The 131,969-nt window shown below is 37.5% G+C and overlaps 2 protein-coding genes across 3 annotated transcripts; both read left to right on the top strand.

The window, feature by feature from the left end:
• The first annotated feature begins 49,602 nt into the window (after positions 1-49,602).
• On the top strand, positions 49,603-119,477 carry ITGA1 (integrin subunit alpha 1). Of its 2 annotated transcripts, XM_030467925.1 has the most exons (31): positions 49,603-49,656; positions 50,070-50,216; positions 77,780-77,900; positions 80,730-80,842; positions 81,823-81,911; positions 82,001-82,115; positions 82,778-82,905; positions 88,821-88,969; positions 90,622-90,772; positions 92,151-92,316; positions 95,437-95,510; positions 97,055-97,199; positions 98,331-98,473; positions 99,814-99,957; positions 102,029-102,283; positions 102,707-102,837; positions 103,858-104,021; positions 104,213-104,349; positions 105,353-105,463; positions 106,012-106,097; positions 106,294-106,429; positions 106,613-106,693; positions 109,282-109,358; positions 110,033-110,122; positions 111,179-111,281; positions 112,162-112,275; positions 112,780-112,884; positions 113,966-114,070; positions 114,947-115,039; positions 116,598-116,714; positions 117,458-119,477. In XM_030467925.1, the coding sequence occupies exons 2-31, from the start codon at positions 50,189-50,191 to the stop codon at positions 117,500-117,502; spliced, it is 3,516 nt and encodes a 1,171-aa protein (XP_030323785.1). In that variant the 5' UTR covers positions 49,603-49,656; positions 50,070-50,188; the 3' UTR covers positions 117,503-119,477. The 2 variants fall into 2 exon arrangements, with proteins under 2 accessions (XP_030323785.1, XP_030323786.1); XM_030467926.1 differs by lacking the exons at positions 49,603-49,656; positions 99,814-99,957 and having other exon boundaries at positions 49,722-50,216.
• Positions 55,697-58,668, top strand: PELO (pelota mRNA surveillance and ribosome rescue factor). The gene is made up of 2 exons (XM_008500137.2): positions 55,697-56,720; positions 57,884-58,668. The coding sequence occupies exons 1-2, from the start codon at positions 55,995-55,997 to the stop codon at positions 58,313-58,315; spliced, it is 1,158 nt and encodes a 385-aa protein (XP_008498359.2). The 5' UTR covers positions 55,697-55,994; the 3' UTR covers positions 58,316-58,668.
• Positions 119,478-131,969: the final 12,492 nt, after the last annotated feature.

Raw genomic sequence — 131,969 nt, forward strand, 5'->3', positions numbered from 1 at the left:
TTAGAGCCTAGTGAGAGTGCTAAGGGGAAACCATTATCTGAAAAGGTGTCAGGTCAGTGCAGAAATGAAAAAAAAAATGTTCTGAAACTTATATCAGTGAAATGTGATTCTTGTAATTAAGAAGAAGAAATTCTTTTAATATACCATGACATTTGCCTCCTGGATTCACATTGGGAACAGAGCTGACCAATATTTTATAAATATTCCCAAAACTCTCTCCAGCTGAACATATTGCAGATAACAAAGTCAGGAGGGAACAACACATTTTCTCAAAGTCATTGCCTGGCACGGCACGTGGGGGGAAAAAAACCCCAAAAAAACAGCAACCAAAAAACCCCACTAAAACATAGCCTTAAAGGTCAATACTCCCATCTTGTGGCTGATGAGGAAAAAGCGCATCTCTAAATAAAATTAAATTAAAAAGAAAAAAAAGTTAAAAAAACAGTTTCGTGCAGATAATTTATGAATAAGAATTTATTTGAACAGATTTTTCTTCCCTGTCATAACAAAATTTGTATCATGGAACTGCCATTGTTTATTCAGAGAAGGAAGAATTTTTTACATTTACACTTCGTAGCAAGTCATGGGAAGTTTTGTAGCAAATTCCTAATCACAAGAAATTGAGAGGATGAAATGTATCTTTGCCATACTTTTAATTCAATGGCTCCTGAATGAAGACAGGAATGTGGTGGAAGTCCACAGGTCAAGTGAGACAGAAGGTAGTCCTAACTGTTAACAATACATGAGCAAGAAGAAGTTCACTGAGAGCACCAGAATACAGCTGATATAACTCTGATATCTGCAGTTCTGTAAGCCTCAGCAGCAGGGGCACATCTCAGTTTTACTAAGTCTCCCAGGGGATTTTTCTTTTTAATTTGTTAGCTGTCTACATAAGGCTGAAATAAGGAACATGTGCCTGATGTCCCTCATTAAAGATCCTATACTGGTCATATGTTAGGTACCCATATATCCTACCTACTTCCACAGATCATTGCTGAATAAACTTGTTTCCCCTGTAATTGCACTGTGTTCATACAAGTCCCCAGGTAATATGTACCCTGATTCTAGATTAGCATCACAGTGTAAAAATAGTGATAATTCATAATCTGTGCTAATACCAATATCAATATGAGAGTGCTTCTTCTGTGTTTGACAATGATGCTTAGCTATTTGCTTTAATGATTTTAGATAGCCAAATTCTGAAAAATGCAAAATGCACAGCTTCAGAAGATAATGCTTTTATTGGAAACACAGCTGGATGTTGGTCATACAACTGGAGTAGATGATAATTACATAGAACACAGAATTATCCTAGTTGGAAAAGACTTTTAAGATCACTGAGTACAACCATAAACTAACTTTACCAAGTTCATTGCTAAACTATATTCCCAAGGACATCATCTACATATCTTTTAAACCTCTCCAGAGATGGTGATTCAACCACTGTCCTGGACAGCCTTTTCCAGTGTTTAGTAAACTTTTCAGTGAAGAAGTTTCTTCTAATATCTAATCCTTCTAATTTCTTCTAATATCTAAGCCTTCTCTGGTGCAACCTGAGATTAGTTTCTCTTCTCCTGTTGCTTGTTGGAGAAGAGACCAACCTTGCTATAATCTCCTTTGAGATGGTTGTGGAGAGATAAGGTCTCCAGCCTCTTGTTGTCCTAACTATAAAAATCCCAGTTGCCTCAGCCACTCCTCAAAGGGCTTCTTTTCCAGACACTTCACCAGCTTGGCTGCCCTTCTCTGGACCTGCTCCAGCACCTCAATGTCCTTCATGTAGTGAGGGGCCCAGAACTGAACACAGTACCCAAGGTGTTACCTCACCAGTGCCAAATACAGGGGCAGTATCACTTCCTTTCTCCTGCTGGCCACACTGTTCCTCATACAAACCAGGATGCTGTTTGCCTTCTTGTCCACGTGGGCTCATATTCACCCAGATGTTGACTAGCACCCCTAGGTCCTTTTCCTCTGGGCAGCTTTCCAGACACTCTTCCCCATGTTTGTAGTGTTTCCTGGGGTTGTTGTGGCCTAAGTGAAGGATGCAATTTAATCTCATACTACTGGTATAATTAAGGCCTCATTGAATCTCATACTATTGGTATTAATCCAGCCTGTCCAGATCCTTCTGTAGAGTCTTCCTACGCTGAGGGAGATTGACACTCCTTTCCAACTGAGTGTCAACTGCAAACTTACTGAGAGTGTCCTTGATTCCGTCATCCCAGACATTCCAGTAGATAAAGGTACTAAAGAGAACTGGTCTCAAAACTGACCTCTGGGAAACACCACTTGTACCCAGCCACCAATTGGATTTAACTCTGTTCATCACAACTCTTTTCATCCATCCAATCAGATATTTTTTTTATCCAGTAAAGTGTACATTGGTCTAGGTCAAGACCTGCCAGTTTCTCCAGGAGAATGCAGTAAGAAACAGTGTCAAAGGCTTTACCAGGGTCCTGGTAAACAATCCACAGCATTTTCTTCATCCAGTAAATTGGTTACCTTGTCACAGAAATAGATTTGATTTGTTAAGCAGGACCTGCTTTTCATGAACACCTGGTGACTGGTCCTGATTACCTGGTTGTCCTGCAGTTGATGAACAATGGCACTCAGGACTATCTGCTTCATAACCTTCCCTAGTATTGAGATCAGAATGACAAGCCTGCAGTTCTCATGATCCTCCTTCTGGCTCTTGTAGTTTGGAGTCATATTTGCTAACCTTCACTCTACTGGGACCTCTCGAGTTAGCCAGGTGTGCTGGTAAATGAGGAAAAGTGGCTTAGTGAGCATTTCTCCCAGCTCTCATTACCTTTGTGTGGAACCCATCTGGTGCCATAGACCTGTGTATGTTTAAGGGGTGCAGCAGGTCACTAACCATCTCCTCTTCAATTACTGGAGCTTCAAACTTCAAACTTCGAACAGCTCTGTCTTTGCCTTCCAGTTCAGGGAAATGGGTACCCAGCAAACAACTGGTTCCAGTACTAAAGACTGAAGTGAAGAAGGCATTAAGTATCTCAGCGCTCTCTTCATCTCTGATCATTATGTTTCCTCTCCATCCAGTAACAGATAGAGGATACGTAAGATAGGTAGTACCATGTTAATGACAAGAATAAGCTATGGAAGGAAAAAACTTTCTGAAGAAGTTTGAACATGATATTACATAGTGAAATGAAACATATGGAATGGAAAGACTTAGATAATATTAAGGCCTAAGCTCAGAAACACTGTTTTGTTCTCATCTGTCTCCCCATCTGAGTGAAATAATGTCAAGTCCCACTCTATTGACTCTGAAATGGGACTACTTGGAAATATGTGAATCACTGAGGTAGTGAGGGGTTCTTAACAAAGTAGAAAGGGTATAACATGGTGTTCTCTCCTGAAGGTTAACATCAGAGACAGCAGATGAAGCTGGCTTTGAGAGCAAGTTCTGTGCTCAACAGACATGTTACAAGCAGCACTTCAAAGCAGAAGAGTCACGAAGCACATTTTCAAAGACACCAAGAACCAGTTAGAGAGCTCTAATTGCTCACTAACAAGCTTGCTGGTGAAATGTCTCAACAGAAGTGCTCAGATAAGGTGAATGGAATTCTCTGAAAACATGTTCATAAGCCAGAGCAAAAAGCCCGAAGCAGTGTAAAATTATGAGGAAGCACAAGACTGAAGGCAGGACACGTCAGACTCAGATGAATAAAATGCCATATTCGTAAGATACAGACTGTAAAAATGGAGAAAAGACACAAGAAGAGCAACAACAATAACATTGTCAGCTTTCTATAGTACTCAGTAAGTACTCAGGCCAAAAATATCCCAAAGGGACCAGCAACTTCAGTGTTTCAGTTTGTTGTCATGTTTAGTTTGAGGGAAAAAAAATGTAGTGACAGGACAAGGGGTAATGGTTTAAACTTGAAGAGGGTAGATTTAGGTTAGATATTAGGAAGAAATCCTTTACTGTGAGGGTGGTGAGACACTGGAACAAGTTGTCTAGGGAGGTTGTGAATGCACCCTCCCTGGAAGTGTTCAAATCCAGATTGGATGGGACTTGGAGTAATCTGGTCAAGTGGAAGGTGACCCTGCCCATGGCAGGGTAGTTGAAACTAAATGATTTTGAAGTCCTTTCCAACCCAAACTCTTCTATCATTCTATGAGTAATCCTTTATAGAGCAAGAGCCTGAAGTGATGGGTGTCTTGTAATGAGTCCTGCGTTGAAGACTGACATGAGTTCTGCACTGAGCAAGAATTCAAAAGTAGAAGATTGCAGAGGTCTCTTTCATTTCATTTCTTCTATTATTGCATATTTCAAGAGACTGGGGACAATGATATAAGAAATATTATAAGGAGAACAGAGCTTAAGTCATAACAGAGAACATTGTAAAGTGAAGCTATTGATTTGCCTACAACATAAATCCAGCATCCACAAAGGCAATTTTCTCAGCTTCTCTGCTGGTCTGGGTTGGTCTGACAAAAGATCACCAAAAATCCAACAAAATAAATTTATTCCAGTGTAACAGATGTCTGAGGTTATTAATTAAGATATACTGAGGTTATTAGTTGTCTTCCTGACTATATGCTAAGAATGGTACCATAACAATTCTCAGCAGAACTAGTGAAGCTTCATTTCAGGGGAATTTGTGTCCTCACTACCTCCTTATTCAACACACATCTTCCATATACTCATCATGGGAAGAATTAGCAGTACTATTGCTGGTCTGAAGGATTAGCTGGCAGGCATCTGCTGCCAAATAAAATGTCTGAGTTGAATTGTGCTTTTACTTTATTATGGAGACATAATATGGAGAGTGGATCTCAGTTCCGCTCCCTCATCCAGCTGCTGTATTTGTAAAATTTATAGGAACACACATATTGCTGAGAATTCTTCCTTCCTCTTTACTTTCCTATTTAACTTACATACCAATTTCAAATCCCACAACATACAAGTAGAGCTTATGTTGGTTGTGTAAGCCTTACTTTTTATGTTCAACACAAGTATTTATATTAATATATGTCTATTCATTTTAATCACAGCAGAGGCAGCTAAAAAAAACATCTGGGAAATTCTTCACCCCAGTTGTCTGGGTTTTTTTCTTATTAGAAACCATAACAAAAACCAATTCTGCCATGAAATAGAATGTATTAGATTTTGTCTTGAATCAAACGAGCTGTATGTGTATCCTGTCATCTATTTCAAATGACAGGCAATTTGAACTGAATCAGACTGTATTTCTTTTTCTTATAGCTAGGAAATATTGACCAGAAAAAATCCAAATGCTTTAACTCCCTTCAAATAATTTTTAAAAAGCTTTTTTCAGATTGATATCTTCCTATAGAAAATAGATTTCCATGAAAAATTCTTCCTTCCTTATATCAGAAAATTAGTTTGCAACTGTAATCTGTTGCAGACAAATATATGTAAGATGTAAGTAATGTTAGAGGTAGTAAATGAGCTACATCTGCAACATTACACTAGGTATCATGGTCTTCAGCCTAAGGCAGCTCCTGAGGTCATACTTCAAATTTTATGTCCGTAACATGTCAGCTGTTGCTGTAATATAAATACCAAGTGGATATATCACCAAATTAGCACACAAGTTCTTCCAACATCTATAGAAAGGCTTCCTGCTTGCTGAATTATATGTTATTAACTTCTAACACCATGAATAGAAACTGAATTTAATTGCTACGTATTGCCATAAGGTTTCAGATTTTAAAGTGCAAAATGAATTATGCATTACTAAACAGGGGCATTGATGCTGATGCACAATGTTACCATAAGTCTATTTCAAAAGTTTACCATGATAGTGTGTAGCCAGATTGTGCTTCCATGCAAAGTATGGAAGCAAACCCAATCCAACTACTACCTCACTTGCCTTTTTGCTATGAGTTACAAAATCAAGGTCTTAATAGTTCAAAGAAAAATATTTAGGCTTTGTGAAATCTTCATGGCTTTGTTTTCCTTGTGTGGTTGTTTTTATTTTGGTTTGGTTTGTCCCTACTGAGAGGAGGAAACAGGTGTGTTTGGTAGCACTTGAGCTGACAGCTGGCAATGTTTGTTCCCCAGCATGCCACTTGGGGTTCTCAGATTTGCTCACTGTTTCACCTGACATATTAGAAAGAAAAAGGGGGAAAGAAAGGAAAGAAAGGAAAGAAAGGAAAGAAAGGAAAGAAAGGAAGAAAGGAAGAAAGGAAGAAAGGAAGGAAGGAAGAAAGGAGGAAAGGAGGAAAGGAAGAAAGGAAGGAAGGAGGAAAGGAGGAAAGAAGGAAGGAAGGAAGGAAGGAAGGAAGGAAGGAAGGAAGGAAGGAAGGAAGGAAGGAAGGAAGGAAGGAAGGAAGGAAGGAAGGAAGGAAGGAAGGAAGGAAGGAAGGAAGGAAGGAAGGAAGGAAGGAAGGAAGGAAGGAAGGAAGGAAGGAAGGAAGGAAGGAAGGAAGGAAGGAAGGAAGGAAGGAAGGAAGGAAGGAAGGAAGGAAGGAAGGAAGGAAGGAAGGAAGGAAGGAAGGAAGGAAGGAAGGAAGGAAGGAAGGAAGGAAGGAAGGAAGGAAGGAAGGAAGGAAGGAAGGAAGGAAGGAAGGAAGGAAGGAAGGAAGGAAAAAAAAGAAAGAAAGAAACAAAAGAAGCCCATTTGCTTATCTGAAACAGGGTATTTTGGGTGTTGAGTGTGTGGAGAGGTATGTCATACCTCTTTCATAATCATGCTAGGCCAGTGTTAACTAAGACAAGAAGTTTCAGTCCATCAGAAGTTAAGTAACCAGTGATTCATTTTTAAGTATGCTGCTAACAACAACAGATTGTCAAAAAAAAAAAAAAAAAAAACAAAAAAAATGAAGCAGTTCTATGCTACACAAAGCTAGTTCTCTATTAATTAATATATTTCTTTGAAAGAGGGAATCCTTCTGGCAATGGACATAACTGAAGTGAGGACCCTAAGCAGGTGGTAACAATCAACTGTTGGGTATTTATTTTAGTTCTGTTTTCTTACCAAGTCATGGTTGTATCATCTTTTTCACCTTTTTCTTTTGACAGATATACAACTTTAGATTTGCATCTTCTTGGCTTTGTGATTGCTAGCAATAATTTCTTTGAAAATTGAAACAAAATATTTAAGATGTGACTCACTTCTCTTCTACTCTGAATTCTATTACATATATTTTATATGTGACCCTAGCCTTGTAGGCTCTGTATATAGTCAGAGAAGCAGACACTTCTCTGATGTGATTTATCTGATCAGCTATAGACAACTGTTTTAGAATTACATTAACCACCACATTCCTCTGGGTTCACTTCACAGAACTTAGGGAAGCTTAGATACAAATATATACATGCACCCAGATGAACCCTTTAAACTAAGGAAACTTTGGCTAATAATTTCCATTATCCATGTGAATTTAATGTTATTCTTGGTATGAGTAAATTTACATTATTCAATGTAGTAATGGGGCTATTATTATTGCACACTAAATGTTTGGGTTTATTACTGTCTAGCTGAGCCTTTGAATTGGAAAAAAATGACAATTTGCACTCTTCTACCCTTATTCCATGCGTGGGAAATCATACTATGTATGTAATTGCTGCCTCCCTTTTAATTGTATTTGTGGCAGTGCCTACTTAGGAACAAAACCAGCATGATCTAAAGTGAAAACAACACTCTGTAAACACCATCATCACACAGCAAAATAAGGGAACAGCTGGAGAAAAACAAATTAATGAATACAAGCAATATGCAACATTGCAGACTGCATATACACTTCACAGTTCAATGGCTAGGTACAGAAGAGAGAACATAGACAAGAGGAAGTGGACTAAACAAATAACAAGGAATACGCTGATCACCAGGCTGATACGCTTAGGGAGCAGCTATTCAGAACTCTAGAAAACACTATTAGTATCTATTTATTCTGTGCTTAACTTATGTTAACAGTTGCTTTGCCAGCTTCATTTTCTCCTTGGCTCTTTCTGCTCTTTTTGTTCTGATATCTGATGCCAGAGAGCATCATCTGGGTCCTGATTTCATAATGATGTCCAAGACTCTATCAACATCTGAGATCTTTCAGAGTAGTGCACTGGAATCATCATGTCCCCTTTTCATTTTTTTTTCTTCCAAACTCATCAGTACAGGTTCACTTTTTCCAGCAGCCACTTGGACAGCCTTTGCCTTTGATTTCAGAGTGCATTACAAAATTACAGAAATTCGTATATTAATGGCCAGTCCTATATATAATAGAAAAGCCTGCACTCTGGTCAAGAATCAGCTGGACAGTTTCTGGCCTTCGACGATGCCCAGGTAAAGGAGGAAAGAGGCCTCTCTTGCCTACCATCAGCTTAAAAAAGAGTTAGAGACTTTCTTTATAAGGAAAATAAAACCAGCCCGGACTGGAAGCTGCATTCATTCTTCTCGCAAACAGAGTTCATAGCTGTACAAACAGTAATTTGCAGCTACAATAACAGAGCAGTTCCATAGACTTCTGGAAAATCTTTCTAGATAATGTACTGTTCTGTCTCTTCTCCTGTGTAGCCAGGGAACTTAGCTCAGTAACAGTTTCCCCCATCTTTCATTGCAGCACATCTTTCTGTTGAGAAGGATGGAAAATTTTAGTAGCAGTTGTGGCTTTTCTCTTGCTGACAAATGAGAACTAACTTGAGGAGAAGCCCATGACCTATAAAGACTCATGGGTTTGAAATAATTGCACTCTTTGCATCAAAATAGGTACTCCCGAAGATATAATAAAACAAGCCAGTTTTCATGACAAACAACATATGTAATTATAATAATGGGACCTAAAAATCAAAGAGCTTTCAGTCAAACATATAAAGATTCTACATGTGAGGGAACAGCTGCATCTGCTCTTCAGACAGTTAAAACAGGATGTGCAGGTAACACTGCATGACAGCATTTTCCAAGTCTCTGTAGTGAAAACTTTTAACCTAAGATTCAAGATTTGCATCCAGAAAAGAAACAGTTGGACTTCTCTTTGGGAATACAGAACTTTCTTATCAAGCATTTGCTCTTCAGCTTTGTCCTATTATCATCCACTGACATTAATCAAAACCAAAAATGTCTATTTCCCCTTCCAGGAATTTTAGATATATATTGAAAAGACCAAAGTTTTAATGCCATATCAAAAATTAAAGAGACACATAAACTTCTGTACTAACATATCTCATCAATATATATGTGATTAATATACATACTAAGCAGTTTTTATTCCAAGTCACTGAGAAGACATGTTTTAAGGAAGATGTGTATTTCGAATTTATTTTTTTTTAATAGAGTTTTAGGTGCATGGATTTGCTGTGTTATCATTCCAGTATGCATGTTCTGGTTCTCTGACATTACAAATCTATTTAGAGCTATGTATTTCCTATAAGAAAAATTAATAAGTTTTTTTAATTTTCGAGATTTGGCCATTTTCAACATAACTAACAATAAAAAACTTTTTTTGTGAAAATGGGATAATTATTAAGACAAACTATTAAGAAAAATTAAGCTATTTAATTTGAGCAATGATTGAGTGTATATGTTGATATTGTACTAAATAAGGTATGTGCCCGTCCACTTTAAGAAGATTTCTTTTTCTCATTGAAGAAGTATCTTGACACAAAAAGTAAGCAGAGAGATAAATTGTGAATGACATTGCATAGCAAGCTAAAGCTCACACTGTCTTTCTCCTATAGTAAACTGAAACAGTAGTTTATATGCCAGTTGAATATATTTTCAGCATAAAAGTAAAAGAAAATGTTTGCAAATTTATAGTCTTGTACAAATAAAGTATTCACTCTCTGCCCATACAAATCTACAACTATTTGGCTTCAATTTTACACAAAAATTTCAATCCATACCTAAATTCTGTAGTTGTGACCAAAATGGAAGATTTATTCCATTTATTATCAACAGCTTTTCCATACAGAGTCACTTCTCGAAACAAGTTCTGATGCATAATGTTTCCTTAATTTCTCATTTTCTGACACAAATCTGAACTAAATTCTGTGTCTATTCTGTGTCAATAGAGAGTGTGATTTTGCCTTTCAGTTTCAAATTGAAGACTTTGTTCAAAGTTTAAAGTACAAAACAGTATGGAAACAAGTATTTTGGGCCTCTACTGGAATTTTTAATGGAATACTCAAAAATGAAGGTTGTTTTTTTTCCAATGTTAAACAGAGATATCTCTTTTTCCAGCATGACCCTTGTTATCTCCATATATACTAAAAAACACTTGCCAGAAAACAGTGTTTAGATGGTTAGTTAATGTGTTTTTATATAAAATACAAGATGAATAGAGTTCAGCCAGCAAATCTGATTCTGTGCAACACAATTTGGACAATTTGGAGGTTATGAAGGAATGGATTCTCTGAATGTTTGACATATAATGACAATAATTATTCATTGCATTAATTTATGATAATTGCAAATATTGGTGTGAATAAATTATTGTTCTAGAATATGGTTTGAAAATCAATATTATTAAGGCACTATTCGGTCACTATTTTAGATTATTGTAAAATCTAATTGAGTTATTCATACTGTTCCCACTAATTATAGCTACAAATATGGGGACAAATGTAAAGGTGGTTCCAATGAGAACAGGTCTTTTGAGGTCATCTGACTGGGAAATAGAGCTTTATAAAGTACTTATCAAAATACCTGCAACAGAATTGTATAACTGATATTTAAATTATCATACTGCTATCATTAGACTACATTAAGCTACAGACAATCTCACTATTTCTGTGACATTGAAGTATTAAGTCACAGAATCACAGGATCATCTAGGTTGGAAATGACCTCTGAGATCATCAAGTCCAACTCTTGATCCACCACTACTGTTGTTACCAGACCATGGCACTCAGTGCCACGTTCAGTCTCTTTTTAAAAACCTCCAGGGACAGAGAATCCACCACCTCCCTGGGCAGCCCATTCCAATGCCTGATCACCTTCTCTGTAAAGAATTTTTTCCTAATTTCTAACCTAAACTTCCCCTGTCAGAGCTTCAGTCCATGCCCTCTTGTCTTACTGGTAGCTATTTGGGAGAAGAGATCGACCCCCCTGCCTCCAATTTCCTTCCAGGGAGTTGTAGGGAGTGATGAGGTCTCCCCTGAGCCTCTTCTTCTCCAGACTGAACACCCCCAGCTCCCTCAGCCCTTCCTCACAGGATTTGTACTGGATCCTTTCCAGCTCTTCTCTGGACCTGCTCCAGCATCTCAATCTCCTTCCTGAACTGAGGGGCCCAGAACTGGACGCAGGACTCAAGCTGTGGCCTCACCAGGGCTGAGTACAGGGAAAGAATCCCTTCCCTGGACCTGTTGGCCACACTGTTCCTGATGCAGGCCAGGATGCCATTGGCCTTCTTGGCCACCTGGGCACACTGCTGGCTCATGTTCAGTTTCCTGTCAATCCAGACTCCCAGGTCTCTTTTTCTGCCTGGTTGCTCTCAGCCACTCTGTGCCCAGCCTGGAGCTCCCCATGGGGTTGTTGTGGCCAAAGTGCAGGACCCGGCACTTGGCTGTGTTGAACCTCATCCCGTTGGAATCAGCCCAACTCTCCAGTCTGTCCAGGTCCCTCTGCAGAGCCCTCCTGCCTTCCAGCTGATTCACACTCCCCCCAGCTTAGTGTCATCTGTGAATTTGCTAATGTACCTACAAGAAGCTACTAGAAACTGGGTATTCTGGGCACTAAGGAGTCTAAATAATATTTGCATAATTTGTTCAAAACTGAGTAATTAGAAAGGCACAAATATTCAAAGTCTCAGTGTAGTAATTCTCATGGTAAGCCAACCATACTAATTTTTTATTAAATCGAGATAGGAAAAGTTTCAGTTAAAATGGGGTTTACAGTCTTTTTTTACTAGTAGATAAATGTATCTCTGGGAATATGATGAACATCCCACTAGAAAGCCATCAGGAAAAGAGGTAAGAAGCTAATGAAAGAGTTCATTTTTCCAAAATCACCTCTTTCTCATTTCTAACGGTCCTCAGGAAAACGAAGTGTCTTGAAAAGAGCTATGGGTCAGTTATTCCCAGTGTCTGGATTAATGCTTTACTCCTTGCATTGGATCTGCAGGCAGATTGTTAAAGTGAATACCTTTTAATTTCAATAAAAGTTAAAACATTTTTAAAAGGAGGATATGTAATAAGAACTAAACAAGGGTATCGAGGGTGGGGATGTACACAACATTGAGGCACATAAAATTCTGACCCTGAAGATCCACAGTTTCTTTGTTATTTAAACATAAACACTGCACATTTTTCAGTTTTTCAGGACTAATTATGATGTTCCTCATCCTATCTTGACTGCGCTCATCGAAGTCTGAAATATGTTTAGGCACAAGAACAGCAGCAGTGCAGATTTGTCACTCCATGATCTGTTTCAGTATCTCAAAGCTGAGACAGAAGAAGGGTGAGGGAAAAAAGAATTTTTAATCTCTTGACAGTTTCTGGTGCAGGAGAATTATGTCCTACTTGGGATGAGTCTAAAACTGAATACAGTATTCTGTATGTCGTTTAACAAATGGTAGGAGAAATGAGTACTAAAATAATGGAAAATTTTGTAAATTAAACCACTGGTGATATGTTATTTCAAGTTACTACCACAAGGTAGCAGACTAACTTTAATTTGAGCCACTTAAATGATGTAATGGATGTCTGAACCGATAAGAAAAGCATGTATTAAAAAGAAAAACACAGCAACACAAGTATCTCTGTTCTCCCACCCCTAAAAACAGTTCCCAGACAATCCTCCATGACATAAATGGTAACATTCAGCTATGCCTGGAATTTCAGTGGTGGGAAAATCTGGGTAATGTGTAACAAAACTTCACTAAGGACAAGGACTTAAAATTTATATTTACAGCCCGTGAACTACAGTTATTTTTCTCTCTGTAAACTCCTAGGCAGGAAACAAAGACTTTGGAGGTAAATATCATTATCAATCAATTTCAATCTATATTTCTAAGGAATACTTGATGCCTCGCTTTCTGTGCTTGTGCAATACACTGCAGTATGAAAATTACTTCTGTTTAAGTGGACACAATTTTATTCAGTTCTGTTTGTACTTTACCCCATGTTACTATTGAACTTCAAGGACATGTTTCCTCAAGGGACTGAGCTCTTAGTCCCTTGATCTGAAGAAATTCAGATCTTAGATGAAAGCAATCACTGTCTATGAGAATTTAGAGAGCTTACTGTCCCCACCGACATTTTAAAATCCTTGAATGGACAGATGGCAGTTTTGCAACAGATCTATTAACATCATAACATTTTATGCAGAATTATGAATTTTTAACTTGTAAACTTTTTAAACCTTATTTTCCATAATTTCCTAATTTCTTGCAGTTTTCCCCAGTTCCCATGATCTGGAAGTGAAGGCGATTAACTTCAGTCTGGCATCAATCTGTACAGGGTCTCATAAATCTCCTGTTTGCAAGAACGAAAAATTTCTGAGCTTTTTTTTTACTGAGTATTTCTTATCTTCAACTTCTGGGCATAGCCAGATGGGTCCATCTAATGTGATATATGTGTGTATTATATATATAGCATACATATCTTTCCATAGTATTTGGGTATGATGGCAGGCAAAGACATTGAAAACAGAAGGGCAACAGAATGTAATTACAAATCTTATGAGACTAACTAAAAAAAAAGTGAATTATATTTTAGTTCATTAATAGAGTAATGCTAAATAAACCCATTGCCAATTTTCACGCAAGAGGTCATTTTAAAAGATCTTTTATCCATCTTTGTTTTCAGTATAACCAAACTCATGTCTCATTTTGATTACAAAAACAAAACCTAAAAAAAAAAAAGAGCAGATGACATTTTAACGTTGTAAGAAATTACCAGCATTTGTATATGAATGCCAATGTTTTTGTGGCTAAAAGACTTATACAGAGATAAGGGAGGATATTCTATTTTATAAAGAAGGAAAAGGCAAAAGAATTATTTCACTGACATATAGCTAAGTTTTTCCTTCATATGATGTCCAATGGATACTTTGGACACAAGTATACAATGGATACAATGGAGCTGCTTTGAGTCCACCACTAAATGGAAAAGCAGATTAACAGCTTCCAGGGTAGGGAGGGGGACATGATTTCTTAATGAGGTCTCCTCATGTCTTGATACATAGTGCATGTCATTAATGTGTTAGAAACAGGAAAACACTGCTCTTTTGCATCTCTCATTACAGTAATCTGAAACTAACACCTGAATTAAAAATTAAATGTCGGTAGTTCTTTAAACTTTTCCAAGTCCCTCTGAAGAGATTTCCTACTCTTAAGCAAATCAACACTCCCAAACAACTTGGTTCTGTCTGCAAACTTACTGAGGAAGCACTCAGTCCCCTCATCTAGATAGCTAATGAAGATATTAAACAAGACCAGCCCCCAAACTTGGCCCTGCGAGACACCATTGGTGAGCCCTGTCAACTGAATTTAGCTCTGTTGACTACAAAAATCTCTCGGCCTAGCTATTCAACCAGTTTTTGACCCAGTGAAGAGTTCACCTGTCTATCCGATGAGCCACCAGATTCTCTAGGAGAATGCTGTGGGAGACAGTGTCACAGGCTTTGCTGAAGTCCAAGAACATAATACCCACAGCTTTTCTCTCATCAGCTAGGTATGTCAGCTAATTATAGAACAAGATCAGGCTAGTCAAACAGAAGCTGCCTTTTCTGAAGCCATGCTGTGTTTAAACCAGGTTGCCTTGTTCTAGGACATCTATCTTATAAATCTCTTATTTGATGGAGAGTGTAGTGACTGAAAGAGGTTGATCTGGCAGTATTAGAAAACAATTTAAAAAGCAGAAAAGATGAGTTAGTCTATTAGAGAAATTAGGGGCTACCTTCTTACACACAGACCGTTCAAGCTTCCATTTGGAGCTAATGGGAACCTTTCAAATCACTTCAGCTGGAGACAGATACATTTTTCTCTCAAGCAAATCATCAGCTTGGAAATCTGTGTCTAAATATGGACTTGATAATGAGAAGAATGTCTGTGAAGCTGAAACTAAATTCTCCCCACAGACAGAAAGAGACAGTTCCCAACAGTCCTTAAAAGACCTAATTTCTGAAATAGAATTAGTGTCATTCAGAAGCTTTAGTATTTCTATTGTATCTGCTATTTTTATTACCATGTAGTTACTTTCACAATGAGATTTTTGTCTTGATCTATTCCAAACCTGCTAAACAAATTCAGCAAACATCCTAAAATTCCCATTTCAGTTTCAGTATCTTTTTGCATTAAAAAATATTACTGTCTTCTGGGTTATTCAAGCATACATATAATATTGTTTGTTGTCTCAGGGAAACATTTCAGGTCTTTTACCACATTCTTTTATTTCTGTGCAATTCTGAAACCTGTTCCCATTAAAATAATAATGTGAAGCTACTGAAAAAGTGATAAACATTTTCACAGTGCATCTATTGCTTTCATAAATGGAAGTTAACACTCAGTCTGTTAGCAGGAATTAAAATGTCCCTCTGGAAACTCTCAGTTTCATTAAGAATTCGAAACATTCCCAATGGCAACACTGATCCTTAAAACAACCAAAGCAACTTTCAGTGTATCACCTTATTATTCAAATTCACCCTTTGTATTTGTTTTTATACAGCATTATTTTGTTTACATTCTTTTTCTCCTTTTCTTACCTTTTTTTTTCCAGTTTCCCTTCCCTTGCAGAAAAATAATTATAAGCTACTATGTGTCACCTTAGTAAATTTACTGATTTAATTAATTTGTCTTTAAAATTTCTCCTTCACTACTTCACCCAGAATCTTCTGTCATCTTCAGTAATTCATCACACTCAGATGTTACAGCTTTATTACCCTGAAATATGATACAATTAAACTATTAATCTCTGATTTAAGACTACTCCACAGTTTCCTCTGCAAACAATAGTGTGATTCAAAAGGAAGGGGCCAACTCACCCTGAGGCCAATATTGCCCTTGGGTAACGTTAATTGGATCAACAAGGTTGAGCCTCAGCTATAACCAAGAGCAGATTCTGTCTCTTTGCAAATATACAAGTTACTCTGGGTAAAAGGAGGCGGAGAGGAGACCTTAGAGCTCTCTTCAACTGCCTCAAGGAAGATTGGAGCAAGGAGGCAAACAGCCTCTGCTCCTTAGTAAACTGTGATAGGACCAGAGGGAATGGGTGGAAGCTGCACCAGGGGAGGTTTAGGCTGGATGTAAGGAAATACCTTTTCACTGAGAGGGTTGTCAGGCTCTGGGATGGCCCGCCCAGAACAGTGGTGGAGTCACCATCCATGGAGGTATTTAAAAGGCTTTTGGAACTCATCCTTAAGGACATGGTTTAATAATTGACTCTGGTGTTAGCCAAAGGTTGAACTGGATGATCTTGGAAGTCTCTTCCAACCTAAACCTTCTGTGATTCTGTCATATCCTTATTTTCTTTGTATTTTTAAACACATTTTTGAGCCTATGTATGCCCATCCTAAACTAAAGGCTCAGCTGGTTTTTTCAGCTGCAAAATTCATGGTAAGGGAGCAAAACGTCTTGAACCACATCTATCCTAGCTGTTTCATCTAGAAATCAGGAATACACACTACATGATAGACCACAGGGACAATTCACAAACTTTATATACTCCTTCTCATCATTGTGTCAGCCCTTTGCCACAACCTCACTTTTAAGAACATTTCCTAAATAAATAAAATAAAAAATTTACTGTCTACTCCAATAAACATATAGTAATTTTGGTTGTTGATTCATACCTTTGCTGTTTACCAGGGCTCTTAGGAGCCCTATTGGAGTTCTAGTTCTATGCTGTTTACAAACATAGAGGAAAATTACTATCCTAGCTGGGATATCATATTCATGAATCAGCTACAAGATGAAGCACTGATATACTGACTTATTGTCCTAAGGAATATTGTACATGTCAGTAACATAGCAATTGAAGACCCCTCGTAGACATCATGGAGAAAAAGAAAAAAAAAATGGGGAAAAAAATTAAATATATATATATGTGTGTGTTTAGTTACAGATAGAGGAAGTCTTATCTTGGGAATCTTCTTCCAAACACAAATGGCAGGATTGGAAAAGGTCTAACAGTGCCTTAATGCTGAGATAATGGCAGATGAAATTCAGGGGCAATCAAAGGTAAGAAGAAGAACTCCCACTGCAAGACAGATACAATATAATGGATAAAATGTTTTAAGGTGTTGCAGGCAGATCATTCTGACATCCTAACACCAGAAACTCAAACACTTGATGAACAATTTAAATTGTTCTCTTTTTCTTCTGAAGTAGGTAAGAACTAGTTAAGCAAGAAAGGTAAAAATTATATATGGCATTGACAGTTCACATCACATTATCCCCCTCTACTCTTTTGAGACCCCACCTGGAGTACTGTGTCCAGTTATGGAGTCCCTAATATATGAAGGACATAAGAGCTCCTGGAATGCATTCTGAGGAGAGCCATTAAAGTGATCAGAGGGATGGAGCACCTCCCGTATGAAGACAGGCTAAAGACATTTGGGTTGCTCAGCCAGGAAAAGAGGAGGCTCTGAGGTGACCTTATAGCAACCTTCCAGTATCTGAAGGGGACCTACAAAAAAGCTGGGGTAGGGCTTCTTACATGGGCGTGTAGTGAGAGGACAAGGGGAAATGATTTAAAACTTGAAGAGAGGAGATTTAGGTTAGACATTAGGAAAAAATTCTTTAAATTGAGGGTGGTGAGTCACTGGCACAGGTTGCCCAAGCAAGCTGTGGCTGCCCTCTACCTGGAAATGTTCAGGCCAGGTTGGATGGGGCCTTGAGCAACCTGATTTAATTGGAGGTGTCCCTGCCCATGCAGGAACTAGATTATCATTATGGTCCCTTCCAACCCAGATCATTCTATGATTCCATGTTTCAGACCTACACATTCAAACTGAACAGTCTCAAGGCTTGTGCCACAACTTGAATAACTCAGTTGAATATACATTTAACCTTTACATCAGAGAGGAAGAAGCTACACTGGTAAATAACACTGGCAAATCACAGCCCAATGCTGCATCTTATGAAAGAGCAAATCTCCATATGGCAGTTAATATTTTCTTTGAGAATACATTTTCTTTCACTGGTTTCATGCAGTATCTGCATGTTTCTTGTGTTCACCCTTTTCAAATAAGCATTTTAATGTTTCCTCTTTCTTTTTGAACTTCCTGTCACACTGCAGATGTTTTTCATTTCAATCGAAATCAAGACGTCACATTTCAACTTCCTTAAATCACACTGTGGAGGGTTGACCCTTCCTGAATGCCAAGTGCTCACCCAAGCCACCCTATCGCTGCCCTCCTCACCTGAACAGGGGAGAGAAAATAAAATTAAATGCTCATGGATGGAAACAATCAGGGGGAGATTACTAAACAATTACTGTCATGGGCAAAACAGACTTGACTTAGGGAAAATTAATATATTATCAATCAAGGAGCACAATAATGAGAAAAAGAACTTTAAAACATCTTCACCCACAACCCTCCCTTCTCCCCAGGATCAACTTAGTTCCCAGTTTTCTCTACCCTTTCCACTCCCTGGTGTCTCGGGGATACAGGGAATGGAGATTGTGGCCAGTCTATCACATATTCTCTCCACTGCCCCTTCCTCCTCGGGGGCAAGACTCCTCACACTCTTTCACTGCTCTAGTATTGGGTCCTTCGAATGGGATAAAGTCCTCCATGTACTTCTCCGATGTTAGTTCTTTCCACAGGCTGCAGTTCTTCATGAACTGCTCAATCACCAGTCCTTTCCATGGGTGCAGTCCTTCAGGATCAAACCGCTCCAGCAGTGGTCCCTCATAGGCTCACAAGTCCTGCCAGTTCCAGTGTGGGCTCCCACCTCCACAGGACCACAAGTCCTGCCAGGATTCTGCTTCAACATGGGGTTCCCACAGGGACACATCCTCCTTCAGGTATCCACCTGCTCCAGCACAGGATCCTCCATGGGCTGCACATGGATATCTGTTCCACTGTTAATCTCCATGGGGTGCAGAGGGACAATCTGCCTCACCATAGCCTTTACAATGGGCTGCAGGGGAGTCTCTGCTCAGGTACCTGAAGAACATCCGCTTCTTTTTCTTCACTGGCCTTGGTGTCTGTATAGCTGTTCCTCTCAGATATTTTCACTCCTCTCTTCTGACTTCTATCACTGTTGTTGTGCACCTTTTTTGACCTCTCCTTTACTGTTATCACAGAGATACTACCAGCACTGCTGATAGGGATGGCCTTGGCCAGCAGTGGGTCCACCTTGGAGCCAACTGGGTCTGGCTTTGTCAGTCACAGGGGCATCTTCTATCTACTTCTCACAGAAGCGACCCACTACCAAAACATTGCCATGCAAACCCAATGCACATACAAAACCATGGCTGGTTAGGAATACCATGAATATTCTTTGTGCTGAGTAAACTGTGAAATATTCTCAGTGCAATCACATATGTACCTGAAACTCTAACAGGTTTTAGGAATCCCTACCCTTCTTCTAGTCTGTAATCTAGAGAAGTTATCCTTTGTGAGTCATAGTTCCTCTGAGTTCAGTTCATTTGCTGAATTTTCTGTCCAAAATCCTACAGTGACATTTTTTTTTCTTCTCCTCCTGATGACCCCAGAAGTAGCTGATAGGCAGCAGCTTGCTGTGTGTGCAGGTCATTGTCTGATGAATTATATCATGTGGCTTCCCAAGCAAATGTCCATTAGAGTGTTTGAAATGGGAACACTGTCCTGATATTCCAACAATCAGAAACAATTTCCCTGATGATATGTTTTATTTTTATTTTTGATGGCCTTGATGTAATTTAATCTTTAAAGTTTACAAGGGATTACAAGGGACCTCTTTCATAATAAGATTATGTTTAAAATTACTCCTAAGGCCTCTCCTTTGGGATTACCTTTTGTGCCAGTTTGTTAGATACCTCCACGGTTGAACGGGCTGCACTGCAGTTGATTGCCTCATGTCACTCTGACATCAGACTGTCATTGATATCCACAGGAATTTTCTGTGCCTCTTTACAGAAAAGGAAACCTTTCTTTCTTCCCTCCCCATTTGGAATGACTGAGAAGAACCACCTAATTGAGTTTGCAGAAATTTCCTTATCCATTATGCTGCACTGCAGGCTTTCCTCTGTGGTTTTAGTCAAACCATCTGTAACAATAGCAGAAAGTTGATGAAATAGCTAAGAGCAGGGCATGACTGCTGTTTGTTTAGTTTTCTGGCCTGTTACAGTATTTCCTGCATAACACTGATCTTCTGTTTCCAAGATGTGTAATACATGGAGCAGCATGATCATGTAAGCACAGTTTTCCCACAAGATGTTTTGCTGGTATCTTCAAAAGGTACAATCTGTATGCTTTCAACTTTTTTTGTATTTGGTTGGAGCTGAAAGAATTCAGCACCTTCTGATTCTGGCCTCCAAACTCTCAACAGCAATAGAGAAAGTCTTGAACAGAAATAATTCTGAACCTCAAACCAGCTGCTCTCAGGACTTGGAAATGTATCTGAAGTGGCCACATATCAGTTGCAAACTAAAATGTATTAATCTGATGAATAATTGTAAAGGATTGATATAACCCACAGACAGGCTCAAAGGGCTCTGCTTCATTCATTCCACTCCCTGCACTTTTATCTAGAGTCCAGCCATACCGTATACAAATATAAATGTCAATGGAGCTGCCAAGTCTCTCCTAACTTTCTGTGGATTAGGACCTACAATGTAACATACCACTAGGCCAGCACAGGGAATGTGTTTTCCACCAGTCTTCAAGCTTTGAAATCCATCCACAAGTATAGGTGCTTCATACAGTCTCAGAGTTTTGTTTTCTTGTAAAGTTGCTAACCAAACAGTAACATCTCTAGCATCCTATAAAGGAGAGCAAGAAGGAACACTTCTTCCCATTGCCATCCTTTTTCTTTGAGGTCTTTTCTATGGACCAGGTAGTGAAATATTTTGAAGTAAGGACATTTCTTTCGACCTTGATTTCATTTATATCATATTTTTGCACCTCTTTTTTTCAGACACAGACAGATTATACTTGTTCCCAACACTAAATATAGTGGCTGGTGCACTACCAGAGACAGAAGAGTTCTTAGACAGCCATACTATACTGATAAAAATCAGTCTTAGTTTCTAAGCCACATTCATTGTCACTGTTCTGAAATTCAAAGAAAATGGCTAGACCAGATGCTGCTAAAACCTTGCTCAAAAAGTGTATAATGGAGTATGTAAAGTAGTATTTCTTGTGCTTTTGAAGTAAACACTGCATAGTGCCTGCAGAGTTATCTGAAATACTACCGTAGGGTATCATCTCTTTATGCATTACTACAATAAAATATATGTTTAATTTACCATGTAATACCATTTATGTTTATCAGTGTCACACAGTTTCAAGACAGTGAACTCATACTAATTCTTGATTTGCTAGGTGCAGTTTGGAAGGAATCTTCTCATGAAAATGAAAGCTATTTTCATTGGAATCCTGATTACTGATATGTGCATAAAGTTTCCTTCTGTAGTGTGGAGTATGTGCAGCATACTGACATCTTTACTGAGAAAATAGCTGAGCCAGTTGGAGGCATGTCCTCACTTGCAAAGGTCAGCCAATGTGAAGTGTAACAGTTATTATTTTGGGCTTTCAAAGACTGGGAAGTCTGTACACTGTTTTTTCCCTTCTTTCCCTAGAGAAAGGATAAATACCAAGTAAGCCCAGCTGAAATCTGTAAACTTAACTAGAGATGGGGAGTAAATGATCTCAGATCAGTGATTACCAAAGATTTTCCCTTCAAGATTTTTGCCCACCTCTTCATATGGGCCTGATTTCCTTTCTCTTTTTCCCCTCAGGAATATTCAGCTATGGGATTGTATGTGACCTCTTGCCTTGCACTTAGTAGCATCTTTCTTTTCTAATTTTTTTTCATGAGAAAAGTAAATTTAAATTCCTTTATGAAGACTTGCTTGTAGGCGACTTTTAGCTATTAGACTGAATTAATATATCTCATACCACAGTCAAGTCCTGAGTCTGGCCTCATTCTAGGTCTGTAATAGCTGTGACTGTTGTCCAGATTCTATGCACCTCAGAACACAAAATAAGCCTTCTTATGTTCAGACTGTACTTAATGCTAAAATCGGTTGAGCCTTCAAGTGTTCCTGTCACTAATCAAATATTGAAGGGTATAGTGGATGTTGGGTACCTTCACTATCCTCTTGCTATTCAAGAAAAATGTTACAGTAAGTGGTTCTGTGTCCTCATTTTGACATATTTTGATGAAGATATATTCATAAACATAGCATATTTACTATGTAGACATTATTTGGGTTGCACATTTGCTTGTAAACTCAGGTAAATATGCAAAACATTGAACTGCGTTTGCAGGCAGGATGGAGACTTTTTGTGCTTTTTCAATTGGATGAGCAATCTAGACGCAGAAGGTTCATTTTTGTGTCATTATTTAAAACCAATATCTAATAAAATAAAAAGAAATAAAGATTTTGCTGTGTAAACTACTCTTTCAAGACCCAACAAAGTGCCATTAAGAAAAAATCAAGCCATTATATCCAGATAAACAAAGTCTGAGAGAATGGATACCTTAATAAATTTAGGTTGTTTCAGATAATCCCATTTAGCTCTATCCACAGTGCTCCAATTTGGAGACTGATGTTTATTTTCAGTACCTTTGTAAGTAATGAAATAAAGGATCTTCTTAAGATCTGACGATAAAATGTGTCTTTCAGCCACTACTGAGGTGGATGTGGCTATAAGAAAGTTTCAAGGAAGGTATTTAAGAAAGAAAAGAAAAGTCATGTTTCAGTATACAATGAAAAGATTTTCCTGATTTAGTGGCTTAAAGTGTGTTTTTTATTCAATTCTTCAACATTCTGCCTGCATAGCACTGTCAAGTTAACACTTTTAAGTGGGAAGTTCTTTTACAACATGAAGATCATTTTTTGACTCAGTAGAATTACCATTATACTTAATATTAAGCCTATGTATAAATGCTGTGTTGGGCAGGGACCTTAATATCTTCACTCTTGAAAGCAAGCATTCAGCCAGAAGCTCACATTGATAGAGATGTTCAAGAGGTGAACTGCACCTTGCCAATGATATACGGTCATAGAATCATAGAATGTTAGGAGTTGGAAGGGACCTAGAAAGATCATCTAGTCCAACCCCTCCTGGCCAATGGAGGGTCACCTGTAGCAGGTCTCACTGGTGGGCTTTGAATGTCTCCAGGGAAGGAGACTCCACAATCTCCCTGGGAAGCCTGTTCCAGTGCCCTGTCACCCTCACAGTGAAAAATATCTTCCTAATATTTCTATGAAACCTCTGATGCTCCAGTTTATAACCATTGCCCCTTATCCTATTCTTAGTCACCCCTAAGAAAAGCTTTAGCACTCACGCCTTACGTATTTATAAACACTGATGAAGTCACCTCTCATTCTCCTCTTCTCCAAGCTGGAGCCCCAGCTCCTTCAGCCTTCCATAATAAGGGAGATGTCACACTCCCTTCATCATCTTGGGGCTCTGCATTGGACTCTTTCAAGCAGTTCCCTGTCCTTCTGGAACTGAGGAGCCCAAAACTGGACACAATATTCCAGATTCGGCCTCACAAGGGCAGAAAGAGGGGGAAGAGAAGCTCTCTCAACCTACTAGCCACCCCTCTTCTAGTGCACCCCAGGATGCCATTGGCTTTCTTGACCACAAGGGCACACTGCTGGCTCATGGTCATCCTTCCATCCACCAGCACCTCCAGGTCCCTTTCACCTGTGCTGTTCTCCAACAGTTCAGTCCCCAACCTGTACTGGTACCTAGGGTTGTTCTTTTCCAGATGTAAGACTTCAAACTTGCCCTTGTTGTAATACATTAAATTTCTCCCTGACCAACTCTCCAGCCTGTCAAGGTCCCTCTGAAGGTCAGCACAGCCTTCTGGGGTGTCAGCCACTCCAACTAGATTTGTGTCATCAGCAAACTTCCTGATAGTACACTCTATTCCCTTATCAATAAATATATTGAATAGTACTGGTCCCAGTACTGACCCTTGAGGGACTCCACTAGAAACAGACTTCCAACTAAATTCCATCCCATTTGGCTCTCTGGCTTCTATGACTCTACCCGGTGTCACCACAGAGCTGGTATTTCTTTCTGCTTTTTTAGGCTTTGCCAAAGGCCACTCAGTGATTTATCTTCTATGACCTATAAGCTGTTGCCTGAAAGACATTTTTTCTGGGAAGATCATCGTATGAAGGAAGCAGAGGTTATTTCTGTTAGCACAGTTTCTGAAGAAGCAGGAAAGACAGGCAGCTGTTGTTTCCAAATCCCTTACAACCATCTCAAAAGCTATTTGACATGTTGAGAGGAATTTCTTGCACTCTTCAAAAGTGCAGAGATTTTTTGCAGCAGTGAAAAAATTTCTTTACATAGTGCACATGTAGTTGTTATGAAGCTAAATACTTGTAATAGCTTCATAAAACAATTACACTGTGTTATTGTTACCAAGTGACTTCAAGGATTTCAAAGAATGAAAAAAACTTTCTCTAATGCAAGCCAAATCACTTTTTACACAAAAAGCACCCTCAGGAAGATCACGATTTATATTCATATGTATTTTTTACCTGTCATTCCTTCAGCTTGATGCATGTCAGAATACGACATTTTTAGTAGACTTGAAATTGCTAGGGAATTTAAATACCCCCAGTGATTATATGCTGCAGGGCCGACAGCTGATATGCCAAAAGGCCATTGCAATTCTTCTGGCAACACTGTTCTCCTATTGTGGCAGAAATTCAGGTGTTTGTCTTCAGCTGCAATTAGCATCTGATGTTAGGAATAGGCTTTGGTTTCTTTCTTTTCTTCTCTGTCTTCTTAGGCCTATCAATACAGTCAGAACACAAAGCAGATTTCCTATCATATTATTTGATGTTATGAATTTGCTGATCTCTTTTCTGTTAAGAAAACATTTCCCAACTCATAGATTCATAAAGGTATCTAGGAAATACTGGCAATAGGATGATATTAATTTTTAATTGACTAGCAGGGCATCATTATAATCACCAATAATGGAGTGGCTAAAAGTAAAATTTTGAAGAATCTTATAGCCCAGATTAAGTATACATTATATAGATTCTAGATAGAATAAAAATTACAAATGTTTTCTACTTACAACTTCTGAATTTATTTACACAGAAAATATAAAAAAAAAAATAACCATAAGTTGTAAGAGAATAGGTGGATATCAGAAATTGTCATGTGTATTACCTGTTTCCTTGCCTGTGAAGAGAATCACATAAAGCTTAAAGACCATAATTAATTGTGTCATATCTATCATCTCCTGCATTGACATTTTCATGGAATGGTATAATGATTCCTGAATATATTATTTCTGTCCTTCTACGGACAGATCAATAGCAAAAGGAGGGGCAAAGAAAACCTCTGTTCTTTGTTGGACATGAGAGGAAACATAATTACCAAAGATGAGGAAAAGGCTGAGGTATTTAACACCTTCTTTACCTCAGTTTTCAACAGTAAGACTTTTGTCCTGAGGACATCTGGCTTCTGGGGCTTGTAGAGAGAAATAAGAAGCTGAATGGCCCCCCTGTAATCCAGGAGGGAACAGTTTGCAACCTGCTGAGCCACTTGGATCCTCACAAGTCTACAGGACCAGACGGGATCCACCCCAGGGTGATAAGGGAGCTGGTGGAAGAACTCACCAAGCTGCTCTCCATCATTTACCAACAGTCCTGGCTCACTGGGGAGGTCCCAGGTGATTGGAAGTTGGCAAATGTCACCAATCCACAGAATGGAATGAAAGGAGGACCCAGGAAACTTCAGGCCTGTCAGCCTGACCTCAGTGCCCGCCAGGGTTATGGAGCAATCACTGGGCATCCTGGGGGCAATCACACAGCTCCTACAGGATGGACAGGGATGGACAGGATGGACAGACCCAGCTAGCACAGGGTTATGAAGGGCAAGTCCTGTCTGACCAACCTGATCTCCTTTTATCATCAGGTGATGGGGATGGTGGATGAGGTGAAGGCTATGGATGGAGTCTACCTGGACTTCAGCAAAGCCTTTGACACTGTCTTCTATAGCATTTTCCTGGAAAAGCTGTCAGCCCAGGGCTCAGACAGGAGCACGCTGTGCTGGGTTAGGAACTGCTGGAGGCCCCCACAGAGTGGTGCTGAACGGTGCTGATCCAATTGGCGGCTCCTCACCAGTTCAGGGATCAGTGCTGGACCTGGTTCTGTTTAACATATTCATTGATGATGTAAGTGAGGGGATTGAGTCCAGCATTAGCAAATTTGCAGACAACACTAAGATAGGGGGAGTGTGGATCAGCTGGAAGGCAGGAGGGCTCTGCAGAGGGACCTGGACAGGTTAGACAGTTGGGCTGATTCCAATGGGATGAGGTTCAACACGGCCAAGTGCCGGGTCCTGCACTTTGGTCACAACAACCCCATGGGGAGCTCCAGGCTTGGCACAGAGTGGCTGAGAGCAGCCAGGCAGAAAGGGACCTGGGAGTCTGGATTGACAGGAAACTGAACATGAGCCAGCAGTGTGCCCAGGTGGCCAAGAAGGTCAATGGCATCCTGGCCTGTATCAGGAACAGTGTGGCCAACAGGTCCAGGGAAGGGATTCTTTCCCTGTACTCAGCCCTGGTGAGGCCACAGCTTGAGTCCTGCGTCCAGTTCTGGGCCCCTCAGTTCAGGAAGGAGATTGAGATGCTGGAGCAGGTCCAGAGAAGAGCTGGAAAGGATCCAGTACAAATCCTGTGAGGAAGGGCTGAGGGAGCTGGAGAAGAAGAGGCTCAGGGGAGACCTCATCACTCCCTACAACTCCCTGGAAGGAAATTGGAGGCAGGGGGGTCGATCTCTTCTCCCATATAGCTACCAGTAAGACAAGAGGGCATGGACTGAAGCTCTGACAGGGGAAGTTTAGGTTAGAAATTAGGAAAAAATTCTTTACAGAGAGGGTGATCAGGCATTGGAATGGGCTGCCCAGGGAGGTGGTGGACCTCCTCTGTCCCTGGAGGTTTTTAAAAAGAGACTGAACGTGGCACTGAGTGCCATGGTCTGGTAACAACAGTAGTGGTGGATCAAGAGTTGGACTTGATGATCTCAGAGGTCATTTCCAACCTAGATGATCCTGTGATTCTGTGATGCTATGAAAAGCATTTAAACATAATCCATCACTCTATTACTACTACTGCTCTGGGTACTTTTGTTATCTGTATTTTCTTTGCATTCCTAGGAAATTAAACTCAAATTCATGTATAAGTACTTTTCTACATACGAGGCACAAGATGGAGCTGCAGTTGGAGGACTGAAGTTGTTTAAAAATAAGGGCAGATTACTGAGTTAGCAAGGCTGACATAAATTTCAATATATACATAACTGAAGTTTTAGGGTAGACCTTGCTTCCACCTCTGTCATTCTAGGGTAATGTAGTGCCACTGAAGTGCCATTCTGCACTTCTCTTTGGTTTAGTTTTTAAATCTATGACTCAGAAAGTTTCTTGCAGGAGGTAAAGTAGAGGAAGTGCAATCTTGTAAATGCAATTTCTCTTATAGAAATGTGGAATAAAACCAGTTGAGAATAAGTGGACTTCTAAACACTCTTTACTGATACAGGTTGTAGAGGAACTGACATGGAAAGAATTAATCAGGCCTGTCTCTTTGCAATATTGCTCTCTATCTTTCCTGGTAGGCAGAGTATGGAATTTTCTTCCAACACAGATTTCTGAGAATCTCATTTTTACTGTTGTATCAGTCAAGATTCTAGGAAACAGTGTCATTCCATAATATTAAAGACAGACAAAATGACAGTTTCTGAAGCAAGACAAATTTACATGGACTAAGAACATAATACCAATACATTTTCAGGAATTATAGGCAAAGCATGAATTCAAGTAACTTGATCAGCCTGTTGATTCTTTTCTTCCTCCTTGGGTTGAAATGCTCAATAAGATGTTCATTTGTTAGCTCACACTTCTCTTGCATTTATCTTCTTGCTGAACTTCACTCATAAATCCAAAATACACATTGCCTCCATTTAACATAACTTCTCTTCATCCTTCCTTTCCTTGTCTCTTTTAAAAATGTGAGCACATTGGATCTTTGGATCCATCATGGCACAAAATTCAAGCTTTGAATTAATCTGTTGTTCTTTTCAAATCCCAGTCATTTCAATAAAGTTACGCATAGTGTGTTTCAACTGGTAATGGAGGACACTTAATATCTTTGCTTGCTTATGCTGGCTGGTGTGCAAAGCAGATCATGTGTGGCAAAGCTGATCGTTGATATATAAATGTGAATAGAAATTCTAACCTTTCTATGTTAAAATAAAAAATCTCCATAAATTATTTAAAATAACACCAGCAGTTCAGACATCAGATTTTGCATTCAGAATTTCATATCAAAGTATTTCTGATGAGTGCATCACTCCTGTAGGTTCTTCATAGTTGAAAATTACAACATAAGAATAGCATAATATGAAGTCTGGGAACTTATGCAGGCTAGGATTTGATGTTAGTGTTACCTTAATTGTTTATTTTATATATATATATAATTTTGTAATTGAGGAAATACTTTTGATCAGCTTTAGCTCTTAACATTTAAACAGGTTATATAATTTTTTGTTGTTGTTTTATTTCGTAAAGGATGTACCGCTTAATGATATAAATGCTTATAAACACAACAAATGGCAGGCCTAATTGATATTGGACCCTCCACTCTTAGCAGCTTTTAACAACACAGAGGAACTCTGTATTCCATTGCCTCTTTCAATTTTTTTCATCCATTCATCTTTTATAAAAGAAAAGGTTTGCTTTATCCACTTCCAGTATATAATCTCATCTACGATTAATATCCAAGCAAGATCTATTTTTTTTTTCTGTAGTACATTTGCTTTGCTTTTTAGGTTAGGGTGACATTTAGCAGAAATATGGAGATGCTGCTGAAGTTTTTTCATATAGCTTAAAATATTTTACTCAATACTCTGGATCTGCTTAGTTTTTAAAATATTTCATCCATCTTTGTATGTTTAAAACACCTATTCTGCCTGTGCTTTATTATCAGGCTTTGTATTTTTTGTATTCTATTACCCTGCTAGTTTAAGTGAATCTTTTTTTTATTCTTCTCCTTATCTATCAATCTCTTCTAATAGTTTAATATTTGAAGTACTGTATCCATTGTAAATGAAAAAATGGCTAATTTTATTACTGGTAAGTATCTTGAAGACAGAGATTTTGCATCTCCAGAAAGTGTATCCATCTGTTAAAGACAATGTTCAGTGGATATGTGATTAAGAGCTTTAACAGTCCATCTGACATATTGCTTCTCATTACCTTTATATTTCTTCCTCTTTCCTAGTTCTCTCCAGGGTGCAAATGCTTTTTTCTTGGAAAGTCCATTAGCATTCCCATACCAGTATTAACACCACAGTAAGCCAACTGAATTTAAGAACTTACCTCCCAGTCTTATGTTCATCTTGCTGCAGCATGTAGTAGAGCAGACACCATAGAACATAGCCCCCCGAGGGCTTTCTGATAATCACTATTCTTCTACATCAGGAATCTTTCTCAACTCCTACACTAAAGAAGCTCTGCAGTGGCTTATACAGTCATTTCATGGGCTGGATATCTGATTCAAAAGGGACTGCTTCTTAAGCAAGGTATTTTGAAAGATAAATAGGTATTGACATCATGGAATTATTTTGGTTGGAAAAGACTCTGCATTGTGTCCAATTGTTAACCTACCACTACCAAGTCCACCACTAAACTATTTTCCTGAGCACCATATCTACACATCTTTTACATACCTCCAAGGTGACGCAACTTCATCTCTTGACAGCTTGTTCCAGTGCCTGTCAACCATTTCTGAGAAGAATTTTTACTAATATCTAATCTAAACTTCTCCTGGAACAAGTTCATGCCATTTCGTCTTGGTTTATTTTGTAACCTGAGAGAAGAGGTCAACACCTGCCTCTCTGCAACCTCCTTTCATGTAGCTGGAGAGAGCAAAGTTGTCCCTTCAGCCTCCTGTTTTTCTTGAGACTAAACAACCTGCTCTTCATAAGACTTGTGCTGCAGACCCTTCAACAGTTTCACTGCCCTTGTCTGGACATGCTTCAGCAACTCGATGTCTTCTTGTAGTGAGGGGTCCAAAACAGAACACAGGATCTGAGGTGCAGCCTCACCAGTTCTGGGTACGGGGGTATAATTGCTTCCCTTGATCTATTTGCCACACTATTCCTGATGCAAGCTGGGATGTTGTTGGTCTTCTTGGTCACCTGGGAACCCTCCTGATACAGCTGAATAATGTTGTGGGCCAACATCACCAAGTCCTCTTCCTCTGGACAGATCTTCAGTCACTGTTCCCCAAACCTGTAGCATTGCATTGGGTTGTTGTGACCCAAGCGCAGGACGCAGCACTGGGCCTTGTTGAACTGCATGCAATTGCACACAAATCACCAATACAGCCTGTAAAGTTCCCTCTGTAGAGCCTTCCTACCCTGAGTCAGATCAACACTCCTCCCCAACTTGCAAAATTATTATCTGAAAAATTACTAAGGGTGCAGTAATTTTACTGTACACATAAAGATGTCAAAAATATTTGAAGCACTTGTTGTATTTCTTTTCCTGTGTAATCCACATGCTGGTTGGTTGGTTGTTTTTTGTTGGTTTGGGTTTGGGTTTTGGGTTTGGGTTTGTTGTTTGTTTTGGTTTTTTTTTGTGGGGTGGAGGGGTTTGGTGGTTTTTTTGGATTTTCCTTTCTTTTTTCGTGGTGTACAGGACCTGTGGGCTCTGAAGATTTCTTGGAACCAAGAAGGAAGAATTACTGTCTCTCTGAGAAGCCAGTCACATGTTCCTTCAAAGAGTAGGGAGATCACAGCCCTCAGTTGGTACTTGCCTCCTCACAAAACTGAAACACTCCCTTCCTCATACAGTCCAGCATTTATAATATAATAAGCAAGGGCATGAGATAAGTATAGAACAAACTTTATTTAGTATTTTAAAGCAGAAATAAATTTACAGATAATTTACATTTTAAAACTCTCACAGTAACTCATTTATTTGTATTCTTTCCACACTGCTAAACAGAAACTACGGGGGGGGGGGAGCAATACAAAACAAATCAGTTGAGTGATATGAGGTGTGTAGGATGTCAGAATGCATATGGCATCTCTTCATATTTCTGAATACCTTCTCTCCCTCTATCTCTGTATCTTTCTCTCTCCCTGATGTCCTCTTCCTCCCTACTTCTTATTCCTCATCTCTCTACCTGTCAAAGAGAAACTTCTTCACATTTGCATAATACATCCCCTCCTCTTCCCTTTCCTGACCCAGACATATATTATAGTTCACAGAGTCACTGCTGACTGAACTGGTCTCTGGTTTAGAAAGTCTTCCATCAGCCCTTTTTGCATGACTTACAGATTTTTCTGCCTTGTCAGTTCAGAGTAGATATAGACACTGAGGTACTTCCTAATGTCTCTGCGTCATCAGACAGAAACTCCTGACACATCTTGAACTGAAACAGGTTACTTAAGGCTAAATGACAAAGGATGCAACCACTATTAACCTCTTCAGATGAATGAGAAACAAGAAGAGGGCATAAAGAGCCTTTCTAGCACCCCTACCCAGAAGTATGATGAAAATTCTTCAACACAGACTCCACCCAAAGGAATGGACCTGGTCTTCTACCACTTCTGGCACAATGGATATCCTCAGGCTTAGTACTTGCACAGTTCCTCATGGAACACAAAACACTCTCTTAGCTACTTGTGGTGTTTTTTACTTGACAGATAATTGATGAAAGACAGAGGTAGAATTGCATTCTATTTTTATGTTCTGTTAGAGCTAGCTAAACTAAGGCTTGGCTGTCCTTTAGCTCCTGTTTCCTTGGGAGCTAAATCTGAAATTTATTACTTCCCATCAAAATGGTCCTCTGTTTTTTATCAGAAACATAACCTGTGAATCCAGGTCAGAAAAATTTCATTATGCTGTGAGACAGGTGCTGGGAAGATAGAGATTATCACTTTATTTCAAGTAACTATGCAGCCTTGGGAAGTAAATATAAAACATACATTATAAATTTCTTGATTTAATACATATATTCTTCACTAAGATGATATTGCCTGCCCTTGCAGTTGAGAAAAATTTTTAATTACAGCTTCCATTATTCCAGTTGCTGTGTTATTTCTGCCAGAATCCTGACAGAAATAAAATTGAGTATTAAAACAGAAAAATGCAGTATTGATTTAATAATCACTTACAAAAAAGAAATAAAAATACTACTTTCACTACTTTCTTCAAACAAAGAAGAATCAACATCTTGCATCACAAGGTTATTGTATCCAGAGACCTCCAGCAAGCTTACTTGCTCTATTCTTCTTCCAGCAGCCAATTTTTAAATACAAATGAGAGCTTCCTGCAGTTTTGTGATACATAGCCCTCAGACAGCTCATGTTGACCTTGACTCAGGCAACACTCAGGGAATTATTCTATCTGTTACTACATCACATGTCAATAAAAATTTGGTCAGTACAGCACAGCGAACAAAATCAACCAATTCAGTCTCTTGGAGGAGCCAACATCTCTCCTGATACTCAGACTGTTCCTTGGTGACAGTGCATAGAGCACAGAGTAGAACTGAAGACACCCCAAAATAACATTTCTACTTCTATTCCCTCACTCTCTGTCTTCCCATTATATCTCCATCAGGAGTTACTCTTGCTTAAATCTTTTACCTGCAGAAGGCATGGTCTTGCTAGAATTGGATCAGTCTTTCATAGTAAAAGACCTACTTTTACTTCATGTTCACAAACTACTCCAGATCAATTTGAGTCTGAAACAGGATTCTCCACACAGTCTATGATTCCTTCATTCTTTCAGGTCCTACGTTGGTGAAATCACAAACTATATACTAGAACTGGATGTATTCTGGAAATGAGGTAACTAATCTGACAGTCCTCTAGGTCCTGTATATCCTTAGTACACTGTATTGTTGCTCATAGCTACCAGTCCTAATCCCAATAGCAAAACTGAGCAAAGGAACCTGAAGTGCTAAAGATACATGGGAAGACCACTAGAGTAGGAAGATATGGGAGAGGAAGTATGACATTTAAAGATTGCCTTTAAGAAATCTTCATACTTGAAGGGATGTGAAAAAATCATGTCAATGGACATTAAAAATGTGATTGGAGCACTCAGAATCTGGCAGTCCATATTCATCCCACTTAATTACAATCTCGTTTGGGTTCAAAAAGTTGACAGTAAACAACATAATTAAAAAGGAACCTCTGCTATTTGGATAGTTCTTAATCCAAGCTAACCATGACTGGTGGTGTTTTACTCATAGAGAAATCATTCTTTGGGTCAGCCATGAATATCTGTGCTCCCTCATCTTGCTATGGTGCAACCTGGATCTTAAAGCAGAGGTGAGTAGGAGGTCCAGGAAGTATAATGCAAGCAACGACTGACAAAGTTCAGCTTCCAGGGAACACAGACTGGAAACACATTCCAATCAAAAAAGTTTCATATGAAAAATCTACCATAAAGGTGCAAAAAGAAGCATCTAAAAGAAGAAATGGAGATAGAAGAATGTCTCCACATAAGAGGATTTTGTGGCACTCAGATTACTGAATAAATTCTGGGAATTTTTTTAATATTTCCTTGTTCCTAGAAGCTCTCCTGCTTCCTCCTCCCTAACCTTCCCTCCTTTTGTCTCTTCTGCTACAGATCCTTTTCAGTCTAGTTTTCTCCAGTATTCCCAGCACATGACAAGTGGTCTCAGAGATCTTCCCACATTCTTCTTCACAGAAGCTCTGTGATGTCACTCACTGATTAGCTGTCTCTTAGAACTCTTTTTAATTCCAAGGCTTTCATTATTGCCTTTAGATTTCTTCCCAAACAGGGCCTGAATTGATTCATATATCTACTAATTCTAAAATACACTCTATCAGTTAGACACAAAATTACATGTGTTCCTAAAAATTACTTAACATCCAAATATTCCTGCCCACAATGAATTATACAGAAACTATAGTCCCCAGCTGGGATCATGAAAAACACTTAGAACTGCAACTTATTATTCAGTGTTACAGAGCTCAGACGTCAGCTCCAAATAAGAATGTTATTTGTCAGCATTATTGAATCCATCTGTTCCAGATGTTTGTTAATGAGACTGAGGTGGAGAATAGCAAGAATCAAAGAAATGAAAGGCCTTTCCACATGCATGTCCTAGAGAGATGTGGGATAGAAGTAGTCTGAACAGAAGTGCTTCTGGTAACATGTCAAAGAATCTGCCATAGAGCAAGGAAAATTCCAGCTTTCATATATACTCGAATCATGAAACAGGACACCCTAAAAGAGATTTATTGGAGTATTCACTTACAGCTTTGTTCCTTCATCCTTCATAAGGATGCAATTTATAGACAATGAAATTAATCTAATACCCAAGCATTGCATAAATTTATATTCTACCCAGTACAAGAGAACTTCGTAGGAAATTTCATAGCCACCTGAAAGAAAGAGTTAAGATTTATCCCATTGCTTTTCATGTTGCCCTCTGCTTTAAATATGGATAACATTTTGTGGCAAGAAGTTGATAGCATTCAAGTCACATTGTAAATTATTTTGTGCCCTTTGGATGGAAACAGCAATCTATGAAAGTCTCTGTAGCAAACACACAAGTGTGAAAAATGTGAGAAAATTCTTAAATGCCAGATCGGTTCAATAATCCTATGTTAATCATTTATTTATATGCTGCATAGTTCCCAGATAAGAAAAAAAAAACATTTTATAGTTGGAGTTCAATCCTGTCGTCTTTGATTACTAAAACAATATTTATTCAAGCAAATAAAATCAATTGGTCTGAAAGGGCTACTTGCATAAGCAAGAAGTAATCCTTCCAAGTATAAATGCTCTGAGAAAAATACTTGTTAATTAAACAACAGAAATTACAAGGAAGCATGTTGTTGCTGTAATCCTGAAGGCCAAATGTTCTTTTCTATGCTGGCATTGCAAAATTTACTTCGATCTATTATGAACTTTCCCGTTAAAAAGAAACTAGAGGTCATTACTTGACTCAGCAAAGAGGGTTCCCACACTGCAGTCAGCAGTCAGCTAAAATGTTTCAATTGCTTTTACATGTCATTATTACCTACTATTATTTTTTAAAAAGCTCCATATTTTTAACTAGAAATATATTATTGAATTATTATTAAAAATCTTTAGAACACAAGTCCATTTAGAGTTGGGAACAAAATCACTGCTTATTAGTATAGTCATGACCCTTAGAATGTGACTTAACAGAAAGATGGAAGGCTGGTGGTCCCATGGCTTAATAATATTCAGGCCTGCAGTGATACTGGCAGAAATAAAAAGATCAAGATTTTTGAGAGTTTTTGGGGAGGATGGAAAGGTGGAAGGAGGGTGTCCAGTTAAAAACATATGAAAAAAAATGATGAATGAATGAATAAATAAATAAATAAATAAAAATCAAAACAATTAAAAGAATCTGTACTCCACTGTCTTCAAGTGGTACTTAAAACCACAAATATTTCTTTGCAATATTGCAACAGAAACTGAAAGGGCTTTTGAACATGGGGCACAGCCCACACTTGGCACCAAGACTGGAAGGAAATCAAGGTTTCCTGAAAGAAATACTGTATATTACGCCAGTCCTGAAACCCTACCCATATTAAGATGCAGATAAAGGTTTTTCTAAAACTGATACTCAGAGCCAATAGTCTCTGTTCTGTTGGGTGAAAATCCCCACAGATAGATAATACACCTCTGAAATGTACATTGTTTTCAGAATATGCACAGTGATTTCTGACCATCTGTCATAGACTGTAATGTCATGGCTATTCATATAGCCATGAATCCCTGTACTCCAGTCAGAAAGTGACATGATGAATACATTAATAGGAGTTCCCAGCTATATAACTTTCCATGGAACTCTTCACAGATGGAGTAAAAACGGCATATACAAATCTAAAAATAATATCTTAGCAGACCTGTTGGCAGTTTTGAAGGAAGGCAAAGGACATGGCTGTCTCCAATATTTCTTTATCTCTAAGCTGAACTGCTCTAAAGAACTGGTTTAGTCTGGGGATAATATTTGCACGTGAAACAGACTTATTTCCTGAAGGGAAGGAGGGGATTCACATTGTCAAGTTGCAGCAAAGGCTAGAGCTTTGGGGTGTAATTAATATTACCAAGTGTAGCCATCTCTACTTTAGACAGCAAGTCTGATTCAGTATTTAGGCTCTTTCTGGATCCAATTCCAAGACAGAGCTTCTCCAGAAAACAGGTTTCTCATAAAATCTGTTGTAAAATAGGAGGACTTGGTTGCTGGAGAAAGTCTCCCTTTTCTTTAATTATAGAGAAAGCCTAAGAAAACCGAACTTCCACCACATTTTCAGATGCCAAAAATTAAATACAATCCAACCAATTTTTTGGCAAAATATACATAGAACCCTTGAGTCAGTTAAGGCTGAACAAACCTAAGGATTAAGGAAAGTAGTTCTTTACCATATTAATGTCAGAAAAATCTTTTTACATCTATCATGAAACAGAAAAGACAATATTGAAAATTCTTGATATTAAATGAGGAAATTCCTTTAATTCCAGTTCAGATCTCCTGTTCAGCTGCTTGAAAAGCAATCAGGCTCTCCTATAGTACATCATTCCAGGGCAATCCACTTTTAATTTCATCTTCTCTTCAGTCTATTTGCCTAGATGTCAGTAAATAGTAAATCAGAGCTCTGTTCTTATTTTCTAAATTGCTACATCTCTCCTCCTGGAAGACAAGTAATGAAATGTCTTTATGCTTCCTTGAATGTATGAAGCACCTGGAGAAGGTGAGAAACTTTTTATCCTGAATGTTCAGGTAAGGAGTCGATTCACACAGGACTTTTTTAGTGGTTAACAGCATGTGTTGCATTATTTCAAGAACTTGCCACACTGTTTATTTTGGATGGGAGGTTCGCTCACATTGTGTTAAAATCATGTTAGTTTATTCAAGGTCATGCATTGTTTAGCTACTTTCACTTACAATTTAATTAACTTGAACAAAAAGAAACACACCCAAACTTAGGAACAATTTCCAAGAAAACATTAATCAAATTTTGATACGGATCAAAGGATTTGAAGAGGAAAAGTATTCCAAAGCTAGAGAACTAGAGAAGGAAACAAGCAACATACAAAAATGTCCATACACACCAGTCAATTTCTCAGTGATAAAAATGGGTATCTCTCTTAATAATAACAGTGGTAATACTTCCATATTATATATACATACAGAAGGTTAACATAAGGTAGTTTTCCCTTCTCCTACCTTTAACCATTTAAATGATATACTTCTAGCTTAAGATGGAGAAAAGAAGGAACAGGAGAGATGATGTAGCAGTTCAGAGAAAAGTAGGCTAGAGATGGCTACTTCATTTCATTGACTATAAAATGAGCTTTAACAAATGACATGTTTTACATGTAGAAAACACACCTTACAGAAAATGCAATGGCATGGCATACTAAGGAATGCTCCCCAATAATGAATTTCAGGTAAAGCGTTATTTATAGATGTAACAGAAAGCAAGGTCAAAAGCCCTGTATCTAATATGCACTGTGTTTCATCCAAGGCTGAATCTAATTTATTTGTGTCTGGGTTTTAGATTTTATGTCCTTTCTCCAGCTCCCAGAGAATCATATTTTTATTTCACTTGGTTGTTTATGAGAATTTTGGTGTTGTCAAATAATTTTGTCACATCAGCTAAAAATTAACCAAGATGAGACTTCATAACAAATAAATAGTCCAAATTTTAGAGATAATTGATTCTTGAAAGGCAAATATTTACTTAAATTTTCAATTGAATAAATACTTTAAAGGCTAAAATCTCTCTTTGGAAAAGTAAGATAAAATGTTATATGACATAAAAACACAAAGCCAGAAAAATTTCATTGCACTGATTTTACCTCTTAGGAGAGGTAATCTATAAACTTAGTTCAGAAATTTTTTTTTTTTTATATATATTCTAAGCAAGATTAAGAGTTTGAACTACACAGTATATTAGGAGCATGAGATGACAATTCAATTTGCCTGTGATCAGTTTGAGAAAAAAAGCTCCACCAAACTTCAAGGCACTCTCTGCACTGACTTTTACACATTCTACTAAATCCACCCATCTTTCCCACAAAACTGCTCAACAATTTTTATTTAAAGAAATTAAAATTTGACACTTCATTGTCTAAGATATCTAAAATCCTTGCAAGTGTTAGACCTGGAATACAGAACAGTGGTTTCAGAGATATCATACAATGCATTATCAGGAAAAGGCGTGGATAACTTGCATACGAAATTTCCTGAAAACAATGTTTACAAGGATTTTTCTTTGTTATAAAGCTTTTAAATCTATTCCAATTCTTATTGAACATTTTTCTCTTGGGAATATATATCCCAAATGATCTTTCTTCCTACAACAAAATATAGTAAATAGTTTTCTCAGAAAATTTTTCTGTTCCAGATAGATCTTAAGCTGGTATGAAATCTGCATCATCTTTCACAGGTGGGAAAATGTAATCTGTTAATTATTACACCATCTGCTTTTATACTGAACTCTGGAACAGGAAGTAGAGCACAAGTGACCAAATAAAGCTGGTAACAAATAAAAATAAATAATGTCTTGCTTTCTTGCTATTGTGTTGGCTTTACTGCAGATCTGAATAGCCTGTGTCACAATAAAACTCACACAGTCCTGATGCAGAAATATCCTGGAGGAAATCTGTGTGTTTATGTGCTCATTGCTGAAGAAGAAGTTGTTACGTTGGACTTGAAAATTAACTTTTCAAAACTACTTCATCAGATTATTTTGATAAGCAAATAATACACAAATATTGTTCAGAAGTACAATAAAATTCTTCACACTATATATAACCATGTATTTGACTCATAACAAAAATTACACATTACAATCATACCTCTAATTAGATGCTGTACTTCCAAAGAAAAAGTACTTCAAATTCAAAGTATGTAACTATTAAAAAACTCCAAACAACTTTAATCATATTGTTAAAGATATTCTATTCTTTTCATTCTAGATTCCTCTCATGTTTTTTACTTCAATGTTCCATTATTTCCATACTCCTTATTTCACAGTGGAAAAAAATCAGTAGAGACAAAATTCGGGAAAAAATAATGTATCGAATACCAATAAATTACTTATTTTTAAAAAAGCATCTTTAAAATATTACTGGATAGATTTGATTCAAAATATCCACTTTTCCTTCAATATTATATGTATAAAGAAGAACAATATCCCTAAAAAATTTGCAATATATTATTGTTTTCTACAACAGTGGCTGGAAAGTCACAACACTTGTTTTTTTATTAATCTACCAAACTGCTTGGTAACTTTGAAGAGACAGATTTGCTTAATCAGTTGCCAGATGTTGCCACAGAATTCCAGTAAATTTACCCCAAGTTTAAGTCTTTTAATTTGGTTTCTTTAAAGGGAACAATTTTTGTTTTACAATCAATATCTAACTGAAAGTTGATTTAAGACCTAAATTGTTTGTTTCTTTTCAATTAGATTTTTCAATAGATCACAAATTATGTGATTTTTTTTTAAAGTGTTCTCTGATTATTTTTCTGTGAGTTTATCTTGTAAAGCTCTTCTATTGTGATGATCACAGTTTCACCCACATCTTTCCCTGTTCAACAGTGCTGTTGCTTCTGACTAATGCCCACATTTCCCCGAGCTTGTAAGACCATACTCAGTCCTCCCCTTCTTGCTCCAATAAAATCAGCTGAAACCAATTTATCGGTTAAAAAATTACTTGGAAAATTATATATACAACAATCAAACTCATAAAATGACAGAACAATTGAGCAATCTTGAACTCTAGATTCTAATGTTTATTAAAATCAGAAAATTAATAGCTGAAAAATTAATGTTTTTGTCTTATAGGCAATAAAGAGAAAAAGGGAGCTTCAGGTGAGGAATTACCTAGCAATTTTTAGATCTCTTAAAGGACAGCAACTTTTACACACTAGGAAACCCTGTTTCTCCTCATTTATTATTAGAAAATCCTAAAATGAATAATTCAACTAAGATATCCCCACTCTGAGATAAATTTTAGTGACCTGACTTAGTCCAGCTGCAGATAATGACAGGCAGTACTAATAAATTCTTTGTCAACTACAAGTAAAATCTATCAAAGTAAAGTGTATTACTACTTTGTAGCTACATTTCCTTTCTTCAGGTAAAATGGACACAGTTTTCCTCTTGAAACATAACTTTTACTGTCATTCCTAGGTAAACTTTGTCATTCAAACAAACCAATAAAAGAAAAAGTAAGTAGAATTCTCAATCACAGGGACTAAGAAGGATCCTTTATGCTGTGACTATGTAAAAGTTCTGAAGAACTCATTTTGTGTGGCCAGAATTGTTCAGGCTCTTCCATGCATATTTGCTACTCCATTTCTTCAGCTGCTTTAATAGCATTATTTTAGATGCGGAACACTGATAAACATTAACACAGGTTAAGTTAATGTTTACAGTAGTGGCAGGTTTTTTTTATACTGGGGAGTGGGTAGAAAACATTTTATTAACAGGAAACTAGGTTGAGCTCATAATAAACATGGGACTAATGATGATACTATTTAGAGCTTAACTCTTCACGTCCTGCTATGTAAGATTATAGTTTGTCCTTTTCTTCATAATATTCCTTATATTTTTAATATATTCCAAAAGTTATCATTTACGTCCCTCAGTCCCTCTTGAGACTCTTGAGATCCCTAAGATATATTCCAGTCTCACCACTTATAATTGCAGTTCACTATATTTCTAAATTCCAATTTTACATCATACAGCCTAAAAAGAGCTAAAATACCATCATGACTGAAATAATTGTTAATAGCATGAAGCATCTTGAGCTAATATATGACCTGGTTGTAACATTTTCATGTAAAAAGCTGCATTTCAACAAGAGCATACCTTGTCTTGTTTTACCATTAAGCACATATTTGCCCTCTTAAAGTGTCTCAGTTTATCATGCTTTTTTTCTGAAATTCACAAAAATAAGTTGAAAAATAGACCTAAGTCAAGCTTACCCACTGCCAGCTCAGGCAAAAGTTTCTAGCAATGTTCAGAGCAAGGATTTTAACAAATGATTAGAAATGGATATCAGTTCTGATTCTGTTCCTTTTTTTTGGTTGCCTAACTTCTCCTTCAACCCTACTAGTCTGAATGGAAGATTCATCGGAAAATTCTCAGCTCTGTTAGAAATGGCAACAATTAATGGGCTGGACAAATCTAAGATCAAATAATTAATTTATTTCTATTAACTGGTGGAATTGTATTTTGTATAATTTATAAATGTATTTCATACTTTTATCTGTCTGAACAAGAATATTAAAACAATACTTTGTGTTTTACTGTAGGTCAGACTAAACAGCCACAGTAATTCCCTAGCCTTAAACCTGCTCACTCTGAAACAGAATTTCTGCCATCCCACTGGAAATAGAACATTTGTACTGTAACAGGTTTTCTTATGTATTTTGCAGACCTAAAGGTTTGGAGAAAGTCAATAAAATATGTCCTGAAATACTTGCAGTCAAATAATTTCTCTAACATAAAACAGTACCATCTCAGGACTGTGGATAACATAAGATGCAAAATACCAGATCAAAAGAAACTGACTGCTTGAAAAGCTTAGATTACTTTAAAATTATACGGTATATTGGGGTTTGAATGCTTAAACAAAGTGCAAAACTGAGCATTTATCTGAATTTAAAAGCTTTTTTTCCCCTCCAAAATAGTCTGAGGTCCAAATGGTAATAAACAACATAAACAATTAATTTAATATAGTATATCAGAAAGAGTAAAATCAAATTATAGAAAGCCAGTTTTATTACAAAATCTTATCATTACAATGCCTGTGGTTTTATATATCTTACATCACTATACTACCCACTCTAATTTTAATGCTACTACAAAATAATCCCTTACCAATTTACCAATCAAGCTCTGTATGCAGACAATTTTTGGAAAAGTCAGTAACTGAAAAACAATTAATGAAGTTAAGAATATCCTTGTTACCCATTCATAGATTTACTTGTTCAGAAAAAACCAACCAAACAAACAAACAAAAAAAATCTAAACATACTGATACTATCTGCAAAATTTTAAATAAAAAAAGGTTTTTCACTAATAGGATAGCTCCATCTTTTTAGTCTGCTACTATGTACCCAGATGCTTAAATTCCTTTGGATTGTACACGTGACAAATAGCAGTAAAAAAACCTTAGTCTTAAACTTTCTCTTTCCATTTGAGTGACTTTGTTTTGATGACTAGAAATTCTGTGACTTTCCAAGGCTCTCCATTCCACAGCTTTACTATTTTCCATGTGAAAAACTGAACGCTGATTCAGAGTTGTTATCACTGCTGTGAATCTTGGTGCCACAGCTGAAGCTGAGATGGCTCGCTTGTCTTAAATAAGATAGTGTGACTACAAGGCATTGGTGACCTTTACGATCTAAATTCCTCTCTTTCTGCACCCCTTTCTTTATCTGGCTACTTAGGAGGAGTTTTACGCTGCGTTAAGCACTAACCAGCTACACAGCTCAAACACATCAATATGACTCGTTTAAATACAACCACAAAACTAGCCATAAAATAATTCCAAGTGTGAATACATGAGTTGTAGGAATGGCGGTTTACCAAACATCTGAGAATATATGTTTCTTTCCAAGTTAAAGGTTTGTCTACTTAATCAGTCCAGCTCATATAGTGGGTAATGCATCATGATTTAAGTTTATCATTATGAGTCCCATTGTTGTCCCTTCCTTATCCCACACTCAGTCATTTATTACAGCCTATGTAATGATTCATTACAATTTTAATGCAATACACACTTATGACACGAAGATGTGAAAAATATCTACCAACATTAAAAACTCCCAATTTTATAAATGACACATGACATCTTCCTGTTGGGATTCAGACAGGCCCAAATATGCTAACAAATCATAACTATCCATGTGCGCCCAGTGAAAACCCCATGTATTTGATAACAGTTGCATTAATCAGTTCCTGAATTTGATTATTAAGATGTTGATATTCCTTTACCTTTTATCAGCCATATCTGCTAATGATGTCAATTTACTTACAAACCTGACTGTAATGTCCACCCTTAAATCTTGGCCTCCTTTAAAAAATATTAGGTCAGGTTTATATAATTAATTTTTGTTGTCTTTTAAATGTAGTTCTTAAAACACAATTGCATTTATTCTTCTTTTTAGTCTCTCCAGCCTTGTCTCTCTTAATTCTATCATCCTGAAGAACAATATCCATTAATACAAGAGCAAGTTTAACTTTCAGCCTGACAGTGCTGGCATGATTTGAGTCTCTTGTCTGTCCTTCACAAGAAACTTCCTTGTACAAAATATATTTGGTCTCGATTTTAAAGCCATGAAGAGCTTTCTGTGTGGAATGCTGCTGTAGTTACATAGTATAATATTATTGTGTGTGTGTGAGTGTGTGTATATATATATATATAAAGTTACTGATTTTATCCTTCTCAGAGTTAGAAATTCCATAACCCTGGGTAAGCAGGTTGGTCAAATTCACAAATTATTAGTATTTGTCCCCTCCTAATGCAATGTACAATTTTTCAAATTCTTTCTCAATTCCCTCATGCTGTAGAGTCGCTTTGATAGTTTAATTCAAAGTCTCTGCAAGTCTGTTAATTGTGATTTTCAGCCTAGCATAGAACAGAGACCAGGCAGCTGCTCACTCCCTTTCTTCCACTTTGGGATGGCGAGGAGGAAATCCACCTAAAACCCTGTTGGTCAAGACAAGAACTAGGAAGACTTCATTCACCAGTTATGGTCACAGGAAACACTGTTCTGGTTTGGGCCAGGATAGAACTAATTTTGTCTGTTGTAATTTTTCTTTCACCTAAGACTTGTCTAAGTAGCTGTACTTAATGGAATTAATAGCAACCTTCTCAGCCAGTGTCTATTTCTAGGACATGTTTATAGTTACAGCTAGAGAATGGTATGCAGAACCAAGGCTACTGCTTGGTTCTTGGAAACATCATATGCTCTGGAAAGAGTAAGGAAGTAACATGATCACACTTGAAACCCTCCTTTAGGGATGAGCAGACAAGACAGGTGACCAAAACTGAACAGAGTATTCCATCCCATACGTATCATACTTGGTATAAATTTGAGGGATCACGAGGGTCAAACCCATTGCTGCCTTCTTCCTTCTTCGACATCCTGGGAGGATGCCATCCATTCATTTAGCTGTGGTCCAAGCCCATACCACCCTGAATCTGTGTTCCTGTCTTCAGCTTCCTACTGCTGCTGACTCCAGGAGCCCAGCCTGGGACATTTCTAGGGCCTGTCCTGCAGCCTTGATCATGATGTGAGCATGATTGGGTAGAAGGGGGGAGGAACATGGCATCATTTTTCTGTATATTTGTATATATTTAAAGGATTTTCTTTTTTTATCATCTGTTTCATTAAAACTGTGTTGTTTAGTTTTTGACCCATAAGTCTCTCTTCCTTATTCTCTCTCCTTTCTTTATCAGGGAGTGGAGGGAGATAAATAGAGAACATCTGCCATTTGGTTCATTGCCAGCCCAGCATGAAACCATGAGATAAAAAAGTCTCAACTTGGGGGAAAAAAATAAATAAAAATTTATCATTAATGAAATCCAAAAAAGGGCAAAGACAAAAACACAAAACAGACCTTACTCCACCTTTCCTTTCTTTCTGTGCCCAAGTTACTTTGTTCCTGATACCTCTGCAAATACAAAGCTACAAATAAAATGAAGACTCACTATTTATAAGGACTCAAATGGACAAGACAAGGAGCAAGGGGCACAAGTTGTTCCTGTTTGAACAAAAGAGGAAAATTTTTCACTATGAGGACAGTCAGATATTGGAATGGTCTTCCAGGGGATGTGTTAGATTCCTCCACCTTGGCAAGTTTTAAGTCTCATCTTGATGGGGTTGTGAGACATATTGTGTAAACAATAATATTAGAAGAGCTGGACCAGATGATCCTTGAGGGACTTCCAGCCTAACCGTCTACGATCCTATGATTTTATCCTGTATAATTTGGATTTGTTCACATTTACCGTTTAGTTCTCAACTTCCTTCATGAATAAAGTGTAACAGTTCAGGTGGATCAGCCCACATCTCCATACCACCATGTCTCACTTTCCTAATTGCTATATATACCTACCGGTAGCCTTGTCATTCAAGAAATTGTAAACCTGGCAGCTAGGATAATTGTTTTCAGCTCCTTTCCAGACTAATAATCCAAGAGCCTAGGAACCGCATTTGATAAGGTGCTGTGCAATACAGCTACTGGATCCTTGAGATGGCTGGCCACAAACTAGCTTACAAAGTGGGCTGCAAATGTCAGGTGGAAAAGATGGTAAAATACCAACTTTGGACCATTTATGGAAAAAAATATTTAATCTGCAGAATACCTCAAAATCTCAGTAAAGACCCACCAAAAATATTTCTCTTCCAGCTTAATAGCTTTACTGCAGCCTCAATAACTTACATGACAACCAAGGCAATAGATTCCTAGAAAAAAATTCAGTTTTGACATCTGTAAGCATCTACAACCTAAATCAAGCTTCTTCCAGCTTAAACCATTACTTCTTGTCTTATCAATACACTATTTTGTAAAGAGTGCCCCCCTGTGCATTCTGATAGCCCCTTCAGGTACTGGAAAGCTACTACAAAGTCTACAAAGAGCCTTCTCCAGGCTGAACCCCAGCTCTCTCAGCCTGTCTTCATAAGAGAGATGTGCCAACCCTGTGATCATCGTTGTGGCCCTCCTCTGTGGATTTTTTTCAAATGCTCTACATCTTCTTTGTGTTGAGGGCTACAGAAGTGGACACAGTGCTCTGGCTGGGGTCTCATGATAGTGGAGCAGAGGAGCAGGATCACCTCTCTTGATCTGCTGGCCACACTTCTTTTGATGCCACCCAGGATACAATTGGCTTTCTGGGCTGCGGCATGCATTGCCAGCTCATGCTAGCAGCTCAATTTATTTTTTTTATCATGAAGACTAAAGGAAATTCTGGGAAGTGGTCTATATTTAAATGTCGCTATTGAACTAACTGAGCAAAAGAATAGAAATGAAAAGGGAATGTGTGCAAGCCTCAAGGAAAAAAGTGAGAGCTAAAGTTTTTATCTATGTAGAGTAGAAAGAAAAAAATAGAATAAACTGAGAATTTTCACCATGGTTATTGAAGTCACTGCTACATTTTTCCTGTAGCCAAATGGTAATAAGTAGTTATATCCAGCAAACAAGCTGTGAAAGCCATGAATGCAGTGTAACGCAAAAGTGCAGACTATGTCATTGCTTTTAGAAATTATTGTCACCTATTAGTCTCTGTTCACAGCATGCATTAAATTGTTCTTTTATACAGTTTCATTATTGAAATCTATCTGAACAATAAATAATATCCATTGTGATATCATGAGCAGAATAGTAAAAAAACCAGACAAGACAATTGTTAAGAAGACATAATAAAAGGAAGTGTGGGTGGAGAGAAGAAAGCACATGGTAACAGTAAGAATCAGTGCATCCTTTGCCCCTAAATTCTGGCCTCATTTCAAATAATTTCATTTTTAAAATGCAATGGAGCTAAGTATGTACATTTAGTAAAAATACCTTGTAAACATATTGCAGTTGCTGGTTCAGCCCCTCGATATTGTGCATTAAAATATTAATTTATTCATTTTTTTCTTACTGCATTGAAGCTACCAGTTCCATTCCCCTTTCTCAGTGCCACAGCTCCACTGTTGCAGAAAAAGTGCTTCAGCACAAAAAAGGATGAAATACTCAGGCCAGAAAAATCAGTATTTCATTCAAGTTGAACAGATAAACCAGCTTGTGGTTTTCTAGCCTTATTTTTAGCATATGCTTTGAAGAAATATATGTTCATGTTACAGACTGGTGATACGCTACAAAGCTCAAAGATATATTGTTGACATGGTAAATAGATAAGTAAATAAGCAAACAGAAAAATCGCCTCCATGTTGCAGGAGAAAACTGTGAAACAAGTTTGAAGTTGTAAGCTGACTCAAAGAAATAGAAATACTATAACAAATTATGAACACAGTAGAGGTATCATCTGCAAGAATCTTAAAGTCTCTTCTAATATAAAAAATAACATAAGGATAAAAACACACTCATAAAATAAAGAGATTGGTGGAAGATTAATGTAAGTAAGTTAAGTAAATTCTGTCATACAAATTCATTTCTTCCTAATCTTCCTCTGTTTTTGTGATAGAGATTGTTTTGATGTCTATGAATTTGGGATGATTATTGAAAAAAATGCACCCAGAGAAAATGCAGAAAGCAAAGCAGCATGACTAGGAATGTGAGATAGTTTAAATCTGTTACGGAGGAAAATTACACAACTTTATTTCGGTAAGAATACAAACTGAATAGTAATGTTGTTCAGAACTACTGTATGATACCTGTTATATAAGAAAAAAAGACCAGTAAAGAACACATAAAAGTTATTGTTGAGAACAAATTTAACATGGAACATAAAGGGCATTTTCCATAACATTGTCTACCAACATTAACTAAACTAACACAAGCTGCAAAACAAATTTTTAATGAAGATGCTGTTGAACATTAAAAAGGATGTTTGGCACATTTGTACCACTGGATAATACAGATGAAGCAGAAACATGGGCATTCTCCAAGAGTTTTGAGTATCAGCTAAAAGCTGAGTTGCAAAACATGAAAAGATTTATGCACAGAGTATTGCTGGAATTGTACCAAATCCAGCAAGGTCTTATTTCTGGGACTTGAAGGAGCCCTTGAGTATCTCAGACATAATAAAAATAAGATTACACTGCTGCAAGTCCTGCCATGTGATTCCTACCATGGTCCTAGGAACAACAGAGTCATCAAGGTGAAAGACATGTTGGAGATTGTGAGTAAGCAAATTAAGAAAAAATGTAAATGTAAATTATCACTGATGTACAGTAAAATGTAAACCATCAAAGATGATAATAAGAGTTTTCAATGATAAATTTTCACTTAGAAGCTGTACAACAAACTCTGTAGGATTTTCCAGTGTGTAATACAGCGTAATAAAGGTAAACATTGCAGAAATATGGTACATCTTTCTTACAGTTGTTGATCTTGTCATACTATTCCTTTAATGGTAGTAAGCTAAGCTCACTTCTGGCTATTCAAGTTAGTCTTGCATTACTCATTGCTTCCTATGCTAAGCATTAGAGATCTTTATTGCCTAAAATCAAAATAAATTAAAATTGCTCATATCCTCTGTAAGAATGAAAGAACAATTTCCATGGAAAGCAAGTGCATGTACATTATAGTCACATTACTTAGAAGACTGCCTGCCTTTGAAACTATATGGTTCCTTTTGCATCTATCAACCTTTGGGGCTGAATGCATTTCCACTGTTTCTTGCAGTGGAAGGAACACCCTCTTGAAGGGAGAAGAACTGGGTCTTCCTGGTATTTTAATAGTTCTGTCTTTTCAAAATCTAATCTTTCAAAGTCTTAAAATTAATTTTTAACTACAAATTATTCTGGCAGATTCCATGGAAATGCTACTGTCCATAATGTTAATTCTAAAATACTTTACTGAAACTGAATTGGTTGACAGAGCTCAAAATGACAAATCATGTTTCATTAACAGCATTAGAAAAAAATCTTTCCTCAGCATAGTCTCTTTAGAAAGGCATAAAAGAATACGCAGAATAATTATACTCTTTAAACTAATTTGACCTTTTTGTTTTAAAACATAGTTTTAAATATATTTTATAATTTGTAAAGGCAAGCATACACATAAGTTATTACTGAATTAGAACCTTTGCTTTTAAACCCAGCCTTGCAGTTTTGGACTGCTTTCTAAAATTCCCACAGATCTACAAGTAAAGGTGCACTCAAAGTGTTCTCATAAAATTAAGACAGAAGCTGGAAGATGTATTTAACTATTATAGTGATGATTAACAGCTGTAGTTTTTTATCCTCAGAGGAACTTACAAAAATTCCACTAACTTCCACTTACCAAATTCTTTGCTCCGATTTGAGGGGAAAAAAGGGGGAGGAAGGGCAGGCGGGGGAGGGGGAAATTCTTTAATGGTACTGAGATACTCAAATCCTTCTATTTTGATTTCTCTATTTCTTGCTTGAGGGACCATGGATTCCCTCTTCTAACAAAATTATCTTTCTCCAGGTTCAGTGCAAGAGCTCATACACTGCTGAAGGGATGTTACTCTGCCTGAGCATCACCCCGGTAAACACGAATATAAAAAGTCCCACAAGGTTCTCTTTTACTGAGTGTTCAATGAACCCTGAAAATCTCTACTCACACGCCTGATTCTGGCTGATTATTACCTTTGCAATATATTCAGTTATTTATTAGTGAATCCAGTCAGGAGTCAGAGAAAGAGGGGGAAGGGATGCCATGTTGGGTAGGTGAGGGCAAAGGCAGCTCTTTGGTATTTCCTCTACTGAGCAAAGCACAGGAAGACGCCAAGACTCGAGAAATTCGTCCACTGTCAGAAGAGTTTCTGCATACCCACAGCCGCCAAGAATGGGGAGGGGGTGGCTGGCGCCCTCCTGCAAGCAAATGACGGGCCGTAAAGTGCGTTTTTAAGGAGTGATGTAAGAGCAATTAAACTTGACCAGCCAAACACACCCCCTATCTCAACGATGTGTTTCTCCTGCTGAGAAGGACGAGAGAGGTGGCTGAGGAGCCCGCTCAGCTCTCTCCTGCCCTACTGGGACGGGGTGGCCGGCTGGAAACACTTATTAATTCATTACGAGCGGGCAGATGTCCCTTTAAGGTCCTGTGCTCCCTGAGGGCTGCAGCCGGAGGTTTGAGGGGGCACATTTGGCTTTATTTGTACATCTTAGCGCTAGGCTCGTTCTACGGGGAGGTGTCCAAAAGCTCAGAGGTCTCTGAGGGGGAGGTGGGAGGAAAGTTGTGTGCGGGGGGAGGAAGCTAAATTCTTCTTGATGCGGAGAAGCAGCGCAAAGACTGAATAACAAACAGGAAATGCCTGACTCGGCTGCAGGGCGGGCGGGCGGCGCAGAGCCCTGAGCTCCCTCCACTCGCAGCGCAGCGCTGGCAGCGGGACCCTCTCGCACCGACCCTGCCCCCGGACCGGGCTCCCGGGCCCGCAGGAGCCCAGGCATGGCTGCCTCCTACTGGATGCTGACAGGTGAGGACCCCTCCCTGCCTCCCCCTCCCCTCTCCTCGCCCTTTCTGTCTTGAAGACTCGGGCCCTGAAAGCAGAACGGCTCCCTGGGGGTGATGGGTGAAGCTGCCGGAGGCTGGCACCCAAGGGACGCGTTCCCGCTCCCCGCTCCCTCTACCTGCCTCTGCTCTGGGGATGCTCTGCCCGGAGCTGCCATCTGTCTGGAACCGTGAGAGACTCCTCCGGTTTCCTTCCGTCCGGGATCTTTAATCCCTGAACCGACTTGAGAACCCCCAAGGAGATGGGGGGCAGGGAGAGGATTGGAAGGTGGCTGTTGGATCACAATCAATGGGCGTAAAGAAACGCCGTAATTTAATCTGATTTAGGGGAAAATTGTGCACCTCGCAACTTTTAAAATTAGGATAGCTTTCTTGTTTCCTCCGTTTAGCTTTCAGAAGTTCTGAACGGTAGAAGGGAAGTGAGGAAGCAGTTAACTTCACTCAACTAGCCTCAGAAAGATGAGTTCATCCGGAGATGAAATATGTAATATTTCCTTTTAGGGTTCCATTTATTGTTAGGCGCTTATTTGCTTTTTTAGTAAAACAAATACAGCAAGTAACAATCTGCCTAGCTAGTCCATTTGTAGTAACAGTCTGGATCTGAAATCAGGGGAATCCAAGAAGTGGGCAAGTGGCTAATGCAATGCTGGGATTCGTGTGCCTGTAAACTTTGACACTGAGCTCCCAAGCAGCTCTTGCGCTAGCAACCAGCACACAGTGAACCTGAGGCAGTACAGAGGAATAAATCGATTTCATAAGAATTGTAACAGTGCAGGCAGCAGCAACTGGGGAAAAGGCAAGATCAGGGTTTTCCCTCTTTGCTCTGTGCTTATTGTGCAACAAAGAGCAGATAAAGGAAAACGTGAAAATCTGAATGTAGTATTTTGGTGTGTGATATTTAGCCCTTGCTCATAGCTTTATTCCATTTATTACACAGTGATATCCTCTAAAATATGCTTCCGTTTCTGTTTCACAGAAGGAGGTTTTGTAAAGTGGCAACAATTTAGTGTGCCACAACTTCCCTTCAGAGTTGAAAATCTGCCACTGGTACTGCTGACAGATAAATCACTTGTAATGACAAGAGGGTTTATTGTCAGATAGGAAGGCATCTCAAGAGTGAATTCCATCCAGATCTGTCAGGGGCTTACTGTTTTTTTCTGCTTGTTCTGGTTTGGTTTTTTTGTTTGCTGGTTTTGGTTTTGTTTTTTTTAAAGTGAGTGTGAAATAGAATACATGTAGAAATAAGAGGAAGCATTAGGGATACCAGAACTAGGAGTGAAATTGCCTCAGATAAACAAGAGAAGCAGTCCTACATGAATAAGTAAAAATGTCGAAAAAATAAGTACAGTGAGTTTTAGAATTACAGTGGAATAACAAATGAATACAAGTTAGTTATATGTTGCTCTTTCTTAGGAAAGTAAAAAAGGCAAGTGACCTTTTGTGTACTAGGAAACAAGACCAATCAAGAATAAAGATGATGCATAGAGCTGTATGTTTGTGTATTATGCAGTTGGGTTTTTTAACTGAACTTGGTATTGGTGAGGCCTCTGAGAAACTTGAGTATAAGAAGTCTGGCAGATGCAAACCAACAGGCAGAAGCACACAGAGAAGTGACAAGCTTGATAAGGGTTGAGGAAAATGATCTATGAATAAAGACTGAGTGAGTTAGGCTTGCTGATCTGGAAGAGAGAAAATTAATGGGGAAGTGTTAAGCATTTAAAATAGATTTTTAATTACAGTACTACTAGTGAGAATGTAAGTCCAAATGATATTTGCTTTGTTTTGTGAAAGCACTCAATCAGGACTTTCTACAGTGCAAGTCTGTAAAAAAGATTGATAAATAGCTGATTCTTTATGTCCAACAAAGGACAAGAGAAAATCAGCGTAACTCACTTAGCAAAAAACTTTGGGAATATTCAGTAGTTGAGTAATAAATTAATAGAACAAGCTATGCAAAAACCCTACCCCTGCATAGTCTTCTTCACTGGAACTTTTTATGGAGTTGGATACAAATAGGAGGGATAGCTGATACATTTGACTAAGGATCTGCTGAAGTTTTCTCCAGCCCCATGTTTCAACACAAGCTGAAAGTAGAAAGGGTTCCATTGCTTTTCACTGTTTCTTCACATACAGATTAACACATAGGCTGTTCCCTTCTTGAATTCTCTCCTCCTGTGTTGTTGGTTCTGATTAGGAATACTCATCTTTGTAACAGAAATTACCAGTAATCATAGATAGACCTGTATGTAAAAAGATAGCTGGTCCCAAGCCTGCAAAGGCACGACGGACACACAGTAAAGGGAAAGCACAAAATAACCCCACATTTCCCCATATCCATCTCCATCGTTATATTTTATGTTCCTTTGCTCTTTCAGCGATAACATGCAACATTTCTCAGCACATTTCCCCCTCTGAGATTCTTTCCTGATAATTTTTCTTTTCCAGGGTTTGTGTTTGCATTATTTCTAACTAAAATGGCTGTAATATGGGGGGGATGGGGGATCCTATGAACATGACCTTTTCTTGGCTAAAATCTGCATAAAACCATCTTCATAAAGCACCTGATCAAGACTTGAAGATGCAGTGCAGTGTATCTCAAATATTTTCAAAATAATCTTACAAAAACAGCATAGATCCAAAATCACTATGAATATATGCTGTCATCTTTTCCACCTTGTCTTTTACTGTGCTTAAGATGGTCTGACAATTAAGCCCAAATTTCTGCAATTATTAGTACCTATAAAATGGTTTATTAAAAGTGATAAAAAGAAAGAACTGTCAGGTTCTATGCTTAGTTTTAATCTTTTACTAAGACCAGAACAGACCATGTAATTTTAACTTTTATTAAAACTGTATGCAGACTTAAAAGTATCCACTTGTCTGGGGGCAAAGTCCTCTCTCTCCCTGCATAATTAGTATAAACTTACAGTTCTTTGGTTCTTAAATTTTTGAAAATGTTGTGTTCTTCTACTGCTCATTCTTGGGCACATTGATACAAATAATGATCCCCAGTACTTACTTTTTACCAGAGTAAGCCAAGTACCATCATTAGGAAATGTTTCCCTTTATAGATTGAAAATGGTCTTGCTAACTGTGGATACCTCACTGAAGTTTACAGTTGCCACTAACTGTTTGTGGATCACTGTTCATAACTTCATAAAATCTGCTAATTTTTTTCCTTTGAAAAAGGGCTTTAGCACACCTGCAGATATCTTTCTATATATCAATAGTCAATTTATTAAACGGCAACTATGTTTCAAGGTTGGAATATTTTGATTTGTGTTGGGTTTTGTTGTTTGTTTTTTGTTTCTTTTTAAAGCAGCAAATTGCCTGCTTGCATAATCGGAATGTTTATTTTCTACTGGATCTGGATGGCAACAGATGCCAATTTACAACCTTTATCTAGAATACACTGCATCTCTAGAGATGTGAGGCTACTTGTAAAAATTAGACTGGAACCAAAAAGCAGAGAAGTTTGTAAATACCCACCAAGAAAAGAATTATAAAATAAAATAACTATTAATACAGAAAGTGAATATGCACTTTGGGATTTTTTTCTTGAAAGAATAGCATGAGGTCTATCCTTGCAATTTCATAATTGCAAAGAATGTAAAGAAGAAAATCCACCATAAGTTCACCATTCAACATTTACATAGATAAGTGAAAGGAACTCCTAAAGAAAAGTGCACGCTGTCTGCCTAAGCTACAAAGTTTTAATACATAATTATTAGCATGTACAAGTTCAAATTAAGCAAATAGTTATTTATACATGTGCTAATGTTATATTCCCTTGGGTGGTCCAGCTTCCTTCTGTGAAACTATTCATGCTGAGTTAAGCATGTGTGCTCACAGGAAGAGAGCCGGAGGTCTCATAAATAAATCCTATTATGTAATATCTGATAAAAGTTGTTTTTACATCAGTATCAATCTTAGAAGCAAGGAACGTGAACTATTGGGCCAGATCTGAGTTCAACGTCCTGTCACAACATCAGACAAGTACTAGATACTTGAGAGAAATTTCTATGTGCACTGTAATGGGACATATGGGATGATTTTTGATCACAGTAGAATTGTATCTCATTAAAGCCTCGACTTCAAAGCCTTTCCCAAGTCGTCAAATTCAATAATCCATAGTGGGGTTTTTTGGTTGGTTTTTTTAGGTTTATTTATTATTTTTTGGTTTTGTTTTGTTTTGGGGGGTTTTATTATTTTTGTTTTGTTTTGTTTAAAAAGGAATTGCTGGTAGAAATCAGAAACTTCCTTGAAACAATTCTAAGTTTGCTACTTTTTCATCTCTAAAGAGAGGTCTAACTACTTTTTTTGGTTTTTGAATGACAGTGCAGATATTCCAAGCTTCCTGTATCTATTCCAGTTGTCTTGATACACTTATGATGACACATTAGTTTGTCTGCATTCTTAATTTGATTTCTTGTTCTTCAGTCATTCATCATATAAGCATTTTTTCTGTTCTTCTGTTTCATTTTCTCATTCTTTCTAAGTTAGCAACATTCATTCTGAAATAGAATTTACCGTGCTGTGTGTCATTTCAATGTAAGCCAAGTATTTGTAAAATGTCGTTTTATTATTTATACTTTATCTCTGGTTTGTTAGATTTCTCTAGGCTCTTGAGCTGCCTAATAACTGTACAGGTCTCTTTTCTCTGCAAACGTCCTTGAACTAATCTGTGTGTGAAAAATGTAATCCAAGCCATAGAACTTATGTCTACATCAGACTTCATTCGAAATGTCCCCATGTGCCTCTGAGGCTCCTCTCAGCTCTCTCGCTCTGGCTGCATAACTAGCGGCGTCAGGAAGCCGGTCAGGTGACAGCACAGGCTGAAGTCTAATTCTCAAGTTTAACCAAAACCTCTCAAGCTGAAGCTGAGTTTAGAAAAGGTGTCAAAGTATGGGTTCAGGTTGCGGTTCCGTCCCGCCCGCCAGGCCGCCCGATGCCGGGGACTCTGCCCCTGCCTCGGCACCTCGGGCTGCCACCCCCCACCGCTACACTGCCTGCAGACCCATCCCGCTATCAACTCGTTTCCATCTGTAACCATAACCTTCCATAACTACTTAAGTTTTTGCTGGGTTTCTTGCCTTTTTTTTTTTTTTCTCTTAAACGTAAAGGACAGTCTTAGAAGCCTTCGGCAGGCTGAACCGCGGCTCTCAGGTTACAGGGGAAAGGCCAGGTCGGGCCGTGGGCCCCGACCCCCCTTTCCCGCCTCAACTCAGGGAGAGGCTGTAACAGGGACACATACCAGCTTACGGCCCGCCCTGCCTCCCGACACACGGCAGCCAGACGGGGAGGCCCCGCCGCTTCTTCCTGACGCCTCTTCCGCGGGGGCGGAGCGGGGGGGAGCGCTCGGTGCGCACGCGCTTCAGGCGCCGCGGCGGAAAGGAGGCGTGGGGGGAAGGTGCGCACCCGGCGGCGCCGCTCGGGAAGGACGCTGCGCATGCGCTGTGAGGTGGATGCGCGCCGGGCGGCCGGGGAGGCAGCTGTGGGGGACCGGGAAGGCGGCGTGGCGGAGGTCGGAGGCCCGAGGCCCAAGGTCCAGGTTTGCCGAGGGCCCGGCTTAGGCCGGCGTCCTGGAAAAGCCGCGCACCGCGACCCGAGCCAGGTTGCCCCTTTGGCGGCCGGGAGTGCGCCGGTCCCTCTGCCCGCTTGTTCTCGCTGCCAGTCTTCCTGAAGCGGACCTGCTGGCCGAGGGGAAGCCCGAGTGAGCGCGGCGGCACAAGGAGCCGCCAGGATGAAGCTGGTGAGGAAGGACCTGGAGAAGGATAATGCGGGGCAGGTGACGCTGATCCCCGAGGAGCCCGAGGACATGTGGCACACCTACAACCTGCTGCAGGTGGGTGACAGTTTGCGGGCCTCTACCATCCGGAAAGTGCAGACCGAATCGGCCACGGGCAGCGTGGGCAGCAACCGCATCCGCACCACACTCACCCTCTGCGTGGAGGCCATCGACTTTGACTCCCAGGCCTGCCAGCTGCGGGTCAAAGGCACAAACATCCAAGAGAATGAGTATGTCAAGATGGGGGCCTATCACACCATCGAGCTGGAGCCCAACCGGCAGTTCACGCTGGCAAAGAAGCAGTGGGACAGCGTGGTGCTGGAGCGCATCGAGCAGGCCTGCGACCCAGCCTGGAACGCCGATGTGGCAGCCGTGGTCATGCAGGAAGGACTGGCTCACGTCTGCCTGGTCACTCCAAGCATGACACTTACCCGTGCCAAGGTGGAGGTGAACATCCCCCGCAAACGGAAAGGGAACTGCAGTCAGCACGACCGGGCCCTGGAGAGGTTTTACGAGCAAGTGATGCAAGCCATTCAGCGGCACATCAACTTTGAGGTTGTGAAGTGTGTTCTGGTGGCTAGCCCAGGCTTCGTACGGGAGCAGTTTTGTGACTTCATGTTCCAGCAGGCGATCAAGACTGACAACAAGCTTCTGCTGGAGAACAGGTCCAAATTCCTACAGGTAAGGAGCTAAATAGGCGTCAGATTGGGTAAAAGGAGCTTTTAGAGCTGTTCGTGATAGGAGAAGATAATTAAAAGGGTGATAGGAAACAGTTCCCCTATTAGCAAAAATAAAATTTTGTCTTGGCATCTTAAATTATCCTTATGTCTCCCAAACTGTAATGTAGCTTTGTAAGATACAAGAATTGTTCTTTCCTAGAATACCAAAATGTGAAGTAGAGTATTAAGTATTTAAAACTTCCTACAAGGTCATATTTACTTTTCAATTAAGAGTAAAGACCAAGTTGGAAAATAGTTTAAGTGTTATGTTATAACCATCTGTTATGTCGTGTAGCACGCATGTTTAACTACAGCTTTGTGAAGCTTTTAAAGAAGAAAAAACAACCAAACCAAACACAAAAAAAAACAACCCCCCAAAAAGTACCTATTGTTCAGACCGTAGCATTTTTTTCCTGCTCCCTGGTCATCTCATGGGTTGAGTTTTTTTGCCTTTTACTGCAAGTGGCCAACTCTGAGCCCAAAATAAGTATTGCTCTCCTTAAGGATACTTGTATATGTATATTTATTATTTTTTTTTAATTGGAGTTGTGTAAATCTCTGCTTGGGAAGGGCGGAGAAGGAGAGGGATGGAGGCCGGAAGCATGCCCTAGTACCTAATGGTTACAACATTTAGGAGACAAATGGCACCAAGCCTCTTTCCATATGTATCAAAGTGGTAACACTGTGAAAAGTTGTAATGTACTTAATAGCTATGCCGGCCAAATACCTATGCAGCTGTGCAAAGCTTGTTTGCACCATATTTCTGCAGTCTTAAAAGGTCTTCCTCTTATTGAATGCTTTGAAAGGAAGACTTAAATCTTAGTTTCTTAGTACTTTCAAGTTGCACTGCTTTGACTGCAACAGCTTGCATATTTTAATCCAGTCTCTGAATAAGAGAAACAGCTTTCCTGAAGTTGAAGGGACTTGGTCTAGATTTTGGGTTGCTGGAGAGATCCCTTTCAAGAAGAGTCACGTAGGTTTCAAAAAACAGGTAGCTTCTTTGAATCAAGATAAATGTTATGCTTAGAGTTTGTGATTGGCTGATCAAGAAAATGATCCTTTCTATGAGAAAGAAAAACCTAAACTTTTACTGTTTGGTTTTTTTTTTTTTTTTTTTTGCTTTAGGTGCACTCTTCCTCAGGACATAAATACGCACTGAAGGAAGCTCTCTGCGACCCAGCAGTAACTAGTCGTCTCTCTGACACCAAGGCAGCTGGTGAGGTCAAAGCCTTAGATGACTTCTATAAAATGCTGCAGCATGAGCCTGACCGGGCTTTTTACGGTCTGAAACATGTGGAGAAGGCCAATGAAGCCATGGCCATTGATACCTTGCTGATCAGTGATGAGCTTTTCCGGCACCAGGATGTGGCGACGCGTGCCCGATACGTGAGGCTGGTGGATAGCGTGCGGGAGAACATGGGCACCGTGCGCATTTTCTCCAGCCTGCACGTGTCTGGGGAGCAGCTTGGGCAGCTGACGGGGATCGCAGCCATCCTGCGCTTTCCTGTGGCTGAACTCTCTGACACGGAAAGTGATTCTAGCTCTGAAGAGGATTGATAACAGTGACTTCATTCTACATTTACTTTTTCAAGTCATGTTGAAATAACATTAAAGGCCCCACCCTTCCTAAATACTGTGTGCAGGTGTACCATAGCATGTAATTTAAGGTTTTTCCAGTTCTTACCATATGTAGCTCGGCTCAGCACCCTAATGGATATCTGTTCTATGCTAATGAGTATTGGCGTGCTGTGCATTTAGAGATGGCTGGTTTTGTAAGTTACATTCTGGACCTTTGTTATTACAAGAAACTAATCTGATTCCCCAAAGCTGCTATTCTGCATTTTAAGGCAGAGTGTCAGCTTAATGTTTTTGAAGGTGTATGAAAAGATAATAAAAGAGGGAGAAAAGTATGTCTATTTCTTTTTAAAAGCTTGAAAAGAATACTGTGAAACAAATGTAAACTGCTTCATGGAAGACCTATCAAAACTGTGCTTGATCTTAGGAACTCACCATTCTTCCTAAGATGTGGCAAAGAAGTGGGATCAACATCATCTGTTAGGGGATTTTTTTAGTGTTAGGAGTCTTGCCACTTTAAAATTTCTGTGAAACACTTGAATCAATCTTTCATAAACCAGACCCATCAAATTTACCATTTCTTCCCTAATATAATAGATGCAAGATTAATTGTGAAGTTCAGTACACCCTTTTCAGTTCTCTTTCTGAATTGTGTTACCTTCAGAGATTGTCCTGAAGACTAATAAGGTATCATGTATCTTGCCATTGACTGTGTTCTGATAAATTGGCCTCAGGTTTATTTAGTGCCCCATTCTGAGAAGGCATGTGAAAAGTGCTTACAAAATCAGGACCTTAGTTTCCATGAGGAATCTTGAGAACAGATAGTTTGAGTTCATAGTCTGGGATTGTCTGCCCCTGTGTCTTTGAAAACATATATATGGTGTGATACAGAAATAAGGATTACTTATTTACAAATAAAACTTCAGTTTAAGATAATGGCAACTGCAAAAATTAAACTACGTTTCCAGTTATGTGAGCTGCTTAAAGTACTGAGAAGCACCCTGAGTTTTGTTTCTTCACCGGATGATAAATCTTGGGCTGAGGAGCTAAAATTCAGGTTCTGACATATCTGCATGGTGATTATTCAATTTAAGTGGATGTTAGATGATGGAGGTTGTATATGTAAATAAGGCTTCTTTTTTTAAATATGGGGGTGAGGGGGAGCAGGAAGAACTTGACAAAAAAAAACCCCAAAAGACTTCTGAAATTCAGAAAGGAACATAACTATGGAAGACTAGAATAATTTTAGAAAAAGCATTTTTAGTGATACTTCTATATGTTGATGTTAGGCCACTGTGTGAAGTTTAGATTATCTATTGCTAGCTGAAATGTCAGCCTAAACTGCTTGAAAAAGCAGTACTTCTTCATTAAGCGTCATCTCCCTTTTCCCGTCATCCACACAGTCTAAGGAATGCATGAACAGAGCTCACATAAGACTTGTATGTATTAACACTTTGATCCTAGTCTCACTGAAGACAAGCAAACCCACTAAAGCAGTTGTTTGGAGGCAGCTTGCACAGTTTTTGATTCTTGTTTTTTGATTTGGTTTTGTTTTTTTGGTAAGCAGTTTTGTAGTAAAATAAATATACAACATTATGTAGACAAATGCATCCTGTCTCAGGAAACAGCTTAAGGGCTTGGTATTGAAAGTGGGCTGTGTTCAGTAGTTGCAGATGCTTGACCTGGCAACTTTCCAGAGTTGCTAGTATCTTATAAAGTAATTTTGAATGGTTAAAAAATTTGTATTTAGAAAGATGCTTGCTTGACACAGACATCAGTTTTGGTGTGTAGATAATACAGAACATGCATGTTATCTGCATATCAAATGAGTAAGCAGTAGAGTGATGCAAAAATATTTTTTGTGGCTTTTCTTTGGAACTAAAGATACATGAACGAAGAACTGTTGCAATATGAACATTGTTCTCTTGCACCATGTTTTTAGTAATTTTGAACAATTGCATAGCTTAGTTTCTGATTATGAGCTAACATAATTTTGTGTATTAGTAGCATGGTTTATCTTTCAGTTTTTCAGTTTTCAAAGTAGATTATTACACTGTTGGACTTTGTAATGTTTATTACATTTGGTAGGAAGAAACTTTAAAAGGTAGATGAAATAAGATTGACCCATACCCCTGCTGTGATCCTTAGCTTCAAAGATTAAAATAATTAATTAATTCAGGTCATAAAGACTGTCTTGCAAACTTATACTTTGGAACAGGCTCCAGTTTGTTAGTTTTGTCACCTTTGGCATTTAGATAGTTACTGTATCAATTTGTCTTGCTGTTATTGACTAAATGAAATTTGGTCCAAAACATGAGGTCACCAGCAAGACAAGAAAAATCAAAAAAAGCAAAATAAAAGATAATTCTTTCAGTAAAGTATTTAACAGCATTTGGCTAGGTGGTTCCTTACCTCCCTCCTGGCTTTGCACATAGCCTACATGAGTAAAATCCTGGTAGTAAGTGATATTTAGGCCACTCCCTGACTACCAGTGTAATAACAGCCCATAGATTATGAGCTTAAATTGTGATGTAACTAGTATAATGATTTTTAAAGCCAGTATCATAAGTAATTTTCAGTTGCTGCTGTCTTCTCAAAGGTTAGGTAGCCCTGAATATCAAAACTTACTGCCTTACCCTTTGAAAAATTCCTAATTTAACTTTGGAGCTGTTGATCTTGCTTTGCTTTTTTCTGGGAACCTGTATTGGAGCTACTGTCTGTGATTTATAGCTAGAGCTTCTCTAATTTCCTGAAAAAAACCAACAAAAAAACATGTGCTCAGTTTCATAGAGGCAAAGGAGGGATAAAAGTTGTAATCATGTGCATGTGATAATTTTAGTCACCCAGTCCATTCACTTTACTCTTAGATTTTCATTTCTCTGCTTGTAAAGAAAAGAAGTGTATTTCATAAAGCGATTTTTTGCAGGAAAAACATGTTCTCTGAATTTTTATGCTGCTATTTTATTTGAAGTCACATTGGTGCAGTATATTCTTCAACAAAAGATGTAAGAAAGCAGTTTTTAAAATGTGAAACTGCAGTTAAAAGTTTTCAATTGGGAATCTTTCTTTATAACTTTAAATTGGACTTCCCTCAGGACATGTAATAAAAATAAAGAATTGCTTCAGAAAACTACTTATCTGAAGCAACAGCTTCAGACTTGATGGTTTTCTTCTTGTGCTCTGATAGACCAGTTGCTTTTTATGAGGTTTTTTTTTGTTTTTTTTTTTTAGATAAAGTGTTTATTTTGGAATAAAGTTCTTAAAATGTAGAATTAGGTGCAGCAGAGACTGTTCAGCCTGATGACTTGAACAAGAAGTTACCTCTTCAAGCTGTGCTAATATGGGGAATGATATAACTCTATTAGGTCACATTAAATATAGACCTACGTATTGTTTACAAAGTGAATAATAAAAGTTTTGATGCTGTTAGGATTTGTCAGCTTTGGTTTGATTTAGGGGGTGGTGGCAGCAGAAGAGAAATACAGCATTTCAGTAGCTTATTTTACAAAACCTGTGTGTCTTCTATAACATCACAACTTGCTTTTAGATTTCTTATAGTAAAATATAGTTTTGCAAACTCATTGTTCTACTCATTTAAAGTTAAGAAAATGCCTGCCTATTCAGGTCTTGTGATTATAGTTGCAATTCTTAGATCGGGGTCTAACATGAGTTGAGCATCAGCTTTTTCTACAGTGGAAAGAGTAAACATAGGCTGTGGAGGTCCTTTTCTGCCCTGACATTTGCCCAAAGAATTGCTTAATAAGCGTAATGTTTGGTCCTGCCACATTTTTTATGCCTGACTCAAGCAGGGCATTGACTTTGATTTGAGGCTGACTGCTTGCGTGAGACAATATAAAGGAATACGTACAATATAAGAAGCAAACTGTGGTGCATATTGCCTGTAAACTTCTGAACTTGTCTGTTTTAGCATTGCAGTATAGCTTTGTTGTGGAAAAAAATGCCCATTAAGGTGTCTTAGCCTAAAGCAGAGTGTGAGGAAAAGGTCTCTGAAACCATACTTGTTTATTCTGTTGGCTGAAAATAATTCTTCCTCTTGGCCCACTTGAGGGCTGTACAAGAAACAGGAGGGGCAGCATTTGCTTCCAAATCAGTGTCTGCTGGGATATACAACAAAGCAGTATCTTTCAAGCCCTGCCAGCTCTTGTCAGATTTTGCTGTATTGATCACTAATTTATTAGAAATCATTTTGGGAAATGCTGTGTTCACAGGTAATGTAATTACTGTCACACTGCTCTTCCTAGACATCAAGTTAGAGCTGATCATGAATCCTCTGACAAAATAGCTTTTCCATTAGAGAATATTAATTAGTGGAAAACAGTCCTCCTTTTCAGGAATGTACATACCACACTTGATGGGAAGTTTTTTCCTCTGGTTTGAAATGGAATTTCTACTCAAAGCCAAGTCTAGAATAGCAAAGAAAAAGCCTAGGGGTTTCAGGAATCATGGGACAAGAGATAGGAAGCTTAAAACTCTTTTCTGTTTCATTGTTAACATTAGGTTAAAGACATTTGCTTCTTCTATCAGTGTTTTTGTTACGTACAATACCACATTTTATAAGCAAGTAAATATAATTTGGATACATTGCTAAACCACAACTGACTCAGGTATGCTATCTCTTGGGATGTGGGACACAATTTTCAGATTTCTGATCTGAGTGGTACAGGAAGGTGATTGAAAACTGGGACTGTGCATACCTAAAACATTCCAGCTGTAGTTTCTGTTTCAGAAAAAAACCCTGAGTAGGGCTCCAGGTTTCAAAATCATTTTGAATCTGGTGGCAGCCAAGCAAATCTGCTTTTGAAGACAGGCAGATTATTTCCTATGCAGCCTTAATACAAATTTTAAATATTTACTTTGCCAAGGACAAATGTCTTTAGCAGACCTTTTACTAAAAGGACTTCAGAAAAAAAATTGTAATATATGAAACAAAATGTATGTAAAGATACATGTGTGTCTACATGAGATGCAATGTCCTCAAAGAACGTGGTATCTTTATGTAGAAAATTAAAAAAAAGCTTACTTAACTGTTAGCTTGTAGTTGCTTTTGTAGCTGAAGGAATGACTCATGACTGCAGGTTTCAAATTTATGTTCAGGAATCAATATTTCTTTACTGTAAGAGTTTGGTAGCAGGTGTTACATTTAGGATGTATTATGACTGGTCATTGAAGTCTCATGAACTTCTCATAAACTTCTCCAACAGTTTCTGAAGCTCTGACAACTGTGGCAGATTTTTCTGAAGAGAACTGCCTTTTCTTTGAACTGCAGGATTCAGCCTCATGGCATAAATTGTTTAATACTGGCATAGTTAGGTGTGAGAGAAATTAATAAATTTAATTTGTTTATCCTCCCAGAATAGTTGATAAAGACCAATTCTGCTCCCTTTGGTAAAAAGAAACATTTTTATCCCATATAATTTATTTATCTGCTGAGTGCACATGGCTGTTCTGCAATAGGATCTCTAAGAGAAGTTGAAATGGACTTTCTTCAGGTATGGTAGAGGAGCAAATGCCTCATGAGAGAGGTTTTCCAATTTCCGTAACTGTGAGGAAAGGTGAAAAGCTATGGTTTAGTGGGAAACATGAGATGCTGTTTTGCACATGCAACTTCTTCCTCAAAGAGAGACACAGTGGATGTATGAAATATCTGTACTCAGATCTTACAACCCATCCTCAGCTGAGGTAAGATGGAAGCAAGCTGATGTGATTAAGCTTGTGCCTGAGGTAGAGGAGACTTGAGACTGAAGCTGGACTTGAAACTGCAATACTGAGAGCCTGCTAATTCTGTCTCTCTGGAATAACTAATTTCTGTCAAGCCTGCTACACACGTCACACATGGAGTCAATCTCTATCTGAGGCTTGTCATAAACCTTGTTTTCCTTTCATACTGTCTGAAAGTCTTCTTCTTTTCCAAAAGAACTAAGTAGTGCTTTGTGAAACAAACACCTCGACCTGTTGCATTGGCAATCAGAATTAGCAAAGGAAAAATTTCTAGTCAGCCATTAAAAAAAGAAAAAAACAAACCACGCAACAGAAGCCAATAGAAATAAACATTCCAGACCTTTAGATTGTGTGCTTAATGAGAAGTAACAGTAACAGAAAGCCAGGGAAAAATGTTAAAAGTTCTATTGAGGTTTTTTTAAGTGTTTCAGTTTGTTTCAGCTAAGCACTGCTTTTTTAAGATAGCCAGATTAGTAAATTGGGTCTGTCATATGGCAAGTTTTTAGACTTAAAACTCTAGATGGTCAGCCATTGTAATCTTGGTAAACAACACATTTATGATTGCTTAAGCAATTGTAAACTGGCTGTGTATGTTTTATCCAAATCTACTTGAGTAGTCCTGTGTATTTTTGTTGTGAGACCAAAGTCCTGTTAAGTGTTCAGAAAGATCAAACATAACGGACAATGAATGCTGAAAACCGTGAGTCTTATCTTTCCTGATTTTGAAGACTTGTCTTTTCTAGCTTGAATTGTCACTGAAAAATGGCTTTTAGTCAGTGTAGGCAGTAGTATTTTGAAACTGAATTTTTCACTTTTATTTCTAGAGCACTTTTAAAACTGCTTTGTTCCCTGGCACTCTTATTTTGACATAAAAACTGGCAAGAACTAAATGTATGTTGGAGAGCAGAAAATTCCTACTACTGGAAAAATTAGAATTTGGAACAGCCTTGCAGTCAAAAAATCAGAGCAAAAGGTCACTTATAAATGGAATTTGTTTACCGTGAAAAATACGATGTACTTGCCAGTAATAGATAGGGATCAATGCAGTAATCCCATACCCTATGCTCTGAACAGAAGCAGAGCACTTGCTGTTGTTTTTAGCAGAACAATGTTTTGCCCGAGTTGTCTTTTTATTTCTGACAATCTGGTGTCTTTTAGGAGCTTTAAAGATTATTAAAAAGTAATTTTTGAGCTTTTTATTTGTAAACAGGGATGAGACTCAAGTCATTGACCTTTAAAGTCATTGGTCGTTTTTCTTTAGAAAGCATTTTTTCTCCAACAATTCTGAAGTCAAGTTTCTGTGATTTGGCCCTCTGTATATTGGCACAGCTTAGAGAAGTCTGTTTCAGATAAAGGCAACTGTAGTATCCAAGACCTATAGACCAAAGAAAATTAAAACCAGAATGCAGTACTAGTACTGTTGTGCTGCTCATATCTGGACTGGACAAAAAAACTGGAAGTGATCCATTGCCACTCTGCCACTGAAACTGTAGTTGAGGTGCTACTTGCAAAAAGTTGACATTGAATCTATGATAAGATAGCAGGAGTTTGCAAAAGGTGGTGGCACAATGTTCTTTTGTGCATTTTTATGAAGTCTTTTTTTAACTCTCACATCTCCTGCTGACTGAGTCACTCTTAGATAACACCAAAATTGACTTTAGCTTTGCAGACTTCAGTTCAACCTAGACAAGTAGGATCTACACAAGAACAGACTATTTCTGCACTCTTAAGCTTCTGTGGTACTTTTGTGAAGTTGACACAGTTGTTTGTAAGAAAGAGTAACAGGTTCCTTATGGAATTCATGGTAACTTTCTGAACAGAACAGAAGTGCTCAGATATCTTAAAATCACGGGTGTACTTCATGTATTGTGGGTGGGACATGTAAGTTACTAGCGCCAGTAATTCATGTAGAAAGCTTTATCTTAAAGTGCATCTAAAAAACAGGATGTTTTTCTACCTCTGGAGTCCAGCTTTAATTTGAAAAAGGAAAACAAACTTTCCCCTTATAATCTCTTCATGGCTAATTCCAAGTTTCCCTGAATTGTTTATTGACCAGTAAAACAAAAAACAAACAAAAAAAATTGCAGCAAAAAGACCTAGGGTTAATTCTGCAGTTCTTTCAACTGTTTTAATGTTAAAATTGCAATACTAACAGTGCAACACTAACAGTACAGCAAAAGAGATGCTAATCCTCTAGCTCATACTTGAGCGTCCTAGTCTTTAAAAATTAGTAGATACAGTTGATAATACATATTGTTATGCTGGAGTTTTCAGTATGTTGCTATTCAATATTGATAATTATTGAGTGGTGATATACTGGTATTTGGAAAATTTATATATTTTTAATTGAAAATAAGTTATCTTGACTATAAAAGTATTTCACACAAAAGAAGACTATTAAATGTCCATAAACTGCTGCTGCATTTTTTAAAAAATTACTTTATTTCCCAAACCACAATGTGAAATGACAATGGTAGGGGCAGTGATCTTGATCATATTCCACTTCAAACATGTCACATATGATTATTTCAAGGAATAAGTTTCTAACATCCACTAAAGGGGTATCTTTCATTCTTATTTAAGCTGAATGATATCAGTGGGAAGTTTGCATGTTTACTTTGATGTTTTTTCTGATGATCTCAATTGAACACTGTATACCACTTCGTAACTTTCTGACACATGAATCAATTTACAAAGAGTTTGGTTTTATCTTTTACTTCTAAATTATTCTCACCTGACAGGTAGACTGAAGTTTAGATACTGATGTATAAAACAGTGAGCCTGTTTTCTTAGACCATGAAATAAGTAACACTGCTGAAGCAAAGTAAACAGGGTTAGCAGCAGTATATGAATTTCCTAGTGCAATATCAGTTGTTCTTTTGGAGTTTTTTGGGTTCAAATGAACAAACCTTCACATTGCTGATCTTCAGCTTTTCTTAGGGTGCAGTGTCTTTTCTGATGTCTATCTTGTGGTGGGTTTTGTAGTCTTTTCTAGATTAGGCCGTTATTTTATGGTTGTTTATGGTCATGGAAGATAGCATATAATGACTGTACGGTCATTTACAGTCCCACATTCTTGTCTGCTTGGATTTCTCAGTCAAAAATGTAAAACATATATTATCACTGAACCGTGTTGTTTTAACTGTCCAATGCAGGAGAAGATTTAACAGGATTCCTATATATAGGTAGAGATGAGTAAGGAAACAGACTGGCTGAGGATTATCTTCTTTTTTAGCAGTGAGCATTCATAAATTCCATAGCAGAGAAGCTCTATATGTCCAGGTAAAGAGTTGTACCATGAATACCCATACATGCTTGGGACAGGCTCAGGATTTCTCTAGTGAGCGGTTCAGAGCTGATCTGTGCAAATAAGCGATGCCTGCTACACTGTGATCCTGCAGTACAGAGCTGGTATTCCCTCGGGGCATTTCACTGCTGTGTGAAACGGGATGAAGAGGCATTGGTGTTGACCTTGTGGTGTAAGAGCACTAGCATCTGGGGACTACTCATGTTGGAATTCCAGCTTTTAAAACAAATAAGTAACATTTTCCATTACTGCCTGTAGCAATCTCTTGCCAATAATATTCTCACTTTAGTAATTTTTCTGGTTACTGATAGGAGAAAAAGTATATAAAAAAATATCTTGAGTGATATTATTGAAAATACAGTTGAATTAGCATATGCAATAGAGAAGAGTAATTGTTGGGATGACTCATTTTAGGCCTTTTAAAATTTAGGCTTTTAGCAAGGGTAGGCTTCATCTCTTGCTCTCCAGTTCTGATCTCAGAAGACTGCAAACTTGTTGATTTAAATAAAAAAAAATCAAACAAAACAAACAAACAAAAACCCCAAAACCAGCAGAAAACCCAAAACAAAAAAACAAAAAAAACCACCACCAAAAAAACCAAACCAACCAACCAAATAAAAAGAAATGTTTTAAGCTTTGCCAGGATACTTAAATTTGTTAAGTGTTTTCCTTCTTAGATTGTTGTATCATCTTCCTATGCCATTTAATTGGAGGTCAGTTTTGTAAAAATCCAGGTTTTTTACATTTTACTGAAACCTCTTAGCTTTATATAACAAGCTTGTCTGAAAAATAACCAAAGTATTTCTGCTAAGAACTAGTCGTAGAGCTTTCAAGTCCCTATTGAACTATGGGAATACATACTGGGAAGACGGAAGGATGGAATTCTTACTTGGAAAGTCATGATAGATCCTTCTAACTCTTCTAGAAGATGCCTCAGATAAAGAAAATTATTATTCTGTTGTGTTCCAATGAAAATTATCACAGATAATGTATTATCAGAAATAATAGAGAAGGTATTCTCTATACAACTAGTCCATATGTATCAGGACACTTGGCAATGGGCTTACTTTTATGAGCCAGTGGTTTTTTCCTCTCAGTCTTGCACTCTCTCTCAGCTCTGTTGCCCTTCGCCTGAACTTGGGGAGTTTCCATGCAAAGCAAAGGTCATAATAAACTGCTAACAGTCTTTAAAACCAAGTCAATATCTGTGGTGCCAGCTGCTCTTCAGGGACCTCAGCTTGACTTCAGCTAGGCCCAATATAAACCAAAGAAGAATGGACAGATAAAGGAAGAATTTTCCTAATGAGGGAAAAGGCTTCCCTTTTGTTCTCCAATAGGGGATTTTGAAGGTATGTCTAAGCTCTTAAATGACAGCAGCCAATCACTTTATGGTATAAAAGCCTTGATGAGAGAGAATCCTGTACACTCTCCCTTGAAGGTGTGCTGGATCTTCTTCTCTCAATCAGGGATGCCTGCTCATGTGGTTACTCCTCAAGAGTCTGAGAACAAAGGGACATCTGGCTGTACCAAGAGAAGGGAAAGAAATACCAAATCCCTATATATGAATTCCTAACTTTAAGTCTTCTGGATGATTTAAAGACTATAGTCACTGTGTTGTTACATTGCTTGTAGGTATTATTTTAATCATTATTCTAGATCTATTGTAAGACCTATTAATAAGTATGTTGCTAGCCCTTAAGCAATTAGTCTTGTTTATTTGCATATTTTATTGTTAGGATACCTTTTGTTTGTTATCCTGGCATTCTGGTTTGCTACCCTAATGTCCTAACACATGTAATCCAGTGTATGCCTTTTGTCTAATTTTTAAGATCCTTTACTATTTACCATAAATCTTGGTTTTGTCCATACATATCTCTTCTGCTATGCTGCCTCATATGGGACACTATATTTTGTAAGTTGATTTTTTTTTTCTTTTAGTTTGTAAGACTTTTTTCTTTTACTTTGCAAGTTGATTTCTTTTAATATGCACATCTGAGATTTAATTCTGAAGCATGTCCATCCTTGTATGGCTCCGAAATTCTTGAATAGTCAAGATCTCTGCTTACTTTGAGGTGCTTTTCCCCTCAAAACTTGCTGCCTACCAGAATTTATGTGGGACTAAGGAAAAGAGAGATATTTTTAAACTCCCATCTTCTCCCTTCCAGTGCAGGTACTACATTTTCTTGGATAACAACTGAAATTTATATTGATACATTTCTAGACAAAATATGTGTCATTGGCCTTTAGCATGCACATTAATGACATACGTTTTTGCGGTAATATATAAAAACTTAAGTTTGGACTTAATTTCTGTGGTGCTCTGGCTATCTGGGTGCAAGAGGGTCATGTCAGGATGTCCGCATTTCCTTTTGGAGGATTTCTTCCCTTGCTGAAGCCTTGAGTAATTCAGCTGAGATCAGGGCAATGATTATGCTCAGTATAAGGTTTAGAAAGACAGGAGTTTGTAGCTATTGTGAAGTCAAGACATGGAAAAAGTTGCTGCTCCTCAGAATGCCTTTAGTACCACCAAAGCATTTCCACCTTAACACTAGCCTTAGTACTGCTGACTTCTGAGAAAAATTACCCAGCAGTCCCTGAAATCTGAGGGTGGAAGGCGGGCGGAAATTAATGAATAATGATACTAAGTCAGGAAGGAAAAAAAACATACTTAAACTTAGTCCTTGTAGGGGTATGATAACATGAGTTTTCAGATGGACATCTTTTCTTCCATCATTTCTCAGATTATCACATTTCCCAGAGTGTTCAAAAGGAATTTATATCCTCTGGGGCATTTTATAGATAAGTGATTTTAAAATTTGGTGGGATGTATTGAGTAAGTCTAGACGAAAATATCAGATAGATGGATTTCTTGCTAACTGGCAAGGAAGAGACATAAATTCAAAGAGCATAAATTCAAAACAAACTTTAAAACATGTAGTTAATGGCATTTACAAATCATGTTTGAACACTGACAGGTGGCAATTTACTCCAAATCACAAAGCTGGCCATTGAGATGAATATTCTGTGCTTTCCTTTTCCTTAATCCTGTATTAGTATACAGAGCCTTTTGAAAAAGGTAGTCCTATGTGAAGGTGATGCTGCCATTTTTTTAACCAGGCAGTGATTAGCTGACATCCTTAACTGGTTGTGCTGTTGCACATTGCAGCTACATCTGTGGATTGAATCACAGGCATAATGCTGAAAGATCTATTGTTTGAAGTGAAGTGATTTATGTGATTACATAAGATAGGAAAGGTATGGGAGCTAGATGCTTAAAAAAAAAATAAAAAAAAATTGGTTTGCCTTCTCCCATTCAGCACATGTTAAAGAATTTACTTTCTTAGAAAACTTGAAAAGGAATACTTAGAAATATTGATGATTTTTTTTTCACATTATAAAAATAATAGGGCTTTGGATAGTCAATTAGCATCACATTTGTTCAAACTAAAGTTCAGGATTCAAACCACATCTACTTGGCCTTTTATTTGGTCTAAGAGCAAGAAAATTAATTGGAAATATGTAAAGAAGTAAGCCTGGGAAAAGCAGACCATTTGACAATGTGATGTCAAATGAAAAAAATTACCAAGGAAGAAGTGACTTTGGGAATCCCTACAAGTTTTAATGTTTCCATGGTAATTGATATACCTATTTTGCCACGCTGGTTTCAACAGTGGAAAGCTACAGAAGCCTGCAAATCTGGGATTTGGTGTAAATGAGCAACTAGAAAGCTTGTAGAAAAACAGCTGAAACAGCATACTTGACTCCTCTATGAACCTAGAGGAGTTTTGTGCAGAGGAAAATCTGTAAGGCTGTGAGCAGTTTTGGAGATTATTGGGAAGAACTTATTTTCTTTATGTTGAGGATTTTGTGCGAGTTTTGGGTTTTGTTTGTTTGGTTTTTAGTTTTTGTATAAAATTAATCTCTCACTCCTTTTTAAGCTTCTGGGTTTTATTTCAGAAAATAGCATACATATTCATTTTAGTGATGTATGTGAAATCTGAGTTAATTATAGATGTCCATAAATATCTTCTACCTCAAAAAAAAAAAAAACAAAAAAACAAAACAAAACAAAACAAAACAACAAAAAAAAAAAAAAACATTAAGAGGCAAAGGGTCCTGGGGACTTATAGATAAAGTTAGTGGTAGGAAATAAAAGTTACAGTAGGATGTTCAGGAGGAAATGGCCTTTGATAGCAAAGGAAGAGTGGCCTAGAGGGGAATGAAGACTGTAGGGACTTGAAAGGTGTTAAGTGTTGCTGGAAGGATTACATTGAAAAGATGAACTGGAGATCACTGGAGACAGGTTGAAACATTTTCTGAGAACTGCTCCACTTCTGTCAACTTGCTTAGCCTCTGCACAAGTCTGGTAGTTGACATCACAAAGTTTTCTGTAACTGACTGCATATTTCTAAGCCTTTCTCTCCCCTCTGTGAAAAACTGCAGACTACTAAGAACTGTAGTACCAACAAGAGGGCTTCTTCCCAAACTTTGAACAAAATAGGCTTTATTCTAGTGGGGTACATATTCTTGGACTTTGCTATTGTTATTTGCAAAAGTTTTGCCTGCTGGATTGTGTTATTCATTTGATACCATGTTACAAAGCACTGATTCAGTGTATTTCCAGGTCTGACACCGCATTGGAAAGTTATTTTCCAGTAGAAATTATTCAGTACAAAACCAGCAAAAGAAGCTTTATTTAATGGATCATATAAAGCATTTAATTGGTTTTGAAAAGACTGTGGCTAGTGAATCTGGAACCACATTCAAATATATGTTTCTTTGTTTCTTTGGGGTATTTATCTACTTTTAGTAAGAACTCTTTTTTTCATTATTTGGTCTCATTCCAGAAAGTCATTCTTTTTCTCTCCAAAGGTTAAAGATTAAAGAAAAAATTCTGGAGGCAAAATTATACAGAGGTTCTTTTGTAACCCTGGAAAATAAAAGGCTTGGGTTTAGCAGCACTGAAAAAGTTTTAGAAGTTGAATTTTTTATATATATATATAGTTTTATGTGAAATATGCTGCTTTTTTTGCCAGACAGAACTGAATGCAGCAGGAAGTACTGTCACAGCCTCCTTAGCCTTCTGCAGTGAGACCAGAGAGCACTCTGGCCCCCGAGGTCACAGACAGCAATTGTACCATGCCATCATATTTTTTTCCACTTGGCACGTCTGTGACTAAATCTCTTTTTTATAAGGCCATTTGCTGGTCAGCAAAGAATCTTCTTTCATGGGTTTGAGCCATAATTTCACAAATATCATTTTATTTATAAGTCTTTGCAAAAAGATGCATGTTTAATCTTCCCTTGCTATCAACCAGATGCAGTCCATCTCTCAACCCAAATCCATGGTGCTGTGTTGAGGCAGCTAAAAGATGCAGCTTTCAGGTTTTATTTGCTTAGGTTCAGTGCTGTAGTTACTGAAGAACATGGTTCATTCCAGTTATCTGAGGGCAGCAGTACAGTCTTGCACATGCCAGCTGTCAGTTGTATTGGTTACCTCAAATAAAATTCGTCTAATTATAAAAGATTATACCAATTTCCACCATTTTGAAAACAAGCTTTTTGTTGGAGGCCAACCCCATGCTCCCAATAGCTGTCACTGGCATCCAAATTGCTTCCTTTTTAGTTGGTTACTTTGTACGTTGTCTAAAATCACAACAGAGACAGGCAATATCAGCATAAAATACTTTCAAGGGCAATCAGTTACTGTTTTATAAACTAGTGCATCCTTCCTAATATCACTTAACTTTCAGTACATTTTGATCAGATGCACTATTCTGTGTTGCTGTGTTGCACTCCAGTGTCATTTGCAGTCTTTAAAATATCCTTAAAGTATCATTTTTTGTAGTATGTGCTATGCAAACCATTAAAACAGCATTTGTATCCATTTTATTTTTCAGTTTTTGCAAGGGGTCCAGGTATATGAGAAAGCCACAAATTTAAATTTCTCTGTCTTCTTTTATAATCCAGGAGAGAAACAACTTCATCTTTTTTTTCTGCTAATGGTTGTTTTGAATTTCCCAATAGTTTTCAGTTGTGCAAACTTTTGCAAGAAATTTCTATTAGGTTTCTTCTGCAATTGCATTTAGACCTGTTCTGTTTCAGTGCAGAAGAATTGATAATACCTGAAATGCTATTCCAGATAATGTGAAATGGAACAAAAATAACACCTTGACCACATGCTGGTGGTATATGATTAATATGCAAGCAACTTGTAAACGCTGTTCGATGCAAAGTGCAAATTTGTCCTTTTGCATTTTTGAAAAAAAACATGTATTTCTAAGTACCATTTATATGGGATGCAGTTGCTGTTTGCTACAGACCATAAACAAATAAAATACCTTAACTGAATTACTCTTTTCTCATGGCTGTAATAGTCTTCACGATGTCATTTATTGTGAGTGATTTATGGAGGTGTACTTTTCTTCAGTAAAGAACCAGGTGTCAGGCATTGTTGTGCAATTCAGGTTATCTTTTTACCCATCTCTTCCAAAAAAATAAGAGTGCCTATTTTGGTTGCAAAGGTTAGAGTGGCCAGGAAATATACATGTGGCCAAGTGCCAGGGAAATCTAGTTCTACATGGTTCAGAAGCAGAATAACCTGGCAGAGAGCACAGACATTCAGTTAAAAGATCTCACTAAAGAAAACAGAAAAAATTTATTAGTGGCTACTGAACAAGTATGAGCTACTACTCTAAGTTTGTAATAAGAATAATATTTGGGTTGTTGTCTTGGTGACTGAGTGTTGACCTTTCACATATACGTACAAACTGTACTCAGCAAGTAATGCCACATACATCAGCTTGTGTTCTCTTCAGCTTTGGTCAGCAGCAAGAGGGAAGTTGTCCCAGGTTTTCTACGGTGCCTCATTTCTTGTAAAACATGAAGTTAAAAGCAGAACTTCAGTTTTATCCTTATATTCTGCGTATCTTAGCCATATTTTTAGTCATTCTATTAACATGAGATGGAATAATTAAAATCTGAATTTACCAATTTACCTACATTAATTGTGACTAAGTACTTAGTGAAATACAATATGTTTTACAAAAAAAAAAAAAAAAAAAAAAAAAAGCATTTTTTCATCCTTAACCCCATTTACTCTCAAACTCTCTAATTCCTTCCTGTAGCTCTTCTTTTTCCACTTCTTTTGCCAATAGTCTTTTTGATTCCTAAACACAAGTTTTCTATAAGCAGAAATGCATATATGCACTGTAGACAGGAACTGGAATTTTGGAAGAGTGCAAGCTAGATATTGTTATTAATATTATCTCTCATTTTCACAGTCACAATCAGTGATATTTTTTAATGTTCTGAAGTGTCAGCTCGTGGGTATGTACAGTGTTCTTTGTTGTGAAAAATGAAACAAAATGTGAAAGCCAGGTTGTCATAACTCAGTAGATTAGTTAACAGTGTACAGTTAACAGATAACAGTGTAATGTGGGTCACAATAAACTCCACTTTTCCATATGCTATCTGCAGATCTGAACATATCTCTGGGTAGTGAGATTTTTTTTACAGAGTCACTGGAAAATGTACCAAAATAGCTTTCAATCTATTAATTATTTCTAAGTTAATATTAAATTTCTTGTCATGACCCTTGCTTTTACTCAAAATCATTGAGCTCATGATGTTTCATAGCATGTGGAAGCCACAGAAGGTCATGTAATACATTTATATATTAAAATATGCAACAGTTTTTGTATGAAGTCAAACTTCAAAGCATCTGATTCCTGGCTAAGGCAGAACAGGAAGATGAGAGAGCGAAAGGATAGCCATACTGCATCAAATCAAGACCATGTTTTGTCCAGTATTATGTCTGCAGGAGTACACATAAGCTGATAACTAGAGATGACAAATAGCAGAGTAAGCTAATTCCTCTTCCAGTTGCTGAATATTTCCAGCAGAGGGGATTTCCTGAACCAGATGTGTATTCTGTATAGTTTGTAACCTGCAGCAATTTTGTCTTCCATTACCTTATTCTGTTACCCACTGCATTTCAGATCCAAAACATCCTTTATGAACAGGATCTGCTCCCTTCTGTGTGGAGTCTGTTTTATTTCTAGCCAGTCTGGCCCATCTAGCTTGTTTTGAGTCTTCTAGCTTGATTTTTTAGGCTACTTATTATTATTATTGCTGGTTCTATTTTGACCTCTCTCAGAAGCACAAGAGAGGTTAGGAGCAAACAGCTGCTATTTTTGCCTTCTAGTTTACTTTGTCTAGCATTTCACATTTTCAGATTTTTTGTTACAGCTATGAGGATTGCAAATGTATTCTTTAAAATTATGAGATTTGAGTATATTGCATAACAGGTTCAGTAAACCTCAAGGCTATTCAGTACCATGAATGTGGGGTAAAAATCAGAGGCAACACCACATCATTGTGAAGAAATGCCTTGTGTGTTGGCCAGTGATGATGGGAGGTATCATGAAGGAGTGTATAGAGCACAGGGTGCACATGTAACCTTTCACATCTAACTTATTCAGGGGCTAACGTAAACAGAATTGTGAAGATCTTTAAATGGAAAGTTGACGTGGGTAGATCTGGCATCTACTGTTCTTCAACTAAATCATGAACTTAGACACTTACTTTAGAAGGTAATCATATTAGAAACATTTCCTTGTCTAGGTGGTAGGCTGGGAGTATAAGTGTTGTGGTCTAAGTCCCACATACACTGTAAAAAATAATGATAGCAAATAATTTCACTCTGAAATTTAACAAAAGAATATAAGCAGAGATAGCTTGACTGAATTTTTAAAACTCAGTTTTGTTGGTTATAGTTGAGCAGGTCTCCTAGGGATGTTGTGGCTGTGCTGCCTTGGAAGTGTTCAAGGCCAGGTTGGATGGTGCCTTGAGCAACCTGACCTAGTGCGAGATGTTCCTGCCCGTATCAGCGGGATTGTAACTAGAAGATCTTTAAGGTCCTTTCCAACCCAAACAATTCTGATTCTATGAATTATACTTACATAACAGAGGGTAGGAAAACACCTATTGCATATGAATGGGCATAGTAGAATTTCTTTAAACATAAAAAATTAATGAAGATAAAATATGCATGGATTACTTTTCAGGAAAATTATTTTTCATCAGGCACTAATTTTTTTATTTCTCGCAATGAATGTTTTCTGAAAAATAAAAGCAAACTATGGTTTGATTTGTTCAGATTTTTATACTTCTTGACTCTGACTGCAGGAAGAAAATCTAAAACAACACAAACTAAACTTTTCCTTTTTTACTGTCCAGTGAAACTGAAAATGCCTACTATGATAATAGCCTTTTGTGATAATTTTACTGCATTAAGCAGGAAATAAGATGCTGAGAGAGACAGACTAGCATTGTGACCAGTTGGGAGTTTAATTATAGTAACAAGCTTTCTATGAGAATATCATCTCAATGGTGAATAATACAGATGTGTTTTAGTAACTGGACATTATTTAGATGCTTTGACTTGCAGCAAGAATTATGGACTTGGATATTTTTGTGTATTTGTTCAATGTTAAAAAACTGATCATGACATGCTTCTCTGATAATACATGAAAGTTGTCTGTAATTGTTTTTAAATAGTCTTGATGTTCTGCAAGTTCAACTAATTTTTTGGCTCTTGTGTATTAAATGCACAGCACCGCAGCAGTGGAGTCTGCTTTTGAAACTTAAACAGGACCAAAACAGAGGAGATCAGCACAAAAAAAATATATAAATAGCCTTGTTTTTATATATAAATAGTAATTTCGGCTTCTTAGTGAGCTGCACTGTGGGTTGTGATTAACAGTTCATGCTAGATTTTTAACCTCATTTTTCTGAAACTGGCTATAGAGTAATATTTTTTACAGTATTTTCCCTGATGATGATCACTCAGCTTTAGGTTATGAAAATTCAGTCTGAAGAAACACCTGCTCTCATGCCTCATCTCACTGTAGTTCAGTAACACCACTGTAGAACAACTTATCTTACATGGGTTGATGTTGGATTTCTGCAATGAGGCACATGCAGATAAAAGCATCTCATTGCATTAAAAACTTATTCAGTTCTTTTCTAAATATGAAAAATTTACAGGTACTCTAGAACAGAAGGAAGAGAAAGCAAATTGTTTTATTTACTATTAAAGGTAATATTATTTTACTTAATGTGATTTGAATTGTGATTTACAAGTGAGTGATGGATAGGGTTTGGATGCAGAGGTCTAGTTACTAACATCTCTGAATTTTGCTGTGTATGTATGTGTAGGGAAGTATGTATTAAATCTGATTATCTCTGATAAATTTGTCCAAAATTCCAGTTTTCATTCATGTCTTTTACCCTCAGTTAAGTCATAATTGAACCCTGATTTCTTAAAAGAACTGTAATTTATATGTATTGCTACATATTACTGGACTATTTATTTATTTATTTATTTATTTTTAAAGCTCTTTTTCACCTTATTGGCTCTTCTAATGTTGATGTGAAAAATGCAATGACCTTCAGTGGGCCTCTGGAAGACATGTTCGGGTACACTGTTCAACAGTATGAAAATGAGGAAGGGAAATGGTAAGTTGTGTTCTTAAATGGAAACTCTAAATTATCAAGTATTCAGTGACTCCAGAGTGATACTATTATATGTAAATATGTCCTACATGTAGGGGTTACATTCAGTCAGTCATATTTCTTAACTAATGCAGAGTTCAAAGGAAAATTGGAAAGACTGGGAAATGAAAAGATACAAATTTATATCTACAGTTATTTCCTCAAATAAATAAATGCCTTCACAAAGTGAGTAAATCCCTTCATTGATGGAGCAGAGGAAGTTCTATGTTATACCTGAGCCCCCTTTTTTCCATTACCAAATAAAATAACTATCTATATTTCCCTTGTGTTAATGTATTGCTCCTGTTTTACCAACAAAAGCTGTATTAAGTATTTCTTCTAAAGTTTTCTGTCAGAGATTGTCTGAAATGAGGTTTTCAACTGGTGGGAAGATTTCACTGTCCAAATATTTATAAATACAATAGTCTGCCTCCCCTTTTGGAGGGCTAATTGCCTTGCAATTGTAATATATTCACATTTGCAACTTGGAGCCGCCTTCTTAACCTGCCTTTCATTCTTGTTCTCTTGAATTAAAAGTTGCATTTTGGTGTGCTTACTGGCATCGTCACTTCTCAGTCTTTTGATAAACACTTGCGTATGCTTTTTCCTTGAAAGAGCAAATGTCACAGGCTAACCACTGGGCTGGAGGTCTGAAATAATGACAGAATGGTAAAAAGCTTGGGAATCCTGAGCTCTCCGTTATTCTTTCCAGACTGCCCTGGTTTTCCCAGAACTTTTGCCAGTGCTTTGCAGTTCCCAGTAAACCCAGGGACTTTCACAGGCAACCTACAGCAATGGGCATGTGGCTGTGTGACAGCCAGGTCAGACTGTTCTGCACTGCCTGAACAATCTCCCCACAAGCTCTGAGTCTGTCCCCATTGCTACAGTGTTAACCATTGCCACAGGGAATGGTCATGGAAATGAAATATCAGAGTCTGCCTTTGAAAATGTCAGCTCTTCATTGCCCAAGTTGTAGGATGCTTAAATATACAACTGCATGAAGATCACAGGAAGATAGTAATGACCTAACTTGAGCTAATTACAACCTTGAAGAAATGGCAGCCATTCTAGGAGCTGAGTTTTTGCAAAGTAAGCTACCTTGTTGTAAACTGTCCTGAAATCTATCAAGATCAAAAAGTAGTAGTAAAAGATGAAAATGGCAATTGTTCCACTAGGTAAAGACAAAAATCTAACCTAGAGTGCTAGATCTGAATGTCTCTGAAATTAAACTCCAGAACTTCTGTTAAACTACTAAACTTTCAAGTTCCTTTCAGCATAGCAACAGCCAGAGAAGAAAATCTTTAGGTCAACACTTAAATATACAAAGCAGCTTTGTGATGCTTTGTCAACTGCTGTAATGCTACCTTGATACTATAGATACAACTGTTCAGCAGAAGATGTTCTGTAAACTTGACTGTGGTTGTTTCTCAATAAAACGGTAGTCCCCACCCAGAAATCCCCTGTGCAAAAAAGTCAAAATAGCCTTAAATAGCCTTTTCTGGATACTTCTCTCTATTCAAGGGGCTGGCTGTTCATTTCAAAAAAAAAAACAGCAGGGGGACATGATCCTGCTGAGCACTGATCACCTCCCATGGCATGTCAAGCACACAGCTTTTCTGCAGTTAAATGGATGTCAAGGATTCCTGATAGGATGTGGTGCCTGTTCCTAAGTCTTGGTTTAAAAATATGTACATTACAACATACAGCTTGAAAAACCACTCAGATCCAGTATATACTTGGAGCATTTTATTTTGATTTTAGAATGAATTAATTTATTATTAATGAAAAAAAGTCTTAATGAATCACAATGTGTTGTTCCAGTATGGTGTTTTTGGAAACTGGATTGTGTGCTCGGTTTAAATTCTTCATTCTGTCTTTTTCAAATCTATAGGCTGCATTCTATTGAAACATCTGCCTGGACTTATTAATTTATGATTAAAGATTGAAATGTTTCTCCTGTTAACTCTTCACCATTATCTAAATGTCGAGGAGCAAATCTTTCTCAGCTATTAATTTTAATGGCAGAATTTTGGTTTCCAGTTTGTGCAAGTACTTCTTTACAGTTTATTGGAGCCAGTTATTTGCTGGGTAATGCTAGGCTATATAGTGTAGCTACTGAAGATCTGAGAAAACCATGTGCATCTCTAAAAAGCATTTCTTGGAAAGCTGGATTTAGGAATGAATGCTAATTTATGGTGCTTACAGAGTATTATATAAGAATAAAGATTTTTCCTGACAACCAAATTTTAAAAAAAGGAAAAATATATGCACAGGATAAAAATCCGCAGTATTTTAAAAATCTGAAATTTTTGAATTTGTTAATAATGAGAGGAAAAACTATGTACTTAACATTGCTGTTTCACATCATTTGAGACTAAACTTGTCTCTTGGGTGCTTTTGAGCTTTTTCTTTCACATTTGATCTCTTAAATATATTTTTTCTGAAATATATTCAAGATCAAGGAGATAGTAATAAAACACATATCTCCTTTTGCCTTAATTTTAATGCTTGTTATCCACCCACCAGGACTGCCTTTTATTTCCACTGGAATTTTAAAAAATATTACTTTATTGTGTAATGTAGTATACAGGCACATTTCCTTTCTCCATCATTATTGAGGAGGAAGCAGAATGGCCTCTTTTGCTTCTATCTAAACTAGCATGACAAATGCTTTATTTGGTCTCCATCCTGCGCTCTTTGTATCAGACCTTGCTGCTGCTTTTCTCTCTCTATTTGCTGAATTTTGTGCCTTTTAAGAAAGAAGACATTTCAGGTAACTTATTTCATTTGCAGGATACTTATTGGTTCACCATTAGTTGGCCAACCTGAGAAAAGAACAGGAGATGTATACAAATGCCCTGTAGGAAGGGACACCCAATCTCCCTGCATAAAACTGAACTTACCAGGTATGAAAGAAAAAAAAAGCTTTGTCATGTGGAGGAATAATCGGGATCAGATCTTATGAGATTTTAACATGTACTAGAATTGTTTCTATATAGAAAATTTACCAGTGACTCCAGAACTACGTGAGAAGGAAGCTGTGTCTTTATCAAAAATAATTTTGTTTTAGAGCTTCTCATTTACCTATAGCAAATGTGCTTATAGTTTTAGAATGAAAGGTATATGTATTATCAAAACTTTATTACAACTGGAATTCATTGAATGAGGCTCGCAGTCCTGGCCATGAAGCCAGAAAGGCCATGGAGCATAGATTCACAGATTTCCTTTTGCAAAGCTCTCTGAAGCCAAGAACTTTCTTAATGCTATCGGTAAGCATTTGACGAGAATGTAATTAGCCAGAATCAGACTGATGAATCTTAATATGACAGAGGTAAATATTGACATTCTCTTGCTCATTGCAAGAGATACACAGTGTGGATGGGAAGATTGTTAATGTGAATTTCACTAAATACGCTTGTGATTTTTTTAATCTCCTCTTTTCCCTTGAAAACCTTCGTGTCAATAATATAATGTATAACAGTAGCAAACAAAAAAGTTGTTAAATCATTAAAAAAAAAATGTTTGTTTTCTAATTAATAGAACTGTGTGAACAGTAATAACTTGCTTTCATTGTGCTGCTATTTTTTGCTCTTTTTTTTTTTTTTTTCTTTTTTTTTTCTTTTTTTTCTTTTTTTTTTTCTTTTTGCGGTTCCAGAAAACTATTTGAGAAAGCAACCCAGACAACTTTTCTGGGATAAAAGCCAAGCTCAAAGTTTTTCTTGATTGCTGCAACTGAAGAAGGAGGAGGAAGGGTGCTAAAATATTCGATGAAATCAGTGTCAGTCTGGGTTTTATTTTAGAAGCTGGAAGCTTCATGCTAGGGGATATATACTTTAACATTTTGTTTTCATGTTCCCAAATACTTAACATTTTAATCTATTTATAGCTTCTACTTCAGTTCCCAATGTTGTGGAAGTAAAAGAAAACATGACTCTTGGAACAACTTTGGTAACTAACCCAAAAGGAGGCTTTCTGGTAAGAAAGGACTTTTTGCCAATTTTTTAAAAAGTCTGTTTTTTGCTTAGGTACTATAACAAGATTTCACCCTTTCTAATCTCTTAAAGGCATGTGGACCACTCTATGCTTATAAATGTGGCCGTTTGCATTACACAACTGGAGTCTGTTCTAATGTGAGCTCCACTTTTGAAACCGTCGAGGCAATTGCTCCATCTGTTCAAGGTATGTGTGACACAGGAATTCTCTTGTGTATTCAAAAATACAAAGTGCCAGACAAGACAAATGTATACACATAGGCATACCAAAGAGTATGAACTGCTTAACTTAGCAGCAGCATTACCAAGTTAAGTAAATGTTTTCATTGTCCGTATATAACCTAAATTCTTGCTACTTTCAGAATTTATCCTAGTATAAACAGTTGTTAGAGTACTATGTAATATCCAAACACAGTTGCTAAAAATAGTTGCATACATTTTTTAATTATGGCCAAAAACCTCTTTTTAAACAGTGATGACATATAAAGACCTAATGCAAACCCAATTTGGTAATATAAATAAAAATCTTAAAGATGTGGTCAAGTGGAAAAATTAAAGAGGAAAAGACTGACACTGAAGAAGGTAGAAGTCACTACTAAATAGTCCAGTTACATGATCTTGTCCCATTCTTCAGTTTATGCTTACAAGGAAGTGTCTTCCTGATAAAGGGAACATTAGCTTCATAAAATATGATGCAAAAGTTGATGAATGACATTCAGTGCCAAACATGTCCGTTCAGTCCCACTGCAGAGGAATATGAATTTCTCACTACTCACATATGTAACTGGAACTGTGAGATATATTTCATCCTTGTTATTATCAATTCTTACATGGTAATTTGTGTTGCAGAGTGTAAAAACCAGCTGGACATTATTATAGTCCTCGATGGGTCCAACAGCATTTATCCATGGGAGAGTGTCACAGACTTCCTAAACAGCCTCCTGAGAAACATGGATATAGGTCCTCAGCAAACACAGGTAATATGCTAGATGTTTTGTGATTGCTTAATTTGCAAGCAAAAAAAGAATTTACAGGAAATGGGATGAGAATGACATCTATGGAGTTCTTCAATTACAAGAACTTATGTCAATGGAGTACTAAAACAAAATAGCTGAAACCACAGCTAAGTCAGTGTCTGCTGCCAAGTAGCAATGTTGGGGAGGCTTTCCCTGCATGTAGCACTCAGGCTGTCTCCAGGGGCCAACTTTCTAACCAAGATACAAAAGATAAGTGGATTAAGTGAGGCCATTTGAGCATAGTCTTTTCCTACTTTCGTTCCTCTCTACAACCTCTCTTCTTGTCTTCATTTGTACTTCATAGAACAAAGGTAATTTCCGCTCCTCTGAGGTGCACATGCATGGTTCAGACAGACTTTGATTATAATTTTTTTTAAGCATTTTGTACTGTTGAGCACTGAACAGATGGCTTTTGGACATTTGAAATCATAATTAACAAGCGGCTGTTAAACTGTGTATTACTAATGGCAGAAGCTACTTTTATATAGTGTGTAGAGAGGAACAAATTCCCATCTGCTGTAAATCAGCACAGTTCCACCAAAATTAACAGAATTACAAACAATTGCCCCACCTGACGATCTGACAAATGTTTTACAGTCTGCTAAATGGAGTATGTAGTCATTCTGGCAGAACTCAGGGAAGGGGAAACATGGACAGAAGGATACTTTTTAGTACAGAAGGCTGTATTAACAACAACAGAAGAAACCAGGTCTTCCTTGCACTTCTCCCAGTCCCCATTCCAGAAGGATTTTCTGTGATTCTGAATGATATTTGACATATTGCAGGCCCATACTCAGCATTTTGCTACTTCAGGTTTAGTATTTAGCTCCAGCTTTCATAAAGGAGACTGTGAGAAGGTGTAAAGGACACTTCTATGTGCAGAGAATATCCTTGTCATTTTCCAAATTAATTGGGGTTTGTTTGTGAGCTACCACTCAACTTCCCTGTTGGCTGTACTGAACACTGGCTGATAAAATTATTACTTAAAACCCGTCAACTCCACAATGGTGTTCTGTTATTTTGAACACACTGTTCTTCCAGATATTGTGAGGAAAAAGGAAAAACACTTTGTCAAATTTAACAGAAAGAAAAAAAATATAAAAAATTCTTACTGTTCCCTTAAACTGGTGATTACTCAAACATGTGCCATTTTGGGAAAATACTTAAATCTGAACTTCCCAGTACAGGGCAATGTCTGCATAGAAGTCACCACCACCTTTATGGGAATAGTACACAGGGCAATCAACTCTGCTGCACCCTTACCTCTCTTCTTCAGAATGCAATTCTTAAATTTTTATATTGCCACACCTCTGTTATGTTCAGTTTTGGAATCCTGCCTCGTCTGTGTGGCTCAGATTGCACACAAAAGGTCCCTTGCTGGCCTGCACTCCAGCAGTCTGCCATCTCCACCTACAAAATCCATTCTACCCATGATTTGGCACAGTTACCCTTTTCTCCTGCTTATACACTTGAGAACGTCTGTTTTGGCATTTGGTCGCTAAGGAGCAGGAACATTTGAGAGGGAGATAAGGATGGGATAAGAGGGTGAGAGGCAGAAAAACTGGAAATGGAAGGCAAAAGCTAGGTGGAATTTCTTGGTTTCTCTTACCTTCTCTCCCTGCCCCCAGAACATGTCCCATCACTCTTCTATTCTCTGAGCCCACTGCTTGGGAACCCTGGCACACACAAAAATATAATGTCACCTCCATCTGCACTGTATCCTTTCTCAGATATTGTGTTTAGATATATTGAATGGGGAAGAGGAGTTACAACAGGACAGCTCATTTCTTCCCTGTATTCTGGGAGCACAGAGTAGAAAAAAGTGGACAATAGTTTACTTTCTCTCTGTTTAAATTGATTTTCTCATGTTGATCTTAGGATTTTTGTGAACATAGAAACTGGTGGACTTTAGCTGACATCCAATTGTTTTCCTCTTGCATGGGAAAGGAATGAGGTGATTGCAGAATAACTCCTTAGCAGCTTGGGCGTGACTTGTTCAAAATCATGTTTTGATTAGAGGCTTGTGAGATATTTTTTTTCCACTTACCCTATCCTGACCTACGGTCATTAGATTTGTGGCAAGTCAGAAGACAAATTCCTCAGTGTCCCATGTTTGGCAAATTTGAAAGTGAAAGCCAGTTGATTCAGATGCAAAAAGCCAAAGTTTATGGTATAATATATTTAGAAGTATTTCCTTCCTGTACTCTTTCCATTCTTTAGAAAATCTTCTGCACTTCTGTATTGCCCTTTTCCTTTACTGCTTTTATCCCTAACTTAGTAAAGGAAAAGTGACAATACAAAAGTGCAGAAGGCAGAAGGAATTAAATGAGAAAAAATTGTGCAAGTAGGAACAAAATATGTGTCTCAGTCTTATTCTACATTTTAATGTTCTTGCAAAGCAAGGCAGGGCTTTTTCTTTACCATTTTTAGAGATAATTGTTGCTTTAATGTGAAAGTATATTTTTTCATCCTTTACATTTGAGCAACCTTCTGTGGTTGAAGAATGTCAAGAGAGAAAGCACAGTACTTTGACACATTAAATTCCAACATTAAAGCTCTGTTGGAATGGCTTTCAGAACTTTTCAGACAGATTTTACTTGTCCACTAATACATAAATAGGTAGTTATAGGTGTTTGCCCTGTATCTTATTATATCTCCAAACTACCTAATTATATCTCAGAACTAATAGGTCATTCCATGTCATGTCCTATGATCAGTTTTATTTCCAGAAGAACAGAAGCAAATTAAAGAGGTATCAAAAAAATTCAACATGAAGAAAGACCTTTCCTTTTAAAATTTCTGTCTGCACCTCTGGGATCAAAAGAAATGTAGCAGAATTTATTAAATTTTGCCTTGATTATGGTATCTTTAGCAAGGTCTCCATATGAAGCTTAAATGTTTTATCCATTAGTGCTTACCAAAGGATCTCTCCTTTTCTTTTACTTTAAATGTAACCTAAGTGCAACCATAGATATTTTTCATTTTTCTCCCATCCCAGTGCTGCAAATCCTATAAAATCATCCCTGTGTACTAAATGTTTTCCCTTTCATTTTTTCTTGTGTTTTTCTAACAAATAGTTTATTTTAGTTACTTATTGGGAAGCCTAGAATGTACTATCCAGCTAAGGGTTTATATTCACTTACAGAACAGCAATAAATAATTGCCTCAGAAATGTTATGTCCCAGAGCAGAACAGTTCTTCCCTTGCTTGTTCTTCCCTACTACACTTTTTTCACAGGAACTGGGGACAATTAAGGAATTACTCCCTTGTGAATTACAGAAGCCACGGAATGCTAGGGAAGGGAACTTAAAAACTACAAAGATGTTCAATAGATTATGGTCAGTTATGCTGGGAAAAATACTAGGTTTTCTGAGGAAGACTAGAACTATGTCTTTGTGTGCAGTAGCATTGCATGTTCCAGTCCCAAAATTAAACCAAAGTATATGCCTTGGACCAAAGCATAAAACATCTGTAAGCATATGTCTTTGGAACTTGATAAAGTTTTGCAGATTGAACAGGTTTATTTGCATCACATAGCTGTAATTTATGGTTTCCATTAGATTAAAAGGCTGCAAAAGCTCAGACCTTCATTGCTATGTAATATAATATAATTACAGTTTTACAAGGTGGACTTAATTCTGTGATCCTGTAGGAGGCTGGATCACTCAGCCTAGTAGTGTCCTGTAAGTTATGAGAAGTTTTTCATTACCCTTTTTTGAGGAATGGCTCATATTTGATTCTGTGAAATATGTAGAACATGATGATCAGGGTTTCCAAATCTAGTGCTAAGGAAGGGTCCCACAGAACAGTTGTATCCCATAAGATAACCACATGCCCCTCTTCCTTCCTGACTTACAAGCTATGCAACACAGTGCAGTTTTCCAGACTCAGATGTTCTTCCCATTTGCTTCCTGAGAAGGAAATGCTCAGAATGTTTACTTGCTGTGTTCATGGACAATGTTTCCTCTCAAATAGGAAATGATACAAGGCAGTGTTAGCCTGTGGCCTTTTTCAGAAAAATGACAACATGAACACAGGTCTTTAGAATCAGGAAAGTCTGGCAGACACTTTTCACCCTGGCAGCAGTCAATAGTTAATTTAATCCTTGTCACCATTAAAATCCTGAAAGCTGCAAACAGGGAGTCCATGTATCCATCGGAGCAGTCTCTCTGTTGTACAGTTGTCTCTGGCTACATGGTGCCATGGAATGTGGCATGGTCCTGGAATACGAGGCACTCCTCCTGCTCCAGAAGATGAAACAAAACAAAGACCTGTTGTTTACCAGCAGTTAATGACCAGCTTTTTAAAAGGACAAGCAGCACCCTGCTCAGATTATGATGCATGTAACAAAATAGTTGCCTTAGAGAGAATGGATTAAAAATTTAATCTTCAGCTTTGGGTATGGCCAGTGCCACATAACTCTCATATAATTAGCAGTGATACAGCGTGTGCCCCAGCCTGTTGTGTAAACACTGTGTAGGGTTAATAGGCTGCTGCCGAAGAGAACATGCAGCCGCTGAGTGCTTGGCTGCAGGTAGAGTACAGAATGCCTCCAAGAGAGAATTAAAATATCTTAAAAGGAAGCAACTTGTCGTAACTTTGAACTTAGCTCACCTAGATTGGATGGTATTTTTTGAAGGATACAGAAATTAAGTGGAATAGCTTTTTCTACTACATACCGTTGTAATTATGGTCCTATAATAGTTGGTATCTAATAACTCTTCATAATGATGATGATATTGGTGTTATTTAATATCAAATATTTATCCAATTCTAGCCCCTCTCCTACAAACACACACGGTGCAGAATCTGAGAGGCTATGTAAGTACTTCAAAAGCCACCTATAAAGCAATTATAAAGCACATACTAAACCACTTGTAATATACTATAATGACGTTAAAATCCCAGAAGTTGTATTGATCTTCAATACCTAATGCTATAGTGCTTTAAATAATAGATGAGTGAGGCATAAATATGCCATGTAATACTGCATTATTCTGAATAACACCTATAAATTGCCACATGTAACATAAAATTGAAATATGCTAATGGAATATTGTGTGGAATCTTCCCAATAAAAGCTGTCGGGAACCTGCCAAAACATTAAAACTGTCAGAGATGAACAAGAGGAATTAATTAATATTTAAGATTATTGGTCATCTCTTTATTTCACACTTGTTTTTGCAGCAGATTCCTTCAAGCATTTGTGGTTGGGTTCCAGGTTCCAGTCCCATGCATTAATCTTTCACACAAAGTTTTGTCTTGATGAGGTCATCTAGTATGTTTCCATCATCCTCCCCCATTCCATGAGCAATCCTTTTATTCACATTGTTCCCTCTGGCACTTGTGAAGTGTCTTACTTAGGCTTACCTGCTCATGGGAGAAAGGCCATGTTCTAAACTGCCCTGCTCTCTTCATAAAGATAGGTGTACTTGGGTCCTCCTCTCACCCTGAGGGCCTATATTTGTCCTTGTGATGCTGTCTCTAGGCTAGTTTTAAGGAAAATAAACTATCAGGTGTATGATGAGATCAGCTGTGAGTAAATCATGACCTTGCCTGCTGTAAGGAAAACTGGTTTTCAGAATTTGTGAGTGATAGGGAATTGTTCTGCTTTGGTCTAGAGAAGAGCAGAGCTGTGCAGGTTACCACAGATGAGGGATTTTTAATAGAAACAATTCAGAAACCTCAAAATCTTCTATGAGATTGAGTGTCTTCTATCCAGTGTTGTTCAGTTGCTTATAGGTGTTTCACACTGAGGGAAACACACAGAGTTCATTTTCCTGGCTGTTTCTACAGGTGGGCATTTACCCCACTGCGGGAGACATAGACTCTTTCTTTAAGGGTAGTTGACTTTAAACACGAACTACATGTTTCAGGTTGGAATTGTTCAGTATGGGCAGACTGTAGTCCATGAATTTTTCCTGAATACATACTCAACAACAGAAGATGTGATGGCTGCAGCCACAAGAATACGTCAGCGCGGTGGCACACAAACCATGACAGCCCTGGGAATAGATACAGCAAGGTAACTTCACAAAATATTGTCCTGTGTATTTTAGAAAGAAACATAAACAGATATGGTGGCAGTTCAGATTTTATAAACTGAAAATATGATGTGGTTGACAGCTGAAAAAAATACTTAGGAGGAGGATAGACGAACATTCTGTCCAGTGTCTAGACTAGTTGCATAGTAAAAGGCAATTTCTGCAGTAGTCAACCCTGAAAAGGCATCTGTCTCTTGAATGGAAGAAAGAGACAGAAGAGACACAGAACAAGGTTCTAGTCCTAAGCAAAAAGCTCATAAGCTCTGGTGTCCACACAGAGCACGTAAGAGCTCTATGTGTAGAGGGAAATCAAGATTATTAGAGTAAGCAAGAAAAAATAGAACTTTGCTATGTTAATTTTTCTTCATTCTGATGGTAAGATTATCATGATGCTTGAGCCCACACTCACTATTTAGCCTAGAAAGTTTATATCTGAATTATTTGAAGCTTCTGAATCATTGAGAGACTAAAGTTCTGGTATAGCAGTAGTTTACTCAGAAACATTTCTTTGATGTGTAAATGAAATCTAACTTTGAAGAACAGTCAGTAAATGCAAAATCTCTCAGAAACTTTCAAACTGTACTGCGTTGTCCTGATATCTTTCCTATTTGCTATTTTTTTCCAGCATGACACTATTCCATGAAAGATTGCATTTGACTTTTCCAAACAGCCATTTAGTAAAATATGCAGCATTTTTTGATGAACTATTTGATTATCTGACCACAGTTTTGTTGATATGATGCCTTAAATCCAATTGCATTTTTACATATTTGCCAGTAATGTTTTCCTTGATGCTTGAAGGAGCTTGAACATGTTGAGATCAGAGCCAGTAGAGAACGGCCAAATACTCAGCAACCACATGTGGTACAGAAAATCCCATCACAAGCTGTTGCAGACTTCTATAAAAAGAAATTATGAGCAAAGATTTTCTCTGTTCTTGTAGCCTTCCTATGCATCCACTTTTGACCAGCATCAGAGTTAGAGCTGAGCTTTCACTTGTGTAGCTGGTCTTAGAGTTGTGTCATATTATTCTATAAAGAGGAAGACTTGCTTCCTTCTTTCTGCTCCAGAGCCCTAATCCAGCCCTGCCTTTAATTCCCTCCAAAGTCTGGATGAGCACCTACCCAAAACCTCAGTGCCCATTCGCTCATCTGTGGCTGTAGAATTCAGCCAGTCACCCCAGCTGCCTCTGCTCACTCCTGCCACATCCACCGTACCCAGTTGTAGATACGCAGAAGTGTGCTGGTAGCAAACACTTCAACAAATAGATCAAAAATACTTTGACCACTGCAGTAAAATGGAAATATGTGGAGCTTTTGTATGTAGGTCTCAGTCTGGGGAGTCAAACAGTCAAAAGCTGTTTTAAGATGCCAGAAGTTTATCTAGAGAGGGGAAAAATTCATCACAATCCAGCATTATATTTTCTGCTGTTGCTCTCAAATGAATGAATAATGAATGAATGCTTTGGCATGTAAGTTCCAATTGTTAGTATTTGCTCGTGATTATTATTAAATCTCTTTTTCCTCCTGCTTACTTAATATAAAGTCTTTTAGTTTAGGGCTGACTATGCAAATATGATGCATGTGTTAAAAGCTGACATTGTCTTTCTGCAAACACTTTATGTCCCTTTTAGGAAAGAAGCTTTTACTGAGGATAATGGTGCTCGAAGAGGAGTACAAAAAGTGATGGTTATTGTGACTGATGGGGAATCACATGACAACTACAGATTAAAAGAAGTGATTGATGATTGTGAAGATGAAAACATTCAGAGATTTGCTATTGCTGTAAGTGAAATTTAATGGGAAAATTCAGAATCTTAAAAGCATGTTTCATCTTCAAAATGTTATTTCTGTTTTTAAAGTTCATTTCACAGAATCTTTATGGGAATATCATCATTTCAGAGAGGAAAAAAAAGCCTGAAAAAAAACCCACTAAAAATTTGTGGTCTGATGTTATAGCACATAACAAAAAGCAATCTATCTGTCATCCTGATGATAGCAGGTGTGTGTGTGCGTGAAGAAAAAGGAGCAAGATTTTGAGGGGCACGGTAAAATCAAATCCCTTCTTTTAAGAGCACAGTAAATCAGTTCATATCTTCTTAGCAATTTCTATAGACACATTACCTACATAAATTTTAAAAATAAATAAATTTATAAAAATAAGTAATTGTAAAAAAAAACCAACCCAAAACTGAAAATTCATTTGGGGTAAACTTAGTAGCTGAATGAGAGGATGCACATGTTGGAAGTTAATTCATGTAAAGAAATATCAAAATATTAATAGTGGAATTGTTGTGAACTCTACACTGGTTTTGTGGAGAAGAAAATCACCTGTTTTCTCTCATTAATTTTCAAGGTATATTGAATGGTTGCTTCTCCTTTCCTACTTTCCTTTGTTTTGGTAGAGTGAGATGGTATAGTACCACATAACTTCAATAACAAATTATCTTTAATTTAAAGAAAGATAAAACCCAAAGTCTGATTATAGCAGCCCACCAGTTTTCAGTGTTTTCCTTCATAAATCTAGAGATCATTAAAGAAAAAGTCACTCTTGAAGTTACAGTAATTTTTAGCAATAAATTAATAAGCAGAATTAAATTTTAATTTCTCCCATGTCCGGAAATGAAGGATGAAACATGAAAGGTTTTTCTTTATATTTCCTTTTCAAAGCAAGTTCAGTATATAGAGCACATTTTGTCAGTCTGGGAATTGGGGAAGTGAATTATTGTGTTCTGATGCTTCTGAATTTTTACAGCCCTGATGCTAAAACTGCAAACAGAATCTAATGTCTTGTACTGTGGTGACATTGTTACACTAAATGCAAATGTTGTTGCTATATGTATTTATAGGACAAATCTGCACACAAAAATTAAGGGGAAAAAATGACTGCTAAGGAAAGCAGACATTACACCATACAGTTTCTTTGTTTACTACTGTTGATATTTTCAAAAAAACACTGAGCCCTCATAGGGTTCTGTTCTCGTTGTAGAAGAATTATTTCAAATTTCAAATATTGAGGGAGGTCTTAGGAGAAAAAAATTAAGGTTAAATAACACTTCCCAATTCTGTGGCAACCTGCCTCAAAGTTATCTTTTCAAACGGATATAAAATGTAACCTTGATTTCTTTTTTTTTTTTTTTTTTTTTTTTTTAATTCTCTTTAGATTCTTGGCAGCTACAGCAGGGGAAATTTAAGTACTGAGAAATTTGTAGAGGAAATAAAGTCAATTGCCAGTAAACCTACTGAAAAGCATTTCTTCAATGTCTCAGATGAATTAGCTCTTATAACTATTGTTGAAGCGCTTGGAGAGAGAATATTTGCTCTGGAAGGTATGACATTATTTCAGATTTTACTTATATGCCTCTATTAAACCTGAACTACATAGTGATTGACCTGCTTTTATCTTCCTTTGCAATATGTTAGGCTTCATAAAATGTGTTATGCAGGGTTTTTTTCAGCTTATCCTAAAAACATTTTACAATAGACATCAGACCCTTGATAACAATGTGAAATATATTCAGATGGGTTACAGTATTTGGAGACAGAAACCTAAAAGGATAAGTATCCATAACTGGTTGAGCTGGTAAATATGAAGCTGCCTTCCCTAAGGTAAAAAATCATTATCAAACCATACCCTGAGTACCCCATGGTTATGTGTTTGTCAGCCTATACCTTTAAGTTCTCTTCTTGTTTCGGTATTAATTACAGCATATTAGTTTACTAACATTCTAACATTCTCATAATGTTTGCTTGCATTCTTCATCCAATGCTGTCCAAATCTCTGTTTGTTTCAAGAACAAACTGGTAACAGAAGTCTAACTTTATTTGTTGTAAATGATACTGGACAACTCTGGAGGTTTTCATGTCATAAAAAGAAAAGATCCACTTATTTGGTCTTATTTTTTAAAACATCCTAGCTTTTCAAGCAGCTGGAATAGTGTAGTTGATAGATGGAACAAAAGATATTGTTGACTCAAATGTCAAGAAATATTACAAATGTGAGAGGGTGTTCTAAAGTTTTTTTAAAATTTACCTTTATTTCTGAGACATATTTAGGTATATTTAGTGTATCATTTAGCTTGAGCAAATACTTCTGTTTTCATCTGATTATTACTAAATATTATTTCCAGTGTATAGGTTCTTATCTTTTTACTTTCTGGAAGATAAGAACAGAAGAAATGGTCTTACCTGTCTTTTGATGATACAAGATGAGACAATAAAAGTAATTTCCTCTCCCTGTGAAAATCTCAGAAATCACATAATCTGGCTGCAAAGGAATCAGAATAGAAACCAAAAATGGGCGCTTAGCTTTTAGTTAAAATAGAGCAAGGCTGAGTTGCTCCAGTGGGTTGGTAAAGCTGAAGCTAGAAGATGTTGATTAAATCAGTTTCTGTTGATTTGTCAGGCACAGTCTCCTGTCTCTTCCCAAAGCATTTCAGAATCCATTCTAGATTTGCATCTGTGTTCATAGATACAGTTTTGTGGCAGGGGAGAAAAGCAGATTAATCCTATACATGCCACATTTCTGGTAACAAGCCAGTTTATTGGATGAGTGCAGTGTGGAAGAGATTATTGAAACCCATACAATGTAGCTGAATTGACTATGAGTCAAAATTCCATATCTAAATCTGTTTAGATTCTCAATCCAAATAGCCCCTTGGTATTTTAGTAGTAAACTTGATTTTTTTTCTGGGATTCCTTTTTTGCTTTCAGTTTTGCCCTTCAAAAAATTGCAAAGGAAAATTGAGAGAGAGTTAAAAACAAAAATAAATAAAAAAAACATATTTGACAACCAAAGGATTTTTACACATAATCTTTTTCATGTGCCTCTGTGTCTCATGGCATGGCCTTCTGTCTTTAGAAGTAATTGTTAAGTTTTATACAACTTGTAGGCAGGCACAAATGCTTTTTTCACAAAATATCCTTTGTAGAATGGCTGGCAGTTTAATACTCAATGGAAAATTAAACTGGGGGCCATTATCTAAGCAGCATTGAAAGCTGTACACACAAACAGTACTGACATTGTCCTCTGCCTCAGACTGTGACAGTCCCATCTTTCTCAGTTCATTAAGGAGCATCCTTTAGTCCATGAAAATATTGTTTATCAGCAAATGTGCAATTTAAGAGCTTTATGCTTAAAATGGAGCTTTTTTGTCCTATCAAGGCAGCTGTATCTTGCAAATGATGATGGCCTGGGTGTTTTTGTGTGAAACTTTTTATGTTTCATATCATGTCTCTTTTCTATGACTGGCTATAAATCCCAAAAGTTAGGAAAGACATCACGTCAAAGGGAGCAACCTCTGTGGTTTAGTTGCAGAATATCAAAAGTTCAGTGTTATTAAATAGTCCAGATGGACATGAAGCAGCTGTGGCTTGCCATGCCTCAGTTTCATTTCCACATTTGGAGGTTCTGTTCATCACGCAACTGGTGGCAGATTGTGAACTCTTCCTGGGCAAGCACCAGAGCAGATTTTTTAGTTCCCCTCTGTTGCCATCTCTGTACCTTACCCTCAAGGAGGAATCTATGTCCAGCATATAGTTACCTTACTTGTGTGTGCCCAAGGTGACTAAATAGTCCCTGACTGTAAGAGTCTCTGCTCTTAAGCAGAGAAAGAGACAGACCTTTCTCTGCCCTGACAGTGTTTCAGATGTACCTGGGAGCAAAGCAGCCAATCAGACTTCAATAACTATAATAAGACTACATGATAAGACATTGAAACTAGTACTAAATCACCTGATATTTTTTATATTCAAAGTCACTGAAGAGCAACAGGAAGATTTTCATCTAATTGCTGGGCAAGATTTTAGCTCCCAAGCCCTTCCCTGAGGCTTATGAATCTTGGACAGCTGATATTTTCCTATGTTGTTTCTTACAAAGGTTCATACAAACACCAAGTGGTTTTCATTTAAAGATCTATCAAATGCCTATGAAGTTTTAGTCGCTCAAATACAAGGCAGGGGTTACATGGCTAGTCTTTTATTGTTCACTTAGCTCAAGTGAAAAATGGCTTAATAATATTAATCAAACATTCCAAACATATTTACCATCAGCCTGAGGTCAAATCTGGCCAGTTTCAGCCCAAAAATATTTCTTGGACAAGTTCTGAGACATGATCTTTAAATGGAAACTATTTTGCTTATTGGTAGCATTTATCACAGATCTTAATCTCTTATTAAGAAGAGATTTATTCTTAAAATAGAGATTACAAAATTTATTTTAAAATTGTAAAATTTTATGTCTATGTTGCATTATATTTTTGCATTATGAAATATATAGAAGATGGAATTTATTAGAGAAAATCTATGTCAGACTATCTTCACTGAATATTCTAGTTAATTATGCTATCTGATACTACCATATGAATATTTTAACTACATTATTCAGTTACTTTTTTCAGGCTGAAGCTAATTTATTTTTGAAACTTCTTCTTTTTTTTTCTGTCTAATAGCAACAACAGACCAGCAAGCAGCCTCATTTGAAATGGAAATGTCTCAAGCTGGTTTCAGTGCTCATTATTCCCAGGTAAATAATTTTTTAAAAAAAATAAATGTTATTTAACAAACTAGATTTTTCTTGGTGGTAGACAAATTTGGAATGAGTATTTCAGGATACTTTGTACCATCATGCTTGCTGTTGGAAGTTTTGGAGTTTCTAGTAATCCAGTTGATTTTTTAATCAAATTTTTGTGAAGAATTATTATAAAAAATTAAACCTTAAGAGAATAAGTGCATTCTTCATATGAATTCTAAATCTAGTGCCAATGTCAGAGGAGTTTGACTAGATTATATTTGAAGGCCTCTTCCAACTCAAACCATTCTATGATTCTGTGGAGTACAAAACTGTTCTCTCTAAATAGTAGTGTATAAATTGATTGCACTGCACTGGTGAAGTTGAGGCAAAAGATATGTAAAAAGGCTATTTCTGTCATGGATATGATCTGCATTGTTATAACACAACATACTCTTTTGCTAGCACATTGGATATCCCATTTCTCAGGGAATAAATATTTATTAAACTGGGATGCAAAATCCCCCAGGGTCTGTATAGCAGAAAATCACTCCCAGCAGTCTTATTTTATTCTTGAAAAAGCGAAAAGCGCCCATTGTGGTGATTTGTTCAGTGTGTACAAAGTAAATTAAAATTTTACATCAGATCAAAAGAACTGGGAAGTGTTACGGTTTATAGATATAAAAACATAGGGGCAGTGGAGAAGAGGACAGTAAGAGAGTAACTGAACTGAGCAAACACTGAGCAATCCAAGACAAACTGACAGACACAGCAAAAACTTTAACAGGGCTTTGTTTACAGCTCAACATATCATCAGTAAAAAAGAGAATAGAAGACTTTCATTATGATTTAACATAAATAATTTATTGCAGAAGTACTCTGTTTATTTTCACTTTCTGCACTACTTCAGACGTGATGTAACATACCTTAGAAACAGCTATTATCCTGATGGGGATTAAATTATTTCCAAGACTGTCTATTTGGTAGAGCATTTTCTAGAATTTCACAAACAACTGACCTGCTGTCATCAGAAATGGGGTTTCAGTCATTGGTGCATTGACAGACTCAGAGTCCCTGGTGTCTTTCACATCAAAAAGGCTGTTTTCATGCCTTTAGGCAAGAAGGATCAGCAAACAATTTCTTGTTGACCAAAGGCTCTTGCACGGTATGCAGGACTTAGAGATTCAGCAGGGAAAGGTTCAGGTTTCTGAAAGCTTGTCTGCTAAATGCATTTAAGTCTTGTATTCTCTTATGAGTTTTGCTAAATCCCTTTGTCTTTCTATTTGGCCTGGAATACTGGGCTGAATTTCTAGGATTTGTGTTTCATTGTTGTTGTTCATCATCCTGAATGATCCTTTTTTAAATTACTTTTTTTTTTTTAAATCCAGCGTATTTTTTTAAAAAAATGCAAGACATGATATGACTGTAGGGGCCATACTTAATAGGAAAAACAGGGCTAAATATCTAACTATACATTACCCAAAAGTGAGTGTCACAACCAATGAAGACCTAAAGATGGTTCATACAGCAAACAGGCTGTTTGTTTTTTTCTGCATAAGGACTGGATCATGCTTGGAGCTGTTGGAGCATATGATTGGAATGGCACAGTGATCATGGTGAAGGACAGCGATATTTCTATGCCAACTAATGATACTTTTCGCGACAGGCATTCAGAAAAAAATGAACCCCTTGCAGCCTATCTAGGTAAGCAAATAGCTCATCTTGGAAGAGTTTTTGACAAGCCTTGTCTCATTCACAAAGAGTAGCCCACAGAATATTATCTTACTTTCTAGAAGCCTGAAAAAATTTATAGTATTTGGACATGTCTACTGTATGATTTTCTTGTCTTTTAAAAGCAAATGCTACCTCTACAATCAAAAATCTAGTGCAAACAGTTGTAGACTGACATATATCTAGAGTTTCCCCAATACAGATGACTAATCTGCTTGGACAAGATTTTACAGATTCCTCTAGGATTTTTACCAATTTTTTATATGCCTTGTTAGTTAAAAAGTTTTATAAAATATTCCATCTAAATTCTTCTTTATCAAGTTGTTTCTGTTCCTCAGTGGGTAAGAACAGGTTTACCACTGTCTTTTTTATAATAGTGTTTTGTATAGTGGCAAGCTATTGTTTTCCTCTCAGCCTTTTTTACCAAAAAGCACCAGTGGCCTTGCTCTCCCCTCTAGGTTTTGCTTTCTACACCTCATGGTTCTGTTTGTTCTATTTCCTCATTGAAGCTATATTTTCATTGATGAAGTGTCAACACTAGAAAGAATAACTTAATTTTTTTCTCTAAGCACATGATTTGTCTTTGCAGAATGCCATTACCTATTTTTTTATATCTCAAATTCAGTAAAGACATTTTAAATTTAGACCCTATCCTCCAAACTACTTGCACCCTGGCCACAATTTTGAATCATCTGCAAATTTTTAAAGGTTTCTCTCACACAAATTGTTAAATTGTAGTTAATGTTAAAAACAACTCATTTCAAAGTCCCACCAGAATCACATTTGGAAGACCCCATCATGAGACAGAGTGACAACAGTTCTTTGAATGTAACTTTTCAACCAGCAGTTTGTGAGTTATTTCATCAGTTATTTCATCCTCTTACTCTGCGAGAATGGCAAAGTGCACATGACTGACTACACAGTGGTGGTCATGACTGACACTGTAGGCAAATGCACATCCAGCCCTTTTAGTTAACTCGGCTTATTATTCTCTAGCATAGGACTCAACATGTAGTTGTGCAATAACCCTTAAAAGGGCTGTGAATCACAGCAGATACTTTTGATGCATTCTGTGCGTGCCACATCTTGACTTCTGCTTCCTAGGATATACCGTGAATTCCGCACTGACGCCTGGAGGTGTGCTATACATAGCAGGGCAGCCACGATACAATCACACTGGCCAAGTTATCATCTATAAAATGGAAGGAAAAGAGGTACAAGTGCTTCAGAGGCTAAATGGTGAACAGGTAAGTATGCGTTCATTATTAACATACGAGAGCAACAGAGAATGAGAATGAGAAATAGAAATAGCTACATAAAATGAGAACGCTATATTAGAAGAGCATATTAAAGTGGGAAATGTAAGCAACTGTAAGAGAAGGAATGGTTAGATAAGTGCTCTGGTGTAGTAAGTAATGAAAAGTGAACTCTGCAGTAGTCAGAGACCCTTAGAATTTTCTCTCCATGGGTTAGACTGTCACCAGTGCCAAAGTGGCTGTAGCCACCTCAGTACTTGTAACTTTGCTGAGCAGAAGAGGTATGTCACTGGTAGGAAAGAGGTGCAAAGAGCAGTGTACTGTGCAAAAGCATCATCTGGGATAGTATGAAATACTGAATAACTGCTTGTCATATTGAGTAGCAGCTCTCCAACAGCAGCTTCTGCAGGAAGAAAACAACATGTAATCACATAATTGGAGATGGCAGTACTACTATATAGTAGTATAGTACTATGAACATGAGAGCTGAGAGACCTGCCTGCTCAGGTTTTCACAGTCTGTAGTAGAAGCTTCATTTAGCAGAATTCAGGTTACCAAATTTTCACCTATAGCTGGTGTCTGCAGATCAGCTTATCAGTCCTTTTAAAGTCTTTAAAGAAAAGTGGTAATTTTTAAGTTTTGAGGGAATTGGCCACTTTGAAGCTTCTTCTGTGAGATGAGAAGCATCTTGCAATAGAAAGGATTGGTTCTCATTTTAAGTGTAAAGGAAAAGCAGGGTGTCTGGTTAAGCTATGAAGTTAATTTAGTCAGATAAATCTCACACTTTGTACAGTCTATGAATGTATCTAGCTCTCTGCAGATCTTGTTCTTCTGCACCTTAGGGCAGCTTAGGCATTTTGGAGACTGTGTGCCCTGTATTGTCTTATAGGTCTTGTCTACCAGCCTACCTTTTTCTCCTGGCAAGCCTAAGACAATTATTTTTTTCCTCTGATGTATTGTTGTCACTGAGGAGAAAGCTACCTTCCTCAAGACACATTCAAATTCTGTCTTAAGAAATTCTCCTTCCCTTAGAAGGTTGAAGGCATAATTTGTACCTTTCAGACTCAGGAGAGTTTAAAGTTGAATGTATCATTCTTAAATTAATAAAAATCTGACAAAAAAATTGAAAACAGAAAACAAGCTTCAAAAGCAAACAAATAAAAAAGATCTAGGCTCACCGAACAGAAAAGAATTATAGAGAAGAAAGAAAACTTCTGCCTACTGGTTAAGATTTGACATTGTTGTAAGCAACTGTAGAACAAGTCTCTGAATAGGAAATGTTGCTTGATGGTTTTGACTCTCTCTGATTTATACGTTACATTTTCTTGCAGATTGGCTCATACTTTGGAGGTGTTATTACCACAATTGACATCAATAGGGACTCATATACAGACCTTCTTCTTGTTGGAGCTCCTATGTATATGGGAACTGAGAAAGAGGAACAAGGGAAAGTGTATGTTTATGGTCTGAACAAAGTAAGGATGATGTTTATTGACCAGAAACAAAACATTTTCTTTAACTTTCATAGAATAACATAATCATAGAATCACAGAATTATTTGCATTAGGAGGGACTTTAAAGATCATCCATCTAGTTTCAAATACTCTGCGTAGAAAGAAACATCTTCCACTATACCAGGTTGCTCCAGGCCCCATCCAACCTGGCCTTGAACACTTCCAGGGCAAGGGCATCCAGAACTTCCCTGGGCTTCCTGTTCTAGTGTGTCCCTTCCTAATGTCCAGCCTAAATCTACCTTTTTCCACTTTAAAGCCATTATCTTTGCCCTAGCCCTTTTAAAAAGTCTCTCTTCAACTTTTTGGTAGGCCTTGTAGGTCCCCTGCAGGTACTGCAAAGCTGCTGTAAAGGTCTCACCAGAGACTTCACTTCTCCAGGCTGAACAACCTCAACTCCCTCAGTCTGTTTTCACAGGAGAGGTGCTCCAGCCCTCAGATAATCTTTGTGGCCCTCCTCTGGGCTTTCTCTGAGAGTTCCATGACCTTCCTGTGTTGGAGGTCCCAGAACTGGACACAGCGCTCCATGTGGTGTCTCAGGAGAGCAGAGTAGAGGGGGAGAATCATCTCCCATGAGCTGCTGGCCATGCTTCTTTTAATGCAGCCCAGGATATGGTTGGCTTTCTGGGCTGCAGGTGCATATTGCTGGCTCATGTTGAACTTCTCATCAACCAGCACCCCCAAACCATTCTCCATCCAGCCTGTAACTGTGTTTGGGATTTCTCCAGCCCTGATCTTGCACTTGGACCAATTGAACTTTACAGTTTTCATGGGCCCACCTCTCAAGGCTTTCTTCTTGAACTCTTGCTTTCTCACCTTTTTTTTCTAATGGAGTATATTATACAGATAAGCACTGTATCCTGTAAGGTGTGATATGACATGGACGCAAATTTGTAGGATTCACTTTCTATTGCATTTTCATTTTGCTTTCATGGATCAGGGAGCATAAGGCTAATCCATCCTAAAAAATGTGTGCTTCAGTATCTTTGTGACTTCCCTAACAACCTAGAGATGAACCCTATCCAGCCAACGGCTTTTAAACATGTCATGTTTAAAACTGAGGAAATATAGTAGCTATACACTAGCTTCTTTATTTGGTAAGTCTCTCCTTACATGTCTATGCATACTTTTCTACTTTTTTTCTTCTTTTATTCTAGTACAATTGTGTATCATTTTTCAGTTATCAAAAAATGTTATAGAAATGAAGATCTTCTAAATACTGTTGCAAGAAAAGGACCTGCAGATATTCGATCTGTTTGTCAAGGGACTTTTCCGGTTTCTACTGGCATGTTGCTAACAACACATTTCTGGTGGATAGAGTTGGCACTGAAACAAAAATTCCATGTCCTCCAGTAATGTGAGGGTTCGAAATTTGTTTTTTCTTTGCTTCCTTTTATGCATCTCCAGATAAAGGAGATGAAGCAACTGCTTGTTGCAGTTAATCTCTAACATGGGAATCCTGGAGCAAATCTCTTGTGACGATTGATTATAAACCATACTGTAAGTGTGTTTGTAGCCTAGGGTGCATGTCTGTTTGGACTGGACCAGCAGACTATATATGTTAGGTCAAGAAGTATGTGTCTACTAAGGGCAGAACTCAATCTATGTAAGAGAATTGCTGTATTTTCTTCTGGAAAAATGTTTTTTCATCAGAAAACTGGCTTAATTTTCAAATTAAGATAATTTCTTTAGAAGAACTCCTTATAATATCTTAATAATTAAGTGGTTTACTTACAATAACATGCAAATACAGGTATGTTGCTATACTTTTCTATGAAGCTCTATCTTCAAGAACTACTCAGAAGCATCTAGGCACAGGAAGAGAGCAAGAATGTGTTTCCCATGCACTGCTCAGAAAGAACATTTGAATTACAGTTACAGAATCACAGTTTCTACAGTGCACTTGGTCACTAGAAATAGGATGTAATTGTTTCATTGTTTCAAAATTAATATTTTTTTGGACGGGACCTCTTAGAAGGCTGCATTGCTAAACTGCTGATCAAAATCCACAAACTCTAAATCTGTTCTTTCGCAGACAAAGTTTGACTATCAGATGAGTCTTGAACCTATAAAGCAAACATGCTGTTCGGCCATCAAACAGGACACCTGCAAAGTTCTTAAGAATGAGCCTTGCGGTGCACGCTTCGGGACTGCGATTGCTGCAGTGAAGGATCTCAACCTTGATGGATATAATGACATTGTAATAGGGTCTCCCTTAGAGGATGATCACCGGGGAGCTGTTTATATTTATCATGGCCATGGCAACACAATCAGTAAAAAATATTCACAGGTATGAATTAGAACTTTGCAGATTGGCAGCCACTAAGTGCATATAGAACAAATCCTGTTTTCCTGTGTCTTCATAACAAAATAAATCCGTGAGTTCACCTGACTTGACTGTCTGTTTTTTAAAATGCTCTGTACTTTTAAAGTTAGTTTGATTCAACTAAATTTTATTTTAATGATATTAGAAAATATTTGGCATGTTTTAATTACAAAACTTCTAAATTGTTCTGTACAGTCAAAAAAGTAGATATTTTGCAATGCTGAAAATTTATAGTGTGTTCATCACCATAGTCAGTCTTAGCATTGTAATGAGAATTTAGTATCTTTGAAAAGTCTAAAAGCCATCTAACAGCCAAGAAATGCATCTTGAATGTTCTTATAAAATCTTTCAACACGCACTGCATAAAACTCTTAATGTTTTTCACAGCGTATTGCATCAGGTGGAGATGGGGAAAAAGTGAAATTTTTTGGCCAGTCTGTGCATGGAGAAATGGATTTAAATGATGATGGGCTGATTGATGTCACCATTGGAGGCCTTGGTGGGGCTGCCCTCTTCTGGTACGAATACTCACAGTGGCCATAGGGCCTGAAAATAACCATTTGTCTTGGAATACCCATGTAGCTTGCAGACACTACTATTTTTACTGTTGTGAGGATACTGGTTTCATCTCATGCCTTGACACTGGATATGAATTTTCATATTTTTGTTTCTGTCTGGAGTAAGGAGTATAAATCAATGGATAGCAGTATTAATTATAGGAAGGTTTTAGAAACCTTGTTAGCCTCTTATGAAGACTTTGTCCTCCTAGAACATATTCAGAATAGAAACTGATTCCACTTGTGACACTAAGTAAAACAGAAAAAAACCCCTAAGTGTTCTCTTTTTCACATTATATTGCATATTACTTGTTAGCAACATCAGTGACAGTTTGAAATATAAAGCTATCATTAGGAAAACTCATTTGGCTTTCTAATAGGAAAACTCTAGTTAAGCCTCCCTACAGAAAATACTGGAAAAATATAACTAAACTTTCTCATTATCAGTTAATTCCTTTTCTTTAACAAAAACAAACAAACAAAACCAACCGACCAAACAAACAAACAAAACATTATTCAGATGGAATATGAGCAATATTTTTTAAGGGAGAAAACTTACCAGCAAGAGGAGTAAAAAAATGTGACAGGTAACCCCTCATTTCTAAAATACAACTAAAATTTTATCTCTCTCTGGTAAGATAATTCCTTGCTTCCTGTCCTTGTTCTGATGTTCCACCTAACCCACCTGATAGGTGATTAAATTTGTCAGGTCTTGTTGCCATCATCAATCTGCCCTTCTGTCTTTTATCTGCTAGTTTGTCTTTCTGAAACAAACATAAAACCACAAGGAAACTCTGTAACTATTTTCTCTGCAATTTTTGTACATTGACACTATACATAGGGTGTATTGCTTGTCTAGAGTACCACATATGTATATAAATTAATGTTTAATGCTGCACATTTTGTAAGTTCACTCATAAGGTAAAAAAATATTGTTGCTATTATTTTCAAGTCACTTTCTTTCTGTGTGTTTTTGTTAAGGTCTCGTGATGTGGCTGAAGTAAATGTTTCCATGCAATTTACACCCAAAAGCATCAATATCCAACAGCAAAATTGCCAGATAAACATAAGGAAAACAATATGCATAAGTTCCACAATTTGTTTTAAGACCAGACTAAAGTCAAAGGAAGATACATTAGAATCCAGTAAGTAGATAAACTCTGAACAAATGAAGCTTCACGCTATAAAACTGCTACACTTGCTTTGTATTATTTCTCCAAAAATGGAATGCACACTCTTCTAAATTCTCTGTTCAAAATGCATTGAAGGTACTGGGGGGAAAAAGAACGTGTAGAGGTAAATTGGTTCATAATACCAACCTTAACTTCCTTTGCAGATCTGCAATATTGGATTACTCTTGACTCACAAAGACAAATATCTCGAAGCTTGTTCATGGAAAGTCATGAAAGGAAAATGCAAAAAAATATAACTGTCAAAGGGTCCGAATGTATTAAACATAACTTCTACATGTTGGCAAGTAAATCATTTAAAGTGTCTTTTCTCACACTAATATTATAATTAAGTCAATGTATTCCATTAACTGTAAATTGGACAACAAAATCTGTGTCCAGAATTAATCTCCAAGAAGTGCACATTAAATTAGTTTTCTAGTTAGGATTTATATATTTGTGTATATATGGATATAAACCATTTACTTATAGGTACAAGGCCTTTGTCTCTTGATTTTCATCTGTCTTAGGAAAGATCATAACACTTAGACGAATCAAGTGTTAGAAGTTAGCTAACACTGGAGTGGTTAGCAGTTAAGGTGCATTAGAAACTCAGCAAGGAGAATGTGAGCTGGAAGCCGAGCAATTAGTGCAATTCCTAGTGAAATTCGTAGTGCAATTCCTTGTGCAATTCCTCCTACTAAAATATAATTTGGAAATTTGAAAATTAAGTTTGGGGTAGAGAATACTTACACATTGAAAAACAAAAATATAATTAGAAGCAGTGAGTCTGAAATTGTGCAGATCATAAAAAAGGTGCAGAGTGAATGGAATATTATAAGATACCCACATTTAAAATGTCTAGTGACTTCACAGTTGTATCATAATTCCAAACTAATGATAAATGATGCCCAGAATTTTCTTGAGTATGCAATGCATCTCTTAACAGCAGCCCAGATTTTGAATTCACACAAGGTGTTACTTATTGAGCCATTAAGCAAAAGTAAAAGAGGAAAGTGTATGAGTTGAATGTTCTGATGCACTGTTAAATGAAACTGTGTTAAATATGCTTAGGCTATGCGACATTTTTATGATGAGATACACAAAAATATTAGTATATATTTATAAGGACTGGGTTGCACATTAAATGCTTTCTCATCAACTGCAAGCATTCAAATGCTTCTCTAGCCAGAATGGAGACAGTGTGATTGAAAAATACTTTACCTCAGCATTGTTTGGGTATTTTAACCTCCACAGACATTTAAGTAAATGTCCATAAGAGCAGTTTTGTTTTCTTTATGTTCTAGGATAAGCCTGACTTTCAGGACTCTGTAAAGGTTTTGCTGGAATTCAATTTTTCTGATCCAGAGAGTGGACCTGTTCTTGACAGCAATCTGCCAAATTCAGTATCTGAATATGTAAGTCAGCAAGATTCTGTATTAATAAAATATTTACAGCTAAATCTGTAGCCCACACAAGAGCTAAAATGTTGTGCATAAATTGGCTAAAGAAGGAGGATTGCTGAGCCTGTCCAGAATGTGTTTCCTCTAAATGAGTTTTCAGAAATGAAAAGCTTGATTCAGTGAACTTGTGAACCAGACTGAGGTTTCAAAGCTGTTCAGACTTAACTGAAGGCAGAAGAGATTACATGCAATTTTATTGTCATTTTTTACATAAATAGAGCAGGGGAATGTTAGTCGTATATTTTCATGGTGTTTGGCATAGATTATAAGTCTACTACTGCCTTTTCTTCTAATCTGTGTGAATCACTTAGATGGGTATGAATAGAAAGCTTATTTTTCACCTGTGCATTTTACAGGAGGTTGGCATTTTTAGATGAATATTAGGAAGACTTCTATGAGTACCAAACAGAACACCTTATATAAAATTACGTTTAATTAAATGCAAATATTTAATTTTAATAATAAATCTAACAAAATTGAGAATAAAAATACTATTGTTGCAGATTCCTTTCACCAAAGATTGTGGAGCAAAAAATAAATGCATTTCAGATCTTGTTCTGAAAGTAAAAGCAAGCATAGCTGGAGACAGGTAACTACACTGGGTTTACTGAATCACTTGATATCTGTACAAAATTTCTATGTCAATTCTGTGGTCAAATGTGAAAATGCTGCAGCATAATTTGCAAATCAGAACCAATATAGTCTGGGAACTGTTGAAGTTCCACTTTATGTTAAAAAAAAAATTCAAATCTTAAGATCTCTAACATTCTTACTTTATTTTATAGTTCTTCTCCATTCATTGTAAAGACACGCAATGATAAATTCACTATCCAGCTCTCTGTGAAGAACAAAAAAGACAGTGCTTACAATACCAGAGTTTTGGTTCGATATTCTCCAAATATTATTTTTTCTGGCATTGAGGTAGGATTTTTTTCATATTATTGCATTTGTCATAAACTGTATTAATAGAGAAATCTGAGGAAGCCTTTTAATTAAGCCTGAATTTCATTGCTCTGGCATCATCTCAGTTGACTGGAAGAGATTCCTTATTCAGAATTTAAAGAGTTTGCACAAGGTCATTATTTCACTTTCTTTTTCCTTTAGGATATACAGAAAGATAGCTGTGAATCTAATCACAACATCACTTGTAAAGTGGGATATCCATTTCTAAAACCTGCAGAAGAGGTAAAAAGTCCCCCTGCATGCAATTTTTTTCTTGTTTGGTGTTGCTCTAAAGCTAAGGGAGTCCCTATCACCTCTGAATTTCCATTCTGTTGTGTTCACAACAAAACTATCCATGCATGTTTCCCAAGCTACCCTTGACATGAACTGTTCTGGTCCAGGAAGGGCAGTAACCCATCTTCAGCACCTGGGCCATCCTCTGTGGTACGTGAGCAGGCAACTGGTGCATATTGACATCCTTGACACTGTGTAGAAGGCAAGTGGCACACCTGGCTGGAAGAATCCATCTCAGATGTAGAGGATATTGTTTGGACTATATGGAGAGCATATTAGATTCTGTGGCTTTAGACAGGTTGGAGAGCCTATGACTTTAATTACTTTATATATAACATTTAGTCAGTTGGTTGGAAAGGGAATAATCTGGTATGTGGGGCTATGGTCTGGCGTAACATTAAAATTTATTTTGTTTTGGATCCGCAAGAACAAAGTCCACCCAAAGGTTGGAACAAAGCATAAGCTTTTATTTAACAACTGGCACAAGTGAATAAAAGAACCAGGCAAAAGAGGGAGAGACGAAAAAGAGAAGATATAAGAGAGAGAGAGAGTGAGAGAGAAAGATAAATGGGAGATAAAAAAAAAGAGTAAGAAAGTGGGAAGAAAAAATGAGAGAATCAGAGTGAGAGAGTCACTCCCAGGGCCCGGCTGCCCAGCGAGTTTCCTCAAGATGGTGCTGATCCTGGGCAGGGCCCAATGTGAGATGGTGGGTCAAGAGATGACCACACAGCCACAGCATGGACAGCCATATATACCCCTGGGTTCCTTTTGGTTCAGCTGCCAGTCAGCTGCTGCAGAAGCCAGGTTCATTAGCACCTGAACAACCAAGGTGTCTCCCCACTCAAGCCAGAGCCATTGCAGACAGGTTCTTCTGGAGGGAACTGGCTGTCATCTTCACACAGCCATCAGCTCTTATCTCTTCCCAGGCGCCACTCCCCGCTCCATTCCAGCCCCCTCAGCCAGGTACATCAGCATCAGTACAATCAAGGTGGCTTCCCCCACCCTGGCCAGGGTACTTGTGCCTGAAGGGAGGTCCCAGCATTGCAGGCCCTCAGAAAAGGGGTGTCCCCCCAGCTGGGAGTTCTGACCTCTTTCAGAGCAACAGCCCCTGCTCAGCTCTGGCCAGGCTTGGTACATTAGCATCTCTCTCCACCTTGCCCAGAGCTATTCACTTTAAAATTTTCCTTTTGAGGCGAAATCCCTCTCAGTGAGATGAGAGGACTGTCACAGATGGAAGTGCTAACTTGGATCTGCCAAAGCCAGGTATCCAGACTTAACCTCTACTCAGTGCGGAGTGAGGGACCCCCTTCAGCAAACAGTCCAGCTTGAACAGGTCTAGTGATAAGTCTTTATCTCCTGCTGGAATAGGCAGGGAGTTTTAGCTAAACTAAGCCTTTGGAAATATGTATCTAAGCCTCACATAAATCATTCTGACATCGGATGGGGAAATAGCTATTGTATGCAACTGTCTTTCTTTCCTGTTTCTTGACTCTGTCATATCAGGTCTGTGTTACAGATGCATAACAGAGGGTAGATCAAGATAGATGTCCTCTTACATGTCCTTCCACATACATGTTCCAACTCATGTCAAGAACTTGTTGGAATCAAGTCAGCTTTTACATTCTTGCAGACAAATAAGCATACTACCCAATGCAAGTGTCTACAGTTCTCCATTCCCAACTTTACCGTATTTTTCACATTTTGATTTCATGCTTTTATTGTTAGTTTGTCTGTAGTAGTAGATCCCTAAATTTAGAAATTTCATACTCTCCTTTGCATTCAGAAATTAATTAATCTTGGATTTACTGATAAGCATCCCCAGCACATTCTTTTTTAAAGCCTTTTTCTGACATTCTTTTTTAAATTTTTATAATTTTCATATGAAAAAATATCTAAGATCACTTTGTTTAGGTCACTTTGTAATAAAGACTTGTACAAGTAGGAAAAATAAAGGTCTGGAAAGTAAATCCTGCAAAGTAAACACATAGTAAAACTTTTGCTTCATGTGAAATTACCCTCATGTTTAAGGCAGTGTTCCCAATTTATGCAGTGCCAGATTGTGATTCATATGCCATGTTATAATGAGTAGTGAATTTTTGTGACACTCTGTAGTTATTTATTTACATGGTAAAAATTTCTATTTTGTATTTTAGGTGGTTTACTATATATTGAGATTCCAGCTGTCTTCTATAGACAGATTTTAATTGCTAAGACTTAGGCTTTATTTCTTTCTCACTAGAAGTTGACAAGTACAGTTGGGTTCTATTACGAATTACTTCACTATTTATTTCTAATATACTATGTAATAATTTTTTCTGAGTCTTCTCAATGTGGAAAATTATTGGTTGAAACAAATATAAAAAAGTGTGTTAATTCAGAAAAAAAAGTGTTAAAATGTGAATAAAAGCTCCATAGATAAATGTAGCAAAAATTTTTCTCTTTTAAAACCAGATAAAATGTTATTCAGGGGCTTTTATGTCTTCTTTTCTTTTATTTATTTCTTTAATTTTAAATTATTAATGTATTTCTCCAAACAGATTTCCTTCAAAATATCATTCCAATTCAATGCATCATATCTCCTGGAAAATGCCACAATTCATGTATATGCAACAAGGTCAGTTGCAATCATTACTTGTTTGCGATTTTTTTTTCCCTTAGAATGCTCTACAGCTTTGTGTTACATAGTAAAACAAGGACAAATTTTCTGAACTTAGAAGGCTGAACAATCTGTAGAGCTGGCAGCTTTACAGATGTGAATCAGTCCAGAAGTGGACTGAGTGGACTAAATAAATAGCTGTTTATCTCTAGACTTCTAGAGTCACAAATGAGTCATAATTTCCAGTAGTTTTACCTTCAGAAAAATGTTTATTCTCTTACAGAATCACATTTTATGCTAAGCAAAAAATGTCTGGCCTTCGAAGAGCAAGAGCATTGCAGAAGTTGTCTCTAATGAAGGAACGCATTTGGCCTCAGTGTTTGCTTTCCCTGTAAAATCCAGGGACAGCACGACAGTAGTGGCCCTTGGTCCATTTTCACTCAGTTAACTGCAGTCTGCAGTTTTAACAAAAACACATCTCTGAGCTTGGGACTGGGGCAGGACTTCATCTTTTAGATACTGGAAACAATGTTTTTAATTTAATTTTCAGAGATAGTAACCAACTGGAAGTTAATAGTTTGTTCTGATGCCCAGGGCTGTAGATACTTCAGGTTTTCAAGATCTTTTCCCACTGAGTAGTCATTTTGTGTCTGCACAGTCTTATCTGAGTGGTATATGTTATTTTATTTTAGTGACAGTGAAGAACCACCTGAGACCTTGAGTGACAACAGAGGACATGTTACAATTCCAGTAAAATATGAAGTAGGATTAATATTTGTAAGGTATCGATGCTTCTCTGGACTTTCATATACTAGCATGGTAAAAGAGCAGGTGTTCAAAGAGATTATAGTGTTGCTTTGTTGATGAGCTTTGCTCAGGATCTAGAGATGACAGTTTCTAGGTTCATGAACAGGAAGTACATTGAAAAGAGCAATTACATGAAATGGAGTAATTACTGTCCCTATCTTGCTGCATCTCCATTTTATCTATTTAAATTTGATCTGCAGTTTGCAAGTACAACAGCAGCTTTTGTTGTTTCTTGTACTTTGCTCTATTTATTCAAAAGTATTTCAGGTACATAGGAAAGCAAATGCTTCCAGTTTCCTGATGACCATTAGTTTGTATAACTACAATATTTTATGGTGTAGTGTTTGTTTTTCAGCCTCAAAAAATAACCTATAATTTTAGATTCTCATGAGATTTTTTTTTTTCAGTTCTAACACACACTTGAATACAGGTCTGGTAGTATACTTTATTTTCAGAAATAGCTAGGACTTTAAATTCCACCCCTGAAAAATACTCTATTACCAGTAGACTACTTTGAGTGGTGTGCAGGTGTAAATAATCAAATCAAATCAATTTTGGAGGCATTTCATGTTCCAAATCCAGCTTTGTTTTTTTTTTTTTTTTTTTGTCTCATAAAGAATAAGGCTGAATTTAGAACATGGTGGGTTTTTTCTGTTTTACTTGGTTCTGTCTTTTATAGGACTCTGCCTTTTTCATGTATAAATATCCAAGATAAATCTACAGCTAAATACAACAAATAAAACCAATCCCTGATATATTATTTTTGGGAAAAGTATTTGATCAGTTTGTAGCTTTAACTGAATAAAACATTGAACATATACTCATGAAAACAAGTACGGCACAGAGAATGGATAAGTTGAACATCAGTGGAAGTAGCAGTACACTCTTAATTGCAAGACCTAGTTCTGTAGGATTCATGAAATAATCAAAATTCCTATATTATTAACTGCTAGTTTCATGAATTCCATGTGTTTATTGGAGGTTTTGTGTTTTGGTTTTTTTTTTTATTTGGTTTGGTTTTTTATCCACAGTGTTTTCAAAGAACACCACATTATAATTTCACCAAATGATACAGTTCCTAGTGCTATTAACACAACTGAGCAGATTGGAGATGAAGTTACTCTACATTATAGGGTAAGAAACAATTAAAATTGTATGATATAGGCACTGGCTTCATTTTTTTTCCAATTTGTTTGAACTACTTGATGTTACAGCCTATTATTTAAATAGCAGTTATTCACTATGTTAAACCTTCAACATTGGGTATTTTGTGTTTAACACCTTTTTCTTGCCTGCTTCAGAATAAGGTGAGTCAAAGGTTCTCAGGGTGGTCCACCCCTGCAGAGGAGTCTGATCAGGTTTAGAGCTGTTGATCTCAGAAGGAGATAGAGAGCATGTCCTGGTAAATGAGAATTTTACCTACGTTCATTGAAGTTTAGAACAGATACTTACAAAATCCAGTCAGTATGAAAAATACAAATGCCATGCTTCAAGAATATTTTATTCCTAATGAAATGAATACTGCAACCTAAATTAATTTGGGAAAATTATTTAATGGACTAGAAGTCCAGCCTCAAGTTGCAGTAGGTCTGAATTCAGTTATCTTGAGATCATCTTTGTTTCCAGTGCCAAATCCAAAGCTGACAAAGACCCAATATACAAAGGACACAAGTCTCTGAATCAGCTTCTAGCCTTCTAGCTGTAACTTCTGTTTTCACTAAATAGCATTGGCAAAGGTTTTTTTTTTCTATTTTTTAGTCCATCTACAGTGTTTTACTCAACTACTTTTATATTCTAAAATTTCAAGTCCAGTAATCTTTAAACACACGAAATACATTATTAATCTCATTTCAAAATATTTCAAAAGGCAAGAATTCATAATTCTACTTTTTGTATAACTGAATGAAATGTTAAAAAAATACAGAAGAAAAGAAAAACACAGGAAAGGAAACAATCACTATAAAATACCAATACAATAAAGAAACTACTAATTAATTTATTTTTTTTTTTGTAGATTGAAAAAGGTGAACACTTCCCAATGCCAAACCTCACACTGAAGATCTTATTCCCCAATATAACAGCAGCCAAGAACACTCTTCTCTATCTTACTGCATTGTCACATTCCCAAGTAAGCTAGAAATTTGAATTTTTATGATTAATTTAAATCTGAAATGTTTGTTATAAGAAACTGCAAAATGGGATTACATCCTACTTCAAGGTCTAGAAGTACTCCAGCACTCAGTCTCCCTTCCTGGGCACAGCAACAAGGGGTCCCGAATCCCACACTAAACCTTCCTGTCTGCTTGGAAGTGAAGAACCTCTGTGGATTCATGTGCAAAAGCTCTGTATCTCCTTTAGTAGCAAACTGGCTGGTTCACAGAGTAATCATCTTGCATAAAGCTCTTGTTTGCCTCTATGGATGTTTAAGTAGCTGGATAGAATTTACTTTAAATGAGCTCATGAAAAGCTCATTTGTTGTTTGAATAATGATGCTTCTATACTTACGTTATCTGAATTTCACATTCTGCACTTTTGTAATATGCAGGATTTTTAATGCTGGCTTGTTTCTGGGGCATTTTTTATGATAGATTGGATATTCAGATAAGAGTAATACTTGTATTTCTACTAACAGAATGCCATCTGCCAAAGCAGTTACCCTGTAGATCCTTTCAAGATCAGCACTGGGAAACCATTTGTGTTGACAAAAATAAGAGAACCTACAAAGGATACAATTATGGTAAGCATACATAGAATATGTATATTCATCCCTGATATTAACCTGGCTCTTTGAGCTAAGTACTTCTGCAATTAATATGTAAAAGTGTCTCTGAAACTGTATGCTATGGAAACCCACTTTGTTTAGTAGCCTGAAGAACAATCATTATATAAGCTATCTATATTTTTATTTCTATATAACCGTGTATGTGGGAATGAATTTGGGGGGTTTATTGCTTTGTTTTTTTTAATTTGGCACATATGTAAATAACAGTAGCACATTTAACAGCTGAATAAATCTTCCCTTTCTGTATCTCCTCTGTAATTAATGAAGAGTAATATTTCAAAGGCCCTTTTAGAGATCCAGCTGAATATACTTCTAAATGCTAGCACTCTGGTCTGACAGATTTTTTCTGCAAGTGGTAGAAATGTAATTGATGATCCTATATGGAAAGGATTAGTGTCCCACATTTAGATGGAAGAATTCCAAAGCAGTTTTGCTGCAGTAGTTATGTTGTCATGCCAGGGGCAAAACTGTCTTGCTACCTCCTCCACATAGAGATACAAGTTGAGTTTTTGCAAATAAAACCATGAGAAGAGTATTTGCCCTGCTTATTATAGTCCTTGACATAAGTGATAAAGGTCTAGGCTAAACAAATGTTTCCAAAGTGTTGAAGGTAATTCCACTGCTCTCCCATCTAGCAATACTGAGAAGTAGAGATACTTAAATGTTCACACACCCATCCTGCCCTGCTTAAAAGGGTTTGAATGGATCAGGAAACACTGCAGAGAAGCTATAGCTGTGTTGGCAGAAAAAGTACTTGCTGTTACAGGCTATGCCTCCTTCAGGAGTTTTGTTGAGGCCTTTTGCAGTCTACCTGTAATAACAGGGGCTCAAGGCTGACTGAGCCTGCAAAAACTGAGTCTATTCTACTACAGCATGAATATCTCAGCTCATTTTGTATAATGCAATATAATTTTTACATAAAAAGCCCCAGTCTAGAATTGTTGTCAGCAAAGCTATGATTAGTATTTGTAGTAGTTTACATGCTTTTATAGAACAAGACTCTTCTTATTAATTCATTCCGGTACCTTTTAAACAGGACTGTGATACATACAGCTGTGCATCCATAAACTGTGCCCTGGTCCCATCTGATGTATATCAAGTGAATGTTTCACTAAGAGTGTGGAAACCTACCATCATAAAAGTAAGTACATTCCATTTGTATTCAGAATACTCTTGGGTTTGAGAAACTTCATGAAATATTTATAATGTATATTAAAACTATTTCCTTCAACTCTTAAGTCTCTGACATCTTCTAGTATTTGAAATAACATCTCTTTCTATTTTAAAATTTCCTCAAAACTAAGTTTTTACTATCCTTAAAGGACTTCAGGGATACTTAAAGTAGCCTTACTCTTACTACTTAAAGATACTTACTCCTGCTAAGTAAGAACTTGGAAGGAATTTAAAAGCATGGTAAGGCACCTCTTACTTAATTTGTATTTATCGTCTTATTTTTTTTTTATAGTTACTTATGCATCTATAAATTCTATTTCAGCAGATGTAAGGAGGGCTACAGAGAAGCATATAATTTTTAATGAGGTTTTAAAGATTCACTGGAAAGGATTTTTTCATTAAATAGAGCAGAGGAGAGTCAACCTGAAAGAATACCTTTGTATTGTCTGATGGTTTCACTAAGCTGTGATCCATTTTGCTCAGCTGATAAATTTCTGATGCTGAGTTACTTGTTTATGTCTGGTTTTGATCTTGAAAATGACAGGACAGTAGGAGTGATTTAGCAGAATTTTTGAAAGTCCAAACATGTCTCTGTGGTCATATTAATATTCTGGACTAATTGTTGGACTAATTAATATTTCTTTGAAATCTCTGCTCTATACTCTTCCAAAGCTGCATTCCTGTGTGTGATGAGGGTGATATTCATGAGCAGCTTCAATGACTCCCACATCTTTCAGCATCTTCCAATATTTTAGCATTGTTGTCTTCCAACCCTTCTCATTTCTACAAAGCTTTATACTTCAATACCTAATGATAAAACGTACCCATTTCTCTCTTCTTTCAGGCAAGTATTCACAGCTTAACCCTTGTTGTGAAAGCACTACTTAGGAGTGAGAACTCATCACTGATTTTGAGAAATGACCATCAAAAACTGGAGGTATGAACATGATAATTCCTAGGTTAACACTTCACAGGATTTATTTTGCTACTGAATCATTCATTTTCATTCCAGGGAACCAACTGTTACCTTTAGTAACTCATTATCATATCCTAAATAAAAGTAAGCTATTTCATATTGCAGTAGAAATGTCAGTATTAGTCAGGTGATGATACCAAAATCCCATTACCCACCAATGTACTTGGATAAGAAAAGGTAATACCTGAAATATTTCTGCCTGCAGCAGTATAAAGGCTGCCTGAGTCTATGAAAATTAGAAGCACAATTAATATTCTTTTATGGAATCAATAGGATCTGAAAAGTTGTTGTGGGTCATTTAGAAGTGATCTTAAGGATCTGAAAAGTTGTGGATCATTTAGAAGTGATCTTACTCTAGGCATTATATTTTCTTTAGTATTTCTTTATTATTTCTTTTCACTTCATTACACAGGATATATGTTTCAAACAGGGTCTTTTTTATTTCCAAGTTCCCTGCCATTTTCTTAGATAAGCAAGTATATCATTTTATAGTAGTGGTGTCAGGTGTAAATAGCAATGCCTTTAATTTTGCTAGATTTGTTACTTTTTCCTCAAATACTCTTTCTTCCTAGATGTAGTGGTTAATGCAGTGCTTTCCTGTTTTGTACATGCAGGGCCTTACTTATTACAATGTATATTTTTAGGTGAAAGTTTTATTGTGTGTCATTATTGTCAGTTCCCCCTAGATTTAGAGCAAAGGAGTATCCAGTGTGAATTACATCTTTTGCAAAATATTTTTGGAAATACAGATATCACAATTCAGCTATTGGCTAGTACTTAATCCAGACATTTCTTTCTCTAGATTAACAGTAAATGCAGGAGCAAAAATACAGATGAGAGAATTGCAGACAGCAATAATGACATTGCTGCCTTTAATGACAGCTGCCTTTACAAACCGGAAAATTTCAGAAATAACCCTAAGACATAATTTCAAGTCAAATGTTTAGTGTTCTGCTATTCAATGCTTTTTTGAACAATAAATTTGTATCTCTAATACATTCCTAAGTTAAAATAACTGAATAATACTGAAAATAACTGAAAATACTATGTGGTCAAGTTTATTTAAATGTTAATATTCTTTATTTTAGTTTGTTTGCACAAGATATCCCTGTTTTAAAATCAAGTTATTATCGGCACAACCTTTTACAATGATTTAAAGGTTTAGAAGTGGTTTAGAACCTTGTTAATCACTGCCATCTTTAAGAGGTGAATGATGAAGAATATACTAAAGAAATTGCCTAATACACACATGATGATTTTGGTATTCTAGCCTTAAAAAAAATGTCTACTGACTTACACCAGGGCCAACACTCACAAAATTAATGGGCTTTAAAATTGCTAGATAATATGTAAATATAAGGTTTTGTGTTGGAGATTATTTATTCTATTTCCTCCTATGAATTCCGATATTTACAATGAAGAGGTACCTTGGAAAATTACTGCATACTGATGCAAGTCACTCTGCCTTGTTAATATTTTAGACATGTTATTTGATATGTACTTTCTGAACACTTTGCAGACTATGATTAAGATTTCCAAAGAATTCCCACCAGGTACAGTTCCATTATGGGTTATTCTCCTGAGTATCTTTGCTGGACTCTTGATTCTTGCTCTGCTTATATTTGCTTTGTGGAAGGTAAGTTGCATGTTCTTGTCTTCATGAAAACAAATGAATATGCTTAAATTCTCTGTTGTACCCATCTGATAATGAGTACCCCACAGACATTAGCATTATCTAATAAGTGAAATCTTGTAGAAATGACAAAATAACTAATAACACTTTTTGTGATATGTAATGTGCATTCTAACCAGTTGAAGTCTGTGTTGTCAGTATGCTTTGAAAATAAAAGTTAAAAAACCTTTTTGGTGCTATTAAGGGTTTTTTAAAGATGTTATATTATTGTGTCCTTTGATAATCAGTTTTTCTCTTTGTGCAAGAGACACTGTGCCTGTGGTTTAAGTATTGCCACAAGTGGGCACTCTTCTCTGACCTCAATATTAGTTCATACTTCTGTCGGAAAGTTAGTTTATGAAATTCAATATTTATAATCTCCTAGGAAAATAAAAATGCCAAGTATAAAATATTTTTTTATCTATTCAGCTGAATACCAAATATTAATAAACATTTTAGCCCTTGACATCATGTGAGCATAACAATGATTCAGCAACCACTCTCTATATATTAACTGTACTTCTTTGCTCTGCTGTCATGTCATGTTCCTTTTTGTTCCGGGAAAAAACAGTGGTCTGTTACAGTGATAGGATATTAAATCACATTTTGCTGTACTGAAAGTGTTAAAATAGTATTAAGAGCATGAATGCTACCAATACTGGTTGTATGCTTTGAGCAATTCATAGTCACTTTTTTCTTTTATGCAGGCGGGATTTTTCAAGAGACCACTAAAGAAGAAAATGCAAAAATGAAAAAAAAAAAAAAAAGCAGAAATTTTTGCTCAGGTCTGCCTCAAAAATGTCACTGTAAACTCAAAAACTTATACATACAGTGGTTACAATGTTTCTTAAACTCTGGTGCATTAATAAAAAAGAAGCAGAACAAAAAGAAATAAATCAAGCACTCATGCATACAAATGATGCAAAGGAAGAATAAAAAGCCTTATTACATTTTGTGATACTTAAGGGCATACTTTCCTGTTTTACTCATTTTTGGAGAGTGACTGAGCTTAAAGATTCTGATGTTTTTCAATATGGAAAATGTGTAATCCTATTTTTATATATGTATGTATGTGGACTCCTTCTTCATTCCAAATTATGTAACAAGTCATCTTTTATGTAGGAATCCCAGTCTTCTTTATCACCTTACATTTTTCAAAAGGAAAAAATGTAATTTCCAAAACTTCCTCCTTATGTCAGTTCTGTGAGACCAGTATGCCGGTGAAACAGAACATGCAAAAATTGAGAATTTACCAAATACAGTATTGTAACTGATGTGATGCCAATTCAGAAGATGGAAGCACCTGCAGAATCTTGAGTGAAAATTACTGAAATGCCTTGGACTTCTCTTTCTGCTTGTTTTAGAGTTTCCAGCTGGATACAGGCTTTTCCAAGAAAGATTTTTTTATGGTCAAATGAACCATAAAGGATTGATCTATTAAATTACATAACTGTTTGAACTTGAAACAGATTTTTGGCAGGCCTAAAAATGTATGCACAAAACATTAAAGTCCACCTGATTGTACACTGTACTCAAATAATCCGGGGCACAATTGTGTCTGCAAATTGAAAAGTCCTTCTTTATGCAGTGAAAGCTTAGAGGTACCCTGAGAGTTTGACTCTTGCTGTATATCTTGGAGTAACCAGAGGGGTGCTTTCTTAAACTGTCACTGTAAATTTATTGTGAACCTGTTTAATTTGAAGAGTTTAAAGTGAACAAAATTATAATTAACAAAGAATCACAGATATGGAAACTCAGGACCGGAAACCTTTTTTAAGTATTATAAATCACACCTCATCCTTATACTTAAATGTTTCAAAAGTGGTGAAGGATTTGCATACTAAATAAGCACTTAAAATGTTTATTTTGTGTCAAAGAGTAGAATTTTATACGTGAATACACTGAAATCTAGATAGCAAAACATTTCTGTCAATCTACTTAAACTATTCTGTTTCCTTCTTTCTTTAAAGCACTTGTTTTCCTTCCACAAGGATCGGTCCCCAAGGACTCTTGGGTTGTGTCTAGTCCTTGAGAGTATCCTGCATAAGTTGCAGCCACACAAAATTAATAGAAGAAAATGTGGGCATGCTTTGTTGCCCCAGCATGAGATGACTTGATATTGATTGCCAATAGATCAGAAAATGTTGAGGAGTCATATTAAGTTTTGCCTCACCAAGGAAGCCAGGAAAATTTGACAAATGTCACTGAAATGAAAAAAGGTTTTAACTTTGCACTGCCTTTATAGGCATTGCTTTAAAAGCAATAATATATGTTAAAAAGACCTCTTTTTTTTCTGTTTTTTTCTTTAAGAAGAGACCACAGATTGAGTGGAACATTGTGGCAAGTGCAGCATGTTAAGTGTGCCAGAAGGTGCTTTATTGTTTGAAATGTGTAATATTGAAGTCCTTTCTATTAAGTCTTAATTAGAGAGATTAGTTATTGGGAGAGGATGAGATATATGTGAATGCAGCAAGTAGGATTAAGTCTGATATTTCTCCTTGTGTCTGTGGGAAAGATGGTTATTTCATAACAACAGTCTGCTGAAGGTAGCAGCACGAATCAGAGGAGAGGGCAAAGCGTTCTGTGGGAACACTGTGGGTGGCTGTGCTTAGCAGAGCCTGGCAGAGCCACCAAGTCTGCAGGCGGACTTGCTGTGCTGGCTGCAGGCCTAACAGTGTGCCCAAACCAAAGGGGTGTGAGATGAATTGTGAGCAGAGAAGGAAGACCTAAACAAAAGAAAAAACTGATGTAGAGGACTTGTGGATGGAATCCCTGCTTCATTCATCCTGAAAGTTAAGCAGTCCTCAAAAAAAAGGAAAAAATCAATTTGCTGAACAGTGAAGATAAGTATTTGCAGAGGTATTTTCAATCCCATGTGAGATGCAGGTTTTATTTTAAGAAAAAGTATGATTTTGCTGATTTGTTTGAAAGGTTTAAAAGACATTTGTTCCTGTAGCATCTGAATGCCTCAGAACTGTAAATGTGTTCTTCCTCACGGTATCTCTGTGAAGGTGTAGCAGTGCTGTTATCCTGTTATGGTTTTGTGAAGGAACAGAATTATGAAAGAATTGTGAATCACCTGTGCACACATACAAAGTCTGTGGAAGCAGAGGAAATGCATGTTCCGTCCATTTCTTATTCAGCCCATTTGTTAACCATGAGGTCATTTTTCCTGGCTTCATAAAATTAGTCACAAATTGTATAAGCCAAACATAATTTTTATGCAGCATTCTTTTCTTTTGTTTAAGTGTTTCATGTTTTAGTTATGATAAGCTGTTAGCCAGAGATTTTTACTTTTCTGATGACATGTCTTTTAAAGCAACAGCCTAACTGATTAAATATGTCAATAGAACAGTCTATTTCCCTACATAAAGACTATGCAAAAACACATATGTATTTTATCAATGCAAAGTATGTTTGAGATCAGTGTTCCATTCTTTTTAGACTTCCTTTGCACTGTAAAAACAGTAATAAGCTTCATATAACCACACTACTTTCCTCTTTGTCATGATGCTTTCTCCCTTTTCACAGTTGTCCTATTTTCAGATTTTCAATTGCAGTATCTATTTAAATATAATTACTTAATGGGGATATTACTGTAGCATATTATTCTTACATAGGCTAACTTAATAAAATCATTATTTTTATCTATAAAAATTATATAGGAGCCTTTGCACACTGCACTGCAAGAGCGGTATTTACTGCTTTTCACTTTATATAACAGGAAATCCTACTGAAAGCAATGTTGCAAACACCAGGAACATCTCACTGAAATTTTTTAGGCACAAAAAATATCAGAACAGCATGTAATCTGTTTTGTTCCTGTAAAAAGGCACAACAGGGTTTTAATATGATAAGCTGTTATCAAATAACTAACAAACTGAACATTTTTTAATGAACCAGGTCTTATGCAATGGAGGGAGTTTGGCCCAGCTCAGTTCCTAACTCCAGCACTGAAGGTGGTTAATCTTAGAGGGAATGGACAAGCTACATTTCTGTAGTGTAGAACTTCTCCAGAAAGGAGCAAGAGCTTTAAACCATCACTCCTGCTTCAGTGTGAGGCTATTCTAGAAGCTGACAGTCCCACATGCAATTTTAGAAGACTTAGAAAACAGCATCTACATTAGAGCTGCTGCTTTTGTTCCTGTACTTGTGTGGTGTCACCTTAGGCCATACTGCAAACCCTTGCTGCAGACAGAACTCACCTATCCAGACCCCTTATCTGAGCCCTTTAATACTTACCTGTGCTGTTATTTTAAGATGGTTTTCCTCTGTTGCCAAACTTGAGCCAAGGGAATCCACTTTCAACCACAACCAAAGGTTTTCATCTCACTTGGCACTGTGAGGCTGGACTTAGGGTCACACTCCACTATTGTGTTCCACTTAGTCTAATTGTTTTAATTTCTTGAGTTAACAATTATATAAATTATGATCCCATTCAAAAATAAAAGCAGAGCAAGAGAACCAGAATGTGCCACTGTTAATTACAGCCCTTAGCAGGAACAAGAGGGAATTTGCATTCTTTTTAAGAAAATCACAACTTTCTATACAGCATTTTATTTTTCCTGTAAAATTATGACAAGTGTTTTATTGATTAAAAAAAAAAAAAGTAAAAAAAAAAAAGTCTATTGAGCCTTCTTTGTAGTTTGTTTGCATTTCATTGACATAAGAATAATACGAGAGGTGCCTGAGAACTGGAGGAGGGCTAATGTCACTTCATTCTTCAAAAAGAGAAAAAAGGATGACCCAGGGAATGACAGGCCGGTTAATGTCATCTCTGTCCCTGGTAAGATGTTGGAAAAAATAATTCTCGACATCATCACAAAAGCAAATAATATCACTGGGAAAAGTCAGCATGGATTTAGTCAAAAGAAATCATGCTTGACCAAATTGATTGCCTTCTATGATGTCATTACTGGCTGGCTAGATGAGGGGAGAGCCAAGGATGTTATCTACCTTGGCCTCAGAAAAGCTTTTGATTCCTCATTTGGAAACTCAAGAAGTGTGGACTGAATGAGTGCACAGTGAGGTGGGTTGAGAGCTGGTTGTGTGAAAGAACTCAGAGGGTGGTATCAATGGAGCAGGGTAAAGTTTGAGGTCTGTAGCCAATGCTGTTCCCCAGGATTCAATACTTGTTCAACGTGTTCATCAGCGACCTGGGCAAGGGAAGAGTATGTCCTCAGCAAGTTCACTGATGATACAAAGCTGGGAGAGTTGGCTGACATTCCAGGGGTCTGTGCTGCCATCCAATGTGAGCTGGACAGGCTGGAGAGCTGGGCAAAGAAGAATCTGATAAGGTTTAAAAAGAATAGGTACATGGTTCTGCACCTAGGGAGGAAGAACCCCAAGCAGCAATACAGGTAGGTTAGGGGTGTACCTGCTGGAACACAGTTTGGAGGAGAAGGATCTGGGGCTCCTGATAGGTAGTAAATTATCCGTGAGCCAGCAGCATGCCCTTGCTGCCAGGAAGGCCAAGGGAATCCTAGGACACACTAAGAAAGTGTGGCCAGGAGGGTGAGGGAGGTCATCCTCTCCCTCTACTCTGCCATCTGAGGCCAGAGTTAGAATACTGCATCCAGAGACGGGGAACTACTGGAGAAATTCCAGCAGAGGGCAACAATGACTGGGGGAGTCAACAAAGATGACAGAAGAGAAGAGAAGAGAAGAGAAGAGAAGAGAAGAGAAGAGAAGAGAAGAGAAGAGAAGAGAAGAGAAGAGGAAGAGAAGAGAAGAGAAGAGAAAGAGAAGAGAGAAGAGAAGAGAAGAGAAGAGAAGAGAAGAGAAGAGAAGAGAAGAGAAGAGAAGAGAAGAGAAGAGAGAGAGAAGAAGAAAGAGAAGAGAAGAAGAGAAAAGAGGAGAGAAGAAGAGAAGAGAAGAGAGAAGAGAAGAGAAGAGAAGAGAAGAGAAGAGGAAGAGAAGAGAAGAGAAGAGAAGAGAAGAGAAGAGAAGAGAAGAGAAGAGAAGAGAAGAGAAGAGAAGGCTGAGGGGAGACCTTGTTAATATCTACATGGAACTGAATGATGGGAGCAAAGAAGATGGAGCCAAATTCTTCTCTGTAGTTCCCAGTGACAGGATGAGGGGCAACAGGCACAAGGTGAAACACAGGAAGTTCCATTTAAAAATAAAAAAAACCTTTTTTACTCTGAGGGTGACAAGGCACTGGAACAGGCTGCCCAGGGAGGTTGTGGAATCCCCTTCTCTGAAGGTATTCAAAACCCACCTGGATGCATTCCTGTGAAATGTGCTCCAGGTGATCCTGCCTTAGGGGGTGAATTGGACTAGGTGATTGCTAGAGTTCCCTTCCAGCTCTAATAATTCTGCGATTCTGTTACATAAAGGCATCTCAGTACCTGAAACAAAATCCATCTACCTGTCAATAGAAAGCTATTATAGAAACAAATGTTCTTGCACAGCACAACATCAAGAAAAGCTTTAATGTGGTCAAGCTGCCAGAAACACATTGTTATTAATTGTATAGGTCCTTTACTTATATAGTCACATTTGAAGCTTTGCAGAAGGCCATGTAAGTTCTTGTTTTCATTATATGATGTACGCAAAAATTGCAGACACACTCATTCATCTGTTTTTCCTGTCCAGAGATCTCTCTTTACAACTTACAGACCCAAATAGTCTGTTTTCCTGAATAGTTGTAAATTATTCACATCATATTTCTTAATGCTTAGTAAATATTTGTATCAAAATTTTCTAGAAGACAATGACTGCATCATTTATATCACAGTTAACTTTTAGAAAACATTACAGACCGTGTAATTACTTAACTATTATCTCATCAGAGACTACTTCAATAGTGAATCACAATTCCCTAATAGCAACATCCTGTCTAGTCACAGGGGTGTGCTTACCAAATGTCCTACTCTGTATATATCTGATCATAAGAGTCTGCTGGACATTATCCATTGGTGTATTTCAATGAAAATCAGGCGAAAAAAGCCAATTCTATTTGTGGTTGGTTTAGATTGCTTTTCCATGGAATTATATAAGAACTAGAATCAGCTTCTTACAGAAAGAAGTGTGATATTATATGTCATTCGCACAAAACTGGAATATAATTCACTGCATTTATGAGAAGTAACCTTAACACTTCAAAGTTGAAAGGCAATAGAAATTCATGCATGAAGTGCAATTTGAGCCCTGAAATAATTAAGACTCATAAAGATTAAAGCCCTGATACAGTTTTAGTAACAACTGTCTGATACAACAACTTAGACAGCACAATTTGATTCTGTTTACAGGAATAGATGATAAAGTCATATCATAGAATCATAAAATCATAAAATGTTAGGGGTTGGAAGGTACCTCTAGGGATCATCTAGTCCAACCCCCCTGGCAACGCAGCATAACCTAGGGCAGGCCACATGCATGTTTTAATTACAATTTAATGGAACCATGTTTTAATTACAAAGACTGAGCACTGACACCCCAGAGATACAGGACTTTGCTCTTTCAGGCAAAAAGAGGGTGAGTAAAAGACCGTCAGGCAGATTTTTCTTCTGATGCTATTACAGTGGGGCATAGAGGTCCTGTACAGTTTTTCCCCTCTCATATACTTGCCCTTCTCCTTTTCTCAGTGTTGTAAGTCTTCTCAGAAAGGACAGAGATTCCTCAAGGGCATATTGAATGTTGCACGTCCTAGATATTTTCAAAGAAATGGGAGAAGCAGCACAATTATTCAAAGAAGACTGCACATTTAGAGCTAGAGAGCACGTTGTCTTGACACCCTTTGTCCATCCCCTTTGCACACGCTATTCACTTTCAGAGGTGTCCCTGCTGAAATTCGACTCCCCCGTTACGACTCAGCTTGATTTGGTACTAGAAGTCAATACTTACGGCAACGTTTCATGTATCTGATTTAGTATTACATATGGCCCTTAAAAGTCTAGGCTAAATAATGCCTACCATACTACTGAGAAGCTTCTTGTGACAGAAAAAAAAAAAGGCAGAATGAGTATGTCTTTATTCCACAAAACATCTACATGCTTTCAAAACAGAAATATTAAAAAATATAAATAAAGGCATATTCTGATGAGACAGAGGTTCTCATCATTTCATCATGTACTTACAACTTTTATCTGAGAAATATTTTTAAGATACACACAATTTTTTTTTTAGTTCAAGTGGTTACTGGAACTGCATCAAGGTTAATGCTTTGGTAAATGGGTAGAAGGTGCTGGGTAGCACACCAGTTATCCTAGAGAGTATGAAATCATGTAGGCTGCATTAGCAGCCTCCCATATATGGCCTCACTTTCAGGAATCACACGTGAATGGGAATATTTATTCACTGGCTACTTTATTTCCCACTCATATAATTGCCACATGACAGGCACAAGCAAAACATTGGTAAAAATAAACACATATTTTGTTAGGTAGGACACAATTCAGTCAAACCAGCATTTTTAACATATAATTGTGTGCAGGTTGGACATTGGAACAGAAGTAGAGAATGATGCAGCTATTGCTGAGGATATGACACCTATGCTATATGCCTTTTGAAGGTTTTACTTTGACCTCTTGAGTATCAATTTCATATTTACTTTTTCAGAAGAGATACTCACTTTAAAGACATTAGTATTGTTCTTGCAGGACTGCTCTTCAGATTACAACACTGGCATACTTGACTTTTCTTGTAGTGAAAAAGCTACTTACATCAAACTACCCATGTTCTACTGCATCTTCTCCACAAATTGTAAATTTTTCAATATATAATACCACTTAGTCCCTCCAAGGTTCATATTAAGTGATTTAGAATTAAGTGCATGCTGGCCCAGGTGGGCTTTCAGATATTTTGCCATGGTCTATGTTGAGTCTTTGTCACCTCTATTAGACTTTTTCTATTAATTTTTAAGAGTTTTTTTGGAAAACTTGAGTTACTTGATTTAAAATTTTAACTCTGGGATGGCTTGTGTAGCAAAGTAGGTCACTCATGATCATCATGAAAAGTAAAATGTTCCCCAGAATGGATTTGGATGTTTCTAAGAGTGTTTGGGAAGCACAGAGAAGTAAAGAAGGCAACTGAACAGATTTTAACCAATCTGTGCCTTTTATCTGCTTTTTTAACCCATCTGTACTTTATTTTGTGTCTGTGTAGATGTCAGTTGTGTAGATGTCAGATGTGTGTGCAGACGTCAGTTTTCAGCCACATCAATTCCTGACTGCCTTCTTTCACTGTTATCCAAGTGCTAGAACCACCACAAAGGCTGGAATTGAGAATGCACAGGCTGAAAAAGGAGAGACTGAGTCCTGATTGACTTTGGTTAAAAAGCACAGCCAAAGAGTGAGACAGAAAGAGTATGTAACATGGTCCTGCTGCACTTTGTGGCTTTTCAGATGTGAACACTAAACTCAGGAATAGGCCATTAACCTTGAGACTCAGTTTGCCTCCTACAGGGTGTGCATGTGTGTGTCTCTGGGGAGGGAGCTCAACATAACCCTTTACATATTACCATACACATCACACGTTACTTCAGATGTCTCACACAGCAGTCCTCCTGAACTATACAACAGCTTTTCCCTTTAATTCCACAGTGCAGGTATTTCTGAACCCTCTGCAGGGGGCATATTGCTGCCTGAATCAAATATCCACCCCTCTGCATGCAGAGGCTTTCAGAGGAAACAATATTACAAGATAATTTTCATTTGTCCCTAATATTCTGCCCTCTATGCTGCTTCCCAGCAGGGACAAGAAACAATCTTGTTAATAGTATAATAGTAAGACTACAGAAATCTATTAAAGTCAGGTCATCCATTTTATTCTCAATAATGGCTTAAATGGAATTAAACAATAGAATGAGCTAAATAATGGCCTCATATAAACAATCTTTATATATACCAAGAAATCAGTCTTGCTGATTATTCATTATAATTAAATCAACCGAATAGAAAACTAAATTGCAGAAAATAGCAGAAAAACATAAAAGAACCAATATTGGGTCAAAAGGTTTATGTAGTACGAAGTACATCAGCTAAAGAAGATAATGTGTGAAAAGCATGACCAAGGCATGCAGTTGACCAGCTACTCATAGGCAGCCTTCTCCTCTCCAGCCTTTTTGCAGTTCAAGGTCTTCTTAGGCTTGAAAAGTTCCATTTGGTTAGCAAACCTTGTTGTAACTCTATTCCCTGACCCTGTCTGGGAACCCAGGTTAACTTTAAATATCTGCCTCCCTACAGCACTGTCATCTAGGAGAAGAATTGTCTTCTGTTTGTGCTGATCTTGCTGCATGGTAGCTTCATCAGACATGCCTCCTCCATATAACATGAAAGACAGAATACAACTGATCCTGTAAGAATGGCCCATGCCTCTTCTAGAATGTATTTACTTATTCCTTTTAAAAGAAACTCTTTTCCAGAACAGTGAGCTCTAATTTACTTAATTAGTCTTTATACTGGGGTGTTTACACAACACAGGGCCTGCTAGCTAAAGATAGATCAGAACTATTCACATGGGGGGGAATAGTACTCCTGGCCATGAGTTGGCAGGGCTCATCAAGAGGGTGTTACACGAGGTTTGAAGAAGGAAGGAGATAAAACCAGGCCCACAAGAGATGAGCCTAAGGGTGAAATGCTAATGTTGAGGATGAAATCACTAGCCCAGTTCAGGTGCATCTACACCAGTGCATGCAGCATGGGCAACAACCAGTAGGAGCTGGATGCCATTGTGCAGCAGGAGAGCTATAACTTAGTTACTGTTACAGAAACATGTTGGGATGACTCTCATGACTGGAATGCTCTTCAGAAGGGACAGACAAGGAAAGGAAGGTAGTGGGAAAGAGAGGCAGTGGGGCAGATTGTATAAAGCTCAATGATAGTGATGATATGGTCAAGTGTTCACTGATAAGGATGAAGAGGAAGGCAAATAAGGAGGATATCCTGTTGGGCTTCTGTTATAGGTAGCACAACCAGGATGAGGAGGCAGACATAACATTCTACAAGTGGCTGGAAGAAGTCCCATAATTGCTTGCCCTTGTTCTGGTGGGAGACTTCAACCTACTAGAAATCTGCTGGAAATACTAAATAGAGAGGAGACAGGCTAGGAGGTTCCCTGGGTATATGAAAGATAACTTCCTGACACAGCTGGTGAATAAGCCCAGCAGGAAAGGTGCCTGTTCATAAATAGGGAAGGACTGGTGGGATATGTGGTAGTCAGGAGCTATCTTGATCTTAGCAATCATGAAATTGTAAAGTTCCTGATCCTAAATGGAGCAGGGAGGGGGTCAGCAAAACTTCCGCCATGGACTTCTGGAAGACAGAAGACACTTCTGGAAGTCTGTTCAGGACACTGGCTAAGAGAATCCCTTGGAAGGCAGTCCTGAAGGGCAAAGGGGTCCAGAAAGGCTGTACACTCTTTAGGAAGGAAATCATAAAGGCACAGGACCATGTTCTGTAAGATGAAATGGTGGAAAAGATAAACAGCCTGGCTGAAAAGGGAGCTTATGCTGGGATTCAGGAAAAAAAGGAGAGTTTACCTCATTTGGAAGAAGGGGCAGGCATCTCAGGATAAATGCAGGGATGTTATTAGAACATACAGAGAGGAAAGCAGAAAGGCAAAAGCCCAGATGGAGCTCAATCTGGCCAGTGTCATAAATTACATTAAAAAATGTTTTTACAAATACATGAACAATAAAAAGAGAGCTAGGGAGAAGAATCTACATCCTTTATTGGATGGGAGGGAGAGAATACTGCAACAAGAATGAGGAAAAGGCTGAGATAGCAAATCCCTTCTTTACTTCTGTCTTTAATAGTCAGACTAGCTACCTTCTACCTACTATTCAGTCCCCTGAGATGGAAGATACGAATGGAGAGCAGCACAACTTCCCATAATCCAGAAGGAAGCAGTTAATGCAGCTTCCTGCAGTGAGCAGCTACAGCATCTGGATACCTGTAAGTCTATGGGGCTGGATGGGATCCACCTGCAAATATTGAGAGGCCTGACAAAGGAGCTCACCAAGCCTCTGTCCATGATTTATCAAAGGGAGGTCCTATATGACTGGACGTTTGCCACTGGGACATCCCTCTACAAGAAGGGTGGGAAGGAGGATCATGGGAACTACAGGCCTGTCAACCTGACCTCAGTACCAGGAAAAATTATGGAGAGGTTAATCTTGATTGCATAAACAAGGCAGGTGCAGGACAGCCAGGGAACAATGCCCATCCAGAATTTTGTGGGTTCAGGAAAGGAAAGGCAGGTCCTGCTTAACCAACCTGATCTCGTTCTGGTGGCCCACCTAGTGGACAAGGAAAAGGCTGTGGATGTTGTCTACCTGCACTTTAGAAAAGCCTTTGACACCATCTCCCACAGCATTCTCTTTGAGGAGCTGGTGGCTCATGGCATAGACAGGTGAACTCTTCACTGGGATAAAAACTGGCTGTATGGCTGGGCCCAGAGTTGTAGTCAACAAAGTTAAATCCACTTTGTCACCAGTGGTGTCCCCCCAGGCTCAGTTTTGGGGCCAGTCTTGTTCATTGTATTTATCAAGAATCTAGATGAGTGGATTGAGTACTTCCTCAGCAGGTTTTCAGAGGACACCATGTCAGACGGGAGTATTGATCTGCTTGAGGGTAGGAAGATTCTGCAGAAGGACCTGGACAGTTTGGATAGATGGTCCAAGGCCAACAGTATGAGATTCAACAAACCCAAGTGCTGAGTCCTGCATTTCAGTCAACAACCCCATGCGATTCTACAGGCCTGGGGAAGAGTGACTGGAAAGCTGCACAGAGGAAAAGAACCTGGGACTGATGATGAACACCCAGCTGACTATGATCCAACAGTGTGCCCAAGTGTCCAACAAGGTCAACAGAAATAGTGTGGCCAGAAGGAGAAGGGAGGTGATTGTGCCCCTGTACTCAGCACTGATGAGGCTGCACCTAGGGTACTGAGTTCAGTTCTGGGCCTCTCACTGCAAGGACATGGAGTTGCTGGAGTGAGTCCAGAGAAGAACAACCAAGCTGGTGAAGAGTACAGAGAACAAGTGAGAGAAAGAGGCTGAGGGAACTGCAGTTGTTTAGTCTGGAGAAGAGCAGGTTTAGGGGAGACCTTATCTCTCTCTACAAGCACCTTAAAGGAGGTTGTAGTGAGGTGGGAGTTGTCCTCCTCTTTCAAGTAAATAATGACAGGACTAGAGCAAATGACCTGAAATTGCACAAAAGGAGGCTTAGACTAGGTATTAGGTATTATTCCATTACTGAAAGAGTAGTCAGACACTGGAACAGGATGCCAAGGGAGGTGGTGGAATTACCATCCCTGCAGGTATCTAAAAAACATGTACATGTGGCACTTCAGGACATGCTTTAGCAGGCACAGTGGTTTTTCTCTGGGTTGACGGTTGGACTTGGTGATCTCATAGGTCTTTCCCAACCATGACAATTCCATGATTCTGTGGTTCTGTAGCGAGGCCTTTGTCACTGTGTCTCAACATTTTCTAGTTCTACTGTAGGATTTTGAGATGATTGAATCAAAATTTCACAAAGTGTTAAAGAAGTGGGGTTTGCACAGTAGCAGCACAAACAGCGGTGAACTGCTGTTTTTGTCTCTACTTACTGCGTAAATAATTCCTACAATTTCATTTGTGTGTTTTTGACCTTTCCCAGTTTAATACAAAAACTGAATTTTTACTAATGTCTAAACTATATCCTCACAGCTAATTTTAGCATTTCCTCTTTACAGTTTTTTTTTTAGTAGCATTTTCTTTTTTCCTTCAGTGTGGCCCTTAACATAATGTTTGTGTTTCAGACATCTCATGTCTACCAAAAATAATGACTGATTCGTCACCCTCCCACCTAACACCTTCAGACAAATCATAGTAAAGGAGTGACCTGGAGCCCTACACCTTAGCCTCCCTGTGGGCAAATTACATCTTATTTTAGAGCCCTTCCCAGAAATACATAAAAAACCCCAAGTTTTGTATACTACAGAAACTTTGACTCTCTAGCCACCCATCACTCATGACAAAAAATGGAAATCAATGTTCTTCTGAGAAAAATATTCATTGTACATTTTGTCATAATATTAAAAAAAATAACTCGGAAACACACATAGGTTGTAAAATCTGACAATAAAACTGATTATTAAATATGCATTCACCAGAATATTTAAAAATATTAAAAAAAAAAAATCAAATCTTTGCTCAGTATCTTCCCTCTGCAACACTTCATTTCTCTTGAAAATGCAAAAAATGCAGTGACATTTTTGTAATAGAATTCATCAAGCTGCTTGCTTCCCACAATCTTTACCAAGAAGAGAGTTTATCTGGACCTTGGCAAAAGAATTGTTTCTTCTAGCATGCAAGTAATCCATATTTGCATAGAACCAAGCCTGAAACATTGTGAACCAGCTCAGGCAGATATGTTTTTTTTTGGCAAGTGTCCCTATGATCACTGACAAGCAGACACAACAGGGTGCTATAAAACACATCATTAAACAACAAAGACATGAAGAGCAAAGATAAAAAGCACTAACCAAACTGTTCTATGAATATTTTTTTTAATCAGTTTAGGTGAACTATAACAAAGAATAAGTTTTCTGATTAAGTGTAATATTTAAAAATATCTAAAGACAGTTAAAAAGGTGAAATGGGTAAAATATTGCACAATATAAAAAAACCTGGATTTCTATAATACGCAATATACAATTCAGGATTATATGTGAGGGTTGTTACCAAATGCCTGATAATCTATTTAAAACAGAAGTATTCCTAGGAGGGAATATTGTTAAAGAATACAGTTCTCATAGTGTTTCTTATAACCTATTCATTTTAGATAGAGACATACGTTGGTCTGAGAAGCAACAGCCTAGGAGACAGCCTTTGTGTGTGAGAAAGTATTTTTCGACATTATCTCTGGATGAGGAAGAAAGTCTCCTACCTTCAGGGCATACTTATAATTAGAATTATGTAACTGAATCATAGACATTGTTTCTAAGGAAACTGAGACATCTTTGTGAAGGTCACTTTAGGGAGGGGCAGAGACGGATTCTTTATTTTATCTGTTAAGAATGAAATATTTTTTTTTTTTCCTTTATGCTGTGGGTTGGTCTTTTTGGTGGTTTATGGTTTATTTCTGTGTTTGTTTTTGTTACTGTCTTTTCATTAGCATCCACTAATTAAGTGTCCTTTGTGGCAGAACAGATTTTCTTCCCTGTCCCAGAGCCACACAACTATTTACACATTCAATGCGCTTTCCAGATCACCCTTTGCATAATGGTCAG

Source organism: Calypte anna, chromosome Z, assembly GCF_003957555.1.
Source record: "Calypte anna isolate BGI_N300 chromosome Z, bCalAnn1_v1.p, whole genome shotgun sequence".
In the NCBI taxonomy this organism is placed as follows: domain Eukaryota; kingdom Metazoa; phylum Chordata; class Aves; order Apodiformes; family Trochilidae; genus Calypte; species Calypte anna.

What these genes read in the sequence shown, in the direction of transcription:
- PELO (XM_008500137.2), top strand. Translation starts at nt 55,995, where the DNA reads ATGAAGCTGGTGAGGAAGGACCTGGAGAAGGATAATGCGGGGCAGGTG. An exon ending in ACAGGTCCAAATTCCTACAG is followed by an intron (nt 56,721 to 57,883) that starts GTAAGGAGCTAA and finishes TTTTTGCTTTAG; the next exon opens with GTGCACTCTTCCTCAGGACA.
- ITGA1 (XM_030467925.1), top strand. Translation starts at nt 50,189, where the DNA reads ATGGCTGCCTCCTACTGGATGCTGACAG. An exon ending in CAAATTCAGTATCTGAATAT is followed by an intron (nt 105,464 to 106,011) that starts GTAAGTCAGCAA and finishes CTATTGTTGCAG; the next exon opens with ATTCCTTTCACCAAAGATTG. An exon ending in GCAAGCATAGCTGGAGACAG is followed by an intron (nt 106,098 to 106,293) that starts GTAACTACACTG and finishes TTTATTTTATAG; the next exon opens with TTCTTCTCCATTCATTGTAA.